The sequence below is a fragment of the Petromyzon marinus genome, chromosome 10, assembly GCF_048934315.1.
Source record: "Petromyzon marinus isolate PM22_M1 ecotype Great Lakes invasive population chromosome 10, UKy_Petmar_22M1.pri1.0, whole genome shotgun sequence".
NCBI lineage: Eukaryota > Metazoa > Chordata > Hyperoartia > Petromyzontiformes > Petromyzontidae > Petromyzon > Petromyzon marinus.
In genome coordinates, this window is record NC_133676.1 from 5,203,685 (window position 1) to 5,322,327 (window position 118,643).

At 48.0% G+C, this 118,643-nt stretch overlaps 2 protein-coding genes across 5 annotated transcripts; one reads left to right on the forward strand and one right to left on the reverse strand.

Annotated features, from left to right (window-relative positions):
- Positions 1-12,657: 12,657 nt before the first annotated feature.
- LOC116941053 (ceramide synthase 6-like) lies at positions 12,658-30,874 on the forward strand. Of its 2 annotated transcripts, XM_032951646.2 has the most exons (11): positions 12,658-13,277; positions 15,949-16,054; positions 16,920-17,050; positions 17,685-17,742; positions 17,979-18,029; positions 18,228-18,320; positions 24,023-24,151; positions 25,317-25,423; positions 25,912-26,068; positions 26,569-26,592; positions 27,896-30,874. In XM_032951646.2, exons 1-11 carry the CDS (start codon positions 13,105-13,107, stop codon positions 28,073-28,075), a joined length of 1,209 nt encoding a protein of 402 aa, XP_032807537.1. In that variant the 5' UTR covers positions 12,658-13,104; the 3' UTR covers positions 28,076-30,874. The 2 variants fall into 2 exon arrangements, with proteins under 2 accessions (XP_032807537.1, XP_032807538.1); XM_032951647.2 differs by lacking the exon at positions 26,569-26,592 and having other exon boundaries at positions 12,660-13,277.
- A 2,415-nt stretch (positions 30,875-33,289) lies between these two features.
- On the reverse strand, positions 33,290-106,616 carry LOC116941052 (uncharacterized). Of its 3 annotated transcripts, none has more exons than XM_032951644.2 (38): positions 106,078-106,616; positions 100,920-101,152; positions 99,431-99,612; positions 98,322-98,711; positions 96,870-96,890; positions 95,786-95,845; positions 89,223-89,276; positions 88,758-88,802; positions 86,113-86,139; positions 84,562-84,606; positions 83,069-83,113; positions 82,855-82,908; positions 75,926-75,994; positions 68,586-68,654; positions 67,880-67,948; positions 65,311-65,379; positions 64,596-64,664; positions 64,363-64,431; positions 63,595-63,663; positions 62,286-62,357; positions 58,818-58,886; positions 57,761-57,832; positions 56,402-56,470; positions 53,114-53,182; positions 51,878-51,946; positions 50,428-50,496; positions 49,448-49,516; positions 48,583-48,651; positions 47,418-47,486; positions 46,594-46,674; positions 45,439-45,474; positions 42,775-42,811; positions 41,760-41,908; positions 41,195-41,603; positions 39,863-40,011; positions 38,298-38,418; positions 37,390-37,575; positions 33,290-36,641 (listed from the first exon to the last, which is right to left on the reverse strand). In XM_032951644.2, exons 2-38 carry the CDS (start codon positions 101,146-101,148, stop codon positions 36,619-36,621), a joined length of 3,522 nt encoding a protein of 1,173 aa, XP_032807535.2. In that variant the 5' UTR covers positions 101,149-101,152; positions 106,078-106,616; the 3' UTR covers positions 33,290-36,618. The 3 variants fall into 3 exon arrangements, with proteins under 3 accessions (XP_032807535.2, XP_032807536.2, XP_075922188.1); XM_032951645.2 differs by lacking the exon at positions 106,078-106,616 and adding an exon at positions 105,846-106,069; XM_076066073.1 differs by lacking the exon at positions 106,078-106,616 and adding an exon at positions 101,253-101,633.
- Positions 106,617-118,643: the final 12,027 nt, after the last annotated feature.

Below are 118,643 nucleotides of genomic sequence, written 5' to 3' on the forward strand. Positions count from 1 at the left end.
CTTACCTGGTTAAATAAAGAAAATAGTTTAGTTAAGTGGAGGGAAGGTCGATTGGGCACACTGCCAAACCCACGTAGGGGTAGCGATCGGGAACGTGGTCTTTTTAGGGGGAGTGGGAAGGAGAGGGGGAGAGAATGCATTCTAACAGAACCGCAAAATAACATGAACATACACCAAGGGTGGGAAAAACCCGATTTTTTTTGCCCGACAAATCGGGTTATTGGTTTTAATGGAATTAAACCCGATTTTGACGATTGAAACCTGTTTTTTTTAATTGGCGTTTCGTGCACACTTCAATCCTGCTCCTCCTCGTCGTCCGCCGCCGCGTCGTCTTCGTCGTCGCTCTCGCCGCTGGACTCGGTGTTGTCACCATCGTCGGGCGTCGGGTAGTCGTGGAACGCGTTGAGGTTCGACTTAATGAAGACGAGCTTCTCGACTGTGTTGGGCGCCAGGCTGTTCCTCAACTTGGAATGGATAAATCCCATCGTCGAGAAGTTTCGCTCAGACACAGCAGCGGTCCACGTGGCCATGCCGCCGTGCCCGAACGCCGCTAACTGGTGCGTGCGACTGAAATCCCGACTTAACTTTAATAAAACCCAATAAAACCGGATTTGGGCAGGATCCAGGTGCTCCGGTTTTATATAAAAACCGATTAAAACCCGAATGAATAAAACCGGGCCGTGCCAGCCTTGACATACACGCGTTGAGTGAACTTGTTATGGGACCCTTGGGGCGGCAGATATGCGGCTTTTTACGGGACTGCTTCGTGACGTTTTTTTATATTAAGGACCACCGTCTCGTATTGATCACAGTGCGGCTTCTTGATATATTTAAGGGGTTTTTTGTTGTTGCCGAATTCGAAAAAGAATGACTCCTTGTTATTTTAGTTGCCGATCCCTGAACTGTACAGTACTTCCCCACACTGGTAGGTGCCAGTTGGTGATGGCAGGAAGCACGTTTCGACATGGAACCATACGAATACAATACAACAATGGAATTTTGCTGCACTGTACTCTGCTGTTATCCGTCACGGAAGGAATAAACAAAGGCCAATAATATTTATATTTTCAGCCCAGTTCCACCACCCTCTCTCTCTCTCCATGTGCTTCGTGGCCGGGGAGTTGATGCCAATGCCATCCTTGTGGAAGAACCGCGTTCCTCTGGCCACGCCAATTACATCGTGGGGTGGAAGGACAGACGGGGCACACGCGGTCTCGGGTACACGTGATATGGATTACGCAAGATACGCGTGTTAATGCATGCCCACACACGACCAGATGTACTTTTCTACCAGAGTACAAAAAGGAGAAACGAATAAAAACAGCAGTTTCATTTAAAAAAAAGATGGTCTTTATATTTTCGCACGGAAAATGACGACCCGAATTACAACGCGGCAGGTTTTATATAAAATTCAAAGGTGAAAGATCCTCCACTTAGAGGGAACCCGTTCTAGAAGGTATTTGGCCTACTTGCACGCTGGCCAGACATCTTAGAAGAGGCGTGAGTACCCATATTTAATACATATAGACTTCGTATGATATATAGACTCTCTTATTGTGGGCCAACTCGAGTTTTGAGGTCTGGAGGAATGTTCCATTTTCCCTCCGTCATCAGCCCGTGGCATCTGGCAAGCCTCACGAATTACGCGACTTACGAGCATGTTGCGACACTTCCCAAAACACGACCAAGGACTGTGTTCCGCCTCCTCCTCCTCCACTACTACGACTACTGTATAAGGACTTTGTTTAAGCGAGATGAGGCTCTCAGTAAGAGTAACCCGAGTCTCGTACATCCGTGACCGAAGCAGTCGGACCTCTGAATGGCTTGGGTGTTGTTCGCCGTCTGTGCACACGATACAATGTTGCTCGAGAATGCGTGTTCATGAAATTGTAAAGAAAGTGGTGCCAATAAGCACGGAGAGGTGGAACGTGCACGTTTGGAGATAATGTACAGGGTGGTCCAGGTGGATTGTGAACCCCCCCCCCCCCCCCCCAAAAAAAATGTTTTTATTGACCCCTCACCTTTTTTTGACTATGCATATTAATTTATTTAAAAAAACCTCACTTTTAAAAAAGAGTAAATATATTTACATGGGAGGGGGGGGGGGGGTCACAGGCTATCTGGACCACACTGTAGAATGAGAGACCAAAAAAAAATAGGAACGCAGAGAACCGGGGAACACGCGTAAATAAGCAGCGCCACTTCGCCTTGAGGACTTACGGGCTTAGGCAGGACGCGTCGCTGGAAGCGATGATCGTCAACTGAGGGCGAGACTGGTCACGGGAAGGGCAGCCGAAGAGGTTGAATGCATTAAATCTAGAAAGGTTGAATGCAACCGCCGCGTGGAGACGCAGCACTGAAACCGTCTCGCGTGCATCATCTTCCCGACGGATCGCTGAATCGCAGCACCACGTGGGATGGCAAGGGGACGGGGAAGCATTCGTTTAGCGGTGGGTAGGTCAATGACTCATGATTGTGGTGAGGGTAAATAAATAAAGATGCGTGGATTTAGGACCAAGAGTCGTCGGTACAGATATGTGGGCAATGTGCGGTGATAATGTAACGCTCTCCAACCAAGGTTCTAAGCGTTTCTGCTCGCTCCGTCCACAACGGGGAGAAGTGGTGGGGGGGGGGGCATGATAACTCTCATAAAGGCGGTCCTACGTCAATTAGATGTGTTGCTCTTTAAAACCGGCCCCATACCGTTGAAATGGTTGTCCAAAACTTGGAAAAACACACCAAAGCAAAAATATATAATTACTGTATACGCAAATACGCCAACGCATTTTGGCCTGACCGCTACGCTCCACCTCGATCGCCTTGCCCACTGCTCATTGGATTCTTCCGAAGAGCGAGCGTGGGATAAGACTTTAAATATGGCATGCGCCAATTGCCACCACGCCAAAAGCCGCGGCATTTCAGCCACACAGTGGAATCCAAATATCCAATTACCAGTCGCCGATTATTTTAGATTACGAAACACGCATCGCAGTGGTGTAACGACTACATCATCGGCGCAGAGGGTGCGGAAATCGGTCAGGTGGGGCCCTAATATTGAATCTGTCTCGCGCGTTCGCATCTAGGCCACATATCGCGGCTTCTCTTACCTAATCACACAATTACGTATTTTTTTTGTTGGTTTTCTTTGTTACACTGTTGAAAAATATATATAAAATAAATATATATCACGGTGGTTGTCAAGGAAGCCACAACTCGTAGCTTTGGCCACCTGGTGTGGGGGGACGGTGGTTGAGGCACCCACTGCCTCCACACGCGTTTCGCGACTAATGCATAGAAATCGAGTTTTTAGAGCTGTCCATGTGCCCGCTGCAACTATCAAAGGTACCATCGTTGGTCAAGAGTGCGGCAGAGTGCGGCAGTTTAAAAAAAAATAACTTACAACTCTTGGCCAATGCCATGGCTGACATGGGAATTGCCCGACTGCGCTGGTCAGTGGAGGTTGATTTAAGGTGGGGGGGGGGGGGGGGTGTACGGGACCAGTTCGAGATATCAGTCGCCATTTGTGGCCAAGAATCGAATGCAGGTAACCAGATTTACAGGGAAGTGCGCTAACCATTGCGCCACCGCTCCATGACTCAAAAACCCGTGTCTTTTTTACTACTCTAAATACCAGGGCGTCTATGGCAGGTTCAAGACTAAAGTCCACAGTTGTAAAGGGGCCGTCCATAAATGATGTCACGCAGCTAGGGGGGGGGGGGGTTTGAGAAATGTGACGTCACATCAAAAATGCACAACTCTAAATAAATATAGACAACACGTTCTACTTAATTAAATAGACTTTTTAATAAATGTTTTCTCCTACAACATCAGAGTGCAGCGCCACATTAAATACGCACAATAGTTTAAAGCGATTTGAAGCATGTTTTATATTTTTTTGGGGGGGAGGGGGGGCAGAGCTTTGTGGCGTCATATTTGAGGGGTGTCTGACTCTTTGTGACGCCGTGTGATGGGTGGGGGGGGTCAAAAATCGTCCAAAATCGCGTGACGTCATTTATGGACGGCCCCAAACCGTTAAGTGACACTTTGAAGCAATCGTTTCGAAGCTATGGAAACCTATCAAAATACATCGTATAACAGATGATTTTAACGCAATTGTTTGCTAAAGTACTGCACGTACGTTTTCAGTCTTTATGTAAATCCATTGCTGGATGAAGGCCTCCTCACACCGTGTCGGTAATGAGGGTCGTTTGATCATACATCACCACGCTGGTCAGTGCAGATTATGAAGGAGAGACCTCGGACGGGATCACACATCACTCACCACCGATGTTATCCCCGGCTGAGAATGCAACTCGGCTCACCAGTTGGTTCCACAGTGCAATCATTTAATCACTGCGCCACAGTTGCCCCCGCTCCCGAACTGATCAATAGCTAAACCATGCCTGGAAACTTTACGCAGTGTCGTATTAAAACAACAGCAGCAGCAGCTACAGTCAACTTGGCACCAAGGATGCTGGAACATTCTGAGGGTCTACCCCTGGCGGAGGGGTTCACGCGACTCATCAAGGTCTCCGTGTGCGGGAAGTCAGTCGTGAACGATTCAATTGACTTATAAATTCGCGCTCAAACCGGCGGCAAACGCATACACGAGACGGAACATCTTTATTTGTACATGACATTGACTTCTCCAAGACAGAGGTTCTTTGCAAGCCATCTGGCTACCATGAGAGATTCGTTCATGAGGCTATCCACATTTACAAACACAGAGACAATTTCAACCGAGAAGATGGATTATAGCTTAGCAATCATTGGAAGGATTTTATAAACCATTTCGGGTGTTAATTGATTGTTCACGCTTACGGTGGCTTTCAGACCGCATCCATTATTTTCTTCTCCCCCCTCCTTTTTTTCCAAACATAGATGGACTCGTCCATCTGAATAACTGCCAAATTGCTCTCCGTGGTGCTAACGTTAAAAATAACAGCCACTTTTTTCAAATTTTCTTGCTGTGGTTTTCACACCTGATGATGATTGCTTGTGTTGCAATCGAAACGTCGTGAGAATTTTATTGTTTTATATTTTTATTATTTTTTGTTTTCCTTCTATGTGACTTTACCGAAAGAACCAAGAATATGAATCCCTGCAGTCACGAAAACTTTAAATAAAAAAAAAGAATTGTTATTGTCTATGAAGGCTCTTGCCCGGTGGACGTTCAGTCTCTCGGCTAGGCAATGAATGGGGATGGAGCTCCGCTTGAGGTTAAAGTTTCCAAAGAAGCAGCCGCAACCACGGAGAACGATTAGAAATCGCCCATTGCAGCGTACGACTAAATCGTGCAATGCCCACTATTATACGCTTGCGTGTCTTTAAAACCTGCTGGATATTGTGTTAGCAGCCAGTTGATTGTCATATTTTTACACAGACCTTCATTTCAGCCGATTCTGTTGTATGTACGAGTTATCTACCTGAAATATATACACATTTGTGCAACCCGGCACACCGCATCCAGTCTAGCATTTGCTATGGCTGTGGCCATTCGTCACGTTTACTCCAGTCTAACCAGCGACCCGGAAAATATTCGTTGAAAAAATTAAGCCCTGCATTTGCATAGGTTATGGGGTTTGTGTGACCATATTTCAACATGTTGGTCAGTGTGCGCATTGGTGAAGGTTTGGGGTGCGTGACTGATGTTGGCTGTGGTCAGGAATCGAACTCAGGATTCTGAGCTACAGCACCGCCGTTCAGATATTTGCATAAAAACTTCACGACAATTTCTTCGTTGAAAGCGTGCGTGCATCAGCTCTGTCCACCCATAACGAAATGGGTTATGCCAATTAGCGTAAAGATTTTCCAATATGAACCAAACCTTATTGTAGCTTTGTGTTGCTATGAGCGACTAAACCGATAGAAAATCGATCTAGTCAGAGACAAAGAGGACCATTCTCAAATACCCAATCGCTTTTTGCCCTCACAACTACCCACTGGCTTCTCAATTGCTTGTTGAATACATCTGAGGACAACACGCACTCTAGTAAAGCGTTACAAAATCCATGCGTGCGTGCATTGCCATTTCCCTCTCGTGAATTATAATCTGCAAGGGGTCATTGGTTGCAAAAGGCTTGCTGCGTGCATTGTTACACCGACCACTCAATCTTTTGCGGTGGTGGAGCATAATTGAAGTGTTTTATGTTGTCTGAGTGTGATCTTTTTTTTGCCTTTAACAAAAAATGTGACAGGCATTATTATTTCGGGGTTGTAGGATTTATTCTGTTCAGGGCTTAATTTCTCATGGGTATATTTCCCTCAAAAGTCAGACTCAGGCTTCTTTAAGATTGTTTAGGGTTCAGTTTTTACTTTCAACTTAAGTTCATGCGGCCAAGACAATGGCCCATATTTGTTGTTGGGTTAGACCACATGGCAGTTTTAGACTAAACATTATTATTTAGCGAAATAGGAGTAGCCCATTGAAATGGGAGTCCATTGCGGACCATTGAAATGGATTTGATGTTTTAAATAATTAACTTGTTAAAGGCGGCCAGGCCCAAATTATAAGACGTTGCATGCTTTGGCAGTTGGTGATGTGACAGCCACTCGATTCTCGAGTTCACAGCCTGATGAAGTTCAAAGCAGTTGGAGCGAAACGTAATCGTATGTCGATGGTAAAAAATAAAGTCGTAACAAGTCTCAAGCCACCAGAGAACGTTAATGGTTAGACTTTCATCAAAACATTGGCGTGTAAATAATATATTTTTAAATGTGACAATCCTGTACGAATATGGAGGGTAAATGACAATAATTTTTGGTATCCATCGCTCACGTTTCCTCAACCAAAAGCAAATATGGATCAAGGTTCAGTGTTACTAACATGATGGGAGTCATACAAGGATTCTAAGGGTGAAGTATTCATACCAGGAGTGGGGGGGGGGGTATTGCTAGACTTAGACTCATTTACAATTCTTGTGGTTTCTGTTTATGACAGAGGCTCATAATGCTCGACGAAGGCTCCTTTATGATTTAGAGTTAACTGTTAACCAGGGGCGGTGCCAGGATTTTGACTTGGGGGGGGGGGGGGGGGCTGACTTCAATATTCTGAGATATCCAGTGTGTATTGTTTTCCAATGGGCGCCACAAATGTATAAAACAAATTTTATTGGATTTGAACGTGGAGTTTATTAATAGGTCGGAGCCGCTGATGTGGCTAATAAGTTCGATAAGTTCGAAAGGCTGCCGCTCAAGCAGCCTGCAGGGCAGCACACGAGGTAGCAGCCTGCAGGGCAGCACAAGGTGGCAGCCTGCAGGGCAGCACAAGGTGGCAGCCTGCAGGGCAGCACAAGGTGGCAGCCTGCAGCATTTTGCAGTAGCCTGAAATCCGGTTATCCCGATTACCGACTTTCCCAAAATTTCAGGGGGGCTGAGCCCCCCCCCAGCCCCCCTGTGGCTCCGCCCCTGCTGTTAACGGAATATATCTGCAGAGCCAGACAAAGGTCGCTTTAGGGTTCTTATAGTGAGGGCTTCATTTATCACGAAATATTTTCCGGGGTCTCGCCAACTTCCAAACCGGGGTAAATATGTCCCGGCCATCAATTCCTGGACAGCCTCGGCTGAGTTTGTTGGTTATTTAAAGCGGTGATTCATGGTCATTACTTTTGCAGCACTACTTTAGTGCATTCATTAATTCAGCCGTTAGGGCACGGCAGGGCGAGTACAGAAAAGTTGAACACCAACGACCCACGCTATTTAATACCGCATCCACAGGCCTCAGCATGAATAGTGAGGAAAATAAAAATGCAATAATGTACCACCAAACAACGGCATGCGTATAGCATTACATCATGAGCCGCGCATGTCTGTTTGCCTTGTTGGCCACACACCCAGCAAACATGCAACGTAAGGTCAACGTTGGCCCAACATTCCATGTTGACTGCGGATACCGCACCGTGTCTTCAATAAGCAGCACCCCAAACTTGTGCCCAGTGTCCATAAAGCTATACAAAAAAATCTGGCCACACACGCAACAACCGCCATTCGCCACTAAAAGGCGATAACGTCACCGCGTCGCTCGTGCCAGGCTATGTGCAATTTAGGGCCACGTGGAGTGTCGAACGCCCGCTCGCAGGAGGTCACGGGACAGACCCAGGTGCCATGGGTTGACTGACTGAGATGACTGGCCGATGCACACACACACACAGACACACGGATACCAGATTATGAGGCACACCTGCCCACAACTTTTAGTAAAAAAGTACGGGGGGCAAAAGTGTAACTTATAATCCGGAGAATACGGTAATAACAAAGGAATGATAGCAGATGGTCAAGAACAATAATGGAGTGGCAGCCAAGGGATTGATCGCGTCTTTAGAGGAAGAAATCAAGCGATGAAATGATCTCGAGGGAAAGTGCTATCTAGGTAAATAATTATTACATCACAATATCGTGAGAGGTGGCGGCAACTTTGGGAGACCTTCGTCCGGCAGTGGTTGAATCGTGATTGCTGATGATGAGGAATGAAGACGGATCTTTGGCTTTCAGCAACGCGTCTTTAGGCTAAAACGTGTGTTTCTTTCCATGTACATAGGCTTCCTTTTTTCCAATACGCTGCTGGATGAGGGCATCCACGCGCCTGTGCGTGCAACCGTGGAAGTTATTTAATCATACTTCACCAAGCTGGCCAATAGGTGTTGGTGAAGATGGACAGCCTAAATGTGGAAACTCGAGTAACAGCAGGACAATAGATGGAATGTTTATGTAACCTTTTCGCCAGTATCCGAAATGATGAAAAATAATCGGGGTTACCATTTCTGGCAATAAAGCAGGTGTTACGATGTTCAAACACCAAATATAGACATTTTGCAAGGGTAAGGGTAAAACCTATTGTTATCTTTCATCATTTTGGATACTGCAAAAAAGGTCCTATATAGATATAACCGCTCGACCCGAGCTATAAGTGTTGTCATACTTTTATTGTCTTTGCACTATTCGCCTTTTGACGTTCTCTGGTCTAGCACTGGTAAGACGAGGTCATAACGAAGGCTGTCTCTGATGTAGGCCAATCATTATCAAAGACAATGCCAAATATTACCAGAGCATGTTTGTTTTCATGTTCACCGCGAGTACCGTGTGTGGTGAATGCAGGAACTTGATGCCTTGCAAAAGGTTTATATTTGGTGTTTGAACATCTGAACACAACTGTTGTATTTTTGATTTAAAGCTTTCGTGACTGCAGGGATTCATATTCTTGGTTCTTTCGGTAAAGGCACGTATTTTATTGTTTCCCTTATACGTGACTTTACCGAAAGAACCAAGAATACATCTGTTGTATTGCCAGAAAGGGTAAAACCCATTCTTATTTTTCATCAGATGGAATGTTCTCCACTGCTCCCCCCTCAACTACCGACCACGTTAGTAGACAACATGTGAGTGTGATTGGTGGTTACCCATCCCAGCACTATCCAGGCTCAGACTTACTTAGCTTCCGAAAACTGAAGCATTTAGTGTGATAGCGACAAGAGGGAAACGTGTCTTTATCACGACCCAAAAACGGCACTCGTCTACCAACGTCCGCGGTGAGCAGGGCAGAGTACAGCCGGGAGCCACGCGGACTTGTTGGTTTATGTCGAGGTCGGGTAAAGAGGGTTTTGGTAGTATCAATATAGTGTGAGGTTATAGCTTTCTCCTTTGCACTCCATAGCTCTCTCATAAGCACAGCTATTTGTACTCAGCACAGCGTGTAAGGTGAAGTGGCAGGGTGTAACGTAAGATTGTGGCTAGCCGGCCTAATACGAGGCGGCCCTTTGCTTCTGGTAGCTAAGATGTCAGGCTCAGCTGTGAATACGTTTCAAAATCAATGTAGAGTTAAATATTCCAGCTTATGTCGGGGATACGCTCATGAAAGGCGGGGCGACGAATATCGAAAGGGCGTGAATCAAAGATGTTCACAGGGTAGGTGGAGGCAAAGACTGAGGCGACGGATAAAGAAAGGACGGATGACGCTGTCAGCCACGTGAGTGTGGGTTGAGGCGACACAAATCAGGTCGTGGTATTAATATAGTCATGACATATTTGCGAAACAACGTAAAAGGGGGAGAAGTGAATCGAGGTATTGCTGTAACATAAAACCCGTGTGTGTGTGTGTACAGTGATACATCAATGTAAAACTTAAGAATATTATTCATTGATTTAACCCGGTGAGCTCCCCCCCCCGCCCGAGACAATTATCTTGTTACTAAGTAGTGAATATTACCCAGAAGCATTTTCTTAATCAAGCAGTCTCTGGATCAGAACCAACAATTTGGGTTTCATCAGCAGAGCCTGGTTTGTTGAACAAATATCGAGTGTATCCTGAGCACTCCGTTTTATCCGATTGTATTGTTGGTGTCACGTCACTAAGACAAATCCACCGAAACTCTTGCAGCACAATGGATTACCTCGTGTAAGAGAACATTCCGCGGAAGCAGACATCACGGAACTACCGCTCACATTCAACATTACCTAAGCTACACGAGGAGCAGAACCTTTGCTTCAGAAATTAATGTTCGTCGTATTAAGGGCCGTCCATAAATGACGTCACGCGATTTTGGACTATTTTTGACCCCCCCCCTCGTCAGACGGCGTCACAAAAAGTCAGACCCCCCCCCCCTAAAATATGACGTCACAAAGCTCTGCCCCTCCCCCCCAAAACCATATTTCTATTTTGAAAATAAAACATGCTTAAAATAGCTTTAAACTATTGTCATTGTAGTGCGTATTTAATGTGGCGCTGCACTCTGATGTTGTAGGAGAAAACATGTATTAAAAAGTCTATTTAATTAAGTAGAACGTGTTGTCTATAGTTATTTAAAGTTGCGCATTTTGATGTGACGTCACATTTCTCACCCCCCCCCCTTGTCACACATCGTCACAAATGTCTGACCCCCCCCCCCCCCCCAGGTGCGTGACGTCATTTATGGACGGTCCCCTTACAGTCAACTCCATAGCTTTAATTCTCGTAGCTAGAATGCAGATAAAGTGCTCCATCAAATCAGCACACTGAAGAACCAAGCAAGCTGTTTTGGATTCGAACCCAGCTTTTGTGGTTTGAAACTGAGCTTTCCGATCTTTCAGCCATGCACCCGGCCGCTTTCCAGAGCACAATCTTATTGGTAAGAGCAACCCTCCCCCACACCCCCCCTTACATTCAAGACCGGGGCCCTGCTAATTTGGTACAGTTGGTCTTTAGATCCTTCCACCGTGGGAGACAGCTCGGTGGACCGTGAGAGATTGAGACAGAAACGTGCGTTTTGAGATTATTTTGCTGCTGTGGATTTCCACGTGATGGGCCACTTCGTTGAGCTATCATTTGTGGCCAGGTCGCTTCTGAAAAAGAGGCTAGTGGCTCATTGGGCCTTAACTGGTAATATGGAAATAGTTAAAGTTTTATATATGTTTTGATGTGTTTACCTTTCTTGTACTTTGCACTGATGTGTTTTGTACTGTTTGTTGTTATGACGGTTCTGACCTGCCCCTACTGGACAATCTGTGAAGAAGATATTTATAGCTCATACGATTCCTCCAGGATAAATATTTAGATTGTGATATTGGGGATACCTCCATCAAGCAGTGGATAATGACTGCTGCTGAAGCTACTGTACACACGAAGAGTGACACCATGGTTCACGCATTGTAGGATAAACCCGGATTCCTCGGCAGGAATCCTGGGCGCGGCTAACAGCAGTGGCACGTGATACCCGAACAGGTATTGCCCAACCTACCAGCCCGCAACGACGAGCGTGGTGATGAATAAACAACCCGCCCCATGCGCCGCCGATACGGCGTGGGGAGAGGTTTTCATCGAGCTGGCAAAAGGCGTGACAGAATGGAGGGGCTGTGAAATACAATGACATACAAAGTACTGCACTGTTAAATTAAAAAAAATTAGGTGCGCACTGTATTAAAAGTTGAGTGGAAATGCAAAACCACGAGTCACGTACAGAATTACTGACACTGTTGTGGCACTCTTGTGGCATGTTTAATAGATTGCGGTGAAAGTTAAAGGCGCGGCCCTGAAATTGCTTGATCAATACCACGCTCCCTCCACTGGAGGGTGCTTCAAAGAGCCCCTCTCGAGAGGAATTCGGCCTACGAATGTCAGTATCTATAACAAAAAGACCATTCGACTCTTGATATCGCTTTCGTCGATTATTAGCGGCGGTGGTCGTTGTTTCTCGTAAGGCGTCTCAGAGTGAGCGAGGTTCCTCGGTCAGTCAACAACGGCGTCGGTCAGGGCGTGGGTGCCAGCCACGTGCTCGTGAGAAGCGCGGTTACGTCACCCAGCCTACATTGTTTTTCGCACGCCGGATAAGCATGGCAAACCACCCCCCCCCTCGCTCCCTGCTGCCGTCCCTCGCGAGCCCATTGACCGATAGCAAACCGATTGGGGAGGGGGTGTGGGTGGTGGGGGGGGAAACTCGCGTTTTTTTTTATCGCGCGCGCATTCGGGCTACCAAATGCAATCTGCATAATTTGCGGGGCGGGGCCATTGCAATGAGAGGGGTTTTAGGGGGTTAAGGATAAGGGCGCGCGCCTCGCGAAGGGGGGCGGGGTTATTCGGAATGAGGGCGGGGCTATAGGGGAAAGAGGGCGGGGCTATTGGCGAATGGGCGGGGCTATTGATGGAGTGGGTGTGGCTGTTGGTAGAGTGGGCGGGGCTCCGTTTGATTGGAATCCGCGTCGTTCAGCTGGAGCCGCAGACAATAGTGGAGCCGCCTCGGAGCTGGAGACACGCGCACAGTGTACACAGCATAGCAGCAACATAGCGGGCGGCTTGCCCAGCTGTCCCACCTCCTCCTCCTCCTCACTCACCCCTCCTCCCACCTCTACTCTTAACCCCCGCCACCCACACACCGCGCTGGTGGGGTGGAGCAGCCTTTAGGGCTGCTGCTGCTGCTTGTTTTGCCTCTGCTGCTTTGCTGCTGCTGCTCTTCTTCTTGAGCGTACGCCTTTTGTCTTTCGTGGTGGCCGGCGGCTGCTTGTGCTTGGGTCGGCCTCTCTGCCCGACAAGATTAGTGGCGTTTGAAAGGAGAGAGAGGGGGGAAAGGGGGGGTAGGCAGGACATTTAGGTCCAGTTTGGGTGGTGGTGCTTTAGACGAGGAGTCACGGGCGGAGGTGATGATGGCGAGCGCCCTGGCGTGGTTCTGGAACGAGCGCTTCTGGCTGCCTCACAATGTGACATGGGCCGACATGAGGAATCCCGACGGTGTGACTTTCCCTCAAGCCGAGGACCTCTACATGGCCTTCCCGCTAGCGCTGGGCATCTTCGTGGTGCGCATCATCTTTGAGAGGTGAAAGAGAGGGTCGAGCACACCCTGCCTATCAGCATCACTCACCGTCATCACCACTAACACCATCATCATCGTAGTCGTCGTTCAGTTACGATACCTTTGCCAGCAGCACATGACTGACCGGCGCAGTTCACCGCCACATCCGCTAGCGAAAGCCACCACCTACAGATCATCACCCACTCGGCCATCATCATCATCATTATCGCTTAACAATCGTGACCTACCAAAGCAGAATCATCACTTATCGCGTACCAGCACCTACTTCCAACCATTATCACCGACTGGTCCACGGCCCACTGTCACCTACCCAGGATCACCACCGACATTCACGATCGACCATCACCACTCCAGCAACAATTTTCCAACAGCGACTCGGCATCACATCGCACCGGCAGAAACATCCCTCACTTGCACAACTTCGCCCGCATTACCTACCCAGAGTCGACGGATTTAATCATCACCAGCCAACGTCACCCACCACCCATCAACCGCCATCGTCATTTACCAAACCAAACACCATCACAACATCGTCAACTCAACTCGTATCACTACCACCCAGGGCTTACCAGCCATCATCGGCATCAACCGTCAGTGACCCGTCAGTCGGCGCCCCCATCAACCACGACAATCCAGCAACGTTCACCACCAACCACTGCCACACTACAAAAAACAACACCCACCATCAAACCCCCCCCACCAACATCAACAACCCACTAACCCAACTGGGCTGCCATCATCACGCGCCAGACCAAGCCACCCTCTCGGGGTTGCGGACTGCGAAAGGATGATGATGTACAAGACCAGCGATGGAAAAGCTGACATAGACCAACAGTCGTCAAATAAAAAACGCGGCCTGTGTTTATTATACATTCGACAACAACGTATTTACGCCAAGCAAAACCTGCACGTGTAATGTACTCCTGTGTTCGGGGTGCTTTAAATTTGCATCGGATGCACATCTTTGAATAAGCCTGCACATGTATGCAGCAAATCACACGGCGATATGTAAGGATACGCTGTCATATACAGTACATGCTACGGGTGTATCCTCTGCAGTATTATTACAAGATGATTGCAGCTTTACTTGTATTTATGCCGAAGATGGTCTTGGCAAAATGTCAAAAATATATATAAAGACGAGCGTGTTAACATTTCACAGTGAGACCCACCACTGTGCGCTGCCGTGTTGTTTGTCCAAAACACTCGATGACATTTCAGGTAACACCACCAATAAGCAGCTATTCCCAGAATACTAAATAGGTAACTGAAAATAGCACTTGGAAAAAAAAGAATACAGCCCTCCATTGTTGTTATACTGAAAAAAACACGACCTCCGCATTTAAAGAATTTAGATTGTCTATTTTGGAATGCAAGATTATTATTGCCTTTAATTGAATGGTGGCTTGATCCCTTCTGCCAATAAAATACAATCAAGGGCTATTCATAGCAAGTTGTGCCAGATACAGTATGTCACGGGCCAGTTTGAAATTACTATTATCAATATCGTTCTTCAGCCGTTATGACAGCCAAGCATAGTTGATTGAAGTGGAAGTCTTGATATTTACACCAGGGATTTCTTTAGGGGGGCGGTGGGGATTTTAAAGGGAATCTGCTGAGGTCAATTTTATTATGCTCTTGTAATATGTAGTTGTTTTCTTTATATCAGCAATGCACGACATTTGACAATGTAAAGCATTTGTTTTTTTATAATCTTGGGAGTTTCGTCGTGAAATAATTGGTGACAAGATATATTTTTTTGTACGTGTGTGGGGTGTAATTCCATCATTTGTGTTAAAGCGTTTCAATTGCCCCATACTGAGTACACATTGTAAATGCATTCAAGTTAATGCCATGTTTTGCTGGATGTTTTTTAAAATTCCCATATAGATATTTCACATTCGGAATTCAGACACGTGCTGTCCATGTGTGATCCACGGTGACTCACTCCGACCAATCCTTGCCCATGTGGTTCCGACGGAGAGAGCTTGCCCATTTTATTTTTCAGGATGTTAATCCTCACGTGTGTAGAGCCCTGGTGTTAGCACTAGGGGGATGTTTGTTGTAGGCCCACGGGGGTTTGTTTATGCGTCATATGGGAGTTGTGGCTCGGCACAGCCTTACTCTCTTGTTTCTGTCAAGTGGTGGCGTAATTGGTGCAGCTGCACTTGCTGTTCACTTGGTTACATCTAATTGAGCCCTTGCTGATGCAACGCTGGGGCCATGAGGAAGCCTTTGAAAGCCCAGGCTTTTGTCCCAGTCCACCTTCCTGTGCCGAGCCGTGCCAAATTAATATCGCAGACAACCGTTGACAGCTTTTTTTACGTTTTTGGTGACATTTTCTGCCACTGGGATGTCTTTTTACTGCAAGCAAGAACGTGTTATTTTAGCAAAGGGCTTAAGGATATAAAGTAATAGTGAACCACAATTGAGTTATATATTTTTTATGATGTTCACATCATAAGTACCACTGGCACAGCCAGAACAAACCGTACAGTGGAATAAATTATAAATAATAATTGCAGCAGTTATTGTAGTACTTTAGGACGCCTAATTTATTTTGGGATTGTAGTAACGCCCTAATGGTTGAGCAGTGTGTGACCTTTCAACGATATGAATGTTTTATTCGAGTTGTGTTGTTGAAAATGTTGAAATTGTTTTTTTTTCACTGTAGGTGCATTGCAAGGCCCTGTGCGAACGCTCTAAAGATCCAGGCGGCTGGGCCCCGGAAGGCTCAGAGCAATGCAATTCTGGAGAAAGTCTTCACGTCCATTACGAAGGTGAATTGTGCATCCCAAGAGTTCGTTTCATTTGGATAATTTTCTTTACGCATTTTAATTAACCGCACAAATAGCAACGGTAGCCATAAGGTAAAAAAAATGCTTACATGCGAATGCAAAAACGTCTGCACTGTCTTCGGCATTAACACTGCCCTTACATTGATATCTCCAATGCTGCATGCATACCTCCCCAAGCTGTGACCATGTGTCGTGGGCCTTACAAATGCAGCAGTTCATTAAGCACCTGCACACGCGGTGATTTAGTCACACCATTGCGAACTTACTGTCAGGCACGTTTCCTTCCTTGGGCTGCCACTGCATTATTAGGCACGATCACCAGCCATCATCTCTTTTGCCACGTGTGCTGGCCAAGCCCACTCACCTTACCCAGCAGTCAATATGATGTCTTTAACTCGCATATGTACTGTAATGCCTGCATTGTTCCACTTTCTCTCGACGTATTTGGCTGATGAAAGGCCGTGTTAATAGTGTGGGTGGTATGAAGTTTTTTTTTATTTGCACTTCTATTCCACCAACAACAACGGCCGACATTCGCCACTAAATGGCAGTGATGTCACGATGGCGCTTGTGCCAGGCCAGGTACACTTTGAGGCCACGTGACGTGTCGAAGGCTCGCTGACAGGAGGCCATGGAACAGACTCAGGTGCCATGAATTGACTGAATGAGGTGTCTGGCAGATGCACCAGCTGTGCCCCCTCCTGTATCCAACTTTTTCTGCATTTCAGCTGCCCGGCGCTCCGCTTGTTGTTGTGAGCGTCGCTCCTCTGCCCTCGGTTGTTGTCCACATACTTATTCTCTGACTGCGTCATTTATTTCATGCATGCTTTTGCTTGCTCATCAACAGAACCCAGGGGACAAGCACTTGGACGGCCTGGCCAAACAGTTGGACTGGGACGTGCGGACCATCCAGCGCTGGTTCCGCCGTCGGCGCAACCAGGAGAAGCCTAGTCCTCTCGCCAAGTTCTGTGAGAGCATGTACGGTTAATGCACGTGCGGCAATAACATCGCCGAGCAAACCTCGGCACAACCAGAAGTGCCACTCGCTAAACTTTGTGACCGCATTCATCTGCCAACATCTCGCAGGATAGTTTTCTGTATGAGGCTGGCTTACTGTGGGGTAAGATACACGTAGGTTATAATTTCTGCTTTGTGTGTGGTGTATAGGCAAAACTGTTTAGGTATTAGCCATATTAATAGTAAAGCAGTCAGGTTTGATGAATGCCCAAATTAATCTTTATTTGAATCTCTTACCCCTGCTACGCAATTTAACTTTAAACTAGTCCTAATTTGAGCTTTAATGAAGTGCCAAAGTCATACCCGCCTGCCAGCTCTAGTTTTTAATCACGCATCCTGATTAGTCGGGCCCGCCGTGGCTAAAGGGCACATTCATAGAATCCACTATTTAACATGCCTTGTTTAAATGCACGAGACATGCCCGTCGCTATTCCTTATGCCAATTTATGTATTAAAAAATATCTAGTAACATGCTGGAATGCGGCGAGCATTCATCATCATCATTTCAGCCGTGCCGCGCACTCGGACGTTTTTATCTGCAATGAAAAGTGAATATGTTATGCACGTTGGATTTATTCATGTTTTTGTTATTTAGGTGGCGTTTCATGTTCTACCTCTACGTATTTGTGTACGGACTGAGGTTATTATCACAGGTGAGCATAGCTTTGATGTATTTTGTCAGTAACCCTCACGATGTGTTGAAGTACATTATAATTCTGTTTGTGCACCCAATTTACCGGTGCAAAGTACATTTTATTCTTGGTAAATATAATTAATTGTAACTAAATTATATTCACGTATAGCCTTCTCTACAAAAGTTGTGTGGAGGAAGGTGTGGAGTGCTTGTACAACCGTATGTGATCTTGTGTACGTGTGATGCCTGTTGCAGAGCAATTGGGTGTGGGACAGTCGACAGTGTTGGTACAACCACCCCTATCAGGTAAACACTGCTTCGTGTCACCTTTCCACTCGGAGTAATTGATCTCAAACGTGTAAGATACCCATTGTGCAATGTTATGAATGACTGAAAATGTTTCTACTTTTGATGAGTTTTTTTGTTGTTGAAGGGGAGCATTAAAATATTTTTGTTCTGGGTTTATTTGGTGAAATAAACATGGTAAAATGTGTTTTTTGGCAGCCACTACCTTCAGATATACAGTACTACTACATTGTGGAGTTGGCTTTCTACTGGTCGCTCATGTTCTCGCAGTTTACAGACATCAAGAGGAAGGTAAGGAGACTTTGATTTTCCACATCCTTGGTTGATTCCACTTCTACATACGGAGCTTTCCGTCTGCATGCCAAATACAACCCTAATCTCTTTAAGGCTTTGACTACAGACATATTTCTATGTGGAAGGGCCCAACTCCAAACAAAAACTGCACATACTGGATTGCTTTCTAGTCATTGTTAACACCTGGATGCAATGAGGTCTTTTGAAGATATTTTTGTCCAAATAAATCTCATCTTTGTGTAAGCTTTCCCAGATGTACAGTAAAACCAGGTGAAATATATCACATTTAATGGAAACAAACTCAACACATTCATTATTAACACTGCCTTAAAAGGTCAATTATATAAGAGACAACGTTTTGGGAAATGGGCCCCTCTTAGTACATACTACCTATTATATATATTTTAAGCACTGTTATTGAGGAACATGTTGATTTATTTTATTTGTGTTGTTCCACGACTGCCACTATCTCGGTGTCGCAATATATTTATTACAGAATTGCGAGCGGGTACATATGGACGATGGTTTCTTAGAATTGTTTTTGTTTATCTAGCTCTTGAGAGTAACGCTGAGTGAAATTTGAAAGGCCCTGGGTAGCCAGGTTTTCATCTCTGATTTGCTTGTTGCACACTGTGACCGGACTCCACACACAATCCAGAAATGCCAAATAGGGCAGCATATGCAAGCGTTCAGCATCAGCTCGTAGTCTGCTGTGATACATTGGTAATACCCTCTTTCTCTATCCCCCCTTGCCTCCTCCCCCCTCTCTTACCTATATAACCTCTTGCCACGGCAGCTCTCCGGCCGACTTCAGCGTTTTCTTGCTGTGGTTGTCCCACCTGATGAAGATCGCTTGTGTTGCGATCGAAACGTCGTGATTTGTTTTGTTTTATTTTATTTCCACCTACGTGACTTTACCGAAAGAACCAAAGAGTATGGATTCCTGCAGTCCACGAAAGCTTCAAATCAAGATTGATACCCTGCAGCTTTAATGTTTGTGGCAAGTCCTGCCCTGTAGTGTTCTGCGCAGTACACGGGAAAATAAATACGCTTTGTGGGAAACAATTAGCTGTTTCTTTCGTGGAATTTGTTTTCCAGTAAAAAAAAGAGAGGCAATACAACTTTAACAAGGCATTGTATAACATAATTAATGGAATCCAACAAATGTCAAAGTCCGTGCTTGCCATTCGCAAATGCAAAAGGAATTTAGCAAAGGTGCCAAGGCAGCAGTTTTTTTTTATTTTAAGGGATTGCATCACAAGTAGCTGTAAACTGAGCAGCTTGCTTATTTCATTTGATGGGAACCCATATACTGTGTTAGAGTTTTAAACCGGTGAAGGTTTCACAGACTTGGTAATCACACTGTGTTTACACAGCTTGTTGCAAGAACAGTACTCAGTGCAAAGTGCAAGCATGTAAAATACTTCATTGCTTGAGAATATCTGCCCGCATGTTAACCTCACCCACCAATGCTCGCTCATAAACCCACTGTTGGATTTTCACCCATACAACAAAATGAAAAGTCTGTCATGTGAGTGTTGCAAGCCTTGCCAGTTGAGCAATAAGATACTTAGTGTAGTTGGCAGAAAAGGTGGCATGTGAATGTAATTAAATCGTGGTGTTTTTTTTAAACAAGCCTTTCTTGCAGCTTGTCAATCCTTGTATTTGCCACACTTTTATTAATTATTTTAACTTACCGTAAAAAAATGTAGAGTTGCCACAATTATAGGGTGAATGTACTTCAGAATAGTCTTGTTTGAAAATAAATTTAAACTGTACTCTTTGGTTCTTTTGGTAAAGTCACGTAGTTAGAAAAATAACTAATACATCATGACGTCTTGATAGCAACACAAGCCATCGTCTTCAGGTGAAACAATCTTTGGAAGGACATTGATCAACTAGGTATAGTGCAACTCTCCGAGTTGCATTACATTCCTAAGTTTGCTAAGTTTGATATCTTACTCGTTGGTTATTTCGGTAAAGTCACGTAGAAATTGAAATCAAATAATAATAGAATATGACGTTTCGGTTGCAACACAAGCAACCATCATCAGGTAAAAATGAATGATGAAACACAGACACGGGAACAGCATCGGCAGACACACATACAGAGACACACACAAAGACACACCGAGCGAGACACACACCAAGACAAACAGAAGAAGAACAACGAATCTGTGCCGAGGCCTTAAATATAGAGAGGGGGGAGGGGCCGGGGCAGAGAGAGGACGGGGAGGCAGGACAAGCTGACAAACGAGGGGACAAGGAGGGAGCAGTGTGGAATTCCAGACCACAGTGGCCGGAGGAGAGAATGGTTTACAGCAAGAAAATCGAAAGTTTGAGAAAGCAAATTTAGTAAAATTAGGAAGTGTAATGCAATGCAACACGGAGGGTCGGTTGATATCTTTTATTTTTTTTCTGTCTATCACCTTGATCCCTCTGTAAATTTTACCCCCACCCTCTTGCCCGTTACGGCAGCCCCTCCCCTCCCTTTCCACCTTGGATTAGCCGAGGTATGCCAGCTCTGCGATCCTACATTTCCTTGCAAATTCCATCCCTTAGCCCCGCCTACTTACCCTTGGGTTGTACCCACCGCTACATTTCCTCCTGCCTCAGCAGTCCGCCTGCTGTATTGTTTCACCTGAAGACGATGGCTTTTGTTGCTATCGGAACGTCGTGATCTATTAGTTATTTTTCTATCTACGTGACTTTACCGAAAGAACCAAAGAGTATGAATTCCTGCAGTCACGAAAGCTTCAAATTAATATTAAATATAAACTAAACTTTTTATTTTATTTTACCAGGTAAAGCACACCGAGCTATATCGCTATTTTTCCAGAAGAGACCTGGCTACAAATGATAGCTTAACAAAGTGGCTTATGTGGAAATTTATAGCAGGCAAATATTCTAAACGCATAATTCTAAATGTGGAGGAAAAAACCGGAGGACCCGGAGAAAAATCCACACGACCGTGGGGAAAACTTGCAAACTCCAATATACAGGCGTCAGGGTCAGGATCGAACTCGCAACCTTCCTGTATACCAGGCGAGGAAGTTAACATCTCGCCACTGGCGCCCTATTATCTACAGTTGCCATCTAATATTGGACAGCGTTTCATTATTAAGCAAATAATTTTGTGATGCTGCTGCGTTGCAGTGGTGCACAAGCACAATGAACACAAAACTCGACACATTCACCATTCATTTCATTAAGTGGATCGGGTGTGTTTACATAATATCATATTATTTTACATGGTTACGTAAATATGAACTTGATAGTGTTTGAGTGCTATTTTATTTCATTGTCAGGAAGTGTTTACGATGTGATCTTTCTGAATAAACGCATCGTTTTGTTGGTACTGAGCACTGCTTGCTTGACAATAGATTAAATGGATCAATCTGTCTGCTCTTAAGTCAATATTCGTCACTCGGGTAAAACTTAACTCGGGTAAGATAACAGGGGTTGAGTGTAGCTCGCACTCTGTTTGTGTAGCTTTTTATTTGGGGACAGTTATATTATAGTAGGCATTGGAACATTTTTGTAAGCTATACATCAACCTGTGTTCAAAAACTGGCCATATAGCATAGACTTACTTTAAACACTCATAAATAATATTTGTATGTTTGTTCACTGGTTCAGACGAGACAACAACATCTTAGGGCCAAATGTAAGCACGTAACTTTTCTGTGTCAATAAAAATAGTAGGGTGGAGCAGGGGTATACTGGTCAGCACACTGCACGATGAACCCAGTGATCCGAGTTCGATTCCTGACCATGGCTAACATCAGTGACAAGTGATATCAGAACTGGTCCTTCAATTCCCACCACTTCCCTTCTGTGTAGTAAAAAAAAAACCATGGCTGGCATGACTCAGAGAAGCCTTCAGCCATTCAGTGATGTAGAAGGAGCATTTTATATATTCTTACCGCATGCATATTGCAATTGATAAATAATGGTGTGTAAGATGAGAAGCCTATGTCAGAACATTCAGTCACTGCATCGGTGACTGCATCGCGCGCTTTCATATTCGCCTATCCGACCGTCTGCAATGCTCTTCCTTCCAATATTAGGAAGCCACTTGGAGCCATGCACTTTTCAATCTAGATTGAAAACTAAATTCGATTAGCGTGGTCGGAAACGTACGGTCCAAAATAAGTTCTACATACATGCTTTCTTTGATTCCATTCCATGTCGTCTTGTTTTTAAATTATCGTGGCATGACCTACATGTATATAGTTTGAACGTTTCAAGTGTGTAACCTGTATCGAACAATTAATTCCACAGTACTTATCTAGCCCCTCCGTTTGAAATTTACATTTATGCATAATGTGAGGTACGTGTGTAGCTTATCCTTCTTCAGTAAGTGCACGGAGTTTTCGCAAAAAGGGTGCTGTGCAATATTTTGGGTTTCGAATTTCCAGAGGGATTTAATGAATCCATGTTTGTTCGCGTGGAAAAAAAAAAAAACTTCCGTGCGTTTTAGCCGGGACTTTAAGCTGTTGTCATTCACATCCTTCACTCTCGCACTGTACTGTACTTTCTGTGTTCATCTGTTATTTTTATTTCTTATCACAGATCTTATATCTGTTTTTGCCAACGTTTTTAATTTCACCGCGTCGGAGGTCGCGTGAGCTGAAAGGTACACGCGATTCAGTGTTGTGTGGTGTGTTCAACCCTTTTCAGCCACTAGCGGACTTCAAACTTTGTGCACTGTAGTTTTAGATGTGTTACCCTGAGATGGTTAACCACGTGGCTTTTGTATTGGGCCGGTTGCCATCCTGTCCCAAGCAAGCACTTAATCTTGCCCATGCGTCCCACACTCCTTGCTCCGCTGACAACATTTCCTTCTTGGCATTGCCCGCTGGTATATGTGTGACACGGCCAGGATTGACGTAATGCTCACTTTAAAAAAAAACGCCCACGGTTGGCTATGTACGGTGCGAAAGAAGTTCAACATACATATAAAATGTGTATGCATTTTTAATCAGCAAAGTTTGTATTTTTTCACTTTGTAAAAATAGTTGTCTTAATCGGTGAACTATTGGCTACTTATAAATGAGCGTCAACTGTATATGCGGCATTGCAAACTATTCCAGTTACAGCGATATAATTTGAATGTAATGGATGCTATTAAATTTTCACATTCAAATTTTTGCCTCCGTATTAAGTGATTTGCTGTAATGTTGCTAAATTTCGTTAAACTTTTACCCATTCACCGCGATAAGCCCTTGAAGGCTTTACTAACTGGCGTTGAGTAATGTGGATATGTGACATTCGGGTGTGAATGAAATCACACATAACATTTCAACAGAGATGCCAGGAGGTGTCTGGGCCAAGGTTGTTTAAGTGAAGGACATCACCCTATTTCTTTTTTTACTCAAAGTCGAGTGGTTAACCATGTTCCTGTATTAGATAAATGCTTTGCTAAGTTTCTGCTGTAACTTGCAATTGTATTTGCGCTGCCTTTTTACGATGTCAAGCAACTTGGCTCATTAATTTATTTGTTGTTTTTAAATGCAAGGAAAATATTAAAACTACATTTTCACGATTTGCATTCCATTGCATTACAGTTGATCGTAGTCTAGGATCTTTTAGTTGAGGATATTTTTGTTCTATCCTGACCCCTGCTCTTCGTCCCCGCGATTGGCGAGCATCGTGAAGGACAGTCGGGTGGGTATGTCTTTTGTGTTTTTGTCAAGGACTTCTTCATGATGTTCATGCATCACCTCATCACCGTGAGTCTCATCTCCTTCTCGTACATTGTCAACATGGTGCGCATGGGCTCGGTGATCCTGTGCATGCACGACGCTGCCGACTTCCTCCTCGAGGTGAGTTGTTCTCTCAGGCCGGTCGTCCTTCGACAACGGCGGCCCTAGCCTTTTCCTTTCGGAGGGCCGAATGGGACTTTAGCAGGTGGCCACACATTGACACAAAAAATGGCAAAGGTGCAGCCCTGCAATTGCTTGCCACTGCTGGCAAAAGGCCCTTATCGAGAGGTAACTCTACGGAGCCCCTTTAGAGGATATTTTGACGTAGCCTCACATCGACCAGATGTCTTGGAAGAGGTGGCAATACCCACACTTTAACCCACCAACCGCAAACTGCCGATTGACTGCCAGCAGTATGGATACCTGTGTACTCATTTACCTGTGTACCCATTTATACTGCCGGGTGGATTTAAGAAACTTGGCCATCGTTTCAAATACGGCGCAGGAAGATCGCATTGAACCGGCAACCTCTTTACTCTTTGCTTCTTGCGGTAAAGTCACGTAGTAGGTATAAAATAAAATAAATTGCGACGTTTCGATCGCAACACAAGCGGTCGTCTTCAGGCGGAAAAATTATAATCCAGCAGTGGAACTGTTAAACTGGTGAGAGTGCAGCTACAACAAGCAGGTTATATACGTGGCGATGGACAAGCAAGCGGGGTCTGAGCTGGAAAGGAATTCCACCCCCCCGGGCGCAAGCACCTCAGTTGCGTTAATGGAGGATTAGGGAGAGCAACCTCTTGATTGCAAGTGCAGTGCACTAACCGTCACACCACAGTGGCATCCGTTATCCAGTATTGAGGCAAAACATAAAACGCCAACCGAATGCAATGGTGCCTTTGCACTCGCACAAGTTACTCAGCGTGCAACAATTTGAAACGGTGTTTTGTTGCGAGGTCGATAACAGTCTCCTCTAGTACCCGGTCAGCGCAGCAAAGGTACTCTCAGTGAGGGATTAATGTTTTTTTGGTGGCCGTTTCGTAGTGGCACATCTTGTGTGATCGCAGGGTGTACAATATGAATTTGTGGTGCCGTAGGTTCCCGACCCCCCCCCCCCCTGTCCTACGGCATTCTCGTAGGCAGAGCCAACGTAGTCTTTTCACCGTGTACCAGCTGACTTTTGTGCAATAACCTTTGACCGTAAGTGTGTGAAGAATTTTAACCCACGTTTAGTATTATTTGACACTGTGTAACTTCAATGCTTTTCCTCTTTTATGAATTGCAGGCAGCCAAGATGGCAAACTACGCACGATACCAAAAGCTCTGCGACCTTCTTTTCATTTTATTTGCCCTGGTCTTCTTTGTGACAAGGCTGGGCTTGTTCCCATTTTGGTGAGTGCACCAAGCACCATCTTATTCCCTCAACACAAGTGACAGCCACGGTCTTTGTTTTACTTGTATGTGTTTTTGTGTCTTTGCTGGCCCTAGTATTTTTTTGCTACTTAAAAAAAAATGCAGTTTACATCATGTATTCGTCTTCAACGCAACAAGTGCACAATAGAGCGCTTCTTGCTGCGCGGGTTGTTATGTTACTGATTGAGACGGGTGAATTATCGTCTTGCCACAGCTGCCGCCCACATCGTTTCGACATCCAGAGGTTTCTTTCCATGAATATTTGCTGTGTGGGTGGGAAGAGTTTGGTAGAAGGGTCAGAGCAATTTCGTGACCCAACTCTAAAAAGGACGAATGCATTGAATAACATTTAAACAGGTGTGGGGTTTGGCAAGAGTGAATGCTTGGAATGATGCAAGTTTCGTTTGTGTCTTTGTTTCTACCCGCTAATTCAAATTATTCTTGTTTTCTTTTCTTGCTGTGTCCAGGCCTGTGCGGAGCACGATGTTTGAAAGCTGGGAAATTGTGGGGCCGTATCCATCCTGGTGGGTGTTTGTGGGGCTATTGGTTTTACTGCAGTGTTTACACGTAATCTGGTCGTACCTCATACTTCGCATCGCCTGCAAGCTCCTGCGTAAGGGCAAGGTACGTACTTGTGCAAGGGCACGCGTCCATTTAGTGTCTGCACGCGCACACGCATACTATTACACATTTCGTACGTGAGCCCTTTTACACACAAGTACTGACCAGACTCCTTTACTTGGCTGTCTGGTCAAGTAAGACGGATATCATCATGCGCAACATTACCCAGTGGCAATGGGAGTACAAACGAGTTGTGCGTTTGGCCTCAAAACATCTTTACATTTGAAACTTGCTCGGGCAGAGCCCCATGTACACAAATCAGTATTTTGTTGCTGTCGCGAGCGTTAAATCCTTTTCTCTACACTGCCGCTTGTGTCTTTCACGTTGTGTCAAAACCTCAGTCTACGTTCATGTTCATCTTGTGGGTTTTTTTCTGCCTGCTGACGCGGTGTTTCAGAGCTCTTGTTTCTCTATCTTTTTTTTCGCTACGGCTTACCTCGGACCTGTTTAATACCTGTGCTGCCCCTCCTCCTCCTCCTCTTACCCCTCCTCTCTTCTGGAAGTCTGGGAGATGGGACTCGCTGCATGTAAGTTATGCCAGGTGCCAACTGTGCTCAGAGGGCAGTGGGCCAGGTCGCTCTTATTGTGGCATTCTCTCACCTCTGTGCATGTATTTGTGACTGCATTCCTTACAGAGCCATTACCATAAAAAGCTCGCCCTTATCTCAAAGGCTTTAACTCCAGCATTCCGATTGTGTGAGCCCTCTGCTGCTGTTGTTTGTTGCAGTGCAGTTGGTGCAAGCTACCTCATTGTTGCATGTGAATATGTATCTCATCCTTGCTCATCCCATTTACCATTGTGGGTTAAAAAGCACCTCATCATCACCCCTGATCATAATCACACCTTAACATCACACCCTGTTGTCAAAATCGAACGTTTCATACTTATACAAGGTGTACAGGCCGCCAGGGACTTTTGCTTTTTACGAAGTAATTCGCCCTGAAAGTCCTTATTTTATTGCCAGTCATCACCCGTCACTTCCGCGTTTACAGCACGCTTGTTAACGTTAGCAAATTAACGTTGAAGCCTGTGAAATATATCATTTTTTACGTGACAGACATTTGTGTGTTTGCACAATGAGCAATAATATTGTATTACCGTCAAAAGGCAGAAGTTTTTTTACAGCTCAAACAAGCTCATTTCCCCTTTACAGCCCGGAGCCAGTGGTTGGTGGAAATTATACATTCCTATGGGAGCAGAGATTCGATCCATAGGCCAACTCCCATTTGTTTACTTTGTCCACACGGTGCTTGATGGGCTGAATCAACCCCCAACCTGAACGTGAACCTGCAACCTTCCGATTACGAACCGCTCACTCGTCCTACGAAGCCACTTGGCTCAGTTAAAGTATCACTCTAATTTCAAAAATAGAGCAAGATCTCTCTTGAAATACTCAAAACATGCTGACGTGGTGAGATTCTATAAATTCTTTCACACTGTTAAAACGCAGTACTTTTTGGGGTTAAGTTTTTATATTGTGTGCATGTTACCAGCTCTATAGCACGCTTTCACTAGGTGTACGCTTACATCACTTACAAAAAAAACAGGGCACTTGATTTTGACACTAAACCTCTGATTTAATCTTTGCACGCAATGTTTTTATTCACGACTCTCATTCCCACTGTTCACCCATTTTTCACGTGTATATATACCCCCTTATGTATTCCACGTACGGTATACCCACAGACGTCACGTGTAGTCCCTTACACTCCACACGTTTACCCCCTCCCTTATACTCTGACCACCCCCCCCCCACACCATTCGCCGGGACTACCGGGGCCCTCATTGCCAACACCCCCTCGTTGTCGTGTCGACTGCGGCTCTCGCAGGTGTCCAAGGACGACCGCAGCGACATCGAGAGCAGCTCGGATGACGACGAGCGCACGGGCGACCGGGCCAAAGGCACGGCGCGCGGGACGGGCAACGGCGCGGGCAACGGCGCGGGGAGCGCCAACGGCACCAACGGCCACCTGCTCGCGGGAGCGACCGCGCGAGCCTGCGAGCACTGAGACGCCGCCGGTGCGGGCAGCGGCCTCGCATGGTCCCGGACTGGGGCTCCACACAACCGCCTGACAACCAAACCAGCTGTCCCTCCTCCACTCCATTACGGTCCTGCACCCCCCCCACCTCCCCTCTCTTCGGTCCTGCTCTCAATGCCCTCTGCTCAGGCCCACGGTGCAAGTGGTTCACGTCCTCTTCCTCCTCCTCCCTCCTCATCCTTATCCTCTTTGTGCCACGCTTTATTAAAGGTGGCGCCCAGTGTTTATTTTTAAATGAAGAAAAATTAGCAGTGTACCAGTGTTTGTGTGTATGCCTGAGACTTCCCCCCACATCCCCCCCTCCCTCATTTGCATTTGCCCTGCTCTCTCTTCTCGCCCTACTGTTGCCGGCTATTCATATGTTGCTTGCATAGCACTGCTGTGGTATGTCGTGGGAGTTTCCGTCAGGTGTAGGTTATTTGTGTTTTTTTTTGCAGTAGATGCATTCCGCCCGAGCTGGTTTACTCTTGTAATTATCCGAGTGCTCGTCGCAAAATGCATGAAGTGGCTATATCACAGGTGTGTAGTTGGGCAATGAAATATTGAGTTTAAAGGTGGCAGGAAGTGTGATTCATGTGATGGATATATATTTTTTTTTAAAATGCAACGTAAAAACAAGCAGGTTTTGCCTTGACTATTGTTTTTTAAGGCATCAATTCCGGACACATAAATTAATTGTCAACATATGAATGCCTAATTCAATCACCTACGTAGTGTGTACGAAATGAACATAAATAGTGTGATTATTTATTAGCAATAAATCAAACTTTATACACACTGGGTTTCAGAGAGGTATTTTGCTGTACACTGGCCATATTTTGTCAGAAGGAGAAGCATTCCATCTTGCAAGATAGTATGTTAAGAATGTTTTTAAAAGTATTTATTGCTGATAAGACTTAAGAGAAGGCATTGTATTCTAGATCTGGATGTCTGAAAATGACAAATCTAATCGTGAATAAGCTATACAATGGAATGTAACATGAGTTAAATAGAGATACAAAGTTGTATTTGCTGATCTTTGACGTTTACAAATGTTACATTGGACATCATGTAAAGCAGGGATGCACAACTTAAAGTATTGCACGCAGGGCTTTAATTTTAGCAGGGTCTGGGCTGGCAACCTGAAAAGTATATCCACACGTGGCACACCACATCTAAGTATACCTCTCACTAGGGATGTGGCGACCAGCCACGTGCCACCTTAAGTCTACCAGCGACCCGGAAACTATTCCGTCGGAAATTGAAGCCCTGGCCTCGTGGGGGAGACCGCATGTTGTGCACCCCTGGTGTGATAGCGTAAGCAGTTTCGAGAACCCGTTGCAAATTTCTGCTTAGCGACAAAGCAACGCCCAGTCATGCCGTGGTTATCCGGCTTCTGCCACGGTTGTAATTTCTTGACTTGCACAATGTTGGCATTACGCCGAAAATCGCAAAAACGGTGCATAATTTCATAGCCGCTCAAGCGCTGTGCATTGGTTTCCAGTGAATTTATTACAGTGGCTTTAAAAGCCTTAATTGCTGCGGTTTTAGGCTCGGCCTGTCAACTAAACGCTGAACAACGCTCAAAGTGAGTGAGCGAGATTAAACTATTTTAATAAAAATTCCACAAACAGCTGTGGATATGTTTCTCCCCCGTCAATTATTATGCACAGCAGTTGACCTTTTTGCTCGTACGGTAGATGGAATTTTCATCCTTTGGGCTGTTGAAAACAGTCGTGTATTGAAAAAAAGTTGGCTGTAAAACGATACGTTTGTATTAACATAAGTGTATGGAGCATAACGTTTTACACAACATATGCTTAATTTGAATAACATTTGATGGAACCCAGCCTGCACAACGTGATAACATTGATAACAAACGTTTCGTGTGGGCATGGTGTTGCCTGTGTTTCCATTAAGCGGAAAGTCACCAAAACAACCCCCTAAAATCCCGAGATCGATTTCTCAAGTCAAAAACAAAAAAACACACTTTACCAAGTATTAAGCATCGTAAACTGATACAGGATCTTTAATACAGACCTGGAATCACTGCTAAACCCGCTTAGTATCCTCATTCCAAAAAGTCCCCAGTTTTGTCGCTATCGTTGCCTTGACAATTGTCTTGCTAGGGAAACCAAAAAAAAATCAGCTGAATCTAGCCACAATCGCGAAGTTGGTAACAATGGGTATTGCGACACGTCCACCTGCTAACATCTAAATCCCTGCGCCGAGGTGACAGGTAACAGAAGGCAGGTGAGTGATGAAACACTTTCGAAATGCCTCTTGAGTATGGAAGTCGTTGTTTTGTGCAGCTGCAGTTGCCCTCGTGCTGCTTTAGCGTCGCCTGTTGCACGCAGAGTTTGAGACGTAGAGCGAAACCACTCAAGAGAAGCCCATTCTGTTGGGTGTGCGTCTTTTCATGGTGCACATGTATCATTTGCTCATTTGCTCATTCTAGGAACCCGACATCCCATTTGTGTCTACCCCATTGCCCAGCCCCCCTCCCCCCCCCCCCTTGTGCTTTACGATGCATCTGCAGAACGATAATGCAATTCCACGGGGGAAGCGTTCGTACCTCGCGACGATTGCTGTTCTAGTGTGTCGCGAGTTATTACTGTAATAAAAAAGGGTACGGCTGTAAAGAGCGATTGTGCGACGCGGACAGACTTATCTCGCCCAGTGGCGAGGGACACGGTTGGAGCAGGAAGTTCGGCTTTATTTTGCGCACAATCAAATGGATCAATTTAATCGGTGTATGTTGTTGATATTATTAAAGAACTTTTGTTTCAGGCTGTTTTGCTCGCCGCGCTTTTGTCATCGGCACGCGCGTGAGTGCATACACCTAGACGCAGGTGAATGCGACTGGCATCGCCGCGATCTCCAGAGACGATGCAGTTTACAAGTGATGCGTACAATGTGATCAAATTCGCAGGTCCCTGTGGAAGACCTGATAGGCCTGTGACCTCCATGGTGGGTAGTATTTGAATTTTATTGGAACACTAAATCCAGAAAGATGTAATAACGCTTGGCAGTCGCGTTAACGTCGGGACTAGAATTTGTTTTGGCCTTTCCCCAGTTGCATGGTATGAGACGAAGACCTTTACCGTTTGGAACTCTCACAGAAAGTGGTGTAAACATCACCCCATGGCGAGAGAACAGGCTCCGGAAGATGACCCACACCATTCATATCGATCCATTTGTTTCTTATTCACATGTGGTGGTGCACCTCCTCGCGTACCCCGCTATAGTAATGTTTATCTTTAAAAACTTGTACGATGTCAACCATGTTTGTAAGTCATTGGTGACCAGACTGAGACCCATCAATTCACTATACTTCAGAACCTGGTGTGGTCGTGGGTGGCTGAATCCCAGATTTGAACCAATGACCACATTAGTGCCAGCTCAGTGCGCTGGCATGGTATCCCCCCCCCGCCCGAGCCACTGACTACCTCGGTGCTATATGTATTAGATCTTAAGAAAAACATCCCATTAACTGCTGCCGTTTGCTCGACCAACCCAAATTTACTGCAGAGTATGAGCCAGTTTTATCATCGGCCATCAAAAGAGGCATTAAACCCTTGATTGTGATTCGGCTGAGTATGCTAAATATATTAATAACCCGATTTATGTCTCCCCCCTTTAACGGCGTTTCGCAAATCCGTCGTCACTTTATTAAATCCACTAATTGATTTGCGTCACCTCAACCCACACGAAGCTGGCGGCATCATCCGCCCTTTCTCGTATCCGGCGCCTCAGCCATCACCTTCCCTGTAGTAATATCATCACTTTGCGTCGCTCATAGATATGTACTGTGCTGTTGAGCACAATATATTATTTACGTACAGTAATTTGGCGATTTTATCGTGTACGATAGCGTGACCTGTATCATTTTTGTTAAAGTTTAGTGCTGTACACTAGTTTTGAGTGCAGTATGTTTAGTTTGCCTTTTTAGTGTTACATTATCACACAGAACGACATGGCCAAAAATATACGCAGGATAGGGCCATCCATTTAGTAGGTACGCAAAATTCTGTCAAAACCTGACCCCCCTCTCCCTGTACGCACGCGTACTTTTTATACCCCCCCCCCCCGAATCTTATAGAACGGCTGATATTTAATCCACGCAAGAAATGATCAAGGATTAATAATATTAACGTGTTTAAGCAAACCGTCCACCGCCGACTGCATTAAAGAATTAAGTTGCGTACCTTGGCCACTTATTTTGCTGAACTGCGTGATAGCTAATGGGCACGGTGGCACACGAGTGACACCTCTCCCACAGCCCCACTTCTCCCAGTAGTACTTGTTGTCTGACAGCTGAAGAAATTGAATTGTGGCTCATTTGAAGGCTAATGTAGACAAATTATTATCGAGGCTTCACCCCCCCCCCCCGTTTCCTATGCGTACGTACATTGTCAGTAGACCCCCCCCCCCCATACGCTAGCGTACGCATTTGGGTTAACCCCCCTCGCTGCGTAACGTACTAAATGGATGGCCCCTAAATACACTCTTCCCACAGTCGATTCATTCACACCTTCCAACGGATGCAGCAGTCTCACGGCTCGACTTTTTGACACGGAGATGAGAGTATGAAGAGCGGCAAACCGCCAAAAGCCGAAACATCAACCCCGTGGTTCCAAAAAAACAGACCTCGGGTAAAACCATGTAGAGCAGTGTTCTGCACTCAATTTTTCAAAGGAGGGCTACTTTTTCCGCTTAGACATCGGTATGATAGCCGCCACACATTTGAAATCATTGGGTTTGACAGCGTTAAGGGGTGTATTCACATGTGTATGATCAGGGGCCCACACTTCAGGGGCTGCAAGTGGCTCGCGGGCCTTGCAATGAAGAACACTGGGATAGCCAATACACGCCGTTTCGATATTCGTCGCACATTTCAGGAAACGCATCCCCGACGTAAACCGGGGCATTAACTTTACTGTCAGTCGAATTTTTGACAATTCTTTCAAGGAATGATCAAGTGCCAAACTTTTGGTCCTTTTTGGGCAAAATTGGGGAAAAATTGATTAACTGAATTTCTTTGAAAAAATGCGCTCCTCTATTGTTCTGTTTACCGTGCTATATTTTAAACGAAAATTTAAAATGTAAAGAGGAAAATACCTGTCCAACAGACGCCAAAGTTACTAGATGCGTGACGATCCTTGCTACGGTATTCCATGCACATTGGCACGTGCAAAACAGGCCTTTAAATTGTTAACGTGTGTACATCCTTTATTTATTTATCACACACATCAAAGAGTACTGTACATGACTTATGGTACGTGTAATAGCAATACATATGGAACACATTTTGTTCACATTGGTACAACTCTTAACGATCCGAGTAGGAACTGGTGATCACACAGCCCAGCGAAAAGCCAAATCAATGTAATGGCTTTCAAGTTTGCATTAGCGTCCCTTTTTTATGGTTCGCTCCGTACGGTGCGAACGAAGTTAAACATACAAGCCGGCGTGCAGCCACGTGCATTGTTATTGAGGATGTTCTCGCTGATTGCTGTTGGTAGTAGGGGGTGATCCAATTTTAGATATCCCATTGACTTCTATAACCCTGGTCTGGTGCAGAACATGGTTGGTTACAAGAGACGTGTGTGTTGGCGGGGCCTAGTTTTTACATGGGATATTTTCTGAGCCTGCCCCTCCCCCTCAACTCCCAGATCCACAGACCCACCACCCCCTCCCACAATCCTTCCCATCTTGCCACCGTGGGGTGCCACGGGATGTTAACCACCTTGCCCGGTATGCAGGAGGTCATGGGTTCGATCCCGACCCAGACGCCTGTTGTATATTTGGAATTTGCATGGTCTCTCTCTCCCCGTGGTCGCGTGGATTTTTTTTTCCAGGTCCTCTGGGTTTTCCCTCCAAATTTAGAATCAACATGCGTTTAGAGTATTTGAACTATCATTTACCATGTGGACCTCACATGGTAAAATAAAAAAAATGGTGAAGTTTCAGTTTAGAAATAATTCCCGCAATTGATGGATTGGCTAAGGCGGAACAATTAGCGTGGTTGCCCCTTATGCGCCTGCCTTAATGTGATAAAACCACGATATATCAACGTTGTAAGTAGATCACACCGTCTATGATGGACAGAGTGTATTGGGGGAATGTTAAAGGCCTTTTTAAGTGTGTTCCGATTGGTGGGAGACGTGTGGACGCTTTTAAATCAAATGTTTTCTCCAATAATTGTATTGAGTTCTCTAGAAGAGGCTCACACCACACTGTTGTCGTACACTAACGCAATATGAGCGTTATTTTTTGGGAGGTTTCTGTTGGCTCAAGATGTTTACTCAGTCCTTAGGCCTTATAATATCAAAATACAAAAAAGCAATGGACCAAAAACCCGAAACAGTTCACGTACAGCAGCCTTATTTGTAAATCCCCTGCTTGATGGGGGCCTGTACCAATTTGGTTAGTGCAGGTTGAAGGCAGGGGGCATAGATGTTGAGGACCATAGAGGTATGGTACAACAATGGATGTTGCCGCACTGCCCTCTGCTGGCCACAGCGTAGCCTCGCAGTCTACAGAGGGCGACGTTGCACAATTGTAGCCCTCCTTAACAATCGCGTACAGCTTGTATCATCACTCCTCGTTATGCAATTATTGCTTTAACGCAGCCTTTGTAATGATATTAATAGTACATGCGATTAATTCCGGGCAATGTATCAATGGCTTATCTGAAACCGTTTTGGCACACACCCTCACACTACACTGAACATCCGCCCCCCCACCCCCCCTCTTCATCATCATCATAAAAAAAATAGAGTTATATTTGTTGGACACGTCTTAGATCACGAGTAACCCCTGCCAAAAATCATCCCAGAATGCAACAACAATAAAAAAAACAACAACCAAGAGCATTTCATACATTTTCCAATGGCCTGCTGCATTGTACAGTTTTCCCAAACACTGTAAAGGCATCGAATTTTTGCACGTTAAGACAATAGCCAAAATACCGGTCGCATCCTGAGAAATGTGCAGAGCGTACAGAGGAGATTACAGGAAGGGAGCCTTAGAAAGCTTCCGCAAGATTACACAAGACCTCAAACTGAAATCACAGCATTGAGCACCCATTGCAGAATTCTGCGCGACATAGCTGTAATATTCTTGGTTCTTTCGGTAAAGTCACGTAGAAGGGAAACAATAAAATAATAAAAATATAAACAATTCTCACGACGTTTCGACTGCAACACAAGCAATCATCATCAGGTGTGAAAACCACAGCAAGAATATTTGAAAAAATTGGCGTTTTTTTAACGTTAGCGCCACGGAGAGCGATTTGGCAGTTATTCAAATGGACGAGTCCATCTATGTTCGGAAAAGAGGAGGGGGGAGACGAAAATAATGGATGCGGTCTGAAAGCCACCGTAAGCGTGAACAATCAATTAAGACCCGAAATGGTTTATCAAATCCTTCCAATGATTGCTAAACCAGAATCCATCTTCTCGGTTGAAATTGTCTCTGTGTTTGTATATGTGGATAGCCTCATGAATGAATCTTTCATGGTAGCCAGATGGCTTGCAAAGAACCTCTGTCTTGGAGAAGTCAATGTCATGTGAGCCTACTAAATTATAACAGTGATCTGCCACGGCCGAGGTGTTGGTCCTACCGTGTTTTAGGTCTGCTTTGAGACAAATTCAACCGAGAAGATGGATTCTGGCTTAGAAATCATTGGAAGGATTTGATAAACCATTTCGGGTCTTGATTGATTGTTCACGCTTACGGTGGCTTTCAGATCGCATCCATTATTTTCGTCTCCCCCCTCCTCTTTTCCAAACATAGATGGACTCGTCCATTTGAATAACTGCCATATCGCTCTCCGTGGTGCTAACGTAAAAAATAACGCCACTTTTTTCAAATTTTCTTGCCGTGGTTTTCACAACTGATGATGATTGCTTGTGTTGCAGTCGAAACGTCGTGAGAATTTTATTGTTTTATATTTTTATTATTTTATTGCTTCCCTTCTACGTGACTTTACCGAAAGAACCAAGAATATGAATCCCTGCAGTCACGAAAGCTGTAAATCAAAATATAGCTGTAATAATTCTGTTTCGAGGTCGGGAGCTATTATGATGTGGTTAAATACTGCTTTAGTGCCTTTACGCAATTAATATTTGCATCGACTGAGCAAGGACAATAATGCCCATTTTACGATCCAATATATATACTATATAGTCCTCTGGTGGATAGTAAAACACAGGATTGTTATTTTAGTTTTCATGTAAACCCCCCTCCCCCCCCACTCCGTAAAAACCTGCACACGCGCAAAAAACATGTGCGGCGTTTCGAAAAGTGACACGAACGGCTGTGGTCGTTGAGACTAAACCTGAGTGCTCTGTCGTGCTTCGCAAATCTTTTCGTCGACATCCAGGAATTACGAGCTCAGTTTAACGCGAGGGCCGGTTGTGGGAGACGTTGACACGGCTGGCGCCTCACTGCCTCGCTTCCCTCCCCTGTGGGGGGCGGGCGGGCGGGGGGGGGGGGAGGGCACGGGCTGCTTGATTGCTGCTTGACATTCACCGTCCATCTGGCCCCAACCCTGGAATTACACGAACACAGAGGCGCGATCAATCAAGGGATGCTCTCCCCCACGCCCGTGCGCGATAGATTCTGTCACGTCTAATGTTTACCGCCTTTTACGCAGACATCAAAAATACACACGTGAACGCGCGCACACACGCGCACATGTTCACACATGGACGCACAACAACAACCGACACCATTCGCCACCCACTGATGGTGATGTCGCCACGATGCTTGTGCCAGGCTATGTACATGGATGCATGCGCACGTATAGTCTTCATCAGACTGTTGGGGGCATATACTTTTAGTGAGCACCTATTAAGGCTGCCTCGGCACAGGAGGGAGTGGGTTTTCCAACACCATGCCTGGCCACCTTTGTCTTCCCAGTTCTGATGCCTATTCACCACACCAGGGAGGCCCAGGACTGGTTCCAATATTTTCCATTGTTATCAGTCCTGAGCGGGAATTGACTCAGATTGCCGGGTTTGTAGCACAGTGCACGCACACACACTCTCACACAAAGATTATCCACATGGTCTAAAATAGACTGTTGCGACAAGTGCAGATAGCAGTCACCTATGAAGGCCAGCACAGAACGTGAGGGGATGGTGTGGCCAGCACGATGGCTAGCCGAAGGCCCGTTTCTGCGAGGATGACCGGGGTTTGCGTGATAGTTTATGCTCCTTGACGAGATGAGCACGGTATTGGGGCAAGCTCCGTTAGCGTCATTCCGGGTGTGCGCGGCGTTGGTCTAGGATCCCCACCTTTGGCATGAGACCCGACGCACGTCCTTTGGCACTCTTCGGAGGTCAAGAAGTTGTTGTCGTTTCCTTCGCAGCCTCCGTACCAGAACTTCCCGCAGGCGTTGGCGTCGCCGTTGTAGTACCAGCGGGAGATGAAATTACGGCAGGGCCCCTGGTCCAACTGAACCTGGCACCTGAGTGCGTGGTCTGGCGTGGCGGGGGCCATACCGAGGGAAACCACCAGAAAGGGGGAAAAAAAAAAACATCGTTTTATCTGCAGCCGAGTTCAACATTTTGTAACCGCGACCAACGCCCTTCGTCGGCACGGAGAGCTGCCGCGTTGGGGCCGCACGCTAGGCTGGACAGTGAGACGATGCTTCGCGGCAGGGATCGTGAAATGGCGCTTTCATAACGGGGATTTCCGCTCAAGAGCACCGATCGATTCACACGGGGGCCCTGCTCGCGAACAGAGCGTGCGTGGGAGTGTCAACGTGAGGAAAATGGCACGCGGCTCTTCATCCCTCGATTTTATTGCATATACAGCTCTCTCGTCTCCTTAGACACTTCATCAAGACTATTCACCAAATTAGATGTATCGTCACGCGCGAGAGACAGGACCTAACGAGGAATTGCAGATTTATATTTCTTTTCAAACATAAACATGATGAAAATATAAAATTAATCATCATCATGAGTTATGACCTATCCACTGCTGGATGACGTCATCTCTAAGCCGTCGTCATCTCCCGCAGGAGCTCGATGTATCGACGATGACGGGTCGGAGAAGCCTTCATCTGGCGTGCGGATAGATGATTTCCCGTGGTGACGATGACGACGAGGGTGATGACGAGTGAAATGCGTCGCTCCGCCGGCGGTGCGCGTGCCGCGCCCCGTGTCTCGGCACGAGCGGCAGGAGCTCTTCACGTTACCCGGGGTCGGGGGTCGCCGGGTCAGCAGGAAGGACTCCGGGGTCACGGAGGTCACGAGCAACGAGGTGGCCGTGACCGCCTCGACGGTGTTGCCAAAGTGTCCCGGCTCCCCGTTTCGATCCTGTGAACAAAGACAAAGATCCCCGTATAGCCTTTAACAGACTGTTGGGGAAAGTGCTGTTAGCAAGCACCTGTGAAGGCCGGCATGGCACACGAGGGCGTGGGGTAGCCAGCACCACGCCCGGCCGCCTTTGTCTCCCCAGTGACGATGTTTACGCACCGCACCAGGTACTCATTTAAGGCTGAGTCGACCTCGGGAAGGCCCAGGACCAGTTCAGATAATCGTCACTGGTGTTGGTCATGAGCGGGAATCGAACTTGGGCCACCGGGTTTTGTAGCACAGTCTGCTAACCACTGCACATGCATGCGTGCACTCGGGCTTTTGCTGCAAATACTGGACTGTGGGCGGGGAAAGGTAAAGCAACTTGCCGAGACTCACTCCAATTACACTCGTGCATTGTTGTTCACTTCGATCAAATACCAGAAATAATAATCATCTACCGCCCTTTGCCAATCCGCTGTGGGATGAAGACCTCGCCATGCTGTGGGGGGTTCTGTGACCATACTTCACCAAGTTGGTCAGCGTGGGCGGTCGGTCAAATTGGTGTGTCCAGAAACAGTTTAGGCATCGCTCGCCACTGATGTTGGCCGTGGTCAACATCGGCGGTGTTCACAGTGCATGACACCAACCACTGTGTCACTGCTCCACCACCCACTTGCTGAAATTACAAATTAAAATATCAGCCTAACAATGGAACAACTGGGATGTTATTTGTCACATCTTATGGATATCAATCCCCCGTTAGAAGAATGACAACCAGCTCGATTACTCTATCGCTCTTCTTTTTGTTCCAACAAACTTGACTCATTCATTCCTCCGCCCACAAGTCAGTGAACCAGACTGACTCGTATCTTCTCATCCACAGTGTTCAACCACCACACTGCAGGGCACAACAACACACTCACTCACCCACTCACTGCACTGCAGGTCACACGCACAGCTCGACATAGGAATACCCTCTCATTCTCTCCTCCCCAAAGCTCGTATACCCTTGCTCAATAAAAAAAAAAACATTAACTATTTGACTATTTTTAATTCACCAGGCAAGGCCCATTGAACTACACAGCTCTTTTTAGAAGCAACCTGGCCACAAATCGCTCAATGTAGTGGTTTATCATGTGGAAATGTACAGCAGCCAAATTCTCGAAACGCACGTTTCTAAATGTAGAGGGAAAACCCGGAGGACCTGGAGAAAAATCCATACAACCACGGAGACAGCATGCAAACTTCACGGCCTTCCGCATACCAGGCGAGGTAGTTAACATCTCGCCACCGCAGTGCCACCTTTATCTACAGCACCTTCGACAGCGCTGGCCGGCATTTGGGGCCTGTGTTCAACAACCGTGGCAAAAAGAGCAAAAGTGGATAGAAGCCAGCGCAGAGGTTCACAAGTCCCGTGTTGGGAAGATGGTGGCTTCCTCTTCCTCCTGCTCCCCACGCGCACCTGCATGCGTTTCCCGCGCTCCTCCGGGCTCCTGCCATTGTGCGCCGTCGCCGGGAGGGCTGGAGTCCGCACGGGAGGTTTTGGTGCCGGCGAGAAAGGCGTGCCGTCCTCATCCTCGCACAGCTGGCTCACGAGCTTCATCTCCAGTGCTGGGGCACGCACAGTCGCGCGCACGCACACACGCGCACACACGCGACCTTGAGAAGCAGGCGGCGCGTGCGCGTTAGCGTGAAGAAAATTCCCTTGCTTAACCATAGGGGACCTCATTGAGATTCAGTGAGATTCGCTGTGCCTGCCAGCAGCAGCAGCAACAGCAGCCGGAGTAATCATTGTCAAGGAGAGATTGCTAATAATTTGTGAATGCAATTTTGAGATCTTGAATTTGAGCTGTTAGAGAGAGAGAGAGAGACGTCTAGAGGATGATGGACACTAAACGATTTGCAATGGGAATTTCTGAGGTGAACGTGCATTTTCAATCCTTTTCCACCCAAATCTATCTTGGGTCTGCTATCGGTGACATGTCATGATATGGAGACTCTATTCGGTGTTAGAGAACAGCCCACTGAAGGGGATACCACACAGATACCCACGAGATCCAATCAAGTGACCCATGATCCACCCCGTAGGGAGGCCGTACTTTCCCACCTGACGGTTTCCCCAATATTTGTAGTTATCACAGCGGGAATTTAGCCAAACTTAATGTGGCACCAGATTTAACTGCAATGACTTCGGTGACCTGGCTGAGAGACCTTGTGGATGAAACTTGGATTCAAACCAGGGAATCGGTATGGAAGCATGTATGTTGAACTTTTTTGGCACTGTACGTAGCCAACCGCGCTAATCGTGCGATTGGCTACGTACAGTGTACAGCTCCAGTGGCTTCCTAATATCGGAAGGAAGAGCATTCCAGACGGCCGCAGCAGCACATCGGGAAGCGTGCGATGCGGTGACCGTGTAGTGGACGGGGGGGGGGGGGTAAGTCCTCGTCCCTGATGTTAGCCACGGCCGGGATTCAAACTCCGTTCACCACCAGGTTAATTTTGTAGTGCGCTCATCACTGCACCCCTTATCCAACCATGCTGCCCACTATCTACGTACGCCCTTTCTCAGAGCCAGACTCGCTTCTCAAGCATCAGAACGCATGAGCCGTGGCCTGCGTCCGTCAACGCTGTGGTTGGTGTTCCACCCAGCCGAGCGCTCTGAACATCCGAGCCGACCGTCCTCCACCCCCCCCTCCGCCCCCCCCCCCCCCGCAACCCAAAACCCGCTCCTCGCCCGAAAAGCGAAAACCGTTCGGCCTCCACGCCGCTCGCTCCCGAGCGGCGCGGCAACCTGGCAGCGTGTTGAAGTCGTCGATGAGGTAGACGTGCTCCTCGTCCGGGTCGGACGCGATGAGGTTGAGCTCCCCGACGAAGGCGGCGTGGCCCGGGTCGCTGCGGTTCACGATGCCGATGGCGTACACCTCGACGGCCGCCACCTGCGCCCCGCGCACCGCCTGTCCCAGCGGGTAGGGCTCGCGCGGGTCCGTCTCGCCGTCCGTCAGCACCAGGGCCACCTTGGGCACGCCGTGCCGGGCGCCCGCGAAGCCCTCGGCGACGGCGCGCTGCAGCGCCGTGCCCGTGTAGGTGCCCTCGCCCAGGTAGGCCATGGCGGTGACGGCGCGGCGCACCTCCGCGGCGCTCGCGTGCCGGCCCAGCCCGAACTCCAACTGCACCTCCCGGCTGTACAGCACCAGGCCCACCTGGCGGTGGCCGCACGGGCAGCGGGGGTCGGGTGGGGGGTGGATGTCGATTTTGAGGCTCTCAACCCATGGGGCGCACCACCACCCCCCCCCCCACCACCAGAACCACGGGAGAGAGTCGTGGATGCAAGCGAGTCTGTGCGGATTGCTACTGACCCGGGTGGCGTTGCGTCCAATGGGCAGCTTCTCAGTGAGCGCGCTCACAAACTCCTTGATGATCTGGAAGTTGTGGGGGCCCACGCTCTCGGAGCTGTCGATCACAAACATGAGCTCGAGCGGACGCTGCCGGCACTTCACTCCACAGCCTGCCACGCACACACGGGCCCACGAAACACACCCGTTCGCTCATCTAGTCACACACACACTGTTGGGGGGCAAGTGCTTATAGTTGGGTGAGCAAATATTAAGTTTATGTCTATACGTATGTTGAACTTCTTTCGCACCGTATGTAGCCAACCGTGCTAATCGGAGCCTTCACCAACCCGCACTGACCAGCGTGGTGAAGTATGGTCAGAACACCCCCACCGTGACCAACGGAGTGTGTGGTGGAGACCCTAATCCAGCAGTGGGTTGACAGAAGGGCCATATTGTGTTATTAAAGGTTGGCAAGGCAACACGGGGCGAGGGTGTGGTGTGGTCGTAACCACGCACGTTAGCATTCGGTTCTCCCCACAGCTGATCATGTTTACTGACCACACCAGAGTCAGTTAAGACTGAGTAGCAAACTGGGAAAGACACAGGAGGACTCAGCTTGCCACTGATGTTAGCCGTAGCTGGGATTGAACTCAAGCCCACCGCCCCCAAACCCCCGCATTGAAACGTCGAGTGTAATCGACTCTCTCGCTCTCTCGCAACAAACGCAGATGCGAACAGCACAAGATAAAAAACTAACAGTGCATTTGTTTTCCATTGATGGTTGACAAGTGAAACTTTCGTATTTATTGTGCTGGGATTGAACTCAAGCCCACCGCCCCCAAACCCCCGCATTGAAACGTCGAGTGTAATCGACTCTCTCGCTCTCTCGCAACAAACGCAGATGCGAACAGCACAAGAGAAAAAACTAACAGTGCATTTGTTTTCCATTGATGGTTGACAAGTGAAACTTTCGTATTTATTGTGCAGGCAACAGGTGCTCCGACGCTTTTTTTTCCATACCCATGGGCTTACTCACCACATATCTCTTTGATCAACTTAATGATTTCTTGCCTCTGGAATGAATAAGAAAAGAGAAAGGGCAAACGCAAGTAATTGCATTACCTTCTCAAAAAGTTACCGTCCGGGCAACAATACTGTGCAATAAACGCGCCAATCTCACGTGGCCTTTTGATGTCTTTTAACGATATTTCAAATTGAGAGCTCTCCCCGCAAACAAACCACCGTGTGCAGATGGCACCGTTCCCTGACGGCACACAGTCAACGGGCACTGAGCCAGCCGGGGAGGAATGCGGGGCCTAACACGCGCCTTGCGATAATGTCTGGGCTCTCCTGACCCATATGTACGTATGTTGATGTACGTATATTGTTGGCCGTGAGCGGGAATCGAACTCTGGTCGCCAGGTTTGTAGCGCAGGTTCGTAGCGCAACGCGCAATGAACCTGGTGACCCGAGTTCGATTCGCGCTCACGGCCAACATAAGTGACGGTCGGGCGTGGTGCTGGCCACCCACCCCATTCGTGTGCCGTTCCGGCCTTCATAGGTGTCCGCTAACAGCACTTGCCCCAACAGTCTGTTAAGGCTATGCGGGGGATTTTTGTCTTTGCTGTTTTTGTGTGTACGTTGAATTTTTTTCGCGCCGTATGTAGCCAACCGTACTCATTAGAGATGCGAGGGGGGGGGGGGGGGGACACGAAACAACGTAAAAAGGCAGTTTCATAAAAAATTAGATTTCCTAATGTCGGAAGGTAGAGCGTTACAGACGGCCGCAGAAGCGCATCTGAAAGCGCACGATGCGGTGACCGTCAAGCCTGCATTGCCACTGTAAGACAGAAAGCAGGAAGACCTCTTCACAATTCTGGCAAATCGCCTGATGAAGCTCGTTGTAATCACCAGTGAAACGTCATTAACTCAATTTGATGATGTTGTGGGTTTACTCTCCAACACACCGGTGTGCTGAAGTAGTAACTAATTAGCACGTCTTGTTCACGCAACACACCTCTCAAATGTGGCTGTGTCGGGTGGTGGTGATGGGTTAATGCCACATTTCAATTTACGCGATTTAACCCGCAAACCTTTATTGTGAATAGTATTGTTCGTAAAAGCCTGCTTACGTGCTAAACTGACTGTGGCTATCAGAGCCTTACCCATGGAACACACTGTCAAACAGTGCTCACTTTCGCTCGGCCTCCGACAGCGTCTCAGACATTCATTCACAACATCACCCAACGGGCTCGGAAAAACTTTGATATCAACAATGTAACGTTGCTAATTGCCCAGCCATACGAAAGAACAAAATAAGCATGGCCCGGCATGGATCATTCAATAAACGAGTGGCCCTGACACTCGGGAATCACGGGGATTCTACAACAACCCAGCAGGGGACAGATTTAGCAGATTAACTTGGATAGAATTCAAAACGTGAGGGGGGAACAGCCTCCAGCCAGCCGACGATCCATCGTCAGTTCACCGATTCGTCTGTGAGAAATCGATCGTTAAGCTCACGATGCTCGTGCGGGATAGTGGACCACTTTCTGGCGTCAACAAAAGAAACCCGGGCGCACCACACTGCAGTAAATAGTCCGGTGTTGGGCGGTGACAATCGTATCTGGAACAGTTCCACTGGCGACGTCGCGCCACGGCCTTGCGGACAGAGGCGGTGTGCGGACCGCATGTTGGGAACCACTGGAACAAGACGGGTGTAAACGGGACGAAGCAATTGATCGCCGCTTCGAATCGTGTCCCCGAATCGTGATAACCGTTTGAATAGCGTGAGGGTTGAATGATTTTATACCTAAGCACAACCCTGCAGCGTGACCTTATCAGTGTCACGACTCGGTGAAAAATGCTGAACAGAATGAGTAACGATCCGATCTGCTTTCGTCGATGATGCTCTCTGTTGCAGTGCTTACCCCCCCCCCCCCCCCCCACTGTATATTTGAGAAGGGGACTGTGGCACCCATTGCTTAGTTGTGCTCAAATTATATATTTAAATGTTTTACCAGGTAAGGCCCACTCAGGTATACAACTGTTTTTCAGAAGCGACCTGGCCACAAATGATAGCTCAACGAAGTGGTTTATCATGTGTAAATGTATAGCAGCTAAGCACTGTAAACGCGTAATTTAAAATGTTGAGGGAAAACCGGAGGATCTGGAGAAAAATGCACATGACCACGGGGAGAGAGAGACATGGAAACTCCAAATATACAGGCATCAGGGTCGGGATCGAACCAACGCCTTCCTGCATACCAGGTGAGGGAGATAATATCTCGCCCAGCCCCCAAATTGCTTATCAAATGAAGATGGAACATTATAAGAAGCGGGGCTGAGTCTTCAGCAGTGGCAGAGCTGTCCTTCGGCAGGATACGGCGAATTGGGATGACTGTCCCGGGCCCCGGGCCCCGTGTTTTTGGGGGCCACGCGCTTCCCTGTCATGGTGTCAGATGTAATGGACCACCCTGAGAAGGGGAGTTAACTACCATGTACCACCAGCCCCCCCCCCCCCCCCCCTAGGAAGCGATTGAGGCACCTACGCAAGTATACTCTTTTTTAGCATGAAGTAAAGATTTCAACCTGCTCTGATATTACAACAACTCGCAACTCAACACATTCATCAACGAGATTGAAGTTTGGTTTGGCTAGGGCAGGGCTGCACAGATGGGCAAAGGGCTTGTGTACTCACAGTCAGTGCCGGATCGCCTTTCTGGCCGACCCTGCCCTGGAGGTGAAGGAGAGACAACAACGGGAAGCATTGTTAAATGGTCCGCGTCTTACCGATATGAAAAACCACTCAAGCTCTCTTGCTTGCAGCGAGTAAACAACACACGGCGCCTTATTGCGCTACTGTAGGCGGGGCAGTCGGGTCACACTAACACAAAATGTATATTTGCTGCAACGTAGAAATCGCACGTGGCCATCGAGTGTGTCGGCGGTGCAACTTCACTGGGCGGCCCACGGCCTAGATGGGTCCAAACGCTGGGCTACGAACCACACCACGCCCGACTGATTATAACCACAGCACGAGCTGAGCCAGGTAGACTTGGTCGTTCGAGGTTTTGTGGGTACCCAGTTCCATCGTGACACCGCAATGCGCGCACGGGCATAACAACGAAGCCGGTAGTAGGGTGGTGGCTTGTGTCACGGTGACTTTGTGAGAAATCTGATTGATCAACCGTTTCGAGTACAGCACGGGTACTCTGCTTCTCAATTTACCAACAAATCGTACCTTTGTCCTGCCAATATGCATACGGGGTTCAAGCAGAGACCTGATTGAGGGATAGCTCACCTGGAACAAAGCCCAGGTTTGTGTGTGAGAGGTGGGGCCGTGCAGTCCACTTCACTTTTTTTTAGTACGATCATGTAATTTGGATGTTGTCGAAAATTACACTCCGAACAAAGCCGATTCGATCCACATTCCCATCGAGTGGAATAGGATCGGTCAGTCGATCCCGTCGAGAAGGGGAGACCGAGTCCACGAAGCTTCGCGGCTCACGGGATGCGGGCATGCTGACCCAGGACATGTCGCTGAGACACGGAAGCGTGCCAGGGGTCATTCCTCGTGCTTCAGTGTTTGCGAAAGAGTCGCGTTATTTGCGGGCTCATCATGCACGCGGATCGAGCACATTTGTTTTCTTACAATCACCTGGTAATATCGCGACGCACGTAAAAAAAATAAAACAACCAATGCAGGTAAAATACAAATACGCGCCGCTCACCGCCGCCACGGCCAAACAAACTTTACGTCGCTGCAATCCGATCAAACGAACGACAAACACACGAGACCGAAGGCCCAAAGCTCTTGTAAGCGTGACGATTGGTGCGGGATGCGGACACTGACCATAGCACCGAGGGACCCCTTCTCACCGGAGCTGCCCGCATCTCCCTTGCGACCCTTCTCTCCGTGCAGACCTCGGTCGCCCTGCACACGGCCATCACGAAACTCTTGAGTCATGGTCGTCACCATTGAGATTTGCGCCCAGAGTACGAGATGAGTGAGAGCGCATCCCTAGGTTGCCTTTGTCTGCGTGCATGTGTGTGGTGTCTAATTCTGTTTCGACAGCGTGCCCATAGTTTAGTATTTTGAATCCTATGGCAATTTAATGCACAAAGCTCAGCTTACAGCTCAGTAAGAAAGTTAATGCTATCAATCTAGTCATGAACACTCATTAATAAAGAATGTACAGCTAACTCTCAAATAACCATGGGAAGATTATCCGTGTTGTGGATTAACCGTACTGCCAAAACATAAATTGCATTATCTTTACACGCTGGTCTGGTCCAATTATTCGCTGCTCCTCACTCGTCAAGGATCACAGCCTCAGTGCCCATGTGGCCACAAGTGACGTTGTTGGCGGCAAGCAAACCGATTACTTTTAAGAAGCAAAAAATAACATGGAGACGCATTCTACGCCTTCACTCCCCACCCCACCACCGTTCTGCAGAAGTAAACGATAAACACGGTTTGTAGTCTCATCTCCATGCGTTTCCCATTGTCCGTGTTTTCATTTATATCTGTGCCAAGGCTCCCCTACTTTCCCCTGGTTAATTGACAGTTGACTGCACTGCACTGCGAAACAGATCGTGGTTATTTATTTGTCACAGCGTAGGCCAATATCGGACCCAGGTCTACGCCGTGGGCCAGACCCACAGGACGCTGCTCACCTTTGGTCCGGGGATACCCTCCCCGAGAGGCCCGCGTGGTCCGGGGAGGCCCTGGAATCCCTGCTCCCCCTGGGACGAGACAGAGAGAGAAGACCCCAGCGAATGAGCCTCAAGAGAGCAGCCGGCAGGACAAGCACAAATTAAAACAAAGATCCCCCGTGTAGCCTTAACAGACTGTCGGGGCAAGTGCTGTTAGCGAGCACCGATAAAGGCCGGACGGCACACGAGGGGGTGGGGTGGCCAGCATCACGCCCGACTGCCTTTGTCTCCCTAGTGGCGATGTTTATACACTGCACTAGGTACTCATTTGAGGCTGAGTCAACCTAGGGGGGGGCCAGGACCGGTTCAGACAATCGTCACACATACACACATTTATCAGTAACCCTGCCTTCGAACAAACATATAACCCACTCCGAAATACCCAAATAAATGTGTACATGTCAATATCAGATGCTGCCATGGTGTGATGGTTAGCACACTGGACTTGCAACATAGAGGTCGCCGGTTCCATTTTATCTCCTGGCGCGGCAGCCAGAAACAACGGGGTGGGGTTTCTTAAAGCCCTCTCCCCACCTCTGCCCACCCAGCAGTGTACATGGGTCCGCCCTTTCCCAAGATGCCTAGCCAGAGTGGAAGAGGAGGCCGAACTACCATCTAGAGGGATGTCTATAGAGCTCCCTCTAGTGGCACCACTTAGCAGTGGCGTGCGGAAGCTCTTTCTGACCTGCACCGTTAGATCTTAAATAGCAGGCCCACGCTTTGAGCAAATATTGGCCATCAAGGCAGTTCTCATTCAAATGTTTATGTTGCGTACATTTAAACATGATAATGCAATAATGAACAGCGTTCATTGTAAAATAAAATAAATGGCAATTCATCTTATGGTTATGTCGAAAGAAGGTGCAGCATAATTATTTCCTGTGGAGTAAATAATATATGAGCACTTGGCAGTGGTGGTATTGGTGTCAGTGGTGGCAGTTTTTGTGGCAGTAGTGGTAATGATGGTGGTGATTATTAATGTGATGGTTGTGATGGTGGCGGCGACGGTTGTAGTTATTGTGTGGTGATTATTAATACGATTGTGGTAGCGGTGCCGGTGATGGTGGTGATGGTGGTGGTGGTGCTGATGGTTGTAGTGGTGGTGGAGCTTGTGGACGCTGTGTACCTTGGCTCCCTGGATGCCCTCCCCAGACGGTCCATGGGGCCCAGGTGGGCCCTGCCGGCCGACGTTTCCCTGCGCCAGGCGCACGGCGAACAATCGCACGCGGAGATGTGTCAAACGAACGCGCTCACATCCCAAACTCAGCGACGCAGCTATCGAGCGTGCGGGGCCATGCAGCTGCACCAGGGCCTGGGGCCAGAGGGGCCCAGGAAAAGGGCTACGTAGAGTGGGGAAGGTGGGAGGGGGGGGGGGAGGCGCTGGCTCTTGGCTTGCGGCCCTGGCAGTGCCAGCTTCAGACGACGTCGGCATTTGCCCAGAGCGGTGGGAGATTGTTGAGACCCGGGAGGAGTGGCAATGTCAAGTTGTGCAGTCGGGTGGCAGTGATTGGTGGGTGTGTGTGGCAAGTGACCTGCTCGGGTGACACCAAGACGCCTCAGCCTACGTTGTTTGAGACGCACGCATTGAAACTCATCATAGGCACGCGGAGACGTGGCAAGAGGGGCCAGTGGTAGAACAGAGGGAGAGGATGCATTTTATTTCCTTACATCAGGGCCCATTAAGTTTAAAACGAAGGCTTTAGCGACCAATATGCATAATAAGAGTTTTTTTTGGGTTAGATCGCGTAAATATAAATGTGTCGTTAAATCCGCCACCACCCGACACAGCCAATCAGTAAGGTTTGTCACGTAAACAAAGCATGCCAAATAGTTACTAGTTCAGCACACGGTTGTGTGTTGGAGATGGCCCATGCAAACCATGCTACGGCACTTCCCAAAAACAGACAATGCTGGAGAATCTAACCAAACCCACCTTCAGCGTTCATTCAAAACCCAGACAATGCGAGAACGCGGTTATTCTCGAGTGTTACCTTTGGACCAGGCTGCCCCTCTCCTGGGGGGCCCCGACCTCCCGGTAATCCCCGGATCCCGGTGTCCCCCTGAAAAGGAAGGAGTATGAGGAGATGACTTGCGTCTGTGACATACCAAGGCATTGATCGGTTCACCTCCGTTGAGCTGTCAGAATTCAGCGTCGCCATTCAATTCAAGGGGTCGATAATTTTTCGTCCCGTTTTTGCCGTCACGTTTGTATTGTTTATCGTTTCGTGCTAGAGTGCCTCGTTTGTATGATGAAAAAAAAACTAAGTTAACGCATTCTTAAATAAGATATTGGCTTAAATGAACAAAACAAATATCATATGATTTTTCTGCTATGAAGAAGGGCCATTACTGAAATGTCGTCTTTTATATATATGTTTTTATTTTAAGGCCACAGTATTGTTAACGACTGTGCTATTTTTTTTGTTCATTGTGCACCACTGCCGAAGGCGCAGCAGCAGCATCACCCAATAATTTCATTAAAAGATGAAGGGTGGAGATCAAAGGATCGTGCCAACTGAATGGCGTGTCACGCCTGTTTTGAAGCTATTTCGCCACTGTGCATGGATCTCAGGTGTTGCCATGTACATTTACGTGTTATTTAGCACCATTACAAAAAAAAGAGCAATACAGAGCACAGATGCACATCCTGTACATGTGTGCAAGGGGTGGGAGTGCTACAGTGCAGTGGTGAGCACACTGCTATATCAACCTGGCAAATTTGAGTTCAATTCCCGGTCACGACTCAACATCAGTGGCGTGCGATGTCTAAACCAGGTCCTGGCCACTCCCCTACTGACCAGCTCGTGGAGGTATGGATGGAGGCCTTCATCCAACAGTGGATTGACAGGGCGGGGCGTGGGCCCCGTATTTGTTTATCTGATAAGTGCATCGCGTGTTATACAGGGCACAGACGAGCAGACAAACACTGTGGGTTGCAACAACAACAAAAAGACAGCACGGCTCGGGGCACCTTTGAACCGGGCAGCCCGACGCCTTCGAGTCCCGGCTCGCCCCTGAGTCCCGGCAGGCCCTGCAGGCCCTGGGAGTCGAAGAGGGCCGGCAACACAGCTCGGGTTCAGCGGCGACGACGCGAGACACAGTCAGTCATCGCGCCGCCTTAAGCGCATTCAAATATGAGCCGCCGTGCAAACGTATACACGTCGCGTGCAAATGTATATTTTATGGGGAGAGGGGGATTTAATAGCCAAGACAATAAAAGGCCCGGCAAGGCACACGGCCAGAATCTAAGGGCCAGGAACGATCGTATGGCAGATTTGGAGGGAAACCGCGCTCCGTTTGTTGAGCAAGAAACCTGGGATAGGGGAATGCCTGGAGGGAGATTCAAATAAGAGCTTTACAAGGGATGGAGATGGAAGAGAAATGTTTTGACCTGCAGTACGTACAGTGGTTGAACAATGTGTGGATGACATGAAGTGATCAATCTGGTAGAACGAGTCCCCGAGATGGGCGTGAAGTCCATGAGATCAATTTGAGTATTGGGGTTGTGGTAGCAGCGATAATAGAGCAACAAGGAAGTGACTGAACGATGGTTACAGAGGGACTGGTGTGCGTAAGAGCCATCAGTCCATTAAGCCGCTTAATGTTGGAATCTATCCATCACTGTCACGTTGGAACTCGGAGCTCCAGCCCTAAAGTAACCGCGGTTTCCAACTTTGGCCAAACTCACACTTAGTACAGCAGCAGCAAATGATCACCGGTGAGAAAAAAAAGGGTAGATCCTCGATGCCTCCTAAGCCAGATTTGTGACGAGTCAGGTGAAATGGTTTTGCCGAGCAGATTTATGGATTCACTGTTGGTAACATCAGCACCGTTAAACGTGACTGCGATCACGTTGCTCTCCCAAGCATTGTTTCCATGTAGCGACAGAGAGCTGAGGCATTGCTATCGAGTGAGTGGTACAGCAAGCACTGCAACTGCACGAGTGCGCCCAAGGTGCTGAGCACAATTGCACAATGGGCACCGACTTCATCCTTTGCAACAAGGCCCATGCCAACCACTATTACATTTTTTGTTTTAGCAGGTAAGGCCCAATGAGCTATCTAACTCTTCTTCATGAACGGACCAGGCCACAAATGATAGCTCGACTAAGTGGTTTATCATGTAGAAATGTATAGCAGCCAAATACTCTAAGCGCATTTTGATTGTAAATGTGAAGAGAACAAGCCAGAGGTCCCAGAGAAAAATCCACGCGACCACGGGGAGAACATGCAAACTCCAAATATATAGGCGTCAAGGTCAGGATCGAACCCACAACCTCCTGTATACCGGGCAAGGCAGTTAACATCTCGCTACACCCCGCCTCTGATTCAGGGTGAAATTTCACGAGGTCTACGTTAGGCAGGCGAGAATCTGTAACGCTCGGCTCGTGATTTCAATGGATGTGAAATGTCTGCACTCACCTGGGGGCCTGGGTAGCCCTCTCCCTTGCCACCTTGGGGTCCGATCGGACCTGGGAATCCTCTCTCCCCCTGGAAACACCAGTTCGCATGCAGGGTGCATCACAGTGGTCAACTTTCGACAATGCAATAACTCACTGTAAGGATGAGCGATCATGCGACTGGCTCAGAATGCCTCAGGCTCAAAGTCACGCTGTGGCACTTGCCCTGGAAAATAATTCTGATCAATGATCGAACGGTGGCACGCCACCCACAGCGTTCACGGACGCAGGCCACGGGTCATGCGTTCTGATGCGTGAGAAGCGAGTCTTGGCTCTGAGAAAGGGCTTACACGGATAGTGGGCAGCATGGGGGATCAGGGGTGCAGTGGTGAGTACACTCCACAATGAACCTGGCGGTGAATGGAGTTTAAATCCCAGCCGTGGCTAAGATGAGTGACGACGACTCCCCCCCCTCGCCCACTACACGGTCACCGCATCGCGCGATTTCAGATGCGCTTCTGCGTTCCGACTGGAATGCTCTCCCTTTTGTATGTAATTTGAAAACTCATTTCTTCAGAACTGCTTTCTGTGTTTAGTTTGTTGTCCTTCCTCCGCACCCTCCGATTAACAGTTGGCTACGTACGGTGCGAAAGAAGTTCAACACACGTACATACACACTCCGACCAAGATGGTGAAGCAGTGGCGTAGCTATAGAGCACGCAGGTGGTGCAATTGCACCGGGAGGGAGGGGGGGGGGGGGCACGGGCAGGAAGGGGCCCAGGTTCCAGGATCCAAAAGCTCTACAGGTAGCCCCCCATTTAATTCCTTGCACCAGGGACCATGCCAAACCACGCTATGCCACTGTGGTGAAGTATGGTCACAACAAAGCCCCGTGACCGAAATGTTGTGTGGGAGGGCCTTCATCCAGCAGTGTATTGACAAAAGGGCCTGAACAATAAACACTTGTCTGCCTGACTTATCTGCAGAAGTCCATCACCCCACCCAGGGGTGGAGCCAGGGGGGGTGACAGGGGTGACATTCTGCGTGTAAGTGTACGACACTCGGTCTGGCGGACTCCGTGCAACTGCATTGTCAGAGTGTGTCGCCAACCGATGGCGTCTGGTTCAACAGCTTGACTCTCTAATAATTCTTGAAATTAAAATTTGTTGAATGTCACCCCGGCCTGAAATCCTAGCTCCGCCCCTGACCCCACCCCTTGGGCTCTCCCAGGGTGCATTGAGAAAGACAGTCAACACACCTTTGGTCCCTGCAGGCCAATCCCGATCTCACCTATGAGCCCCTGAGGGCCAGCATGGCCGGGCTCGCCCTGAAAGGATACAAAACATCACAAACAAGGCGCACGCCTCTCGCTCACACCCAGATCCCCAGCCAGACGGAGACTTGATGGGATCTCAAAATTAGTTCTGTGATATCCAGTTCTGCGGGACCGTTGTCGAACGTAGACGATTGCGCTGCTCTGGGGGGGTCGAATGGATTCGTCGTTGATTGACACGACGGCGATATCACAATTGGGATAAAATCGTGGAAAAAAATACAGAAAACGTAATGATTCAAATGAAGGTTACCGACCCACTTACGGAAGACATAAATACATCATGAGGTCGCAATCATTACATACAAAATGCTTTCTACAAATGAACCCACGATACCTTGCTGATTGCGTGAAGAAGCATAAACAATCACGCAAAGTCTGATCATCCTCGCAGCGGCTTTTGGCTAGCCATGGAACCGAGATCCCCAGACACACTTACACGACATTTGTAACTGTTACAGCTGGAGAAATTGTTTGTGAACCTGCTGTGTTCACCATGTATTTTCTGCTTGATTGCAGTATGATGTTCATGTGTGTGTGTGACTTTGGTATGATATTCAAATGTGTGTGTGATTGCGGTGATACGTTCAAATGTGGCTGTGACGCAATGTTCATGTATGTTACTGCGGTGTAATGTTCATGTGCGTGTGACTGCTGTGTGATGTTCATGTGTGTGACCGCAGTGTGTTTATGTGTGTGTGACCGCAGTGTGATGTTCACGTGTGCGTGACCGCAGTGTGATGTTCACGTGTGCGTGACCGCAGTGTGACGTTCATGTGTGCGTGAATGCGGTGTGATGTTCATGTTTGACCGCAGTGTGATGTTCATGTGTGTGTGACTGCAGTGTGACATTCATGTGTGCGTGAATGCGGTGTGATGTTCACGTGTGACCGCAGTGTGACGTTCACGTGTGCGTGACCGCAGTGTGACGTTCACGTGTGTAACTGCGGGGTGATGTTTATGTAACTGCGTTGTGATGTTTATGTAACTGCGTTGTGATGTTTATGTGTGCTGTCGTGTGCCTGTTATTCAGGCTGTATAAATAGATGTACGACTTTGCATAATTGTATATAATGGATATATTTGGGTTTAAACGTGTCTGTACAAGTGCTATTACGTGTTTGCTGACCCCCTGGTGGACACCAGGCGCGGTTCGTCCACTCGGGGCATTGAAACACCGCCCCACCAAGCACATGGAGATGAGAAATTATTTTTCCAATAAAATATACTTTTCGATAAAAAAAAAAGATTTGTGTTTAAAAAAAGTAAAATATGATTCTTTCAACGTGAATTGCCTAACGACGATAACATTTGAAGTCGTTCATATTAGAAACCGCTGCAGCGCCACAGTCTGATTTGAGCCTTGGGGAGGTCTCGGCTCGGGGCGGCTGTGTAGACGTCCGAGTGAGAGATTTCCCTTCATTCGTTGCGATGAGCTTCTAGCATTGTAAGCCACGCCGTTTGAGACCCATTCAGGGCAGTGAAAAAAGTCGCCCATGGCCGTAATGAGAAAACGACGGTGTCACGACGCGAGGTTGCACCGTGCAAACAGAGCAGGTCACGGCTTTTGGCAGCATCAAAGGTGTTGCGTGGTGTGGACTTGAAGGTCATTGGGACATCATTTGAGTGCTTTGGTGTTTTATTGTCGTATTGTTTATAAATGCCTACCGTCGGTAGACAAGACAGTTATAGCACTTTCACGGGAAGGGCAATAACACGACGAGGTTTTTTCTTAATTAGCACAACATGTTTTCAGAGGTCACTCACAACAGCCCCACCTAGTGGACATGTCACGAGCTGCTACTGATGAACACCCTTGCGAAGGGAGATATCCAGGTAACACATAAACAAATATCAACCTGTCACTAGTGTCGTGCATCTGTAGTGCCCTATATTATTGCATTGCACCAGCCTGCCACAAAGTAGTAATGAAGCATGATCCGGTGAATGTGATCTCGTGGTTTTTAATTGTCCTTGCTATTTAATTATTGCAATTTGTTGATGACCAGGTCACTCTGTGCACATGAGACTCATCCCGATCTCTTGATTTCTCTCACCTGATTAAACAATATCAACTGACTAAGCACAATTCATGATCATTGGGCGTGAAATATTGACATTGTGCTGGAGTGCATTTAGTCAAAAGTATAAAACTATGACCGAGATTTGCGTGCAACTCTAGAACTGGGGATATGAAATATACAAATAGAGGCACTGTAACTTGCAAAAGTGAAGAGCAAACAAAATACAAAAACGGTGCTTGGCAAAGTGCCAGGGGTGGGGTTAACGTTGAGTGTCAGTGACAGGAACTGTGGTCACGTCACCAAAATCTATGGACCATATAGTAAACCACTGTAGTCTGCGCCCCTTGAACGGAGGAGGAACAGCAAAACTACACGAACTCTCTCCTGAAGCCCTCTCGTGGTTAGCAGACCTCGACATTGGCATTCAGCTCCTGAGCATATTGCCATAATTATGCAAAAATAGAATTGCATGCAGCAAAAGTACTCATGACTTCTTGGCTATGGTTAGGGTGAGTGCAGCCTAGTACTTTTGAATGGTTGTCTAGTTTTTTTATGGTTAGGGGTAGGCCTAGTATTTGGTTGCGATTGTATCTGCCTCCACACTATATGCTCCACCCCATAGCTACGTATGGCCTTCTCAGTTTTTTTTCCCACTCATTGATTTTCATTGCTCGGGGCCGAATCTCATGTTGACGGTGTTCGTTGAGGAAAACTGGGCAGATGCCTCCATTGCCGCCGACAGGGAAATTAGCCAAAATTATGGGTGGCTAAAGGTGGTGGCATATAAGTAAAAAAAAAACTGCCCTTAGAAACCCTCAAACTAAATTTGATATCCGGCCATGGCTAACATCGGTGGCGAATGATATTAACACCAGTTCTGGACCTCCCCTTGGTCGAATCAGCCATTAATATGTGGCGCGGTGTGTAAACGTCGCCACTGGGAAGACGAAGGTTTTCCGGGCATGTTGCTGGCCACACGGTCCCCTCGTGCACCATGGCGGCCCAAATAGGTGCCCGCTAGCAGCACTTGCCTCAACAGTCTCTCTCAGGCTATCTGGGGCCTTCGTCGGCGTGTTTGTGTGTTCAGCGAAGGGGGCCAGCGACACAGTGTGCGGGTCACGCAGAGCATCCCAGCGGTGCCGTGAAGGCACAGGATCAACCCGCCGGCACTCACGAACTTGCGCCTTACCTTTGGGCCCACGATGCCGTGGCCCGCGGGCCCTGGCATGCCGACGACCCCCGGCAGCCCTGGCTGGCCCTGTGCCACCACCACACACAGCAACTCGGTGAACATAATATGTAAAATCGTGCACCACATATATGGTGGGATTGACACCCGTCCTGGTCTTGCAGGAGCAACCTCTTTTTTTTGGGGAGGTAGCTGTGCCATACAAATCTCTAAATCTTCCCATGACGCTAAATATTAAAAGTCCCAGTTTTTTTTTTAAATACTTATTTACATGTAGTTGTCCCCTATTCTGGGATTGTGAGAACTTCTTGCCATGAAATGTCCCGGTTTTTTGTGCCTGCAGAAGAAGTGGCAACCCGAATGATCAGCAGCCCTTTACAGAGGGCCCAGTAATCAGCAAAATCTTGACAACCTGTGATGTGGCTCAAAACCGACGCCGACAGGCCCCAAACGTAAGAGTTCACAATTTTAACAATCATTTAAGCGTGGACCCATCAGTTCCGCGGAATTAAATTGGATAAGGGCACATTCATCTTCAACTGATAAATGAAGTAGATTTACTATGCCCACCGCTGTGTCTGTAAAGCGTGTTGAGATGCAGTTGCATGTCGATTTGATGTAAAGCCATGAGGTACTGAGTCTAGCATAAACTGTTGCACTGTTCTAATTTGCTGTAGCGCTTGCTTTCCTGTGCCCTATTCATCCTCGTAATACCCCTAGGCTTTTCTTGTAAAAGGCACCCGTTATCTCAGTGGGCTTTGACCTCTTAAAGTCCTCAAGTGCAGTGATTTAATGGTCTCAGCACAGTCACCAATGACTACACTTAATTTGTATAACTACCAGCTCTGAGAATTAAAAATGTTCAGTGTGACTGTGGTTCGAGGGACAATAGTCTTTGTGGCAAGCGTTTGTGAAAGTGCCGCTGGCCTCTCATGTGAGGGCCAGCGGGCCACTTATTGTGATCTTAGAATTAGTTCTGTGATATACACTTCTGTGGGACCATTCTCTATCGTAGACGATTGCACCTCTGGGGGAGTCGAATGGATTCGTCGTTGCATGGCATGACGGCGATATCACAATCGGGATAAAATCTTGGAATAAAATACAGTGACGTAATGATAAATAAAATGAAGGTTGCGAACCACTTACAGAAAGCATAAATACATTATAAGGTCGCACTCATTACACACAAAGTGCTTGCCACAAATGAACGCATTTCTTTAGAACTGCTCTTTGTGTTTGTTGTCCTTCCCCCCGCACCTCCGATTAGCAAGGTTGGCTACGTACGGTGCGAAAGAAGTTCAACGTACATACATACATGCATACATCACGTGTCAACCAGACAGGTACACGGCTCACCTTGGGCCCCGTGACTCCCACCGGGCCTGGGCTGCCCGGAAACCCCTTTAGTCCCCTTGGGCCATGGTCTCCCTGCGGGTGAAGAACGATTCACGATCACGACGTCTCCCAAACACACTGTGAGCCAGCGAGCGGCGTGAACGCTGTCGTCACTGTGGATATCTCCGCAATAGAGCACGGCTTTGGCGAAGGTGACAAACTACCGAAACTAATGGGAGCAGTGTTTCAAAATCAAGGGGCCAACGTGCAGGCGTACGCTTCAATGCTGCACTGAATGAAACGATTGTTGGATCGAGAGAAACTACGGTTATGTGGAGGATGCTGCTGTATATGTGTGAGTCTGTGGTTCTTTATGTGAGTCTATGTTAGTCAATGGGTCCCTTTGTGAGTCTATGTGATTAAATGGGTCTCTGCGTGGGTCTATGGGTCTCTGTGTGAGTCTATGTTAGTCTATGGGTCTCTGTGTGAGTCTATATTAGTCTATGGGTCTCTGTGTGAGTCTATGTTAGTCTATGAGCCTCTGTGTGAGTCTATATTAGTCTATGGGTCTCTGTGTGAGTCTATGTTAGTCTATGGGTCTGTGTGAGTCTATATTAGTCTATGGGTCTCTGTCTGAGTCTATGTTAGTCTATGGGTCTCTGTGTGAGTCTATGTTAGTCTATGGGTCTCTGTGTGAGTCTATGTTAGTCTGTGGGTCTCTGTGTGAGTCTATGTTAGTCTATGGGTCTCTGTGTGAGTCTATATTAGTCTATGGGTTTCTGTGTGAGTCTATGTTAATCTATGGGCTTCTGTGTGAGTCTATGTTAGTCTATGGGTCTCTGTGTGAGTCTATGTTAGTCTGGGGGTCTCTGTGAGTCTCGCGCGATGAAATGAGATGGTCTCAGCCCCATCACCAATGACTGCACAAAATTAGCCGTGACATCACCGCGTGCCGTTTGGCACGATGTCTGACGTTTCTACTGGAACGTGGAACGAAACGCCGGACATCATCCCGAACATCGTGTGGTACGACCCAGGAACATGTATGGAGAGAAGGCCAAAGGGAGTCACCACGTGCCTTTTCCCCTTGCAGGCCAATCCCTGGTGGCCCATCTGGCCCGCGGGGCCCAGGCAAACCAGTCTCTCCCTGCACGGGCACAGAAGTGAAAACAGACACGGAATTTCCAACAGGGCACCGGAGACCACGATAAAGGACCGTTGGTTTGACTTAAGCTGTGCAGATAAAATAAGGAAGAAACAACTTCCTCTGTAAGCTAAACTTTGTGGTGAATGTGCTTTCCATTTATATACTGTATCGACAAAGATCCACCCCTATAGCCTGAAGAGACTTTTGGGGCAAGTGCTGTTAGCGAACACCTATGAAAGGTGGCACGGCACACGAGGGTGTGCGTGGCCAGCACCACGCCCTGCCGCCCTTGACTCCCGAGTGGCGATGTTTACACACCGCACCAGGTACTCATTTGAGGCCGAGTCGACGTAGGGAAGGCCCACCCCCGCTTCAGATAATCGTCACCGGTGTTGACCATGAGCGAGAATCGAACTCCCCACAACAAAGACACACGCAACGTCTCATCATGAAAGTTGATGCGCACTCTCTTCTTCTTCTTCCACATGGCTGCCGATGTCGATGCAGAGCAACAACTGTCAATTATACATTAAGGTGGTCAAGCTAGACAGCCGCGTCAGGAGCGGCGGAGTAGTGTAGCGCTATGATGTGCGTTGAACTTCTTTCGCACCACACGTAGCAAACCACGCTAATCGGGCATTGCGACGTGGTATATTGTAGGCTCTGTTCTCGGTGACCGCAGTCGCACACTAGGGAGTTTTTAAGTTCTCCATTCGTGCATCAGGTATCCGCATCTACGGCCATGGTTTGTGCGGATGTGGCTTAGGGTGGACCGTGGGGGTTCGTGGAAAATCAAATCTTCAAAACAAGGGAGATTGTTTTTTTTGGGGGGGGGAGGGGGGGGGCTATTCTTGTGAACTCAACGTTCCAGATATAAGAATAGGTTTTACACTTTCTGGCAATAAAACGGTTGTGTTAAGATGTTAAAACACAAAAACTGAAACCTCTTGCAAGGAATAATGTCTGCATCAACCACATATACTTGTGGTGAACATGCAAACAAAAACGCATGCTCTGGTAGTATATGATCATGCATTGTCTTTGAAACTGGTCCACACCAGAGACAGCTTTCTTTACAGACTAGTCTCAAACAGCGTTAGACCAGAGCATGTTTTTTTTGTCTGCATGTTCACCACAAGTACACGAGGTTAATGCAGCGACACGATTCCATGCAAAATATTTCAGTTGGGTGTTTTAACATCTTAACACAACTGTTGCATTGCCAGAGAGGGTATAAAACCTATTCTTATATTTTGACACCGACCAGGGAAGGTCCCCCATGATCAACGTTCTAGCTCGGACCAAAACACGCGAGCGCTCCCGACCTCTCGCCAGCAGGGGGCGCAGGGCAGCCGGCCGGGATTAAGCGGCACGTGGATCCACCACCCCCACACCCCCCCATGTTGCTTTCACTGCCAAACCCTCGACACACATTTTTTTCGCGGATCGCCGCGCAGTTAAACATCTGGTGAAGAAAAACGAATAAAACGAACAGGCGTTTACCCCGTTCTAGCAAGAAAACAGGAGGCGTTGTGATCAAACACCAACTAGAAACATATTGCAAGGCATCAAGCCTGCATTAATCACACGTACTTGTGGCAAAAAAAAAAACATGCAAACAGAAAAACGTGCTCTGAAAATGTTTGCGTTGTCTTTGAAACCGATTGGCCTTGTCCCACCAGTGTTAGACGAGAGAACGCCAAAAGGCGAACAGCACAAAGACAATGCACGTACCAAAGCATTTATGCATTGGGTCGAGCAGTTATACCTATGGGACCTTTCCTGCAAGCATCAAAAATAATGAAAAATAAGAATAGGTTTAAATTTGAATGTTTTATATTTTTATTATTTTATTGCTTCCCTTCTACGTGACTTTACCGAAAGAGCCAAGAATATGAATAGGAGTTAAATGTTCAAACACCAAATAGATAACTTTTGCAAGGCATCGAAGTCTGCATGAACCACACACAGTACTTGTGGTGAACATGCAAACAAACACGCTCTGATAATATTTGCATTGTCTTTGAAACCGATTGGCCTACACCAGAGACAACTTTCTTTTGAACTCACGCCAGCCCACAAAGAATGCCGTTTTTATTGCCAGAGAGGATTCAACCTCTTATTCATTCTTTGTTTAATCACTTTGACCGTGGCACAAAAAAGGTCCAATAGTTTAAACATTTTCCGTGTTTTGTGACAGCGGTGCATCAATTCTGCGGCACACTTCCCACGGGGGGGGGGTGGGGGGGACCTTGCGGGACAGCGGTGGACCGCGCGTCCCACGGAGTGCGCGGGGCGGGGAGCAGTAAAGCGTCCACCGTAGGACCGACATCCCAACACATCCCGCACCCATTGAATATACCGCGCATTATTACTACACACCAATAATGAAATTCATACGAATTATTGCTGTTTGTTCCTACCTCCTATGAAGAAGGGACACTTCCCGAAATTTCGCCTTTGATATTTTTTTTGTAATTTTGCGGCAGTGTTTTTGACCAATGTGTTGAGGTTTTTAAAAAAAATTTTTGATGTACTGTACTCCTAATGGAGTCAAAATTACGCAATGGCTAGCACATAATTTAATTATTAAGCAATGTTCACTCCTTACAAGTATTACGTAATGGTTCTAAAACTTATGCCTAATGAGTTGTAACATTTTGTATTGACGTAATGATTCATAATCATTTAGAACCATTTCCCAATTTACAGCAAATTTGATGAAGGCCTTCCCTTGCCACGTCGGTAGTGGGGGATTGTTCGACCATACTTCGCCCCAGCTGTCTTGCACCGATTTAGATATCGCTTGCTATTGACGCTGGCCGTGGCGGGGAATCGAACTTATTCGTGGGTTAAAATATGGTGCAAATGCAATGGGTTTTTTCCCCGTTAGCGACGCTTCCTGATGAGGCAACACCGCCAAGGGAACTTCAATTGCATTCACCGCTCAGCCTCTCGAGACCACCGGGCGCAGTGCTTTACAGTCGGAAGCGAATTCCCACGATGATCGCACTTACGCGTTGCACAATTCAATTAAATCACCGGCCACGGGAAGAGGAATTGCAGGACCCGCAGGACAAAGGATCGGCTCGTTGTACAAAATCAATGCGTAGCTGAGACAAAGGCCTTTAATGGAGGTGAGATGGATGTGTTTTGGACCGTGGGGTGCTCAGCAAGGGCGACGCGAAGACCGAACATCAAATTCGATCGAGGGAGAAACGGGGTCCATAGGTGCAGCTAAGAGGTGGAGATAGGGTCAGGGGTCAGTTGTTGTTGGGGGTCTGGCAGGTCAGTGTGCTCAGTCCCCTAACAACGTGCCCTCTAGCCCTTTCCTGCCAACCGAGCCGTTTCACTTGGGATTCGATTTTCACCGACTGTGACCGTGACGCCGCTGTGTACCTTTTGCCCGTCAGCGCCATCGTCTCCACGCTGCCCAGGCAACCCGTTGAGGCCGGGAGTTCCCAGTTCTCCCTGCCACGTCGCAACGGAAACATCATCTCAACGTGGCATCAAAAGGGGGGCACACCCCCCCCCCACTCCCCAATCCGACTCTCCCACGCCGATCCTGGCTTTGGTCTCCTGGCCCTGGGTTTATTCGATTGAATGAATGCTAAAGGAATGCTATACGACAACACAATTCTTGATTTTTACAGCATCTAAAATAAGAGCGCGTATGAAGAGGCGCCTCTGTAGAAGCCGTGCGTGGGAATGTTTATTTTCTAGCGAGGCAGTCAATAGGCAGAGGAGATAAGGAATGATTTTTAGCCTGGACTGAAGTTGGGACAGCACGGACGGTGCGGACGATTGAGGTGAAGGGAATTCCAGACCGCGAGGGGCAGTGGAGGTGAATGAGCGACCCTCCCTCTGGCCTCAGATAAAATGTTGCAATCTCGACGTTACCCGTGAGGCGCGGTGTTGTGTTGACGCAGAGCACACAGCCGACAGAAAGCGAGTGAAAGAGAGACGGACGATGAACGATCTCCTCGTCATTTATTTACCGGTCTCCTCCCGATAGGGCGATGCGTGATGATGCAGAGTTTTTCCACGGCATAATTTACGAGGTCGGGGCTCGCCTTCTGCTGGGCACAAACTTTGGCTGCAGCTGCGACTGCGAGCTCAAGTCACCTGCGCCTGCAGCGCCATCCAGTGGCGATAGCTGCACGGGCCCCTGATGTCAGGATTTAATGTCGGGGTCCCCTTGCCGCCCTCTCTTTATAGCCCGGCGCCTTGGGTCTCACCCGGCCCCGCAAGCCCCGGCGCAGTTGCCCCGCCTGCACACTCGACAGCTACTCCTCTGGGGCGACTGCACAGTGCGTTGATGACGGGGACCGTGTGCCCAGGTGAATGGAAACTTGGGAGAAAACCGGTGCCAGGTATTGGGAGTCTAGAGTCCCCCGGTTAATTGGGGGTCTCGGCTTTTAGAGCCCCAGAAGCCGCCACGTTATAATATGTTACATCCCGTACGTATAGAGATTCCCAGCCTGTGAACGACCAAATAAACCGGATCTCGCGAGCGAAACAGAGTTGAGCCTGGACGGTGACCGGATTGGCAAAAACCGCATCGCGGCTGAAATGCAAGTTCCGGCATTGCCGCTGGCTCCAATCGGGAGTGTAGCAAAGCCCGCTGCTCAACAGCCAGACAGAGAGGGTGAGAAACAGGAGGTGGCATGGTGCGGGGGAGAAGTGACGCGAGGCAGGTGCCGCTCACCTTGGGGCCCGGCGGGCCCTCCAGGCCGATGCCGGAGGGTCCCAGGTCTCCCCGCAGGCCTTGGATCCCCTGCGGGGGCAACATCGCCGGGGCAAACCCTTCCACGCGCCGCTCACTTTCGCCAGAAAGCACAACCATCCCACAGCGCCCTTGCCTTAATGTCCCAACTATATCATTGGACTATCACAGAGTTGAAGGTACAAGGTGAAGGCGCAGCCCTGCAATGTCTGGCTCACTGCTACTGCTGCTGGAAGGACTTTCACAAGACAGAGCTACAGAGGGTCCATCCTGAGGGTATTTTTAGCCTCACCCTTCCACACTGGCCAAACGTCTTGAAGAGGTGGGAGTACAGTACCACCTTTTACCCCACGGTGGCGAGATGTTAACTACCTCGCCTGGTATACAGGAGGTCATCGGTTTGATCCTGACCCCTGATGCCTGTACATTTGCATTTGCATGTTTCTCTCATCATGGTCGCGTTGATTTTTCTCCGGGTCCTCGGGTTTTTACCTCCACATTTACAAACATGTGCTTAGAGTATTTGACTACTATAAATGTTCACATGATACGCCACTTCATTGAGCTATCATTTGTGGATGCTGCTGAAAAAGAGCTATATATGAGTGGGCCTTACCTGGTAAAATAACAAGAGTTTAGTTTTAGTATGTTGAACTTCTTTCGCACCATACGTAGCCAGCCGCGCTAATCGGAGGCGCGGTGTTGTCATGCTAGTAGAGTGATCGTCCTTTGCAGTGAAATTATTGATACCTTGGGTCCAGGAATGCCTTCACCAGGAGGACCTCTTGGGCCCGGCAAGCCCCTGGGGCCTTGATCTCCCTTGCAAGAGACAAAATAGTACAGGTTGCACCAGACTGAAGAATGCAAGTCAAAAACAGACGCCGACATTAACAAATGCAGACCACCGCTGTTATTTATCTCCATAAAGAGATGTCAACGCTCGGCAATGTTTGACAGTGCCCTCAAAGGGAGGCGAACGCTACCTTGTCCCCTGGAAGACCTTTTCCTGACAGCCCCGTGGACCCTGCAGGTCCTGGGAACCCCAGCTCCCCCTGGGTGACAGGACAGCATCGATCAACGCGCAGCACATCGACGGGAAAACTTAGGCGCGCTCGCACGTACGCTCGTGCCGACAAAACGACACAGTCAGACCGAATCGCAGCCGTGTCGCTCGAGTCGTCCGACCAGGGCTTGCTTGCAGCCCGACGTTTTTCACAGTGGCATTGGAGGACCCTCTCCGGTGTGTGTTTTGGGTTAATGCGCAGTATGTTTAACTTTTATTTTTATTTTACCAGGTAAGGTCCACTGAGCTATATGTAGCTCTTTTTTCAGAAGCGACCTGGTCACAATTGAGAGCTCAACCAAGAGGCTTATCATGTGGACATTTGTATCAGCCAAATACTCTAAACGCGTGATGTTGATTCTAAATGTGGAAGAAAAAACCGGAGGACCCGAATAAAAATCCACGCGACCACGGGGAGAACACGCAAACTCCAAATACACCGGCGTCAGGCTCGGGATCAAACCCCCGACCTCCTGTATACCAGGCGAGGTAGTTAACATCTAAGACCAGACAGACATCAGAGAAAATAAAGAAATATTATAAACAATGAGTGGGAGTGAAGGAGGAACGACGGGATGGAGGAATGCCGTGTTCCCCGGCGAGTGTTGGCGGAGGAATCGAGAAACGGAATTCACCTTGTCACCCTTCTGTCCGGAACCCGCTGGCCCCAAGGGGCCCCTTGGGCCATCGTTCCCTCGGTCACCCTACACAATCAGCACACAATCCATTTCACATTAACCGAACCAATCCGGTACTTTGTTCGCTTAAAAAAATAAATAGCTCATCCGTATACTGGACAACTTTGGCCTTACACCACGCCGGTTCAGTGCGTGTTGCTTGAGGCAGGGAGTACATATATATGTGGGGGCACAGAAATATGATACATTAAATGTTGCTGCACTGCCCTCTGCTGGCCACAACAGAGCGCCACATCCTATAACATCTGCTATGCATGGCGACCACCCATCCAAAGCGGCACCCAGGATCAAGCCCAAAGCTCAGTTCAGCTTCTGAGATCCTATGAAATCGGCCACAAAATTCCGGTTAGTTTGGTCATGGGCGCAGCACCTGGAATGCCGAGGAAATTCCCGTTTCCAAGTAATAGCCAGGCTCTCCCTTGCTTAGCTTCCGAGATCCGACAAGTTCAGACGAAATTCAGTGGGATTTGGTCGTCTAATGAAATATTTGTGCCGACAAGCCCCAGCAGAGACTCAAGTCCTGCTGGCAAAGAGCCAACGACTCTCTACGTTTGGACTGTCACAGTAATGATGGCTCATATTACCTGTGGGTCAAACGTGGACAAGCAACAAACAGGAGATGGCAATAATAGTAATATTTGGGCACGTTTGGTATTCATGCCGTTCTTATAGTGCAGGGCTATAGTGCGAGCGCCGTGAATCACATACATAAGTCTGCAGTAATTTTGCAATCAGGGGCCAATTCGCACCATTTATAATCCCAATTCAATAATTTGCATTTTTTTTTTCAATTTGCCGAAGTTGGACCTTGAATGGAGGCACAAAAGGGACCGCTCGCCTCGAATGATGTCGGGGCACCTTTTATCATCCACTGTGAAACAAGTGGCGTGTAGTATTTGTATAAAAATACCCGCAGCAATAACCAGGGTGGCCTGCCGGATTCGAACTGCGATAACTCTGCAACAAGCGGCGAACGAGCTACCGCTGGGCTTGCGTCATCGCCGATTTTCAGTAATTGAGATTTTTTTTGTTGTTTGGTAATTGTCATTAGCATTTGGATTCTGATGTTAAAAATGAGACATAAACTATGCATTTATTAAATTGACTCAATGCCATCAGTTTAAGAGTTGGTAAACATCACAAAGCCAATGGATGCTCACACAACGCGCACCGTTTATTGTACGAAGGCGCCGTATGTTTATGGCAGAAATTACGTCTGTCTTCGAAAGTGAGTGTTGGTTGAGATTGATCAGCCCATGAAACGTAACATGGCAGCACGTGAGCCCAGGCTAATTAGCAGGGAGATTCCTGCAGGAAATTAATAAATTGGTGGAGCAGGTGTAAAACCACCACCCAAAGCATAGGGATACACGGGACTCAAGCCCCTGAAACCGCAGCGTCCAAAATCCCTCGGCTCCGTCCTGCGAAACGAGGAGGCAAATGCAATATGCAATCGCGTTGTCACTTTGGGAACACGTTTCGATCTAAATTCTGCTTTATTATCTTGCCCCGTCTTGTCTCCCACTCTCTGTTTCTCGCCGTAAACTTTGTCTCTCTCTCTCTCTCTGCTATTGTATCGTATTTGTGAGATTAAAAAAAAAAACAAAAATCTTATTTCGTGTGACTGCTGTAGATGCAAAGCAATCACTACAATCTCACATTCAGTCGGTCACGCCAGAAAACCGTGTCAGGAGCAGCAGTAGTGTAGCGCTGGGATGGTCTCCTTCGTATTTGACGAGCGACCATCATATCGTTATGTGTAGTACGGTCTGTTCTGTATGACCACAGTCGCACACTGGAGGGTTTTTCATTTTCCATTTGTGCACAAGTATATATATTCAACTTCTTTCGAACCGTACGTAGCCAACCGTGCCAATCGGAGGTGTGTGGGAAGGACAACAAACTAAACACACAAAAGCAATTCGAAAGAAATGAGTTTTCAATCTAGATTTAAAAGTGCATAGCTCCAGTGGCTTCCTAATATCGGAAGGAAGAGCGTTCCAGAGACGGCCGCAGAAGCGCACCTGACAGCGCGCGATGCGGTGACCATTATTTGTTCGACGGCCAGCCAAAAGCCGCTGCTGCTGCGAGGATGACCGGGGTTCACGTGAGGAGAACGAGATAGAGGTTGTTGAGAGGGTTATCGCGTGCGTGTGTGTGATGGAGCGGTGGTCTAGCGGTTAGAGTGCTGCACAACCAACCCGGCGATCTGGGTTCGATTCCCGCTCGCGACCATCAACACCAGTGACGATTTATTATCTGCACCGGTCCTGGGCCTTACCTCGGTCGGCTCATCCTCAAATGAGTACCTGGTGCGGTGTGTTAGAACATCGCCACTGGTGAGACAAAGGCGGCCGGGCGTGGTGCTGGCCACCCACCCCCTCGTGTGCCGTGCCGGCCTTCTTCGGTGCTCGCTAACAGCACTTGCCCCAACGGTCTGTTGAGGCTACACGGGGGATCTTTGTCTTTGTTGCGTGTGTGACGCGGCGCATCGTGCGACCCGAACCTTGGCGCCCTGCAACCCTTCCCCTGCGAGGCCTCTCTCGCCCGGCTGTCCCTGAGGTCCTGGTGCACCCTGAGCAGCACAGACGGGCAACGCAGGCGCACGTTCATACAAATAGCATACATGTAAAAGAACCCCGCGTGTTGCCTGTTCAAGGATGTCAGGGCTGATATGAAGCTCGGTGCACACGAGAGGATGGCGTGACTCGACGAACCACGCTCAGCCGCCTTTGTCTCCGCACAGCTGATGCTTGGACACTGCACCACATATTCATTTACGGTCGAGTTGAGAACAGGTTGGTGTATCGCTGGCTACTGATGTCACTCATGGCCAGAAACCAAACCCATGTTGCGTGGGATCAAGGCACAGTTGCACTGACCACAGCGCCACCACTGCCTTCACATCATCATCAACAACAACAACATCGACAACCGCCGTTCGCCACTAAGTGGCGGCGACATCCCCACTGTGCTTGTGCCAGGCTACTCAATGCAAAGACACACACACAAAGACAAGACACACGCGCGTGTAATGTTAGTCAAAATAAGTTTGGAGATACGACTTCTTGACCTGTCACTCCACGTTGTTATCCATTTACGACCGGGCCGTTGTCGGTCTTCCCGAGCGACACGCGTGCGAATAAAGACGGCTGTGCCGGAGTGCGTGAGTGCGGAGGAGGAGGCCTCTCGCCGTGTCTGCGCTGCCTCACCGGTAGCCCAGGTTCCCCGATCCCAGTGGGGCCGGCGGGTCCGGCTCTGCCTGGGAAACCAAAGTCGCCCTAGGAAATGCGCACAAGACGCCCACACGCACACACACAGAGACGAGGATTGGCCTGGCGTGCACGCACCCCCTAAGGGGTGCGTGATGCCCTTTCTGGGGTTGCGAAACATGGGCAGATTTTTTTTTTAAAGGTAAATAATCGAAACACAAATTAAACACGGGCACGTGAGTACAACAACTTTGTTTCATCACACCCTATGTATTTACAGTGAGGGAAAAAAGTATTTGATCCCCTGCTGATTTTGTGCGTTTGCCCACTGACAAGAAATGATCAGTCTATAATTTTAATGGTAGGTTTATTTGAACAGTGAGAGACAGAATAACAACAACAAAACCGAGACAAAAAGCAAGTCAAAAATGTTATAAATTGATTTGCATTTTAATGAGGGAAATAAGTATTTGACCCCTCTCAATCAGAAATATTTCTGGCTCCCAGGTGTCTTTTATACAGGTAACGAGCTGAGATTAGGAGCACACTGTTAAAGGGAGTGCTTCTAATCTCAGCTTGTTACCTGTATAAAAGACACCTATCCACAGAAGCAATCAATCAATCAGATTCCAAACTCTCCACCATGGCCAAGACCAAAGAGCTCTCCAAGGATGTCAGGGACACGATTGTAGACCTACGCAAGGCTGGAATGGACTACACGACCAGCTTGGTGAGAAGGTGACAACAGTTGGTGCGATTATTCGCAAATGGAAGAAACACAAAATAACTGTCAATCTCCCTCGGCCTGAGGCTCCATGCAAGATCTCACCTCGTGGAGCTGCAATGATCATGAGGACGGCGAGGAATCAGCCCAGAACTACACGGGAGGATCTTGTCAATGATCTCAAGGCAGCTGGGACCATAGTCACCAAGAAAACAATTGGTAACACACTACGCCATGAAGGACTGAAATCCTGCAGCGCCCGCAAGGTCCCCTTGCTCATGAAAGCACATTTACATGCCCGTCTGAAGTTTGCCAATGAACATCTGAATGTCTTCTGGGTTCTTTCGGTAAAGTCACGTAGAATGGAGATAAAATAATAAAAATAATAATAACAGAATAAAATTCTCACGACGTTTCGGCCACAACACAAGTAGCCTTCCTCAGGTGAAGAAACAGGACTGTCTGGAAGACAGCGCTTGAGTGAACCCTGCCAAGCTTGACAGCGTCTTTTTAAACTGTGTGGGAGGAACAGAGCGCCTTGACAAAGGAGTTTACATATAAATTAGCATGTAACTGGGGGATTAGCATGATGTTGGTGTGAGGGATTAGCACCACGGAGAGCGACGAGCTTTGTTCAGACGGACGAGTCCATCTATGTACGGAAAGGAGGAGGGGGGAGAGAAGTTTATATAGCAACAGTAAATTAGCATCTAACTGGGGGATTAGCATGATGTTAGTATGAGGGATTAACACCACGAAGAGCGACGAGCTTTGTTCAGACGGACGAGTCCATCTATGTTCGGAACGGAGGAGGGGGGGGGGGGAAGAGGAGGAAATGGCCACGGTGCGCCGCTCTGTCCTGTGTTGCGTTATAACTATGCTATAAACTAGACTACTATACATAACAATATTATACCTTCCAATCTGAACTACATTGTATAATATCGTATCCATAGACAAACCCCACCCTTGAATTATACAATGCGTTACTATACACTACCCTATACTTTAGACTTTAAAATATTGGACTTGTAGTATTAGACTATGTATTATTCTACTAACCCTACTGTATACCACACTGCTGTATATTCACTATACAATTACGGTACTATATGTTGCCTTATGAATTATGTTAAACATTACACTGTTATACTATTTATTATTATACAAATGCTATAAACTATACTATTGACCGTCGTGTGATAGGTACTAATAGGCAGTGCCAGCGAATGGACTGCAGTCTGAAAGTCACCGTAAAATACAATCAATCAAGAACCGAAATGGTTTATAACGTCTTTCCAATGGTTACTAAGCCGGAATCCATCTTCTCGGTTGAAATTGTCTCTGTGTTTGTATATGTGGATAGCCTCATGAACGAATCTCTCATGGTAGCCGGATGGCTTTCAGAGAACCTCCGTCTTGGAGAAGTCAATGTCATGTGAGCCCACTGAATTATAACAGTGATCTGCCACGGCTGAGGTGTTCGTCCTACCGTGTTTCAAGTCTGCTTTATGTTCACGGGTGCGGTCCGAGATTTGTCGTTTTGTTTCTCCAATGTAGCTGCTACCACAGAGGCAACTTAGTTTGTAGACGCCCGGGTACTGAATGTCTGGAACCACATCTTTTACAGACGGAACCAGATCACGGATTTTATGTACTGTGTTGAATCGGACCTGGATCTTGTGTTTATTCAGGATTTTGGAGATCTTTTTTGTGACCCCCGCAATGTAGGGTAACGTTAATCCATAGGGCTAATTGCATTTCTGACAAACACCACCTGACCAGTGCATTAAAACATGGACATTTGGCCCTCAAGATGAACGGTTACTCTGACCGTACCATCCGCCAAGCTGTTTCTCCCACCATACAGAAACAACCACTTGACACTCCAATCAAAATCATCACGTTACCATACATAGCAGGCATTACTAAAAAGATTTCCAAAATTCTAAACAAACACAAGATCCAGGTCCGGTTTAACACAGTGCACAAAATCCGTGATCTGATCCCGCCTAAAAAGGATGTTATTCCTGACTTCCAGTACCCCGGTGTTTACAAATTGAGTTGTACCTGCGGGGACTGCTATATCGGGGAGACAAAGCGACATGTCTCTGACTGAATTCGCGAGCACAAATCAGATTTGAAACATGGCAGAACGAATTCTTCTGCCGTGGCTGATCATTGTTACAACGCTGTGGGTGATCATGATATTGTTTTCTCCGATACCAAGGTGCTCTACAAACCTACCGGTTATTATCAGAGATGTGTCCAAGAGGCCATCCAGATTTACAAACACAGACACAACTTCAACTGAGAGGATGGTTTCAAATTGAGCAATCACTGGAAAGATGTTTTAAATCAAGTCAAACGTTAGCTGCCTCTTTTCTCAGTGGTTGTATATCAAACTTCAGCTACCTTATAATTGAACAGCCGTTTGCACCCACTTTCAAAATCTCCCCGACCCCCCACGCAGCATCAGCCATTTGCACCCGCTTTCAAAATCTCCCCGATCCAACACGCACCATAACAAAAGGTGGGTTTTTTACCCACTCCCGTGCAGTGCGAAGTGGTTGTTACCCGCAGCAGCCTATCAAAAGGCTGCTTAACCCAGCCCTCCCACCCACCCACGCCCCCTTACTGACTCCTCCTCCCTCCCTTAACCTGTATATAATCCCTGTTGTCTCTGAACTGTGCACCTGACACAGATATTCCGCGTTGACTTTTCCACCTGAAGACGGAAGCTTGTGTTGCCTCCAAAACGTCGTGATTTAATAATTTTCTTTAATTTTGTTTTATTTTATCTACGTGACTTTACCGAATAAAACCAAAGAGTATAGATGGACTCGTTCGTCTGAACAAAGCTCGTCGCTCTCCGTGCTGTTAATCCCTCATACTAACATCATGCTAATCCCCCAGTTAGATGCTAATTTACTGTTGATATGTAAACTCCTCTCCCCCCTCCTCCTTTCCGTACATAGATGGACTCGTCCATCTGAACAAAGCTCGTTGCTCTCCGTGGTGCTAATCCCTCATACCAACATCATGCTAATCCCACAGTTACATGCTAACTTATATATAAACTCCTTTGTCAAGGCGCTCTGTTCCTCCCATACAGTTTAAAAAGACGCTGTCAAGCTTGGCAGGATTCACTCAAGCGCTGTCTTCCGAACAGTCCTGTTTCTTCACCTGAGGAAGGCTACTTGTGTTGTGGCCAAAACGTCGTGAGAATTTTATTCTGTTATTATTATTTTTATTATTTTATCTCCATTCTACGTGACCTTACCGAAAGAACCCATACGATGAATCCCTGCAGTCACGAAAGCTTTAAATGGAAACATTTGAATGATTCAGAGGACAACTGGGTGAAAGTGTTGTGGTCAGATGAGACCAAAATGGAGCTCTTTGGCATTAACTCAACTCGCCGTGTTTGGAGGAGGAGGAATGCTGCCTATGACCCCAAGAACACCATCCCCATCGTCAAACATGGAGGTGGAAACATTATGCTTTGGGGGTGTTTTTCTGCTAAGGGGACAGGACAACGTCACCGCATCAAGGGGACGATGGACGGGGCCATGTACCGTCAAATCTTGGGTGAGAACCTCCTTCCCTCAGCCAGGGCATTGAAAATGGGTCGTTGATGGGTATTCCAGTATGACAATTACCCAAAACACACGGCCAAGTCAACAAAGGAGTGGCTCAAGAAGAAGCACATTAAGGTCCTGGAGTGGCCTAGCCAGTCTTCAGACCTTAATCCCATAGAAAATCTGTGGAGGGAGCTGAAGGTTCGAGTTGCCAAACGTCAGCCTCGAAACTTTAATGACTTGGAGAAGATCTGCAAAGAGGAGTGGGACAAAATCCCTCCTGAGATGTGTGCAAACCTGGCGGCCAACTACAATAAACGTCTGACCTCTGTGATTGCCAACAAGGGTTTTGCCATCATGTTTTGCAGAGGGGTCAAATACTTATTTCCCTCATTAAAATGCAAATCAATTTATAACATTTTTGACATGCGTTTTTCTGGATTTTTTGTTGGTATCCTGTCTCTCACTGTTCAAATAAACCTACCATTAAAATTATGGACTGATCATTTCTTTGTCAGTGGGCAAACGTACAAAATCAGCAGGGGATCAAATACTTTTTTCTCTCACTGTATTCACATGCATTTTCTTTTTACGATTGAGAAGCAAAAGGGGTGTAAGGCCGCAGTAAACGTGAAGAACCACTGCCCTCGAGCGTCTGTTGGGCCTGCTGCGTCGGGCCACGTGGATGCGCCAAAGGAGCTTTCTTTGTTTCCATTGAACCAAAAACCCAGCGGTTCCTAGAGAAGGTTCTTCCATCACGCGGAGCGAAACGTCGGACATCGTGCCTAACCACACACGGAACAATCTAGAAAACGCATCGGAGAGCTTCAACAGACTCTCGATGCAAGGTTCTGTCAGCGGGCACCTATTAAGGCTGGCAAGACGCACGAGGGGACGGTGTGGCTAGCACCACGTCTGGCCGTCTTTGTCTTCCCAGCGCTGAACGTTCACACACTGCACCAGGTACTCAACAATGAGGCCGGTTCGAAATCGACAAGGCTCAGGACCAGTTCAGATATTTGTTCACTGTGGTTGGCCATGACCGGGAATTGAACTCGGCTCGGTGCATTCACCACTACGCCACCACTTCTCGCACGCACGGACATACAAACATAGCCTTAACAGACTGTTGGGGAAAGTGCTGTTAACGAACAACTATGAAGGCCAACACGGCTCATGAGGGGGTGGCTAGCCAGCACTACGCCTTTGTCTCCCCAGTGGCGATGTTTACACATCGCACCAGGTACTCATGTGAGGCTGAGTCGACCTAGAGGAGGCCCATGCCCAGTTCAGATAATCGTCATTGGTGCTGGCCGTGAGCGGGATCGCCGGGTTCGTAGCGCAGCGCGCTCACCGCTACACTACAGCTCCCCGTACGCACTCACACACACACACGTAGGTACACGCGTGTTGCTCCTGACTCCCACTCGCAATGAATCCCGTGAATCTTGCACATTCTGTGACGGCCGGCACGAAGCCCGCACGCGGCCGAGGAAGGGCATTTTTGCTCGTGATTTATGAAAGCCAAACGGAGACCTCCCACCGGGATGGTTGCGGGCAACGAAGGCGTCACTGTTGACGGTTCTGAAGCGGTGCCGCGAATCTCGATGAACGGTAACGCGAGAGTAGCCAGGAATCTCGTCTCTCAAATGATCCGAATGCGTGGCGAGTGATGATGCCGCTAGGCGCGGCGAAAGAACTCGGCTTTGAAATCTCCACTCGTGACCCGAGGCACGCCGCGGTTTTGCCCGCTGCGATCCGCTCTTTTGATCTCCGTTGCATTGGCATCTCTCGAAGTTGCAGCTGAGCAAAAGTAAACGTCTTAAAGTGACGTCAATAAAGTGTGGGGGGGCGGGGCGGGGGGTCAGACATTTGTGACGATGTGTGACGAGGGGGGGGGGGTTTGAGAAATGTGACGTCACATTAAAATGCGCAACTTTAAATAAATAGACACGTTACACTTTCTCCTACAACATCAGAGTGCAAGCGGCACATTAAATACGCACTACAATGACAATAGTGTAAAACGATTTGAAGCATGTTTTTTTTGGGGGGGGGAGGGGGCAGAGCTTTGTGACGTCATATTTGAGGGGAGGGTCTGATTTTTTGTGACGCCATCTGACGAGGGTGGGGGGGAGTCAAAAATCGTCCAAAATCGCGTGACGTCATTTATTGACGGCCCCAATGGCACAGATGGGCTCAGCAATGTCGGAAAGCACAATGCAGCAATAACAAAGTGTTAACACCGATGATTATTTTTTTGCATTAAACGACGATATACACCGAGGCTTTAGCGATCAGAATTTGGCTGAAAAGGAAGAAGCACGCCCGTGCATGTAAGGTGCCTTTCATTAAGCTCTGTCTCTCTTATCCAATAAACGCTTCTGGCCATCACTTTAAACATTTCTGCTGCTTCCTGGGCAAATGGGGGACGGTAACCAATTGTACGAAGTTAAAACATTTAAAGAACATTGAGAGACACTCGTAAAAAAAAGCGTTTTCTGCAAGAAGCGTCAAGAAGCGTACTTTCTCCACTAACAGCGATGGCTGTGTAGGAAACGTTTCAGACAGCGAGGCATTGCATGTCTGCGCGTTGCTCTTGCGGGCGAAGTAGTGCCGGATAGAGCTAGTGCGGGGCCTGTACCATATGTTATTAAGAGGCCCTAAATTAAAAACACGTACATATTTAAACACACATTTTTAACTTGCATTTTTTTTTCATTTGCTATACAGCCAGATAATACCACAAATCGCTAACCTTAAACACCCAGTCGTTCATAAAAGTTGAAGGCAGTATAGTACTGTAGTGATAGAGCAAGTGCAGAATCACTGAACCGGAATTGATGGCTTGAAAGCGTTTAGCGCGGGGCCCTTGAAAGTGCGGGGCCCGTAGCAGATGCTAGTTTTGCTCCTCGGGTAATCCGGCACTGGAGCGAAGACGTCGGCGCCGTCTGTCTGGGGCTGTGAGTAGCAGCAGGCAGGTCGCGCGGAGCTGCTCCGTGGCCTCTGCTGTCCCGCGGTGAAGGCCTGCTTACCTTAGGTCCTGGGTGTCCAACGCCCGCCTCCCCCTGCACACCTGGAGGGCCAGGCAAGCCCCTCTCTCCCTGTCCGGCACAGGCACATGCAAAGACAAAGATCCCCCACATATCCTTAACAGACTGTTGGGGCAAGCGCTGTTGGCGAGCACTTATTAAGGCTGGCACGGCGCACGAGGTTATGGGTCGACAACACCACGCCTGGCCGACTTTGTCTCCCCAGTGCTGATGTTTACACACCGCATCAAGTACTCATTTAAGGCTGAGTCGACCAAGGGGAGGTCCAGGATCGGTTAAAAATTGGACATTGTTATTGGTTGTGAGCGGGAATTGAACTCGGGTCGCTGGGTTCCTAGCGCAGTGCACTAATCACGGCGCCACCGCTCCCCATGCATACACACACGCGCGCGCACACACGTGCAAAGTTACGCGCGCGCACACACGTGCAAAGTTATGACACTGCCAAGCTGCTCAAAAGCTGTGCAGTTATAGGAGCACATAGATGATTCAAGATAATGTAAGCCGAGCTCCAATCTGTCGCTACCTATAAATAAAAATATTTGTTTTAAGATATTTGATTTTCCCCATGATGCCCCATGGCAATGGACAAAGCGTTTTACCTAATACAATGTATTCACATTTAAAAAGTAATATTCCCGTTGTTTGTAAAGCCTCCATGATTTGTTTTTTCCACTGTTGCTGAACTCGGGCCCAAAGACCTAAAACGCCAAACAGTCAGCAACAAATAACGCAACTGGGAGTAAAAATAATGAGAGTCCGTACGTTTCTTCAATGAATCTAGGATACGAGCATTTGAGAAAAAGAGACGATGGGAGGGAACTCCAAAGGCGAGCGGTGCGAGCAAAGAAGCTGAAAGCGAAGTGAGTCACGATGTGGCGGTGGTTGAACACGGTCGTGGGTGAGACAAAGCGACCAGTCTGGTAGACCTTGGCCCTCAGCATGGATTGTGCAATTGGTGAGCGAAGTTCACAGGCAGAAGAGTCACCATGTTAGTCGCAACAGAAGGTAGATAATTTATCACGAGTTGTATGTTTTGTCTCCACACATAGCAAGCAGAGCTTGGGCAATGATTGGTGCCGGATAATGATGTGGCTCCCTCCCACTCGTCATCGGTTCCTCCTCGCGTCTCTGAGTTGTTTTCTCTCTCTTTTCTACGAGAGCGAGCGAGTACTGTGCGAGTTACAGGCTGAAATTATTCTTGATTCCCGCCTTTCAGACTGAAAAGCAGGAATCAACTGGTTAATTTGAAACAAAACATGGCAGCTTTTGCCGTCTGAATCAGTAGCCTGGGGCTACCACAGCCCTTTTCTGTGCGCGCACACAGCCCGCTCTGTACACCCCCCCCCCCCCCCACGGCTACCACCGCCCCTGCCCATAATCTCAGCGGCACTACACTGGGTCACCGTGAGAGTGTTCATCTCCTGCATACTTATTTGCCTGGCATGTGTCATGAATTCCACCCACGCACGGCACAACAAATCCCGTGAAAGGGAATTTTGTTAACCGCCACAATGCACCTTATGTTTTAATTTTAAAGGGCCGCTTTCAGCGCATTCAGAGCCGGCAGAGGCACGCTGGGATATTTACGCGCCAGGCCGTCGTGCTGCAGGTCAGGCAGCCCAGTGAGCTTTGCCATCTCGTGACCCATTTTCAGACGCGCCGAGTCGCAAACAAAAAAATCGCAGAAATCTGCTCTGCGTTCCTCACAGACACTCCAAACGGCGCGTTTCAATGCCGCTCGTTGTTACACACAGAGATAAGCTCTCAGAGCACTCAGTCATGCTCGCTGCAGGCTAACCATCGTTTCATTTGTACAAAATGTGATAGACTGTAAAAAAAAAACTTGCAATGCACCTCCCGTAATTTTATTGCATTCAGCTGTTCAAGTGGCAATAATTCATCGTGCCGCACCAGGGCGAGTACCCTGACCGACTCTGCCGCAAGTCAAGCCGAGTGACCCACGAGGCACCTAGATGTCCACCGGTCCAGGGTAATTGACAATAAACTCGTCTTTTCCCACAATACCGTTCCGCGTCCACATGTCCTCGAGTCAGGCAACGGACGAAATGGTTTACGCTGTGGCGTCAGAGACCGCAGACATTGGCCAGTGTGTTTCCAGAGCCGCGACATTCCCCTAGGGATTCTCAAGCCTGTGCCACCCTCACGCCGCAGGGACATATCACGTCTCGGGTCAGCGTCTCTGAGCTACAAATGAAACACAAACAGGACACATGATTTGGACAGAGAATATCTCCCAAATGACAAAACTGTCATTAAAAAAGTTAAAGTTTGACGAACCTGGGAACACAGGACAGGTGGGAAACCTACTTGCAACTGGCAATGGAGCATTTTCCTCGGCTCTGCTGTTCGAGGAGTATTCGTTTCGATGTCACTGACCACGCAGTGCCTTATGGGAGCTACTTTTTGGAAACATTTTCTGAAATCTGATGTGGATTTCAATGGCCACCAGGGTCCGGTGAAATTTCTTTGGAAGCCCAGTGCGAAATGCCCCCTCCGAGGCGTCCTTGGCCTTTACTGAGGGGGGGGGGGGAACTGTCAAACCCGCCCCCCTCCTCCCTGGCCCCACTTCATGTGGTTGCCACTGATGCTGCGTCGATCGTGAACACGGTTGTCCGGACAAAGTTAATCTGAAGGCACAACCTCTGCCGTCGCCGCGATAGCAGGATATGAATCTGGAATTCTGTCACGCGATACTAATGTATTTGTGTCTGCGAGTTGTGCAAATGTCAGACGTTCTTTGTCAGGTTAATTTGTGCATTATTTGTTTGCATCAACGATGAATAAAATAAAAATGTGACTTTCAGTGACGGCTTTGCGTGTACAAACTCTGGCAGCTCGTATCGTGTAGGTGACTTAACTCTGCAATATCGCGGTCGGAAATGACGTTCCAATTATCGTGGACAAAACATGCTTTCGAAACAACGATAGCCGATGCATCTTATCTTCAGATGTTGCCCGTACAGCGGAAGACGCTTGGCATGCAAACCAGAGTATCTGCGGGGTGGCATTGAAACTGAGCAGCTGGTACGGCGAGTACAAAGCCACCGACGCCAACGCTCTCACGACGCGTTTCCAGGACACGGTTTAAAAAAAAATGTAAAAGAGAATAAAAACTCCCCCGCTGCTGACAGTCCGAAGTCTTGACGCTGTCGTAAATAACGTTGCCAACTTAAATCATTCTCAAGCTTTTAGAATTGTTTTTGTTTTTTTTACGCCGACGCAGACACATGGGATGGCTCAGTCTGTGCCTCCATGCCAACGAAGGCACTAAAACGCGAACAAGAGTGTAAATCTCATAGCGCCCAGGCAGCCATTCTTTAGATTGGCAAACTTTTACGCATTGAAAAAACAAAAGCGATGAAAGTGAATGAAAGGTTATCCGTGAAGAAAAACGGAAGAAGTGGAAAAGTACACAGAGGATGACGTAATGATGAACGTTGGGAATTACATCGAGAAACCGAAAGATGGACGCGTAGTTCAGGGAACAATGCCAATCAGAGACATCGTATTGACTGTCAAACAACGTAAGTGACAGGCTTTGGCATGGCTAGAAGGGATGATGGCCAAAGGACAAGACAGGTGATGGAATGACAGATCACCAGAGAGATGGAGAGATAACATTAGCTCGCGTGCAGGAGTGAGATGGATCGTGGAATCTCAGTGCCGCGAGGGATGAGAACGACGTGGGGTGGCCTTCGTGCAGCAGCGGATTGACCCTGGCTGTTGATGGTGGAAATAAAAATACGTTTCTGAGCATCGAATGTGCACCTTGCTACAAACCAAAGTTAAACTTTAAAGTCAATCTTTGAATTGTAACAGAAAAAAAAACATTTGGTGAGCATGCGTTGGCAGTGGTGGTGCATGAGCACAAATAACAAACAAAAATGACCCAACACATTCGTCAATAACAGCCCTGCCTCCGCGTGAAACGACAACGACTGGCCCCATCGCAACACTAGGCATGAGCACGAAGCGTCAGTCCTTTTGTAAGAGAAAGGCAGCGAAATTTGCATCGTGCGCCCCATTTGCTTGACAACTCTTCGTTATCGCCGAGCCCACAGCAGAAACAAGACGTTGCGACATTCCGAATGCTGAAACCTAGAGAGAGAGAGAGACAACGAAAGCGAAAAACATCGTAGAGTAGTCCTGGCGTGAGCGATGCGATCGATGCGCATTTCTCGTCGGTGGTGCCTTCGTTAGGATCCCTTGCCCGCGTGTCGCCACGCTTGTATGTCATTGCCACATACGTCATCGGGGCAGCATCTCTCAGGGAGAAGTGAATGCCCGTCCATCTGTACGGCAATGCGCTGACACGAGGAATGCCTATATGTATGCCGTGTAAACAAACTAACAAAAAACAATCCTTCTATTTTTGAACAACCTAATCTGTAAATTCACGGGTAGCTATCGTTTTTTTAACGCACATACTGAGGCTGACAGAAATGTCCAGACAGCTATTCAGAAGAAACAGAAAAAAAAAACCTTTCACCAATTTGGTTTGTTTGACAGGTGAAATCCAACCCAAAGCACAGTAAAAACATCGCCGCAGTCACGGAGAGCGAGACAAGTCAGCCACAGCCCAGGGCCGTCTGCGGCGTAGACCGGTTAATAGGAGCGGCAGCACAGAGACTGCATTTGGCCCTTTTACTGTCACTGTGTTGCACATAAGCCTCCACCGTGCACAATCAAACACCCAACATCATTATCAGCGTCAACATCATTTTCAGAGGCTGTAGGAGCAGCAGCAGCAGATGCAGCATTGTGTTTATCACCAGCAGCAAAATAATAATGGTCGTCATCAGCAGCAGCAGAATTTACAGCAGCAGCAATCAGATGCAGCATTGTGTTTATCACCAGCAGCAATAGAAGAATGGTCATCAGCAACAGCAGAATTTTCTGCTGCAGCAGCAGCCACAGGAGTAGAATGGTTATCGACAAAAGCATAATATAGAAAAGTAACGGCTTGTCCATAGATCCCAATGCAGGCCTCTTGCTGCTGTACTACCACTGTAATGTATGTCAAGTGACACGTGGTTGAGTGCATCACAGGATTTTACAAACAAAGGTCACTAAATCTGTCCAAAGCGAAATTGGTATATATTTACAACATTGATCACCGCTGACAAAACATATTTACCGCAATCATTATTTGGAACACTTTCAATAATAACTCAGCCATCGATAATAATGCTGCTCGACAACCTCTTTGGAGAAATAATCCCCATCATAAACTATAACTATCCACTTTAAATAACTGTGCCACACAGACAGTTCTTGGAGTCCCAGGGCAGAGTGTCACGTGGAGCCCCCTTATTCATTAGCGACAGGCAACAACAAAAACCACACACGGCCCCGTTGTGGGTGCCCTCTGCCTCTCTTGTGTGAAGCCCTGGGTCAAAAATTGCCACTTTTGTGCTCCCACCAATGGGTGGCCCTACTGCGGGCATTAAAATTCCATCATACGCGTGTAAAAGTTGGATTTTTTTTTTGCTGAATGGAAAAGGCCCGGGCACGCGCGGCCACGCCTGCCCGATGCACAGCTGTCAACATCTGCAGCGTCGCACGCACGCGTCTGACCCACCGAGCCCGAGGTTCCAGCCGTCGTCTACCCGACCGCACCAAACCCGCCGTGGGAAGCAGCGATTCGAGGGAGGGGCCCTAAGCCGCTCATCAATTTAATAAACCGGGCACGGCCGTTTTCCGAGCATTCCAGACGTGCGTGCCAACCGGACACCTGTGTGCTAACCCACTGCTGCCGGTGGTTTGATGAGGAGCCAACATTCGTAAAGCTGTCAGATTTCCCCACCCGTTATCTGTCCGTGGCGCACGTGACCGTGACAGTAATGCCATAATTACGGTGCCGTTGCTTTAGAGTCAATGTTTACGGACGACGCTCCAAGAAGAGCCTTCGTGTGAAGTAAAGAAATGCGTAAAGTAAGTTGCATAGCTGATAAGCGCTTTGCCGAGGTCTTCCTTGTACCACGTATGTTTCTCGTACATTTTACACCACGGTGTGGTTTAATTCCAACCGGGTCTGTATGGGTTAGAGACGCAGACAAAATGTCTGTACCCAGCACACCATATCCAGTGTACCTCGCGCTGCTATGGCTCCGACTACTGTTCACGCGGCACATACTAACTCCAGTCTACCAGCGACCCGGTCAATATTCTGGTAACATCAAATGTTGTCTCATCTGACATTTGTTCTCTCAGCACATCTCTGCATTCTGTAGGATTCTCACATTCTTTGCGGCTAACAACGGCGGCTCTATATTTCTAGTTTTGGACGCAGAGCTGGCCAGCATGCTCATTATGTTGACCTTTTGCAGAGAATAAGAGGCCGCATTATGCAGCCAACTGAACAAATCCCGTTCGGAAAAAAATGTCCTAACCCTGGCCGGGCAGTCGGTATGCAGCTTAACGATCATGGTTGCAAGCTCTCGGCTTTATATTATTTTAATTTAATTACCAGGTATGGCCCACCGAGCTATGTAGGTCTTTTTCATAAGCGACCTGGCCACATATGATAGCTCAACGAAGCAGCTTATCACGTGGAACTTTATAGCAGCCAAATAGTCTTCAACGCGTGTTGAGTCTAAATATGGCGGGGAAAACAAGAGGAGCCGGTGAAAAATGCACGCCACCACGGGGAAAGAGACAACTCCAAATATACAGCAGGCGTCAGGGTTGGGATTGAACCCACGACCTCCTCGAAACCAGGCGAGGGAGATAACATCTGGCCACCGCGGCGGCAACGCTCAGTGGCCCGTGGACCATGGCCATTCGAGGAATTACACGCTTCGCTCCGAATATATCTCACCCGGGCAGATCGTGGAATGTTTCAATTAGACCCATCGCCGCCCCCCCACCCCTGCACCAAACCGTACCTTTGGTCCCTGGATGCCTTCGAGGCCTTGTTCACCTGTAGGTCCTGGAGGCCCCTGGAGGTCAGATGCTCACATTAGTCGAGGGCATCACAATTACGCCAAAGGGCTCGCAACACCCCCCACCCCCCTCCCTTCCCACGGACCGGGGCGAGCCGACAAACGGGAGGCCGTCAACCGCGGGTGCCGCCTTTGTGACGTCGCACGGCGCCGTTACCTTCGGGCCTTCGGGTCCCCTTGGGCCACTCGGCCCGTCTGGTCCCTGGCAGGCGTGAGGAACAAAACAAGATTTGTCTGTTAAGTGGGTTATTGGCATGCGGTGATCAATCATCGTCGAGCTGCCAAGGCGTGATGGCGCGCTCCGCTTTCGCTGATGTGGATTTGCAAAGTCTCGTGTGACGGTGATAGTTTACATGACTTGCATATGCTTGCATGTACGGGTCAAACTATACAATTAAACTAAACAAATTTGTTTATATTTTACCAGGTAAGGCTCACTGAGCTGTATAGCTCTCTTTCAGAAGCGACCTGGCCACAAATGGTGGCCCAATGAAGTAGCTTATCATGTGGACATTTCTAGCAGCCAAATAATCAAAAAGCACGTTACTAAATGTGGAGGGAAAAACTGGAGGACCCGGAGAAAAATCCACACGACCACGGGTAAAACACGCAAGCTCCAAATATACAGGCGTCAGCTTTTGCGATCGAACCCATAACCTCCTGTATATCAGGCAAGGTAGTTAACATCTCGCCACCGCGGCGTCAAATGTTGTATTATGTGACTATCGTACATCTGTGTGTGTACATGTTCTGTGTAAATACGTTCCCATTACAAATATGTGCAAGAGTTACACATGCGTGCATACCAGTTCGATGCGTGTGCATACGTGTGAGATTGTTGATGCATACGCCTGTGTAAATATGATTCCAGTACATTGATAAGCATAGTTACACAAATATATACTTGTCCCATATGTATTTTTTCACTTTTAATACAAAATGATTTTATATGGTAATACTTTAGTTTATTTAAAACTCTTTTTTCTGCGACTAATTAGTTGCTACGAGGTCACTATTCAAACACCTATTTAAAAACTGGTCATCAGGAAACTTTTTCACATTCAATTCCCATCAGGCCCCATGGTGTAAAGTGCAATCTACAACTCTTATAGTCCACTCTCTCTCTCTCTGGCCTTTGCTCATGTGCTATGAAGAAGGACCATCGCCTGAAACGTTGCAGGTTATATATTTTTTTTTTATGAAGGATGCAGTGTTCTTGACAAATGTGTTGAGTTGTTTTCATAAAAACCCTCCCTGCGACCCGAGTTCGATTCCTGCTCATGGCAATCACCAGTGACGATTATCTCAACCGGTCCTGGGTCTCCCCTAGGTCGAATCAGCCTCAAATGAGTACCTGATGAGATGTGTAAACATCGCCACTCGGGAGACAAAGGCGGTCGGGCGTGGTGCTGGCCACCCAACCCCACGTGCGCCATGTCGGCCTTCATAGATGCTCGCTAACAGCACCTATCCCAACAGTCTGTTAAGGCTATACGGGGGGATCTTTATCTTTGTCTTTGTTGTACATCTGTATAGTTTGCACGTGGGAATGGTTGTACATGTGTATGTTTGTTGATACACGTGTATGTTGGTGTAAACACTCTTATCAGTGTAAACATCTCCCGTGTTAACCGCTCGGGTCTCACCCACCCTGTCTCCCTTCTCGCCGGGGGCTCCGCACTGACCCCTGTCACCCTGCACAGAGGGACGAGAGACAGTCAGGCAGGGCACCGCTTGCCGAGTCCTCGAGAGCGCTGTGACTTTGTGGCGATGTTGCGGTAAAAAAAAGCTAAAGACGGTTTCGAATGGACACGAACAACAAGCCCTCGATCAATCCACTGCTGGATGAGGCCCTCCCCGCGCCATGTGGACTGTGAGGCTTTGACGACTAACGGGGAGCATGAATGTAGAGGTATCTTGAGGTCATTTACTGCATTTTTCTCTGCTGTCAAGCATGGAGCCCGACAGCCTATAACACCTGGAATGCTTGGTGACGATGATTTGATGCTGATATAGTGCTCTGCTATTACGCTGCGGTATCGCAGAGCGATTTCCATCATAGCTCGTCCTAAACCGTTTGAAAGGGCACCACCAGTAGCAACTGTTCTTGTGAGCACAAAGGTGACTTCGCATCTGGCCTGCAAATGGCCATTATTCTGCTGGTATAATCACATTTGGGTAATTTGCAGGTAATTTTTCGAATTTGGCAAATTTTGACCCTGACGCCGGCACACAATGGTCAACTCTAGTCCGGGGAATCTTTAATGTCCACTGTGAAGCAGACGCAGCGTAGAAGTGTTATTATTACTACACGGCAGTATTAACCAGGGCGGTCAAATGGATTCGAACAGTGAACCTCTGCCACAAGCAGCAAACGCGCTACCGTTGGGCCGTGGTCGCCCATCCAAGCACTATTTGAGCTCAACACTGCTTAGCTTCTGAAATCTGACAGTATTTAGGTGGATTGCGGGTGATATGGTCAGAGGCGGTTGACACAATACAATGTGGTGTGGGAACACACTATTTAGTGCACTAGATGCGTAATGTGCATTAACAGCATCAGATTCCTCGTTTATCCTGGAGAAATCCGATGAGCTGTGAAGCCCTTTTTCACAGATGTCCAGTAGGGGCGGGTCAGAATGTTACAACAACAATACAAAACACAAAATATAGGACAGGCAAGGAAATAGCCAAAAAATACATACGTTAAAAAATTAAGATTTGACATGCAAAGATTGGTTGATTAAGCAATTAACATTCACAAATGTGCATATAATCGGGCACGTAATAATGTATATTTACAATTGATGAAAACAAACTATGTTGCTGTTAAAATGTTTTCTATATATAGGCGATTACAGAAATGAGGCAGAAAACCCCCCCAAGGTGTACAGTACCGACAGTGCAAATAACAGGAAACATTTTATTTTTTATGTGATGCTCGAATCAAACTGAGACCACCGAACTAATTGAAATGAATCAATGTGTGGGACGAGTGAATCGTTAAGAACTCGACGATGACTTAGGAGGTGACTGCATCTTTATGCGAATACCACAGATGCATCACTGATGGGTGGCGGTGAATGGGGGGGGGGGGGGGGCAGGAGGAGAGTTTGAGGGGGGGGTGAGGGAGGGTGAGGGGGGTGAGGTTAAGTACAATGGAAGAGGAGGCCACACACAATGCCACTTTATCGTGATTACCTTCTCTCCTGAAAATCCTGGCCGGCCCTGCGATTTCCAGGGGGAAAAAAAAGTGGAGGAAAGAGAATCGCAAAACCACACGTTACCACGAGGGAACACAACAAAGGGAAGCGGAATATATCTGTTAAGAGAATCAACGGTAACAAAAAAAAAACCCACGCGGACGACAACAGCTAGGGGGCAAAGGGCGGAGGGGGGGGGGGTTGAAGGTCTGGGGTGTGCAGAAGAGCAGCTGAACGCAAGAACACAGGCGCTCCTCTGGCGCACAGCCCCTCTGTAATTTCAGGGCTCCAAATTGGCTCTCGACACCTGGCAAGCTCGACCCACCGCGCACGCGGGGATGTCCTCTCGGCAACGACAACACGCAACAAAAAAAGTGCCGGCCTCATCAGAGCTAGGAGGGCACTTAGCTCGCTTTTTTTTGGGGGGGGGGTCCTTTCTCGGTTTTGTAATAAGAAACTGCAAATTGCACGGGTGAAATGTTACTTTGAACATCGGTGAGGGAACAAAGGAATGAAGATTAGTTATGGACGCGACTGCTAGAATGTTTTCGGGGCGTACGGCAGCGTGTTTTGTGAAAATTACCCAACTGAACGCCTTTAATTATAGAAATATGAAAAAAAGATTCGGCTCGTAACGCGCACAGTGTCCACTCGCCCACACAGAGTGAGAACGACTCATTTAGAGGCGCGAGGAACCACAGAATCAGAAAGGGTTTAATTCGCCATGAAAGTTCACACAGACACGGAATTTACTTTGGCAGGATGGTGCATACATTCAACATATAGGAATCTAAAATCTTAAATAAGTGGTAAACAAGTCTTACTATAATAAGGGTTCAAAGTTTAACTAACACCAAGGGGCTAAAGTATATGAAATTGAATAAATATCGAATATAAAATAGCTACAAGGCAGCCACGCAATGAGCCGGTGCCAACAATTGCCCAAGCTCTGCAGTCCTCTACATAATAAAGTGGTATTGACCAATTAAATGAATGTTTACATAATAAATAATAATTTCTTTACCACAGCTGTCAACAAGAACTTGCGCCATTCCTTCTGAAACCTTCACTCATCAGGATTTAACATAAAAAGGCCTGGGTCATTTCACCATCGCGAGAAGTGCTCAATCCACTGCAGGATGGAGGCTTCCCCAGAACCATCACGCTCCTTCGATGCAACGATCCACCGAGAAACTGCGCACCAGCTGCCTATGATAACCCGCCGGGTGTGGTGGTCACCCATCCACAGGCGCTATCCAGGCTCGATCCTTACTTAGCTTGCGAGTTTTGACAAAACCTGGTGCGTTTCTGGGTGATTTGGCCAGAGGCGTAGTTGAGATGAGCTGGTAAATAATGAGAATAATGACGTAGAAAAGAACAAGAGTCGACGTCCAATGGACCAGGGGGTGTTGCTGGGCTATTCTCACTCCGGTTAGCACGGTTGGCTACGTTCAACATACACACATACATACGTAGAGGGTGCATAGATTTATTGGCTGGAAAACTCAAGATGGAGTTCACTGCTGACGTGACTTGGAGCCACAGCCAGCAATCCCTGGGCAGGACTGGAAGACTTTCAATATTTTTTTCCTCCCAATGTCCCATGTACGGATTGCATTCCCAACACTCAAAGCACACCGCTTGTTCTCGGCGGGCTAACAAACTCGTTTTTATGTTTTTTACACATTACCGAATTTGTTACGGACAAATTAAGTTCACGATTAAAAATCAGAGAGAAGCTTGTGATCAAAGCCGCCACAACGAAAAATTATTTGCAGACAATCGCAGACGTTCATTTTTTTGTTCACCAGTCCCCCCCACCGCCTCCCCCCCCAGGGCACAAACGCAGGCTCACAGGAGCCCCCTCTTAGCCGTCCAACACAATGCGCATCAACTGTGTACCCTACGCTCGTAACGGCAACGCCTCAATATTGCCAGCAGCCATGTTCTAGCCACTGCCGGATGAAGCCCCCCCCCTGCCCGCCCCATGTCATCATGAGCCGATTTCGTCACCACATCTCAAAGAAGTGGTCATCCTCACGGGAGCGTTGTTTTATTTTGAGCTGACGTAGCGTCGCCGGTGTTCTTCATCTGCGATAGTCACTTTACCCGAGCCGTGTCCTGCCCAAAGCCACTTTATTTTACAAACGATCAATACGATGCTTTAATTTGCACATGTTCCGTTGATCCATGTCCTCCTCGTTCCGTCCTTCAATATCATTACGAGCATGCACCTCTCCGTTTATCTGCGAGTACTATGACAGATTTTTGAGATGAGGGGGAGGAGGATGTTCCAGACGTTAAGAGGCAATCACGGCCCTTCACAGATAGAAAAAATTGGAGAGCTTCCAGGCCAAAATGGAATAGTTATGGATATCATCAAAAAAGTGGAATCAGCTGCTAAATCAAAATTAATAGACCTCTTTCATTAATGTTTTCACGGAAATTAAATACCTCAATCATTCAATAATTCCTCGATAAATTCTGCTTTGTAAAAGAAAGGGGTTGGACAACACTGACTTGAATAGTTACACACCCATCTGTCTCATCACACATGTATTACAACCTGTTCGCAAATGTAAACTCGTTTGAAAAATATCAATAAAAGTTTTCACGAAAAATTCTCAAGCCAGGGCTTCTCACCTCCGCGCCATCAGCTCCACGGGTTCCTGGCACCCCGGCGTCGCCCTGTGGGTTACAGGCGACACCCTTAAGGGAGACGAACTCCGAGCGAGGAGATGAACGGTCAGTGGCGTAGCTGTAGAGCGTGAAGCTGCGGTGCTGGCGATGGTGCTAGCGGTGTGGGGAGCGGTGGTGCAGTGGTTAGCGCGCTGCGCTACGAACCCAGCCACCCGAGTTCGATTCACCACCACCAGTCACTATTATCTTAACCGGTCCTCGGCCTCCCTTAGGTCGACTCAGCCTCAAATGGGTACCTGGTGTGGTGTGTAAACATCAGCGTGATGCTGGCCACCCACCCCATCGTGTGTCGTGCCGGCCTTCATAGGTGCTCGCTAACAGCACTTGGCCCAGCAGTCTGTTAAGGCTACACAGGGGATCGTTGTCTTTGGTGCTGGTGGTGCAGGCGGTGGTGATGATCTCGCTCACCTTTTGTCCTCTCTCACCATGGGCACCATCCCTTCCCGGTTTTCCTTTCCTACCCTGAAATAGAAAAAAAGATCATTCTCATCAAACCACGCGTGTGTACAGAGCTGTATGGAGCAGTACATAGAGACTCGCACCTTTGCGAGCAGACACTCACACAACCCCAACAGTGGGGGCTGATGAACGTTAAAGATGTGGCACCAGCTCCGTAGCATTGCGAGGGGGGGGGGGGGGCGAGCCCACTTCTTTTATTTCGCAAGATTCATTTGACATACATGTAAATAAAGAAAAATGCGTCTTGACTTAAAGCTGTCGTGACTGCAGGAATTCATATTCTTGGGTCCTTCGATAAAGTCACGTAGATAGTTTCATCATTTAATCATTTCCTTTGAACCTATCTACGCGACTTTACCGAAAGACCCAAGAATATAAAAATGCGTCTGTCCGCAACAACCAGCCGGACAAAATGAAAAACTCGAGTTACGGCTAAGAGATGGGCGTCGCGGCCGTTCGTCGTCGTCGTACGCACACGGTGCGGGGAGCTGGGGCAGAGAGAGAGGGCACTCTCACGGTAGGCGCGAGCAGACCGCGGTGGCGCGCGGTCTGCTCGGCGCTTCACGTTTGTCCCGAGGTCGCGGCAACGTTGACGGCGTCGTGCCACCGTCCTCCCGGGCCGGTAAGTTTCTGTTTTAATTCAAGCCGTTCTCAATCCGCCAACAGATGAAGGGTTTACCCACGGCAATGTCGACCCTAGGGGATGCCATCGCCGCACTTAAACACGCTGGCCGGTGCGGGCTGGTCGAGGTCGAGGGAGGGGGCAAGGACAGGTGCTGATGTCATTTGTCACCGATGTTAGCTGGAGCCGGGAATGAAACTCAGTTGACCGAGTATCACCGATCTAACGCCCTTTAATCTAGAAGTGCTACAGGGCTGCTGTGCGCGTTAATGTATATCCACGGTGGCGAGATGTTAACTACCTTGCCTGGTATGCAGGAGGTTCATGAGTTCGTTCCCGACCCTGACGCCTGTTGCATATTTGGTAGTTTACGTTTTCTCCCTACGGTCGCGTGGATTTCCCCTCCAGTTCCCCCCCATCCACATTTAGAATCAACGTGCGTTTAGTTTGGCTGCTATAAATGTGCCCGTGATAAGCGACTTCGTTGAGCAATCATGTTTGGCCCGGTCGCTTCTAAAAAAGAGTGATATAGCTCAGTCAGTGGGCCTTACCTGGTAACATAAAAACAAAAGTTAATAGTTTTAGTTGTTTTGTCTGCGCGCTACACGCCGCACGCTGCCCTGGAGTGAGCGCTGCCCTCAAACTGCACCACTCGGAGTGGAGAGAAAACCGACAATTATGGCTGTCTCCTGGAAGAAATACGACCGCACTCACGAGCCCACCTGGCTTCACTGCGAGACTTTCGACGCTGCAGGCCATCCCTACACTTTTTCCGTACCCTCGTGTATTAGTCGCCGTGTTTTTCACTTTCTGCCTGATGTGAATTCCCATCTCCTTAGCCCTGCCCCTCTTGAGTTATCACCGTGATGGGGTGGTGGTGGTGATGGTAGTGGCACTTTAGTCCGACCTCCATTTGGCAGAATGCGTCCATGTTGCAGCTAATGCCATTTGTTGTGTTTGTCAGCGTTTACGATCCGCTTGATTAACTGGTGAGCCTTGCGGAGAGAGGGGCTAATGCAGGATATCATGGATTTAAGTCCAAACTGTGGGCGTAGAGAGAAACTGAGAGAAAAAAATCCACATAAACCCTCGAGAGAGCAATGGCACATTTGTTACTTCGTTCAGGATATTATTCAAGGAGCTCCTTTACCAGTGGTGGAACACTGATCCGGGGACCCGAGTTCGATCCCTGGCTTACAACTAACCACGTGGCAAGTGGCGATATGGCCTGTCCTTCCCTCCCCAGCTTTCATCAACCTGCACTGACAAAGCACAGTGAAGTTGAGTCAAAGACTCCAGTGACAGGCGTGGCGTGGGAAGGCCCTAATATATTTTTTGTGGATTGAGAATGGTTAGAATTGACTTAATTTAATTATTTTTTTCTCCTAAATTCTTTACCACCAAGAGGCACTTTCTGTCCATGATAAATGGTTCTTCCAGTATTCATTTGGTAAATTCGGGTTCAAAATACCATGCCCCCATTATAGTATGCGTAACCCGAGGAGTGGGGAGGATGTGAAAGATTTAATAAAAATGGATTGCGGTGGAGCACGTGTGTACGGGGGCCGCGCTGTATTACTTCACCCCGAAGGGTTTCTTTTCCAGCGAAACTATTCGCAGGGCGCACCACTGCCACAGCCTCACACCTGAGCATTCCCCCACACCTGACCCAGAGAAATAACGAGGGCACGGCACTAAACACCAAAAGTATTCTCCCGGGTCACTGACCACGCACGCGCGTGCGCACACGCACAGACCAAGTCAACTTTCGAATGCATGGAATGCAATTAAAATATTGGGGGGGAGGGGGGGGGGGTTCTGCCACCCGCCACCACCTCCTCCCCCGAAAGAACTCTTAACCCGTGCATAACCATGAGGGATCGGCTTTAGAAATGTCAATGGGAGGAATGTTTATCCTATTGGCGACTAAGTAGGCAGAACAGAAGCTGCATTGTGGTATCCGTAGGCGGACGGGGGGGGGAGGTGGAGAGCTGACAGCGCAGGCTTCCCTGCTTTCGCGTGACGCACACCGATGCTGGACGCTTCCAGTCACAGAAGGTAAGAGGCGCAGCCCCTGTAATTGCTCGCTCACGCCACTGCTGGCGGGCGGATGGGGCCCTCCACTCAGGGGAGCTCAAGCAGGGCTCGCGAGAGCTCCGTATAGAGGGCGTTTGGCCTGGTGAGGCGAGGACATAAACAAGGCTGCTGCTGTTTCTGGTGTAGGACAATCAGTTTCAAAGACAATGCCAAATATTGCCAGAGCATATTTGTGTGCATGTTCACCACAGGTACCGTGTGTGGTTAATGCAGGAACTTGATGCCTTGCAAAAGGTTTATGTTTGGTGTTTGAACATCTTAACACAACTGTTGTATTGCCAGAAAGGGTAAAACTTATTCTTAGTTTTCATATTTTGATATTGGCAAAATAAAAAAGTCCCATGCTAGAGGTGGGAGTATTCACACTTTACCCGAGCAAATCCGGTTTTCAGAGAATACATTCCCCCCTCTGTGCTTGTTCTCCCCAGGAATAAATATTCGTTCCGCCGTGGCAATTTATGTTGGAAATATTGGTTCCCCTTCTGAGAATGTGTACCCCGCAATTGTTTTGTCACGAACTACCCTTCCTCTGCAGATGACACGATACTGATTGCTGCTGGCCGCTCTCCGGATGACGTGATTGCTAAGCTCCAGGGTGATTTCAACAAACTACAACATCAGCTAGTTTATCTTAAACTAGTCCTGAATACCTCCAAAACCAAGGTGCTATGCTTCTCACCGGGACTAAAGCAGGAAGTTATTTTTCCACAATTACATTCCTTGAATAATTATCAAATAGAGCAAGTCAAGATCTATAAGTATCTTGGGGTCATCCTGGATTGAAGATCACATTGATTATATTGGTAAAAAGACAAAAATAAAATTTGGTTTTCTGTATCGACACAAGCACTGCTTCCCCCCAATGTTCCGTTTGGAATTGATAAAAGCTACCATATTGCCTCTACTTGACTACTGTGACATCGTGTATAAATCAGCCCCAAGTACTGTACTGAAGAAGCTTGATTCCATCTATCACTCGGCCTTAAGATTTGCATTGAACTGCCCATATAGGACTCACCACTGTGATCTCTACATTGGGTCAAAATTAACATCTCTTAATGTTCGACGGCTTGTGCACCAGATCTTATTTATTCACGATGTACTTACAAAAAAATCCGCAGACTACCTACTGGATCTCCTCTCTGTTTCAAAGAACAAATTTGACCTCAGGTCTTCGCTCATCTACCAGCTTCACATTCCCTATTGCCGTACAAAAACCGGAGGAAGGGCCTTTGCTATTGATGCCCCCAGGGTCTGGAATGATATTGCCAATAAACTGCAACTTGAATCACTACCTATGAGATCTTCACTCAAAACTGCTCTAGAGGAGTTGTACACCACTAGCTGCCACTGCTATTCAGTGGCCTAAAATATGGCTCTAGAGTTTGGTGTTATAATTTATTAATGTAGTTTATTGTTAAAAATTCGGTCACAGTCCCTATGGTCACTGTTACATTGCATTTATGGCTTTTATTTTGGTGATTTCTAAAAGTTTTTTTGTTTTGGCCATGTTTTTGTTTATTGTAGTACGGAGTTAGACTGATGGCCTTAATCTTAGTTGTCTTGTGGTTGTTGTTATTGTTATTTGACTTGCATCCCACTGGGATTTTTGCACACAGCGTTGGTGTACGGTGCTATTTCAGGAATATTTTTATTGTTTTTTTCCTGGATTTTCTGTTTGCACAGTCACATAATCACTTTAAGATGTTTTCTTGTTCATGTTTTTTGTTTGTTGAGGTTGCACCCGATTCAAGAGCCGAATGGCTCACAGGGCTATACCAAATAAATAAACTATGAACTAGGAACATTAGTCGACATCCATGTATTTACAATGAAATCCACTTTCACCTTTATAGCACTTTCCAACCTTGTTTTTCTTTCGTGTAAGAGTTTCTCAGTTTGCTTTCAGCATAGTTTAACATTTTTCACGTCACATGTTTGGTCATAACGCTGTGCTAAGCAATGTATGTTGGAACTTCTTTGGTACCGTACGTACCCAACCGTGCTAATCGGAGCTGCAAGGTAAACACAACAAACTAAACACAAACAGCAATTTTAAAGAAATTAGTTTTCGATTTAGATTTGAAACTGCTAAGCTCCAGCGGCTTTCTAATATCGGAAGGAAGAGCGTTCCAGACGGCCGCAAAAGCGCATCTGAAAGCGCCACGCGATGCGGTGACCACCGTCTTCGTTTTATGGTCAGCCAAAAGCCGCTGCTGCGAGGGCGAGCGGAGTTTGCGTGATGATAGTTCATGCTCCTCAGCTACATGTAGACGCTATGTGTAACGCTAACCCAGGTAGAGGAATAAAAAGGTAGGGGGCAATGACTGTTTGTTTGATGGGAACAAATGTCCGTTCCCCAGGCCCGGGAAACAATGTTTAGGGAGACCAATATGCATTTACTGAACTAAACGTTTTATTTTACGAGGTAAGGCCCGCTGACCTATCTAGATATCTTGCCGCGAATGGATAGCTTAACGAGGTGGCGTATCGCGTGTAAATGTCAGTTCGACACGTAGGCTTTCGCGACCAATATTCTTCAAAATGAAGGTTTTTTTTAGGTTAGGTTGGATCGCGTAAGTATAAATGTGCCGTTAACCCGCCACCACCCGATACAGACAATTAGTAAGGTTTGTCACGTAAACAAAACGTGCCCATTAGTCACTACTTAAGCTCACCGGTGTGTTAGAGAGTAAATGCACAACATTTGCAATTTTAGTAATGTGACGTTTCGCTGGTAATTACACTCAGCATCATCAGGCGCTTTTGACAGAATTCTGGAAAAAAACTTGATTATGAATGTGTAAATGTATAGCACCCAAATACTCTGAACGCACGTTTCTACATCACTCAACGAGCCTCCTGGATTCAGCTGGCGGTGTAGATGTTGTGGCCACAGGCACACTGTGCGACCTCTGGCCATGCAAGAGCCGTGGTCAGACAATTGAATATCAGGACGTCATCGCGGCCGGTCGTTGACACCGCCACACCAAGCAAGCGCTTTCCACCCTCCTCCAGGTTCCGCAGCTGCCGCTGCACGGTAGGGCACGTGATCTCCAAAATCGGGCCCAAGATCTACCCCACCATCTGCCCTGAGGTCTTCCAATTGATTGCCAGACTTGTGGAGACCACTCCAACGTTCGTCAGACCTTTGTGAGAATCACTCCCACTGCCGCCCACTCCTTTGCTGTCCCAAACCAAGAACTCTCGTGTCCATAATCGTCCAACGATTGAGCATTACATAGAGACGAGTGTCCCACCTGTACTCCCACCACCTTAGAAGCGCTACCGTTATGTAATTACCCGTGTCCAAACTTTTGAAACAAAATATCGTTCCATCGACAAAACACATTTTTATCATTTGCACCGCTCAAGGCCATCGATGGCATTGAGCGGTGGAATTGAAAAACGGGGGAAAAAAGTCCACGGCAAAAAAACAAACGTGCCAACGGTGCCAGGAGCACGGTTGCACACCTGACTGATTTTATTTGAAACCAATTGGATTTTCAGGTCTGTCAACCATACAATGTAAACTATGTTGGCAACCAGAAAGAGAGAGAGAGAGAGTCACGCTTTGTTCTACGAAAGCCCGACAGCCGTACACTCTGAACACACTTTACAAAAAAGAAAAATGTCTCCCTAATGCAGGCGTTAAGGGCTTCATTGATTGAATTCAACGCCACAAATCCCACTGCCGCCATCACGCGCAACTGCGTAGGAACCACAAACAAGGGCACGTGAGTCGTCGGGCATGCGAAAGTGTGACAGGGAGCGGTGGCCCACGACTTCTCACCGGGATTCCCGCAGCTCCACGTTCGCCTTTCTCGCACTGGCACGCCGGCTGCTTGGGACACTGCTCGGCACACGAGGAAATAAGATGCAATTTTAGTTTGGGAACAAACTTTTTTTGCTTTCACCCACCCACCCACCCCCAAAACACACACACACACAATATTTACTGTTATTTTTTGTTGTTGTGGTTCCGAATGAGTCAAGGTGCTCCGGAAGGTAAGACGGACGTCCAAACTCGTGCCCGGTGTGGCAAAGAAAGCCACAAATCACACACGCACACACGCTGGATTGCGAGACGCATTGCCCAACTTTTGCAGTAAATTGCAGGAGTGCGGGATTGGGGGGAATGCGTGGAGAATACCGTATATTCCACCAATGATATTGGTATCATAGCATGCTATGAGATGAGGAAATATCCACCTTTGAGCTCGTGTAGCAGAGCATTAAACCATCACGTGTTCGAGCACTTCTCCCCAGATGATGACATTACAGAACTACATCTGAATGGACTTCACAGTCTCTTTATATACACCGTGGGCAGCACCTTTTACATGCCTTGCAAAATAATCTTCTTCGCCGTCAAACAAATGTTTCATTCTCCAGCAGCTTGAATAAGCTAAATGTAGTGAAAAATAATATTTATGGTACGGTAATCATTTTTTCCGTTATGCGGTGCATTGGTGAACAAGCTGAAATCATAAACTCACAATAATCGTCCTTGGGAATCCAGATTAATCATGAAAATTAAACAAATACATGTTTTTTATACTGCATTAGCAGTGGTGCACAAGCACAAATAACTAAAATAGTTTACAGATGCGTTCAGTTTAATCATGGGTATCTGCCTAAAGTTAACTCCGGGATCTCAGCAGTGTTGGTTCAACGTCTCTGACTCAATATTAACTGCCCCCTGAGACGTACAACCACCTCCAAAGTTTGGTGTTTAAACTCAGGCTCAGCATGCATCATTTAAGTCACGTGAACTGTGACAGGTCACGTGCTGAACAGACGGAGTTGAGCATGTCGCTTCACGCTCATTGGTTCTCATTTTAGAGAAGTAAAAAACAGCGCTTTGCACATCTTACCTCTTCATCGGCAAGCGTGTTCTGCAGGAAAGATAATGCCAAAATATGCGAAAGATTAGATAATGCACAAATGAGGGTACAATACTGAGCATTTCAATAAACTAAATGACACAGCATGACTATAGCTGTGATCTGTGCGTCAGAAATGTGGGCACGAAACGATGAAAATAGACCAGCAGTGGAAGAACGCTCAAATAATCACGGAGAGGGAGACGCTCGGAGCTACACATAAAGAGGGACAACACAGAGGGGGGAAGCAAACACTGATCGCAGATATCTATCTGCCTTGGCCGTTCGGGAAGGTTGGTGGTCTGAGGCAGCACACGTCGCTCGGAGGGATGACGGATGAGAGACGAGACCAGTGATAGAATGGCAGCTAAATTGAGAAAATGCTCTTGAGGGGGACATCCGACCAACACGGAGATGGAGAGGAGAAATCAGTTCGTGTGTGGGAGGTGTACGGATTGTGGTATCGCAGGAAAGCAAAGGATGGTGGCAGCACGAGGAGTCTTCCATTCAGTAGTAGACAGAAAATGGATGATCGTGATGATGAATTAACAAAATAAAATTAAATATAAAATGATCGAGGTTATCGTTCAAGACGACTCTAAAATTACTGTAGCACTGTGCAATTTCGTTTGTCACGTAGGCTTTGGCGACCAATATTATTCATGAAAAATGTATCGTTAAGCCGCCAATTCTGGCAAAATCGCCCGATGATGCTGGATGTAATTACCAGAGAAATGTCGGAGTCAAATTTTACTCTCCAACACACCGGTGGGCTGAAGTAGTCACTAGTTGGCACGTTTTGTTTATGTGACAAATCTTACTAATTGGCTGTGTCGGGTTAACGACACATTTATGCTTACGTGATCTAACCCAAAAAAAACATTTATCATGACCTTCCAATTAACCTGTTTAAAATTAAGTGTCAAACCTTCCATTCGAAATTTACTCGTCACCATATGGCGTGTCAGAATTGTGTTTTAGGAAATGTCAGTTAATTCCGCAGACGCCTACATCAGAATTATTAACAAACAACAATGTCCCAAGAGCTGCAGTGAAAACTGCTCTGAGCGCGCATGAATTAGGTCACTTTCATGATTACAGAAAAGTATCATGATTGTTTGTTCATTATGATGCTTTCATTATTGTAAAGGGAACGCATAATTTGCGTATTATATTGCATTTAGCGAATGTACCCTTAGTTTTAACTTTCAAAATAATGGGAATATTTTTTGGACAAATTTTAGATTTACGCACATGAACGCATCATTTTCATAGAAATCGGGGAACGCCCGCGTCCGGTTCCCAAGAGTTGAAACAACATTTTCACACCGCGTACACTTTTAACAATTGGCCTCCATCGAGCACAAACAGAAGCGGCCGCCCAGCAACGTTCTAACCCGCGTCGCCTCGACGGCTCCGGCGCTCGCTCGCCCCTGGCCTCACCAGCTCGGCGACGAGAGTGCCCAGCGTGGCCGGGTGGCGCAGGTCGTGCACGTATCGCGTGGCCGGCGCGCTCGCCATGAGCCGCAGGCGGGCCGCGTTGTCCGGCTGGCGCGCCACGTTGCTCAGGCCCAGCACGAAGAGCCGCGTGCCCTGCGCGCGCAGCGCCCCCGCCGCCTGCGCCGGGTCGGGGCCGCGCGGGTGGTCGACGCCGTCCGTCACGAGGACGGCGACTCGCACCGAGCCGGCCCGCGCCTGCTCGTCGTACAGCTCCGTGAGGTTGCCCAGCGCGTACGCCGTGTACGTGCCGTGTCCGATGTACGTCATCTGGCGCACCCGGGCGGAGAAATCGTCCGGTCCCTGCCAGTCCCGCAGCATCTGCTCCACGCGCACCTGCAGAGAGAGAGAGAGGGGGGGAAGAGACACGCGTGGCCCGGTTGTGTGGACGTAGAATGCGCAGGAGGCGCAACCGTACCGGAGGCCCCGTGGGCAGGAGGGGCCCAGGCGACAGGTTTACGTTTTTTGTTTGTTTGTTGTGATTCAAAGGGGGGAGCTACATTTTATTTAATTTATTGGCATATTTCACCCATGTAAATCCATTGAGATGGAACATCTCGTTGAAAGGATGTCCAGGGTATCAATCGACGCGTACGTCTTAAACACGTCATGACAGTACACGTTTCAATCCTGGCACCAGGGCACATGGCAACCAGGCTATGCCACTATCGTGGATGGGCTTTGTTTCTGCGTCAGTGGCATTTGTGATCGCGACTTTCCAAAAATCTCATGCGATTTGTGTTCCAACGTGGTTCATGCACAATATGAGTTTCAAATCCTCCATATTTCATGCGAATCATACATCTTAAATCCGTGTTTACTTGAAATTCTGACAAAACTGTGATTTGTTTATTGTTATGACTGTAACCATTTATTAACATAACTTGAAGAAGAAAATCTAACGAAAACAAAATGTAATCCTTGGAAACAAATCATTGGGCACGCTCACATTTTAATCATCATCATCATCGCGCACGATTCCTCTATCTCTGGAGCCCCGGCGCATTGATCTAACAACAACAAAACCACACCCTCGCCAAGTAGGAGGCACTGACCGTGCTGCTGTACTGGAGGAGTCCGATCCTCCAGCTGAGGATGCCAGCGAGGGCGGCCTCCCTCTGCAGCATCGCCGTGAAGTCCAGCACGAACTTCTGCTCGAAATTGTAGTTGCTGCCCTTGGCGCTCTCCGAGCTGTCGATGAGGAAGGCGATCTCCATGGCACAGGTCAAGTTCAGGTCTGGACCACATTTGCCAAAGGGAACGGCGGGGCGCACGAGCAGTGGCAGGCGATTGGTGCACGGGACGGACGAAGACAACGCAGCTTTTGTGTTTACCGCCTTATTATTTATTATGTTTTATAGTTTAGATTAAGACTCGATGGGTGGCGACAATCGGGGGGGGGGGGGGTAGTTGCTTGTTAAGTGAAAACAGAAGCACGTTGAAAGCGTTTATGGCATTAGAAGACAGGACGTGTGTGAGTGCGTTTCTTCAGTCGCGCGCGCGCATGCACGCGTGCTGAGAGATGGAGACATGGGATATACCCCCCCCCCCCCCCAGGGGCAGCCCAGGCAGAGTGATAAAAGCAGATTGTATCTGAGTGGATCCATATCCTACAGTTGTAATGCGTGTCCAATAAAAGGCCTCTGTGTTTCAGGGAAATTGATGACTTAAGAAATGGCCGGGATAAGCAACATTTCGCAAGTCACAACGGACCAAAATTTACTTTTATAGAATACTTTACCGATAATTTAAAACGATCATTAAAACAACTGATATTGCTGGCTGACAGTAGCTAACGAGTGAACAGACATAGGTCTCAAATGTTGGTGGTCCGTAGAGTATTTGATTTTACGCGGCAGTATCGGATTAAAATTAGCAAATTAGAAGTGCAATTCCAAACACAAATATTTATTTACAAAAAAACCCCCAAAAGATTCAATCACGAAACGGACACAATTTCCAAGCAGGACTTTCTCCTTTAAAAAAAGAGACAGCTTTACATTTTATGAAGCTTAATGGGTGACTTAAAAACAACATTCTATACAAAGTGCAATAAACTGGCGCGACTATCTGGGTGATGTTGAGCAGCTGTCACAGTGGGGTTGACTTCTGTGTCCGCGGAGTGGCCGGGCTGACCCTCGACCCCCCCCCCCCCCACCCCACAGTTCCACCTCCCCACGGTAGCCAGGTCTGTCCAGTGCTGGTGACCCGTAAAACATTTTTCCACCCAAAACACACCACATCTCGTACGTATGTATGTACGAGATGTAGCCAACGGCGCTAACCGGAGGTGCAGGGGAAGGACAACAAACTAAAACACAAAAAGCAATTATAAATAAATGAGTTTTAAATCTACATTCAATCGGAAGGAAGAGCGTTCCAGATGGCCGGAGAAGCCTCTCGCTACTACCGTGGCTATTAATCACATATCTACTCCAGTCAAACAGTGTCCCACAAAATATACAGTCGAGAAACTAAGCCCCACTGCAGTTCACATTTGACCCAGAAGCGTCCGTAAACTGAGAGGTGAGCTCGCCGCCAAACCTGGGGCGTCGCTCCCGTACAACGAAGCGGGCATCGGGTTTGCCTGGGGCCTCTTGTGGCGCAACGATGCGGGGGCCCTCCTTGTCGAATCTCGCCGCCCGCCAGCCCGCTGGCCACTCGCCAGCTCCTCCATGCAGCACAGCAGCAGCAGCAGCACCAAGAGCGCCACCGTGGAGCCGCGAAGCTGCGCACCGCCGCCCGCGGCAGGCGTGGCCCTTAACGGGGACATGGACCTGCGACACCGCACAGACCAGCCGAGTTAGACAGTGAGGGTGCAGGCGGTGCAACTGCACCGCGGGGCCCATGGTGAAACGGGGTATGAAGTAGACGTACCCGCAACACGCGTTCGACAGACCGAGTGGGGTAGTTATCGAGTGTCCAGGCGGTGCAACTGCAATGGGGTCGAAAGGGCCCAGGCGCCGAGCCACGAAAAGAAGAAGGGTGGGGAGTGGGAGGGGGACAATTGTACAGAGGCCCGCGTTTAATGTCTTTCCCCAGGGCCCCATGCCCACCACGCCACACACCTGACACAGACCTTCACCTCTCTTGATGGATTCTGGGCGTCTCCCTGTAGGACAGCTCTCTTGATATATGGAGCTCATTGCCTGCACAGACACCCGGGTGGGCTTTAATTTGTACTGAGTTATGGCTGCTAACAGTGGGGCCAGCGTCAGGTGATATGCAGAGGGCTTCCATCTAAAACTCAAGATTCTAAAGTCACGTAGGTATAAAATAAAATAAATCACGACGTTTCGGGCGCAACACAAGCGTCCGTCATCAGGTGGGACAACCACAACAAGAAACAATTGCTGAAGTGGGCAAAAGGGGGGCTGCTTGTAGGTAAGAGGGGGGGGGGGGGGGAGCCAGGGAGGAGAGATAGATAGGGTGGGAATGTGGGGTAGGGGGAGTGGAGAAGTGCAAGCTCCAACACCGAGTGTGTTGCGCCCGAAACGTCGTGATTTAATTTATTTAATTTTATACCCACGCGACTTTACCGAAAGAACCAAAGTGTATGGATCCCTGCAGTCACGAAAACTTCAAATCTAGATTCAAGATTCTCACTTCATTGAAGAATAAAGTATTTAAGGGGTGGAGCGGTGATGCCACGGTTACCACACTACACCACAAAGCCCACCACATGGGTTCGATACCTGGCTACGGCTAACATTAGCGGCGGGTGATATCCGGCACTGGTCCCGGGTCCGCTCCCATCCTGCACCAATTCGCACCGACAAGCCTAGCGAAGTACGGCAACCCCCCTCACCCCCCGCAACTGGCGTGACGAGGGGTAAGCGGTCCAAATGCGGATTTGACAAAAAAAAGCGAGGGAGGCGCTGTGAATTACAAAACCACTTAAAACGTGCCAGGGTGTTCATCATCAACGCTTCAAGTTCACACACAAATGCTTTAAAGGTTATAATCACGGGGGGGGGGAGGAGGGGGGTGGAGAGTTTATTGAGGTAAGACCTCTGATCTCTGCTATGAGGAGGAGTGGTGCCTGTAGGGGCCTCCTCCACCTCCTGGTGCGGTCATCGTCACCGGGGGGGGAGGGGGGGTCCCTTTGCTCGGTATCGTCCCGCCGCGCCTTGTACGAGGGACTCGCGCAGCAACAACCAAAAACCACGAAACCACGGCGAGCTTTTGGAATGCCACCGATTGTTCGGCTTGCGTGCGTGTGTCTGTGCGTGTGTGCGCGCTTGTGTGTGTCTGTGTGTGCGCGTGTGTGTGTGTAGTGGGGAGCGGTGGTGTAGCGGTCAGCGCGCTGCGCTACGAACCCGGCGGGCTGGGTTCGATTCCCGCTCACGGCCAACACCGCTGACGATTATCTGAACCGGTCATGGGCCTCCCCTAGGTCGACTCAGCCTCAAATGAGTACCTGATGCGATGTGTGAACATCGTCACTGGGGAGACAAAGGCGGCCGGGCGTGATGTTGGCCACCCACCCCCTCGTGTGCCGTGCCGGCCTTTATAGGTGCTCGCTAACAGCACTTGCCCCTACAGTCTGTTAATTATATACGAGGGATCTTTGTATGTGTGCACGTGTGTGCGTGTTTTGAGTTTTATCGGAGTTCCAACTTATCATTAGCCATTTTAAGTTAACTGTCGCGCAAGTGAACCAGTGGACACGAGTGATGGTCACTTCTGGTGGTTGTTTTTTTTTGTGAAAGGATGTTTATTAAAACAAAAGTTACGGAGTTGTTCCTTCTCTTCTCCGCGCTGCAATTATCTTGCCATATCCAGCGCCGCGAGGGGCTTCTGTGGGTTAACGTGAGCTTAACTCGCGATCGTTAGGAGAGCGAGTTCAAATCCTGCCCCCTTACGCCCCTCGAGGGTGGAGAAAACGAGAGAGACTTTGCTGTGAAGGCGACAGCAGTTGTTCCCGCTGGGAGACTGGCTCCCGTCAGAGCAACGTGGAATTTCCACCTCTGGCAGAAGGAGTTATTGCCTCGGACCAAATGACGCGGAGTGTGCTTTTCCTTATCGGATATCAAAAGCTAAGCAGGCTTGAGACTGCATAGTGCTTCTAAAGGGTAACTACCGTGCATAACAGGTGTTATAGGCTGCTGCTGCTGCAGGGATATGGTTGGGCAGTAGAAGTCAGTGCAGCAAAACACGTGTTGTTATTGTACCGTATTTATAAGCTCCCGCATTTATGCTTCCCACCGTCGGCGAACCTGCACTGACCAGCGTGGTGAAGTATAGTCAAACAGCCCCCGCAAGGAGCGGGGAGGCCTTCATCCAGCAGTGGATTTAATAGAGGGCTGGACATGTCCATGACACGGGGCTATTAACATCGACGGACAACGCCCCATCGCTCGTTCGAACAGGGAAACTCTTTGGCTTCGGCATTCGTGTGTCATGTCCTCAGCCCACACAGTACATACTCACAGACGATAGCTAGGGTTCACGTTATCTCATGTTCAGCTTTAAATGGAACAAAAAAAACCCGCACTGAATTCAGTGTTCAGAAAGTTTAGTGGGCAGCCTAGCAAGAGTGCCAAACTCCAACAGAGCAGGCAAAAATGTTCATTTGTAAACGGATAATAAATCAACGTTGAGATTCTCCCGTGATCGTTTACGACGGGAAAACGCCTTCGTTTGTTCCTTGTGCAATATCCCTTAAGGGCCGTGTGACGCGTTCTCTGGCAATATTGACATTGATGTATCTTGTTGTTGTTGTTGCTATTGCCTGCTGCTGTTATCACGCAGCACCACGGATCTCCCGTGTAACAAATCAAGTAAACTCATCACTCAAATAAAAATAACAACAGGTGTTAACCCTTTCTGGAAATATAACGGGAGGCGTTCAGATGTTTAAACACCAAACATCAACCTTTTGCAAGGAATCAAGTGCTGCATTAACCCCACACAGTACTCGTGGTGAACATGCGCACAAGGCACGCTCTGATAATATTCGGGCATTGTCTTTGAAACTTTAGGGCCTCGTTTCACCAGTGTCAGGCCAGAGAAGAACGAAGACAACCCCGAAACTCATCACTCAAAATTTTGGAGCGCTGCAAAGCGATGGCCGCATAAGGATCGTGCACGCGTGCATGTTGAACTTCTTTCGCACCGTACATAGCCAATCGGAGGTGCATGTATATTCCAATGATATTTCACGAACTCATTCTGTCGCTCCACAGAGCCAGTGATTTCGCTTGGCGTGTATAATCAGCTTCACCAAGAGATCCCTCGCTTCTGTAATTACCAACCAGTTCCTCACTCTGTATTAGGGTTTCCACCTGAGGTGCTGGAAAAAAACCACCCCAACAGGAATATATCATGGGAAGAACAGGAATACAATCTTAATTCGAAGCTTTCGTGACTGCAGGAATCCATACTCTTCGGTTCTTTCGGTAAAGTCACGTAGGTAGAAATCAAATAGGCCTGATGACGACCGCTTGTGTTGCGATCGAAACGTCGCGATTGATTTGTTTTCTAACTACGTGACTCTACCGAAAGAACCAAAGAGAATAAGAATACAGTATCTGACAACAGGGGAAGAGGGCAGAACTCCATGTGAATACGCGTCCTTGAGTGGTATCTTATTATCATTAAGCGCAGTAACGACATTGTCACAGCTCAGGGCATGCGGCAACCAGTCAGGTGGGGGCCCCTAATATTTGATTTTAATTCAGTTAAAATAACACGCGCAACATAAATTATGGCATTTTCATTCAAATAAAATGTAAACCGACCGCGTTTTTAATAAGTGTCGTTGTTCTTTTACACCGTTGTTGAGAAACATATCTCATGGTGCTCGTCAAGGGGGCCCCAACTCGTAACTTTGGCCACCAGGGAGGGCGGAGGGGGGGCCAGGCACTCCCTTCCCGCACGCTCGTTACGCGACTGGTTATTATCATCATCATGACGCCACTGACAAAAACCGGGACCTTTAATATTCCCGGCAGAGTTGCAGACGTCCCAGAATAACCACCTTAAAAAAGAGGAAAACCGGGACAGGTGGCAACGCGACTCGGCCATGGGAGCCCTCCCTCCTTAGTCGTAAAAAGTAAAACAAAAATCAATAATCTGCCGTTTCTTGACAGCGAGGGCCCACAACAGCTTACAGACTGCGTCAGTCTTTGAACTGCTGCTCGTTTGTGTACGAAGAGCAGCAGCAGCGACAGCAAAACAAGAAAGGGAAAAGCGACGCAAGCAAAGAGATGCGATGCATGTTCAGATCGCCACCGCAAATAAATGACACCTCTGCGACAATCAGCACGTGGGACCAAGGGGCAGAAGTCATCGCCAGCGCGCACTCCACGGGTGACACGGGGTGAATTGAAGAAAGCACACGGTGGCCTGGAGCTCCGGTGAATATTGGCACTCACTTTGTCGCCCCAGTTAATCCGCCGACTTGTTAATCAGTTCACCTGCCACTGTCGTAAGCTCGTGTGTAGCTTTGCGTCGTCTGGGGCTCACCTGTACAGCACTCTGAAGACCAAGCCTGGAGCTTGTCGCTCAGAAGGCTCGCCCGTCGCGATCTCACAAGCCGCCTATCGCGCCGGCCATTCGCTTCACCCGTGGTCAACGAGCTCACACCTGCAGTGCACGCTCGTGGTGAGACGCACCTGGAGTCTGCTTACGGCTCGCGCGTAGCTCCGCCGAAAGGTTTCCACCTGCAAAGTGAAGGGCATCACGGAGGCTCACCTACCTGCTGCTGTGGTGAGCAGCGATCACGAGACGGGAGATGCCGCGACCGCTGCTTTGTTCATCCAAAACCAGTGCCCTGGGTCTGCTTGTCTGCCCCCCCCCCCACCCCAAACAACTATCTCCTCCTACTTTTTCCTCTCTCGTCGCTCTTATTTCTCATCCTCATTCCTCCCCTCCCTTCGTCCCCCTCCGTTCCGCCGTCCCTCCCTGCCCGCCTTTGTCGGCAGCAGCAGCAGCAGCAGGAACGACGCCCAGCTGCGAGTGGCGCGGGGCGTCAGCTGTCGAGTGTGCAGGCGGTGCAACTGTGCTGGTCGGCGGCGGGGGGCTAACGGGCCGGAGAGGCCGAAGGGGAGCCCTGCTGACATCGGGTTACCGATGTCTTTACAAAGTGGACAGCCCCACCAACCCCACCAATTCATTCATTGCACCCGGGCAAATGCCACCAACCACGCGAAGCAGCCACAAGCACCACGATATGACATCTCCCGTGTGAATTTTGGATTCTCAGAGTTGTCGTTGATGTTGAGTTTTTTTTCTCTCTCTCCCCCAGTGTTTGTTGTTTAGCTGTCTCCGTGCTGTAGTTGGGGATTTTTGTTGTTTTGTTTTGTTTTAGAAATGACCTGGGCTTAAAATTTTCAGGGATAATTTTCTCGGGGTTTGCTTGGTCGACCAATGTCGTGGCACGTGACTAATAACCAGCGGCAAATACCTGATGTGGTGTGCCGGGTGCGGGTATATTTTAAGGGCCACCGACCCCGAACAGACACGATTTTAATTAAAGCCCTGGCAGTTATCCATACAGCATCAACTATTGTTACCCTTGTAGTAGTGGTCGCTTTTGTAATGATTGAGTCTGTGTGCACCTCCTGTCATTTGCGTCTTGTGACGTAACTTACATCCATTGTCGATTCCACTTCTGGACGAAGCCAGGCCTCTTGCACGCTGTGTCGGTCGAAGGGTTTGTACGTCCATACTTCACCACAATGGTCAGTGCGGGTTGGTGAGGAAGGGGAGGGGGGGTACCGAGTCTGTATAACTAACCACTGTGTTAGCCGTGACGGGGAATCAAACTGTGGCAATTGAGAGTGGCAGGACACGAGGAGCAGTGCCTCTGTTATTTTTAAAATGTCGTTTACTCCCACACAGGTGTTCAATTTTATCCAGCTCTGCCCGGGTCGGTGAACCGGCAAGCAAATATATGTCCGCACCCAGCACACCGCATCCAGTATACCTCTCGCAATATTGGCTGTGGCTACTACTAGTCACGTGCCACCTACTCCATCAGCCAGCGACGCGGTGTATGAATATTCACACGGGGAGAGAGAGATGTATAAGGCCCGTTGGGCTGTTCATACCAGGCATACGTTGACACAATCGAATGAACGGAGAGGCACACGTCAGTGGCGTAGTCACGACATGATCAGCTTAGGGGTTACGGCAATCGGTCAGATGGGGCCCCAATATTTGCATTTGTCTCTTATGGTGGTTGTCAAAGGGGGCCCAACTCGTAGCTTTGGCCACCAGGGGGCGGACAGGGCGGGGGGCAAGGCCCCCCTCCCCCTGCCACCACGCTTATCCTGCGACTGACACAACGCTCCTCCTGTCGGCTGCTTTGACAGCAATAGAAGGGTTCCCCCCCGTGGGCTGTCCGTGGTAGTGAGTCACCACGTTTGGCTGAATCCAGCTCAGTGGGTTGTTTCACTGACCCTTGGCCACAGCGTTGCTTGCCTTCGACCGCATCACCCGAATGTGCCAGCTCTCGGCACGATCTCCGAAGAAGCGCAGCAGGAGGTCTTGAGCCTGGATGGCGCTCGGATAGGCGACCAGCAATTTGCGTTCAACAGACGCAATCATTGCAGAGAGTTGCATGGTAGGGAGAGCCTCATCCAGCAGTGGATTTACAGTCGGGCCTGCCAGGTTGCTATCGGCTGCCGATGCTACGTGGGAGGAATCCATCGTTGTGATGCACTGCACGGCGTTCGTCTCTGCGATTTGTGACTTTCATCGTTCCCACACGATCCCTGCTGGGACTGGGGAAGAGGGCGGCGCTTACTCTCCTGAAGACCGAGAAGCGCCTGGCAATCAAGCAGGGTGGAGCAAACACTTCACGCTCTGATTGATTAGGGCACGGGGAGCAAGAGGTTTTGTCTGGGGACGTCCAAAAAGGGGAAGTCGAGTGACCATACCGTGCCCCTACCTTAATACAGACCAAATCCAGACCTTATTGGCCACCCCGTGTTGTTATAAATCTCAACGTTAGTCTTACAAAGTCCCATCACAAGGGAGAAACACAAATAGGCAACAACAACAAAAAACCCCAATACTGCCCATATCCCTGTACAAGAACACGGGGTTATACACCGTGTGAGTTGGCAGCTGTGGGCGAGTGAGAGAAGGGGGGAGGGAGAGAGGAAAGGGGTTGAGGATTGGCAGAGTCATGAAGAGGTTAAAAGAGAGAGTGGGAGGCGGAGCTCGGGGTGTAGCGGGAGAGAGAGCGAGTGAAAACAACTTTGTGATCCTGTACAGAGGAAATAAAGACTTACCTCGTGGAGAAAGAGAGGCCCAGAGTCTTCTTTAACAGATATCGATAAGTTCCATTTAAATGTGCTATTTTATTGAGGGACTGTGTGTTGTTGTCTCGGTGTGGCATGGAAATGTTTTTCTGCCTTGCCCAAACTTAGGAGAATCGGTGCACTTATGCAACCTGAACTTATACAGATACTTTATTTTATGGACATAGTTTTAGTGATTTGCTCACCTTTCCTATGCTCTTCACTCGTATCGTGTTTTGTATTGTTTGTTGTAACTTTATGAACCGCCCCTTACTGGACATCTGTGAAAGAGAGCTTCGTAGCACATCGGGGTTTCTCCGGGATAAATAAAGAAATTGATTCCTTGCTTCCCATCATCACCAACCGGCACTGAACCATCGTCGACTCGAAACTCCGCCACCACGCATGGCATGGCGCGTGGGAGGCCATAACCATCATCAGCAGTGACCATAACGCGTGGTGATGATGCTGCTGCTGCGTCTGGTGCGCACGTTTCAATTAACAACACAACACCGCGACACACTCGTCAACAACACCGTGGCCGAAACAAGAAAATATACAGGTTTACCTCGCTTTAACGGGCTCCGTTTGTGCCATTTAGCACACATGCGGGCTTACCTATTTCTCCCCAAAAATTCGCTATACGATGCGGTTTGAATTAACTCTACATGCGGCTATGCGGTCGAACGTGGGGCAACATTGTTAGTGATACTGTGTGCGTGTGTACTCTGTGTGTGTACGGTGTGTGTACTCTACGTACTCTGTGTGTGTACGGTGTGTGTACTCTACGCACTCTGTGTGTGTACGGTGTGTGTATTCTACGCACTCTGTGTGTGTACGGTGTGTGTACTCTACGCACTCTGTGTGTGTACGGTGTGTGTGTACTCTACGCACTCTGTGTGTGTACGGTGTGTGTACTCTACGCACTCTGTGTGTGTACGGTGTGTGTGTACGGTGTGTGTGTACTCTACGCACTCTGTGTGTGTACGGTGTGTGTACTCTGCGCACTCTGTGTGTGTACGGTGTGTGTACTCTACGCACTCTGTGTGTGTACGGTGTGTGTACTCTACGCACTACTCGGCAGGCAGCCGTCTTGGGCTTCGACGGTCCGTCTTCACAGTGCACGTGCTCTGTTGATAGGCCATTGTGCTAGCACGTGTGCTGCGAACAGAGCCCTCCCGAGAGAACAGCGAATAGGGGTGACCGCCCCGGGCCCCGCGTTTTGGGGGGGGGGGCCCTTCCCCAGCGCTTCGATGTCACGGTGTCAGATGTAATGCTTCCGGTTTAGTGTGAAGGCGTGGGGGGGTCTCACACGGTGTGGTTTGTCCTGGGCCCTGGCTATGAAGATGCACCATTGCCGAAAATGTCACGGAATATACAAAAACATATTTTGAGGCAGTGTTGTTGACTTGTATCTTGAGTTTTTTGTAAGTCAGTAGTGGATCAACACTACTCACTGTGTTAATCTAATTAACATAGCCCCCGTGCTATGTTAATTTGATTATTTTAGTGCTGGAAATGTCCAAATGATGGGCCATTTTGTTGAAGTATCATTTGTGGCCAGGTCGCTTCTGGAAAATAGGTTAATGCCACAGTAGGCTTTGCCTGGTAGGATGGGGATGGTTTAGTTTTATTTGTGTTTGAGTGATTTGTTAACCTTTCTTGTACTTTGCACTACTATAATGTTTTTGTACTGTTTGTTGTTGTAACGTTCTTACCCGCCCCTACTGGACATCTGTGAAAAAATAGCTTCATAGCTCATCGGATTTCTCCGGTATGAATAAATATTCTGAGTCTGAAGTGTGACTAACGTAATGCGGTTGTGGTACCATATCCCCCGTCCATGTCAGCTGTGGCAGAAGCGAAGATCAATCGTAGCCCATTAAAGATTGCAACTTATTACCCGTGCGTCGTCAGGCTTATGATTGTGTAACATTTGCGGCTGACTGCTCGGAGATATTAGATAGCGGACGCTCCTTTATCCCAACAGCTGACAATTCGTGACGTGGGGAACCGTCTGTGTGATTGCGTTGGGGCTGGGTCTGTCCAGCATAATTGTCATGCGGGCTCTATCACTGTGATCGGCGATAGCCTGCAGTGGTTATGAAGTTGTGACGTTGGTGGGTGTCACTACAATGACAAAAAAAACAGTCGTTTGCTCTTTTTCCTTGCACGGCGGCACGGCTGAATGCGACGGCACTTTTCGAATTGGTGCCTAGAGTCCAAAAGATTACACTTTTGCTTAAGTCCAGCATTGCTTTGGTGGAATATTTAAAATTGTCGACATTTTCCTTGCTTGTCAACATTCCGGTTTGCACAAAAAAAACAATTGACACGTTTGCCCACGTGACAACTTGAGTTGATTGGCTCTGTCGGGTGGTGGAGGGTTATAGTTAAAATTTTAAAGATGCACTGCACGATCCAACATAAAAGAAAAAGTAATAATGGATCATATTTGCGTACATTTCTCTTAAAACTTTTCACAGAGCAGTAAGAAATTATAATTTATATCAAGTGTCTTAATGTGACTGCGGCTCAAAGCGCATGTTATTCGATGCTGGGTGAGAAATAATAATGGATTTTTTTTGTTTGCTAAGGTTCAAGTGGAAAAGATACTGAGAGGCGTAGCAGCATGGCAGGGAGCTATAATTTAACAGGTGACCTAAGACACGTGGATGGATAAAAAAAAGACTGGCTTTGACCTGTTGGGTCACATCTCGCAAAACGATGCTTGTTGATTGGCTATTTGGCATGTATACATATATAAAACGGAAGTACAAATACAAAATGTAGGTTTTTATATCTCCATTTATACATATACAATTTAAATTTCATACATTTAAGATAACACACCGACACACACACACAAGTAAATTCTGATGATGGGCGTAATTCTTAAACAACGTACGTGTGAGGACAGTTCATATGACTTGATTTACGAAAAACAAAAATAAATATAAAACTCTGAACATCGTACAAATTCATCTTCATGTTAAATATTACGAGCGGCCTGGCTGTGCGAGTAATAGTTTCATGACTATGCGCCTTTATAATGCTCACGAGTGACAGATCTCTATGCATGGAGGTATCGTATAGTGCCATCAAAAACGTTCTACCCTGGTTAATAACAACATGTTCACATCTGTAAACTCTGCTACAGCAAATGGGACACAAAAAGAGTTTGACATCGGTTGCATGCAGTGGCGAGACAAACGAAAACAAAAAATAAACCCGCGATCCAAACAAACGAAAACATCACGACTTGAAAGGAAACGCGCTAAGTTTGTTTATCCAACACATGTGTATTCCATTACATTTGTTTTGATCTTCGGTTGCTGGAGGTTCGTCGTTCCTACGTCAATACGTTCCATCCGCATCATCTGCTGCGTGTAAAGAGGGCACCCAAAGAAACTTCCGTCACAACGACCACAGACACGTCATGCCACGCGTCATGCCACGCGCCATGCTACGCGTCATGCCACGCGCCATGCCACGCGCCCTGCCACGCGTTATGCTACGCGCCATGCCACGCGCCATGCCACGCGTCATGCCACGCGCCGTGCCACGCGTCATGCCACGCGCCATGCCACGCGTCATGCCACGCGCCATGCCACGCGTCATGCCACGCGCCATGCCACGCGTCATGCCACGCGCCATGCCACGCGTCATGCCACGCGCCATGCCACGCGCCATGCCAGGCGCCATACCACGCGCCATGCCACGCGCCATGTCACGCGTCATGCCACGCGCCATGCCACGCGCCATGCCAGGCGCCATGCCAGGCGTTATGCCAGGCGCCATGCCACGCGCCCTGCCACGCGTCATGCCACGCGCCATGCCACGCGTTATGCCACGCGCCATGCCACGCGCCATGCCAGGCGTTATGCCAGGTGCCATGCCACGCGCCCTGCCACGCGTCATGCCACGCGCCATGCCACGCGTTATGCCACGCGCCATGCCACGCGCCATGCCACGCGCCAACCGGTACTCCTTTTTTTAAAGAGATGCAGAAAGTTTATTTTTCTCCTCCTTCTTAAACACATCCAAGGCTTCAGGGCCAGATGACGGGTCACCCAACACGGGCGATGAAATTGAGGCTTACGCTGGCTTTTCTTTTGTTTGTTACAAATTACAAGACAAATGTAAGGGCAGTGAGGGTTTCGACGATTTGGCCATTGTTACTGCCAACACAATGGCAACACCTCGGCTCGACATTACGCTCGAGACAAAGCAATGGGCCATTGCGTTAAAGCTGCTCCCTGCCCGGGGTTCAACCACCGCGTGGGCTTTTACAATTCTGGGCGTCGGTAAGAAATTGAGGTGTTCAAATCACGCGCTGCTGAATTCACATTCACCTGCGGTCACTCACTCACTCTCGACTGCACGCGTTATTCAAACCACAGCAGGCACACATTTGTTTAAATTGATGGTTTCAATTGTGTATGTTTAAATGTATAATTATACCGTATGTGCGTTTGAATAATATGTCGAAGGCAAAGACGAGTGTCGTCAAGAATGTGCGTACGTGATATTGAAACTTTTAATGAATGCACACAATTTTTTGATTCTGTTAAATTAAAGTACCTTTCACTAAATTAATCCATTAGAAAAACCAAGCACGCAATTCACGTTCGGCTTTCGTCACAGTAATTTAGTTTGCTTCAAGAATGTAACCAAATCCTCTTAAAAGTGATTTTGACAACCCATTAAGATACAGTATCTCTCTTTGGCGGAGCCTTGCTTTGTTTCCATCTGGCCAGGTCAATTTAAAGGAATAAACATCGAATTGCAGCATACGTCTCTGTCCCTTTCTTCAGTACAATCTCCCCGCGCGCGTCACCAAAACGTTACAAATGCTGCGTATTTTAGATGGGATATTAACACCTGTACGATCAGATAGGATCACTCGAGGCGAGAAAGGCCGGCTCACTGCCTCGCCCTGTTGCGTCTGAGTGATGTCTGGCGCCGACAAAAACGACCTCTCTGATCGCGCATTTTTCTCGTGAAGGACTCGGCACCTCGCGAGTTCACCAATTCAATTATCACGCAAACGCGGTGTGGATCGCAGAGATAGTAGTAGCATCGTACTTGCGTGTGCCGCATACTCACTTTGCATTTGTTCTTGTAAAATGTCTTCAATATCTGCGAACGAAAACATATTGGAAAGTTGTAGTGCTTGCATTAATAATAAGCTCACAAGACTATTATTATTATTATTTTTAAATAATTTCCAGCCACTCTGTCAGTCCACTGCTGGACAAAGTCCTCCACACACTCTATCGGTCACCGTGATTCTCTTGTTCATATTTAAACCGTGCTGCTGGTCAATGTGGATTGGTGAAGGGAGGGCGGGCGAGCCAGGGCTGGCTCAAATATCACTCGCCACTGATGTCCGCCGTGGTTGGAGATCGATTGGAGTCGCCGGTTTCGCGGCGCGGTACACAAGCCACGGCGCCACTGCTCCACCCAACGTCGCAATAAATGTTCGTCGCTGTTTAAATGAGCGGACAGTAATTCCTTGTGAGCCAAGCGGGGGACTGAATGAGATTACAAAAGCCCTCGTTCTTATCTTGGAGAAAGGAGGCTTATATCAGGATTTGGGTACATAATCAGAACTTTGTCAAATCAATTACCAGAATGTTTAATCAATACATTGTAAAATAACTTTTAGTGAGATACAAAGCAGCGCCTATTTTTGTTCAAATGGCATATTGGTAATACAACCTTAATTTATGCATAATTAAGCAACTGGTTTGAAGCACCTACAGTACTCACGCCCGCTATGTAAAATCTATACTCCATTATCACAACAGAGATTGTTTACACCATGAAACGTTCAAATCGGTTTCCACTCCATTTAAACTCATCAGCAACAATCAACGGGTTGCTATTGTACAGCAGCCACGGACAATACAACAAAGAAAAATGTCCCCAATAAACCCATCACATATTCCGATGCCGATCTCTTATACGGAAGTCTTAAGTCTCAAAGAGGCTTCCCTGAACACTTTATTGCTATTCTTATAAACGCATTCGCAGCTTCAGTTATATTTATTTCCCGTGATTTGCCATGCCAGCATCATATTTAATACATCAATGATAATTGCTGTCTTAACCAGTGGCTGACATACATTCTAATGATGTTCAAGAAGGGTTAGAAATTTAGCACAGAGGTTATCTGAAAAAAATGTACATTAGAATTTGGGCCCATTAAAAAAAATACATAAAGCAGACTGATTGGTTTCACTCGTATATTGCAGGGTCCGCCCATATGTATACATCACTTAAAGTATCATACTAAATACTTAAAGATGCGATATCCATAATCAATAAACCAAATAATTCACCTCCGATGGAGTGTAACTCTGAAGCTGATAAAAAGCAGACAAAGCCATCCACGGGTTACTCATTCACGGCCCTGTGGTAAGCGCACGCAGATATCTCGTCATGGCATTGATCAAGTCAACCAGGTGGCTCGTGCAGGTCACTATCAGGTCACCAGTTCAAATCCCAGTCAGGGATCAAGTCTGGTGTGCATCCCTGCAAAATCAACGACTACCACCACTGCATGCGAAGTCAAAGAGCGTACATTGTCTAACGGGTATCCTCGCTCTTGCCATGCGAATGTGCAATTTTCACCACTGACTCGACGCTGCAAAGTAATTGAGCCACCTAACGCCCGTTTGATCCGGAAGGCACTTCGACTATAGGGCATTTATTTGGATAGAAGGACCACCGGAAGAAAATATTATTGATGGCCCGGGCGGGAAACTGCCCTCCCCAACCTTTGCACGGCCCTGGAGATGAGGGAGGGAGAGTGCCTGCGTGTTTGACTACCAGATGCCCGCCTGCCCATGAGCCCCACGAATTCCTTGGGGTGAGGCTTCCTCCTCCGCGCTCGCACTCCCATCTCGTTCAGACTCTGCCGCAGCGCTTGCTCCACCTGTGCAGGTGAGGGTACAGGTGTGGGCAAAAAAACAAAGACAAAAATCCCCCGTGTAGCCTTAACAGACTGTTGGGGCAAGTGCTGTTAACGAGTACCTATGAAGGCCGGTTCAGGGCACGCGGGGGTGGGTGGCCATTACCAGGCCCGGCCGCCTTTGTCTCCCCTGTGGCGATGTTTACACACCTTAACATGTACTCATTTGAGGCTGAGTCGACCTAGGGGAGGCCCAGGACCGGTTCAGATAATATTCACTGTTGCTGGCCGTGAGCGGGAATCGAACTCAGGTTCTTAGCGGAGCACGCTAACCGCTACACCACAGCTCCCCACAGGTGCGGGCACACACACAGACTGTGTCACACCACATGCCCTATGTGGCTCCAGTGCTCATTGCTTAACACAGCGTTCGTCTAGTACTGAACCACTGACGGAATACTAAGACGAAGAACTCTCATTTCGCTTTTAGCTTGCTGAGGTTTTACGTTGTTAGCGAACACCTATTAAGGTACAGGGACGTTGCGTGGCCAGAATCAATCAGTGCTGTCTGTGTCTCCCCACCAGTGGTGATTGTTACAAACAGAACCAGGTACCCAATTTAGTCTGAGTCTACCTGGGACAGGTTTACTATCTAGGATACGCAGTTACTTGCAGAGTGAGTGTTGGGGACCACGGTAGCGAGATGTTAACCACATCGCCTGGTAGACAGGAGGTCGTGGGTTCAATCCCGACCCTGACGCCTTCTGTATATTTGGAGTTTGCGTGTCTCTCTACCCGTGGTCGCGTGGATTTTTATCCGGGTCCTCTGGGTGATTTCTCCACATCTAGAAACGTGCGTTTAGAGAAATTGGCTGCTATACATTGCCACATGATAAGCCACTTCACTGAGCTATCATTTGTGGCCAGGTCGCTTCTGAAAAAGAGCTTAATAGCTCAGTGGGCCTTACATGGTAAAATAAAAAAGTTACATCGCAATAGAACGTGTTTCTCGACGGAATTTATCTGACGTCGATGCAATATTCAGACATTCTTCAGCATGTGCACATTCACCTGTTAATAGATTAACCATGCAAGTACGTGCTCTGTTGTTGTTGTTGTTGTGCTGTGTCTATCTCTGATAATTAAACTAAATAAACACGTGATACTGCGTTGACGGGGGTCCAGAACCACCAATAGTACTAATACAAACCTCAACACTGCCCTCAATAGGAAAACGTGTATATTAGGCGACATTTTGGGCAATGGCCCTTTTTGCATGGAACATATCAATTCGCTTTGAGATCCCTCCGTTGTGGGATATGTCTGCCACGGACCAGGCTAATTTGTCTGCAAAAGTCGCCCGTTGTATATTTTCCCGTGAGGGCAGCCATTGTCAAGTGAGTTTTTTTTTTGTTATCTGTCAATTCGATCCGTTTTAAGCAATTGAGGCCGCGCGACTCCCGTTTTTTTGCAGTGTGCATGTCGTCATGAACAGCTTCATTGAGTTAACCGAGCATTAGATTTGAACGGTAATTGATTTTCAAGCAAAGAAAAATTATATATCCCACCGACACGCTGCGAGGTCACTTGATGTGAGTTGCCACGCGGCGAATTTTTGTTTGACGATTAATTTACGCATTTGCGCGTTTCCTTTATGCGTCAAAAGCGCTCACGTTCAACGCGTCAACGAGCGGAGAATAAGAAACGCACGGCTTGCAGAGCTTACGTCTTGACATTCCGTGATACCGAGCAGTCAAGAGCCCTCCGTGGCGATGGTAGACTGATCTCCGCGCGTTTTGTGCGCGATATTGAATCGCCGAGTGGCGAGCGGAGAGGCGCCTTTTTTTCCTCTCTCTGTCTCTCCAAGAGCCGCAGAGACGCACTGAGACGTGCGCACAGCCAATGCTCGTATTTACTTCGTGCAAACAACTGTCTACTTATCATGGCGGTCGTTTACCCAGGAAAGCCTCTGTGAGTCTAATGACTCTTTCTCAGCTAAGGAGGGTTCTGCCAAGTCTTTTTTTTGGAAGGGGGGGGGGGGGGGGGGAGGGCGACGATTGCTTTATATATTCAAATTAAATAATTTGCGGCTAAAGTTTTGAAATTTAGACGTCACGAGATATTTAACATCCACCGTGAAGCGGACATCTGTATGGTTTAAAACACGCCGCAGTATTAATCAGGGCGGCCGCTCAATTCAAACCATGAACCCTACAACAAGCGGCGAATGAGCCACCGGTATTCCGTACGAATACACACGCACGCGATCAGCTTAGCACACGTGCTCGCGAATGAATGCATGCACGTTCACGCATGCACGTTCACGCATGCACGTTCACGCATGCACGTTCACGCATGCACGTTCACGCATGCACGTTCACGCATGCACGTTCACGCATGCACGTTCACGCATGCACGTTCACGCATACACGTTCACGCATGCACGCACAAAGACAAAGATCCCCCCATATGGCCTGAACAGACTGTCGGGGCAAGTGCTGTTAGGGAGCACCTATGAAGGCCAGAACGGCACACGAGTTTGTGGGTGGCCAGCACCACGCCCGACCGCCTTTGTTTCCCCAGTGACGATGTTCACATACCGCACCAGGTACTCATTTGAGGCTGAGTCAACCTAGGGGAGTCCCAGGACCTGTTCAGATAATCCTCACTGCCGTTGGCCGTGAGCAGGAATCGAACCCGGGTGGCCGGGTTCGTAATGCAGCGCGTTGACCGCTACACCACCACACGCACGCACGTACACGCAAGCGCTCGTTACACTCCCCACCGAACGATGCGATCATCAAATCCCATCTATAACGTAAACTCCCAGAAGGAAGAAACACCATGCGTACGTTTTGTCTTCAGAATTATTTTACTAGCCTTAAGGAAGCTGACGAGCATAGTTGCAAATCGTTTTTTTTTTTGCACCGGTGTGGGTGTTGTGTGTCCCCAACGTTATCAATACAACACAACGTTACACGAGAGTTGAATTGATGTCAGATCATCTATTACGAGAGTTTATCGCGACCCCCGTGCTACAGACAGACGGACAGAGCTAATGCATTTCCGCGTCGAACCTAAATTGGAAAGCATTGT

Excerpts from the sequence above, each read along its gene's own strand:
- LOC116941053 (XM_032951646.2), top strand. The coding sequence starts at position 13,105 with ATGATGGCGAGCGCCCTGGCGTGGTTCTGGAACGAGCGCTTCTGGCTG. Across the intron at positions 18,321-24,022 it reads TTACAGACATCAAGAGGAAG|GACTTCTTCATGATGTTCAT; the intron begins GTAAGGAGACTT and ends GTTTTTGTCAAG. Across the intron at positions 26,593-27,895 it reads GGAGATGGGACTCGCTGCAT|GTGTCCAAGGACGACCGCAG; the intron begins GTAAGTTATGCC and ends CGGCTCTCGCAG.
- LOC116941052 (XM_076066073.1), bottom strand. The coding sequence starts at position 101,521 with ATGAGCTCCATATATCAAGAGAGCTGTCCTACAGGGAGACGCCCAGAA. Across the intron at positions 99,613-100,919 it reads GTACGGGAGCGACGCCCCAG|ACCTGAACTTGACCTGTGCC; the intron begins GTTTGGCGGCGA and ends AATGTGGTCCAG. Across the intron at positions 48,652-49,447 it reads AGGGGCAGCCTGGTCCAAAG|GGAAACGTCGGCCGGCAGGG; the intron begins GTAACACTCGAG and ends CGCCTGGCGCAG.